Source organism: Hyperoodon ampullatus (genome assembly GCF_949752795.1).
Source record: "Hyperoodon ampullatus genome assembly, chromosome: 4".
NCBI lineage: Eukaryota > Metazoa > Chordata > Mammalia > Artiodactyla > Ziphiidae > Hyperoodon > Hyperoodon ampullatus.
Genome location: NC_136917.1, coordinates 74,877,461 through 75,021,639, shown reverse-complemented (window position 1 = coordinate 75,021,639; position 144,179 = coordinate 74,877,461). Strand labels below are relative to the sequence as shown.

The window sequence follows — 144,179 nt, the reverse complement described above, 5'->3', positions numbered from 1 at the left end:
TGTACACAGAGCAGGGTACATTACAGGAAAGGAACTCTGGAATTAGGAAACCCAAATATCTTGTAATGGGCAGTAAACCTGCTTGAACTTTGCCCCAGAAGCAGATGTTATCTTTATTATAGTGAACAGTAAACCAACCTGCCCTTTGCTCTGGAGCAAGACATAGTTCTCCTTTTCCAAGGATGTCTGCTATACAAACATCCTTAAACAGATAGTCTAAAATAAGGCAGACAGTGACTTGTTTCATAAGACATGTAGAAATGCATGAGACCCATAGAAAATTGTTGAAATAAAAAACGTGAAGCATCCAAACCCAAAATGAGCTAAGCTATGACTATAGTTCATGTTCTTTGAGGCCAATTCAACCACAAATATTCATTCCCACTATCTCATTAATTGAAATCATAAGAAACTTCAACGGGGGCTTCCCTGGTGGCGCAGTGGTTGAGAGTCCGCCTGCCCATGCAGGGGACACGGGTTCGTGCCCCGGTCCGGGAGGATCCCACATGCCGCGGAGAGGCTGGGTCTGTGAGCCATGGCCGCTGAGCCTGCGCGTCCGGAGCCTGTGCTCTGCGACGGGAGAGGCCACAACAGTGAGAGGTCCTCGTACCACAAAAAAAAAAAAAAAAAAAAAAACCCCAAAAACCCATCAACGGATGTTTCCTTTATTTCCAGTAGATGTCATTTTGACTTGGGTAGTACCTAGGATTTCATAAATCCTTTAGTTGAATTTGTTGTTGGGAGGAAGAACATACATTCTTCTTTTCATATTCCTTCCCACTCCAATGATAATGCTAGAATGGAAATAGCTTTGGTCAAAAGCATACATATACACACATATACATATGCATACATATATACATATTACATATATACATAGACACATATAAGCATATACATGCATATATATACATATAAGCATATATATATAAATGTGTGTGTATATATATACATATATATAATGCCATTTTTGTATGGGTTTATGTGTGTATGTGTGTGTGAGATAAGGAATAAAAGCTCTAAAATACTGAAAACTATCAGAACTCATAACTCTTCCCTACTCAGATAAACTAACTTATTTTCCACACAGTCCACTACGCAAGATTTAATTATTGTATTTCTATCATGCTGAAGTCCACTACAGAGTAAGTACCTAATGTCATGCAATAGGAAGCTAGTCAAGGAAGAACTCAAAGATTCTTTTTGAGAAAAACTAAATGGATTTCCAATTTCTAATTAAGTATTACCTTTACTAGACAACCAGGACTTCATTTTCTTTCTCTTTGTATTTCAAGTTCCTAACAAAAAATTTGAAATATAAGTGCTCAAGGCAGTGTTGTTGAATAAAATGGAATTTAAAAGATGATCTGTAGGGCTTCCCTGGTGGCGCAGTTGTTGAGAGTCCGCCTGCCAATGCAGGGGACACGGGTTCGTGTCCCGGTCTGGGAAGATCCCACATGCTGCTGAGAGGCTGGGCCCGTGAGCCATGGCCTCTGAGCCTGCGCGTCCAGAGCCTGTGCTCCGCGATGGGAGAGGCCACGGCAGTGAGAGGCCCACGTACCGCAAAAAAAAAAAGATGCCCTGTAAATATTTACATGACCGTGTTGACATAAGTCCAAGTGACTTAACATATTAATAAAAATGCTTTTTTACTTGGGATAACAGTTGCACTATTGAGATAGATTTCACACTATTTTGAACTTATTAAATGACAAAAAGGTGGTGATTCTGTGTAGAGGCTGCCTGGATTCAAAAATGAGAGATTCAATCCCTGTCTTCCAACAACTAGCATGGCAGAAGGCTGGGAAGAATATAGCAAGTATACACAAACCATAATAGCAGGGAGAAAAAGAGAACTATTGTACAATAAGAGATAAATAAAGTTTTATATAAAGCATCAATTTCATCAAATTAGAGCAGGCCGATTTTAGTAAATGTTTGCTTCATGGACTTTGTTAAAGATTAATGATTGATTTTCTGCTCCATAATGGCTAACGGACACAAAAACTTACTTATGCACCCTCCTAAAATCCTCAAAAGTATGGAGAAATATAAAACTAAGGTCATGTAGCAAGGAACTTGAGTCAGAGTAGTCAGAATACAATTTTGATTTATTGTTATTCTTTTTCAAAATAGGCTGCCATTTGAAAGATTCTAGCCACTTCTATTCTACCAGTGCAGACAATAAATCATCTTAAATTAGGAAAAAAACATTTGACTATAAGCAATGACAAAAGTAGCACCTGACAGTACTGACAAAATTAGAAATTTCTCTTCTTTTCAGCCCAGACCTTAGAATATTTCTTTTCTTTTATAGTAAGTTGGAAAGTTCAGGGTAACAAAAGATAGAGAGGAGACACACAAAAGAACTTATACTATACATTTATTTCCTATCCAAGGCAATGCCAAGGAACATTCTGTCTATTCTTTCTGCTGCCATCTTTCTTCTAAAGTTGAGAGTTTTCAACCAGAGTTATCTAGGACTCTTAACTTGCCTAGCTCACTGGGGTCATAGGAGCAACACAGAGAGGTCTGCCAACAACCCTTAGCCAGGCTCTATGTTCAAGTTCAGTGGCTACTTTAAAAGTAGAAAGTATTTCCAAACGTTTTTATTAACTCCCTGGCAGAGATTGCATGATCTTGGTGACAATTCAATTATAACCCTCTTAAATCATTTCAGGTAGGTTCAATGGTCTTACCTCATTTAGAACACTGAGGGGAAAGACCATGTCTCTTCTATAATAGAAATTAAATAGCAAGCTGGCATAACTTCTGCACAATAAAATACTTCTCAAAAATTTTTACAAACATTACCTGTTAAATCCTCTTGTTGCAGTATGTATAATAATTCCATCTCTGGAACGACACATAGCAGGTTTTACCCAGGAAAGATAGTATGGTAAACTCATTTGTTTCCTATGAAAAAAATGAACTGACATGTCATATTGTTAAAGAGCCCAGAGATTTTTCTGAAGGTCTCATATAGAGCTATAGACCATTACAAATATTATGCAAGATACTAATTTGCTGAAGAACACAGTGAAGGAGAAACAGTTCTTCATTCCTATTCCAGCTGCCCAGTTCAGGCCATAAAGCTTCATGATTGCACAATCTCAATAGCCTCCGAACTACTCTGATGGCTTTCAATTATTCTTCACAGGCCAGTAATCACCCACACTATTGCCACCATCTTATTTCTAAAAATGCAGCTCTAGGAGTATTATTAATCCACTTAGATTTTTTTCAACTACTCCCTACTACTTATGGGATGAATTTCAACTCCTTAGCATGATACTTTAGACCCTTGTATGACCTAGGTCTAATTCACCATTCCAGTTACATTCTCTTTCATTCTCCACCAAACTTGTCAAGCTGAACAACTCACACTTCTCTGAAAAAAAATTCATTTTCAAGTCTCTATTCCTTTTATAATACACTTATTTGGAAATTATGGGGTTTGTGCTAGAGATAGTTTATCAAATCATGTGACTTCTGGCCACAAAATAAGTATAGAATGCAGGTACAAACAAATAATATGTTTGGATATTGACAAAGCAGGAACACCAAAAGTTTATAAGAGTGAGAGAATATGATCCAGTTGCTAGAAGAGTCTATGGGGAATAGAGACACAGGTGAAATCTAGAAATGCCTGGAGGACTAGGAGATTAGAAATGCAGTGAAGCAACTGATGGTCAGGCCAAGGAAAAGAACAAGTTCTGTGGCAGAAATAAAAGAATGAAAGTTTGAGATCAAAGACATGAGATCTTTCAAGTTGAGCAGTTGTAGGTGATGAAAAGTTTCAAATGTTGAGTGGGAATTGATGAACTTGATCAGATTTCTAAGATTTTTAAACTAAAGTCAAAGGACCATAAGGCTAGGGTTTTGAGAAGGTGAAACATATCAAATAACCCAAGCAAAGGCAGAGGATGGAATGAAAAGGAAAATCTTGTCTTAACTGCCAAAATCTTTCCTGAATATGGAGGAGTGTCCTGAAGGAGGTGAGGATGATGGTTTTGAAAAAGAATAAATTATGATACAACTACATGACATGGACCTCAGCTCACTGAATGACGTGAAACCAATCTGAAATTTATCTAATTTAATTCCTTTAAATAAAATATAGCTTAACATAATTACTATTCAAAAACAATTCCTCAGAAGTGTATTCACAGAGTTAATTTGTATTTTTATTGGGGTTTTTGTGGAATCATTTTATTTATTTTTAACATCTTTTTTGGAGTATAATTGTTTTACAATGGTGTGTTAGTTTCTGCTTTATAACAAAGTGAATCGGCTATATATATACATACATCCCCATATCTCCACCCTCTTGCGTCTCCCTCCCACCCTCCCTATCCCACCCCTCTAGGTGGTCACAAAGCACCCAGCTGATCTCCCTGTGCTATGCGACTGCTTCCCACTAGCTATCTATTTTACAGTTGGCAGTATATATATGTTAATGCTACTCTCTCACTTCGTACCAGCTTCCCCTTCCCCCCACCCCGTGTCCTCAAGTCCATTCTCTACGTCTGCATCTTTACTCTTGTCTGGCCACTAGGTTCATCAAAACCATTTTTTTTTTTTGTACATTCCATATATATGTATTAGCATACAGTATTTGTTATTTGCTTTTTGACTTACTTCACTCTGTATGACAGACTCTAGATCCATCCGCGTCACTACAAATAACTCAATTTCATTTCTTTTTATGGCTGAGTAATATTCCATCGTATATATGTGCCACATCTTCTTTTTTTTTTTTTATAGTCCCTATAGTGGTTTTTTTTTTTATTAGTTTCTGCTTTATAACAAAGTGAATCAGTCATACATATACATCTGTTCCCACATCCCTTCCCTCATGCATCTCCCTCCCTCCCACCCTCCCCATCCCACCCCTCCAGGCGGTCACAAAGCACCGAGCTGATCTCCCTGTGCTCTGCGGCTGCTTCCCACTATCTATCTACCTTACGTTTGGTAGTGTATATATGTCCATGCCTCTCTTTCCCTTTGTCACAGCTTACCCTTCCCCCTCCCCATATCCTCAAGTCCATTCTCAAGTAGGTCTGTGTCTTTATTCCCGTTTTACCCCTAGGTTCTTCATGACATTTTTTTTTTTTAATTCCATATATATGTGCTAGCATACGGTATTTGTCTTTCTCTTTCTGACTTACTTCACTCTGTATGACAGACTCTAGGTCTATCCACCTCATTACAAATAGCTCAGTTTCGTTTCTTTTTATGGCTGAGTAATGTTCCATTGTATATATGTGCCACATCTTCTTTATCCATTCAGCCGATGATGGACACTTAGGTTGTTTCCAGCTCCGGGCTATTGTGAATAGAGCTGCAATGAACATTTTGGTACATGACTCTTTTTGAATTATGGTTTTCTCAGGGTATATGCCTAGTAGTGGGATTGCTGGGTCATATGGTAGTTCTATTTGTAGTTTTTTAAGGAACCTCCATACTGTTCTCCATAGTGGCTGTACCAATTCACATTCCCACCAGCAGTGCAAGAGTGTTCCCTTTTCTCCACAACCTCTCCAGCATTTATTGTTTCTAGATTTCTTGATGATGGCCATTCTGACTGGTGTGAGATGATATCTCATTGTAGTTTTGATTTGCATTTCTCTAATGATTAATGATGTTGAGCATTCTTTCATGTGTTTGTTGGCAGTCTGTATATCTTCTTTGGAGAAATGCCTATTTAAGTCTTCTGCCCATTTTTGGATTGGGTTGTTTGTTTTTTTGCTATTGAGCTGCATGAGCTGTTTATAAATTTTGGAGATTAATCCTTTGTCAGTTGCTTCATTTGCAAATATTTTCTCCCATTCTGAGGGTTGTCTTTTGGTCTTGTTTATGGTTTCCTTTGCTGTGCAAAAGCTTTGAAATTTCATTAGGTCCCATTTGTTTATCTTTGTTTTTAGTTCCATTTCTCTAGGAGGTGGGTCCAAAAGGATCTTGCTGTGATTTATGTCATAGAGTGTTCTACCTATGTTTTCCTCTAAGAGTTTGATAGTTTCTGGCCTTACATTTAGGTCTTTAATCCATTTTGAGCTTATTTTTGTGTATGGTGTTAGGGAATGATCTAATCTCATACTTTTACATGTCCCTGTCCAGTTTTCCCAGCACCACTTATTGAAGAGGCTGTCCTTTCTCCACTGTACATTCCTGCCTCCTTTATCAAAGATAAGTTGGCCATATGTGCGTGGGTTTATCTCTGGGCTTTCTATCCTGATCCACTGATCTATCTTTCTGTTTTTATGCCAGTACTACACTGTCTTAATTACTGTAGCTTTGTAGTATAGTGTGAAGTCAGGGAGCCTGATTCCTCCAGCTCCGTTTTTCGTTCTCAAGATTGCTTTGGCTATTCGGGGTCTTTTGTTTTTCCAAACAAATTTTGAAATTTTTTGTTCTAGTTCTGTGAAAAATGCCAGTGGTAGTTTGATAGGGATTGCATTGAATGTGTAGATTGCTTTGGGTAGTAGAGTCATTTTCACAATATTGATTCTTCCAATCCAGGAGCATGGTATATCTCTCCATCTATTTGTATCCTCTTTAATTTCTTTCATCAGTGTCTTATAATTTTCTGCATACAGGTCTTTTGTCTCCTTACGTAGGTTTATTCCTAGATATTTTATTCTTTTTGTTGCAATGGTAAATGGGAGTGTTTTCTTGATTTCATTTTCAGATTTTTCATCATTAGTGTACAGGAATGCCAGAGATTTCTGTGCATTAATTTTGTATCCTGCTACTTTACCAAATTCATTGATTAGCTCTAGTAGTTTTTCGGTAGCATCTTTAGGATTCTCTATGTATAGTATCATGTCATCTGCAAACAGTGACAGCTTTACTTCTTCTTTTCCAATTTGGATTCCTTTTATTTCCTTTTCTTCTCTGATTGCTGTGGCTAAAACTTCCACAACTAGGTTCAATAAGAGTGGTGAGAGTGGGCAGCCTTGTCTTGTTCCTGATCTTAGTGGAAATGGTTTCAGTTTTTCACCATTGAGGACAATGTTGGCTGTGGGTTTCTCATATATGGCCTTTATTATGTTGAGGAAAGTTCCCTCTATGCCTACTTTCTGCAGGGTTTTTATCATAAATGGGTGTTGAATTTTGTCGAAAGCTTTCTCTGCATCTATTGAGATGATCATATGGTTTTTCTCCTTCAACTTGTCAATATGGTGTATCACATTGATTGATTTGCGTATATTGAAGAATCCTTGCATTCCTGGAATAAACCCCACTTGATCATGGTGTATGATCCTTTTAATGTGCTGTTGCATTCTGTTTGCTAGTATTTTGTTGAGGATTTTTGCATCTATGTTCATCAGTGATATTGGCCTGTAGTTTTCTTTCTTTGTGACATCCTTGCCTGGTTTTGGTATCAAGGTGATGGTGGCCTCGTAGAATGAGTTTGGGAGTGTTCCTTCCTCTGATATTGTTTGGAAGAGTTTGAGAAGGATGGGTGTTAGCTCTTCTCTAAATGTTTGATAGAATTCGCCTGTGAAGCCATCTGGTCCTGGGCTTTTGTTTGATGGAAGATTTTTAATCACAGTTTCAATTTCAGTGCTTGTGATTGGTCTATTCATATTTTCTATTTCTTCCTGAGTCAGTCTTGGTAGGTTGTGCATTTCTAAGAATTTGTCCATTTCTTCCAGGTTGTCCATTTTATTGGCATAGAGTTGCTTATAGTAATCTCTCATGATCTTTTGTATTTCTGCAGTGTCAGTTGTTACTTCTCCTTTTTCATTTCTAATTCTACTGATTTGAGTCTTCTCCCTTCTTTTCTTGATGAGTCTGGCTAATGGTTTGTCAATTTTGTTTATCTTCTCAAAGAACCAGCTTTTAGTTTGGTTGATCTTTGCTATCGTTTCCTTCATTTCTTTTTCATTTATTTCTGATCTGATCTTTATGATTTCTTTCCTTCTGCTAACTTTGGGGGTTTTTTGTTCTTCTTTCTCTAATTGCTTTAGGTGCAGGGTCAGGTTGTTTACTCGAAATGCATCCTGTTTCTTAAGGTGGGATTGTATTGCTATAAACTTCCCCCTTAGAACTGGTTTTGCTGCGTCCCATAGGTTTTGGGTCGTCCTGTCTCCATTGTCATTTGTTTCTAGGTATTTCTTAATTTCCTCTTTGATTTCTTCAGTGATCACTTCGTTATTGAGTAGTGTATTGTTTAGCCTCCATGTGTTTGTATTTTTTACAGATCTTTTCCTGTAATTGATGTCTAGTCTCATAGCATTGTGGTCGGAAAAGATACTTGATACAATTTCAATTTTCTTAAATTTACCAAGGCTTGATTTGTGACCCAAGATAGGATCTATCCTCGAGAATGTTCCATGAGCACTTGAGAAAAATGTGTATTCTGTTGTTTTTGGATGGAATGTCCTATAAATATCAACTAAGTCCATCTTGTTTAATGTATCATTTAAAGCTTGTGTTTCCTTATTTATTTTCATTTTGGATGATCTGTCCATTGGTGAAAGTGGGGTGTTAAAGTCCCCTACTATGATTGTGTTACTGTCGATTTCCCCTTTTATGGCTGTTAGTATTTGCCTTATGTATTGAGGTGCTCCTATGTTGGGTGCATAAATATTTACAATTGTTCTATCTTCTTCTTGGATCGATCCCTTTATCGTTATATAGTGTCCTTCTTTGTCTCTTCTAATAGTCTTTATTTTAAAGTCTATTTTGTCTGATATAAGAATTGCTACTCCAGCTTTCTTTTGATTTCCATTTGCATGGAATATCTTTTTCCATCCCCTTACTTTCAATCTGTATGTGTCTCTAGGTCTGAAGTGGGTCTCCTGTAGACAGCATATATATGGGTCTTGTTTTTGTATCCATTCAGCCACTCTGTGTCTTTTGGTGGGAGCATTTAGTCCATTTACATTTAAGGTAATTATTGATATGTATGTTCCTATTCCCATTTCCTTAATTGCTTTGGGTTCGTTATTGTAGATATAGTCCTTCTGTTGTGTTTCTTGCCTAGAGAAGTTCCTTTAGCATTTGTTGTAAAGCTGGTTTGGTGGTGCTGAACTCTCTCAGCTTTTGCTTGTCTGTAAACGTTTTAATTTCTCCATCAAATCTGAATGAGATCCTTGCTGGGTAGAGTAATCTTGGTTGCAGGTTTCTCTCCTTCATCACTTTAATTATGTCCTGCCACTCCCTTCTGGCTTGTAGAGTTTCTGCTGAGAGATCAGCTGTTAACCTGATGGGGATTCCCTTGTGTGTTATTTGTTGTTTTTCCCTTGCTGCTTTTAATATGATTTCTTTGTGTTTAATTTTTGACAGTTTGATTAATATGTGTCTTGGCGTATTTCTTCTTGGATTTATTCTGTATGGGACTCTCTGTGCCTCCTGGACTTGATTAACTATTTCCTTTCCCATATTAGGGAAGTTTTCAACTATACTCTCTTCAAATATTTTCTCAGTCCCTTTCTTTTTCTCTTCTTCTTCTGGAACCCCTATAATTCGAATGTTGGTGCGTTTAATGTTGTCCCAGAGGTCTCTGAGACTGTCCTCTGTTCTTTTCATTCTTTTTTCTTTATTTTGCTCTGCATCAGTTATTTCCACTATTTTATCTTCCACCTCACTTATCCGTTCTTCTGCCTCAGTTATTCTGCTATTGATCCCATCTAGAGTATTTTTCATTTCATTTATTGTGTTTTTAATCGATGCTTATTCCTCTTTAGTTCTTCTAGGTCCTTGTTAACTGTTTCTTGCATATTGTCTATTCTATTTCCAAGATTTTGGATCTGGGAAATACAATCTTGGATCAGCTTTACTATCATTATTCTGAATTCTTTTTCAGGTAGACTGCCTATTACCTCTTCATTTGTTAGGTCTGGTAGGTTTTTATCTTGCTCCTTCACCTGCTGTGTGTTTTTCTGCTTTCTCATTTTGCTTATGTTACTGTGTTTGGGGTCTCCTTTTTGCAGGCTGCAGATTCGTAGTTCCCGTTGTTTTTGGTGTCTGTCCCCCGTGGCTAAGGTTGTTTCAGTAGGTTGTGTAGGCTTCCTGGTGGGGGGGACTAATGCCTGTGTTCTGGTGGTTGAGGCTCGATCTTGTCTTTCTGGTGGACAGGTCCACGTCTGGTGGTGTGTTTTGGGGTGCCTGTGGCCTTATTATGTTTTTAGGTAGCCTCTCTGCTAATGGGTGGGGTTGTGTTCCTGCCTTGCTAGTTGCTTGGCATAGGGTGACCAGCTCTGTAGCTTGCTGGTCGTTGACTGAAGCTGGGTGCTGGTGTTGAGATGGAGATCCCTGGGAGATTTTCGCTGCTTGATATTATGTGGAGCTGGGAGGTCTCTTGTGGACCCGTGTCCTGAAGTTGGCTCTCCCACTTCAGAGGCACAGCACTAACTCCTGGCTGCAGCACCAAGAGCCTTTCATCCACCCGGCTCAGAATAACAGTGAGAAAAAGTAGAAAGAAATAATTAGTAGAAGAAAGAAAGAGAGATTGAAAGAAAGGAAGAAGGGAAGAAAGGAAGGAAGGAAGGAAGAAAGAAAGAAAGGAGGGAGGGAGGGAGGAAGGATGGAAAGAAAGAAGGAAAGAAAGGAGGGAGGGAGGGAGGAATGAAAGCAAAAGGAAGAGTGAATGGAAGAAGGGAGGGAGGGAGGGAGGAAGGATAGAAAGAAAGAAAGACAGGAGGGAGGGAGGGAGGGAGGAAGGAAAGAAAAAGAAAGTGGAAAGAAGAAGGGTGGGAGGGAGGGAGGGATGGAGGAAAGAAAAAGAAAGAAGGAAAGGAGGAGCGGAGGGAGGGAGGGAGGAAGGGAAGGCAGGAAAAAAGAAAGAGCAGGTAAAGTAAAATAGAATAAAGTATGAAATATAGTAGTGTTATTAAAATTAAAAAGTAATTATTGAAAAAAAACACGGACCGATAGAACCCTGGGACATATGGTGGAAGCAAAGCTATACAGAGAGAATCTTGCACAGAAGATTACACATACACATTCACAAAAAGAGAGCAGGGGGGAAAATCAAAAATCTTGCTCTCCAAGTCCACCTCCTCGATTTGGGATAATTCGTTGTAAAAAGAGGAAAAGGGCGAAAAGTCTGAAATCTTGCTAAGTCCACCTCCTTAATTTGAGATAATTCGTTGTAAAAAGAGGAAAAAAGGGGGGAAAGTCTTAAATCTTGTCCTCAAAGTCCACTTCCTCAATTTGGGATGATTCGCTGTCCATTCATGCACTCCACAGACGCAGGGCACATCAAATGGACCGTGGAGCTTTAATCCGCTGCCTCCGAGGCTGCACAGAGAGATTTCCCTGTCTCTGCTCTCACAACTCCCGGGTCTCAGCCTTGGACCTGGCCCCGCCTCTGCGCGTAGGTCGCCGGAGGGCGTCCGTTCTTCGCTCAGACAGGACGGGTTTAAAGGAGCCGCTGATTCGGGGGCTCTGGCTCACTCAGGCAGAGGGCAGGGAGGGGAATGCCCTCTCCTCGCGCACCAGGCAGCAAAAGGGAAAAAAGTCTCTTGCCTCTCCGGTAGCTCCAGACCCTTTCCCCGGACTCCCTCCGGGCTAGCACTAACCCCTTCAGGGTCTCTTCCTGCCGCCAGCCCCAGTCCTCTCCCTGCGCTCCGACTGAAAGCCGATACCCGAGCCTCAGCTCCCAGCCCCGCCCGCCCTGGCGGCCGAGCAGACAAGCCTCTCGGGCTGGTGTGTGCCTGAGGGCACCGATCCTCTGTGCCAAAATCTCTCTGCTTTGCCCTCCACACCCCTGTTGCTGTGCTCTCCTCCACTACTCCGAAGCTTTCCCCCTCCGCCACCTGCAGTCTCCGCCCTCGAAGGGGCTTGTAGTGTGTAGAAACCTTCCCTCCTTCACGGCTCCCTCCCACTGGTGCAGGTCCCGTCCATATCCTATTGTCTCTGTTTATTCTTTTTTTCTTTTGACCTACCCAGGTATGTGGGGAGTTTCTTGCCTTTTGGGGGATCTGAGGTCTTCTGTCAGCGTTCAGTAGGTGTTCTGTTGGAGTTGTTCCACGTGTAGATGAATTTCTGATGTATCTGTGGGGAGGAAGGTGATCTCCGCGTCTTACTCTTCCGCCATCTTGCTCCGGCTCTGTGCCACATCTTCTTTACCCATTCATCTGTTGTTGGACACGTAGGTTGCTTCCATGTCCTGGCTATTGTAAATAGTGCTGCAATGAACATTGTGGTACATGTCTCTTTTTGAATTAAGGTTTCCTCAGGGTATATACCCAGTAGTGGGATTGCTGGGTCATATGGTAGTTCTATTTCTAGTTTTTAAAAAACCTCCATACTGTTCTCCACAGTGGCTGTATCAATTTTCATTCCCACCAACAGTGCAAGAGGGTGTCCTTTTCTCCACACCCTTTCCAGCATTTATTATGTGTAGATTTTTTGATGATGGCCATTCTGACTGGTGTGAGGTGACACCTCATTGTAGTTTTGATTTACATTTCTCTAATGATTAGTGATGTTGAGCGTCCTTTCATGTGTTTGTTGGCAATCTGTATATCTTCTTCGGAGAAATATCTATTTAGTTCCGCCCATTTTTGGATTGAGTTGTTTGTTTTTTCATATTGAGCTGCATGAGCTGCTTGCATTTTTTGGAGATTAATCTTTTGTCAGCTGCTTCAGTTGCAAATATTTTCTCCCATTCTGAAGGTTATCTTTTCGTCTTGTTTATGGAGTCCTTCGCTGTGCAAAACCTTTTAAGTTTCATTAGGTCCCATTTGTTTATTTTTGTTCTCATTTCTATATCTCTAGCAGGTGGGTCAAAACGGATCTTCCTGTGATTTATGTCATACAGTGTTCTGCCTATGTTTTCCTCTAAGAGTTTTATAGTGCCTGTCCTTACATTTAGGTATTTTATCCATTTGGAGTTTATTTTTGTATATGGTGTTAGGGAGTGTTCTAAGTTCATTCTTTTACATGTAGCTGTCCAGTTTTCCCAGCACTACTTATTGAAGAGGCTGCCTTTTCTCCATTGTATATTCTTGCCTCCTTTATCAAAGATAAGGTGACCATATGTTCATGAGTTGATGTCTGGGCTTTCTATCCTGTTCCATTGATCTGTATATCTGTTTTTGTGCCAGTAACATTCTGTCTTGATTACTGTAGCTTTGTACTATAGTCTGAAGTTAGGGAGCCTGATTTCTGCAGCTCTGTTTTTCTTTCTCAAGATTGCTTTGGATATTTGGGTTCTCTTGTGTTTCCATACAAATTGTGAAATATTTTGTTCTAGTTCTGTGAAAAACGCCATTGGTAATTTGATAGGGATGGCATTGAATTTGTAGATTGCTTTGGGTAGTACAGTCATTTTCACAAAGTTGATTCTTCTAATCCAAGAACATGGTATATCTCTCCATCTGTTTCTATCATCTCTAACTTCTTTCATCAGTGTCTTACAGTTTTCTGCATACAGGTCTTTTGTCTCCTTAGGTAGGTTTGTCCCTAGGTATTTTATTCTTTTTGTTGCAATGGTAAATGGGAGTGTTTCCTTAATTTCGCTTTCATATTTTTCATCACTGGTTTATAGGAATGCAAGAGATTTCTGGGCATTAATTTTGTATCCTGCTACTTTACCAAATTCATTGATTAGCCCTAGTAGTTTTCTGGTAGCATCTTTAGGATTCTCTATGTATAGTATCTTGTCATCTGCAAACAGTGACAGCTTTACTTCTTCTTTTCCTATTTGGATTCCTTTTATTTCTTTTTCTTCTCTGACTGCTGTGGCTAAAACTTCCAAAGCTATGTTGAATAATAGTGGTGAGAGTGGGCAACTTTGTCTTGTTCTTGATCTTAGAGGAAATGGTTTCAGTTTTTCACCATTGAGAACGATGTTGGCTGTGGGTTTGTCATATATGGCCTTTATTATTTTGAGGTAGGGTCCCTCTATGCCTACTTTCTGGAGACTTTTTACCATGAACTGGTGTTAAATTTTGTCGAAAGCTTTGTCTGCGTCTATTGAGATGATCATATGCTTTTTACCCTTCGATTTGTTAAAATGGTGTATCACGTTGATTGATTTGTGTATATTGAAGAATCCTTGCATTCTTTGGATAAACCCCACTTGAACATGGTGTATGATCATTTTAATGTGCTGTTGGATTCTGTTTGCTAGTATTTTGTTGAGGATTTTTGCGTCTATGATCATCAGTGATATTGGCCTGTAGTTTTCTATTTTTGTGACATCTTTGTCTGGTTTTGGTATCAGGGTGATGGTGGCCTTGTAGAATGAGTTTGGGAGTGTTCCTCCATCTTCTATATTTTGGAAGAGTTTGAGAAGGATAGATGTTAGCTCTTCTCTAAATGTTTGATGGAATTTGCCTGTGAAGCCATCTGGTCCTGAGCTTCTGTTTGTTGGAAGATTTTTAATTAAAAAATCTTAAATCAGTTTCAATTTAAGTGCTTGTGATTGGTCTGTGTTTAGTTTTCTATTTCTTCCTGGTTCAGTCCCGGAAGGTTTTACTTTTCTAAGAATTTGTCCATTTCTTCCAGGTTGTCCATTTTATTGGCATAGAGTTGCTTGTAGTAATCTCTCATGATCCTTTGTACTTCTGCAGTGTCAGTTAGTTCTCCTTTTTCATTTCTAATTCTGTTGATTCGAATCTTCTCCCTTTTTATCTTAATGAGTCTAGCTAATGGTTTATCAATTTTGTTTATCTTCTAAAAGAACCAGTTTTTAGTTTTATTGATCTTTGCTGTCGTTTCCTTCATTTTTTTCATTTATTTCTGATCTCATGCAATTTTTATTTGTACTTTAAGAGGTAGTATGATTATCCACAGATGATTAGAGTCCCCTTTGTGCACGAGGTTTATCTTATTGCTGCTTCACAATAACTCTCAGAGAAAGACATGAGACATGAAGCAAATTTCTGGTCTTAGAGGGAATCATGAAAAAAAAGTAGTGGTTCCACCACTCATTGTGAAATTTAGGGCAAGGGTCCTAAACTCTCAGTGACTCTGTTAGTTTTTTGTAACGCTTACCTCCTAGGTTTGTGAATAGTAAATGAGATAAAGTTTGTTAAAATTAAAGTGCTAGTGTCTGACTTTGAGAAAGTGCCCACTAAATGACAGTTTATATTACTGTTATTATATAAATAAAACTAACAAGTGAGACAGGACGGGCGGAAATGGACATAAAATAGAATGTATCAGGGATAAGTGTCAGCAATAGATATAACAAGTGTTGCAGGAGTTCATGGTAGGGAGACAAGCCAGTAACAAGTCAATTCCCCAGAGATGTTTTCCTTGAGATCCTGCTTTTTGGTTGGGTTTCAAAGGCACAGGAAAACTCACAGTACAGACGAGGGATGTAAAGTACACCAGACATGATGAAGGTTCCTGGAGCACGTGTATATGGTGTGTTTGGGAACTCCCTCAGTGTGGCGAGAAGAATTCTCTTGGGGAATATTTTGGGATCTGCAATCGAAGCACAATGTAGATATAAGATAGGAGGAAGCTGTAAATGTCAAAACAAGGTGTTTGGATATATTCAGCCAATGAGAAGTGAATGAAGTTTCCTAAAGTCAGAATTTTTGTACAGGTGTATTTATGAACACTGCTAAGTTAATTAACACACATTGTCAAAAGTTATTTAGTGAGATTTCTTAGATTGGTTCTATATTAAAAGTTGAAAATATAAGAAAAAGCTTACCCTTCCTGGCTCTTAAACTAGCAATTAATGTAGTCCACAAAGCCCAGCACATAGTAAATATTCAACACACGGTTCTTAAATTTTAAATGAATTTTGGTTATTGATAATAATGGAAAATAAGTATGTATGTATAAAAATTTACCTTATAACCCTAAGTATTATGTTGTCCAATGGTTTAACCTTCCTTATTCTAGTAGCCAACAAGGATGAACAGTTAGAATTCATCTTCTCTTTCTTCTTCTATGGGGCATACTAATGAGCAGAGAAATAGCAAAAAAGTGGGATGATGGGCCAGAAGAGAAGTCAGTAAATGATAAAGAAGCAAGTCACAAGAATGGATAATCACTCCCTTAGTAATATAAGTTGATTATTAAGTATTATGGATAATTATACTTTCAAAAGCATTTTAACAGTGAAAATCATTTGCAATCAGCTACCACTTGCATAGTCCTAAGGGCTCACATCCTAAGTGTCCCTAATTGTAATTGTTACTGCCAAACTAATGCATGTATTACACAGGGCTGGGGTCTTCCCTTAATGTCAAGGATATGACTGGGGCACATGACAGTCCATATAGTGTTAAATACTATTGAGAGGCAATAAAAAGTGGATAAATATATAGACACAGGAGCCAGACATCCTGCCTCAAAGCCTGACTCTACCAGTGACTAGCTGTCTGAACTTAGGCAGAGTTTCTTAACCACTCTTGCCTGAGTTTCTCATCTGTAAAATGTGGATAATAATAGTGCCCTCCCATAAAGTGTGCATAAATTTATACATGTTAAAACACTTGTGGGAGTATCAAAAACTTGATAAAATCAACAAAAGTTAACAATTAGAATTAGCTGCCTTAACAAATGATAAAGGATTTCCAGAGCAGGAAGTAATCACCTCTCTGTAGAGCAAGGGGTGGGAGTCAGGAAAAACTTTGAAGCAGATATAATTGTTAGGTCTGAAGTTATGCTATTAAATAAAATGGAGAAAGGGCAATTAAGGAAGGGAAAAGCAGAACAAACAAGATCACGGGACATGAAGGTGTTTGGTGTACTCCAAGGGTGCGGAGTAGACCTGTCATGGTGCAGAATGAACCCAGAACCTTGGAGGTTGGGATTCAGAGGAGTAAGGACCTCAAATGCCACCAAACTTCAGACAGTTTGGGCTCTTGAAGGTTTTTTAAGTTTGAGAGAGACTTGGCTAGACATATTATATAGAAAGAACTTGGGCAGCATCATAAAGGCTACTCAAGGTAAAGATGAGATAATTGTAGCAGCCAAATTCATTGAAAGATGGTAAGCTATCGTTGCTAGCCATTTAAGGCTTATTATGTATCAAACACTGAGCTAGGATTATACAAAACAGTTCTAAATTTCCTAGCATGAGTAATGAACTTCTGGATGATAAAAGAGTGTTTAATGAGAAAGATAACAAGAAAGTTAGTTTGGAGATTTGGTGGGTCTGAAGTGCATGTGAGACATACATTTGGAAAGATCCAACTGGCATGTAGAAATAGAGCTTGAAGCTTAGCAAAGCGATTAACCTGAAGAGAGACTTTTGAGATATCGAGCTTTGGGTGACAGTTGAGCATAAGGAAAGAAAGGTTTGCACAGGGAAAACATGTAAAGGAGTAAGAGAAAGAGAAGGAAGAGCTTCTGTTAGAGATATTGGATTAAGTCTTTAGTCCTTGAAAAACAACAATTTTAATCCATGTAACAGTTACTCTACTGTGCCAACTACTGTAGTGTCGTAATATCCATTAATGACAGATATTTTTCAGTCCTTGACTATATTTTCAGTAGTGAAATGCATTGAAAACATGCAAAGCATTGTCTAAATTTACCAAACACTCTCTTAAAGAATTCTTTGATCATCAAAATCTCTCTTTAAGAAAAAGGAAAGAATAGCAATACCAGCCATAGATTAAAAATTTGTGATGCAAAATAGGAGCTCTGCAAAGTTACTGGTAAAGCTGAACATAGATTCAGCTCTCCTGATTCCCACTCCAGAGCATTAGTCAGTGAAGTGACTGCCTCTGTTGACACAGTGTGCATCTGCCCCTCCTTGGGACTGAATAGAAACCAAATCAGTTCACACTGTTGTCTTAATAGCTCTAAAATTATAATTGCTATTTAATCACTACTAAATTGGACTTGGCCTTGATTTCCTGGCAAGTTTTATTTAATTAGCAATTAACTAAATTTCTTTCTTATTTTCTTACCTTTTACCAAACATCTCTTTCTAAAATGACAACATACAAAGTATCATTTTCTTTAATAAGATTATGACTACAGCATAAGGCAAATAAGATTATGGTTAAGTACCTTTTTAAAAAATTTTTATTGGAGTATAGTTGCTTTAAAATGTTGTGTTAGTTTCTACTGTACAGCAAGTGAGTCAGCTATACGTGTACATATATCCCCTCTTTTTTGGATTTCCTTCCCATTTAGGTCACCACAGAGCATTGAGTGGAGTTCCCTGTTAAGTACTTTTTTCATTTAACTAAAAGAATGCCATCATTAAGTATCATAAACATGTAAGTCAAGTGTAATACTAGTGAAAGTCTTTTCCGAGCACAAATTCCCTTTTGTATGGCAAACCAACTTCACTAATATATAATACGTAAATTATGAAACTAAAATTTATCTCACATTTGTGCTTAAATTATATAAAATTTCTGCTTTAAAAAACACATTATGTTGCTTCATTGGTAATTACATTCTTATACCAGGTGCAGAGAAAGCATTGCCAATAGTCTAATAAGAAAAAATAAAAATTGTGGTTTGATTGTGCTTTTTTGATACTTATATAGGAATAGTGAATCACGCATGCATGTTAATTTATTTTAGAATAAAGAGAGCTTTTAATGTCATTAAAGCATAAAGAATTAAACTGTAATCTTGACTGAATCACTCCAACTTCTAGCCCTCAATTTTCTCAACTATAAAATGAGTTACTCTAAAATAATTTTGAAGCCCTTTCTAAATCTAATATTTCAATATGACATAGCAGTGCCAAGGCCTAGTATGGGAGAAGCTTTAAACCAAATTTGTAATAGGACTCAAGACTACTCCCAAATGAACCAACCAATGAAGTAAAAACGGTGGTCTACTATGCAAGTGCAATATGATGGCAAGTCATAACACAACCACCCAGCAAGATTGCTGGCCCCAAGCTTCTCTGAAGTAGACATTCTAGAGCTGAACTGCTCACACTCTTTATTCTTTAGTTCCAATAATTATTATATATATTGATTGACAAAACTTGTACCAGAACAAGTATTTGTCAATCAAGGAATATTTTAAAGCACACCTTTCTAATTATAAAAGGTAAAAGAGCATTTTATCTTCTTTTCTATATTCTGAGACAACTAAAAGAAATGTTATAATTTTCTTTCCACTATGCACATTTTGGATTTTCTTCACTCTAAAACTATACCCACAGCTGTGGTTTAAAAGTTTTTGGTACGTTTCCCAGGAGGAGACTGGAGTTCTGCTAATAAAACTTTCCTTTCAAGGTCACTAACACATGCAATTGAAGCACTTGGGAGATAATTCTGTGTTTGATTTAAGAGACAGAAGTTGAACTAAAATAAGCATGTTAAGAAGCACTAGATGCTAAATTTGCTCAGGTTCTGTAACTAGAAAACTGGAATTAGCTGGTGCCCTGGGCACTGATACATCAAAGTTTTAATATAAAAGTTCTGCCTATGACTTTGCCCTGATGACTTCTTGTCACTCATATGCCAAAAAAGGCCATATGGAAAAGCACACCAGGGCATGGGCAGTAAGTAATTAACTGCACCTCACTTAAAATCTTTTATCATACAAGGCAGAAACTCTGTCTCCCAATGACATTAACTTACTTAAAATGAATAATACATGGCAAGGAATGGGTCCCTAAAGTTCAGAAAGGGGATTTGACTCTCTTTTAGTGCATTGTGCAGACAAGGCAAGAGCAATTCTCATTAAAGGGCTGAGCACATAGTCATAGATGGATGAGGCACAGAATAATTACACATAATTCCCAAAAGACAAAGGACATTAATAATGTTACCTCATACATACCTCAAGGAACAGGACTGAAAGAAGTGATTACAGCATATAGCAATTGTCTCTAAATGTTCCTGCCATGGATATGATTACATTTTTATGATATTCTGCAAGATTCTTTCCATTCATATATTTGGAGAAAACACTGACTATATAATGGGCTTATGGGAAGATGAAAATAAAGGGGGGAATAATTTTTATTCCTTTCTATTAAATAATTCCATTGATTTATTAAGTATCTAATATATTTATTTCATCATTAAATATCTAATATATTCATTTAAATAATATCAAGATATATTTTTTAATGGGAAGCTACTAAACAAAATCAAACTGAATACTAATTTCAGTTATAAGGTAACCAATCTGTTTTCTTTGAATACTGCATTGGCAAATTTAAGCATATCTTAGACAAGGTGTTAAAGATTTCTGCTGTGAATATTTTATAATGCTCACTTTGGTGTTTTAGCATATCTAAATGGTTTACAACATAACTGTTTTTCACTGAGGTTTTGAACAGTTATGAGCAGTTAAAATAGATCTTGTATTAAAAGCAGCCATTTATTAGAAATTCACATATATTTTAAAAGGAAAAATATTTTTCTGTTTTGGATAATGTTCTAATATAAAAATTAATGTACATGAAAAAATAATAAAAAGAAATCCACAAGAATATATTTTTAATTCAAATATTATTCTAATGAAAAAACTTTCTTAAGTATTCTTTGTTGTTTTACTGTCTTTTCTTCTTAAAGAGGATCATCTGAAATTTGTCATAACAGTAATATATCATTCAATCAATAATCTCAATGAGATACCTAAAACTTCAAAATATAACTTTATTACTTTTTATGAAATCAAAAGTGATTAAGGCATAAATTTTTCATACTACCTCCAAGGGCAAAGACTTCCTACAGTTCTCCATAGCAGTTATACAAGTAAAGATATTCAATGTCAATTTGTAATATGAATGGCCACATTTTTTAAGAGATGAGAATTTAATTTTTATAAAAAATATATTTTACAAAAGGAACCGAGGGCTCTAATTTAAGTAAATATATAGGTAGACATAGGTGTATGTGTTTGTGTCTGTGCATGTTATGGGTTTTAAATCTACAGTTTAGAAGTTTCTTCCTTGTGTGCTTGAATTAAATTACTTTCATTAGATTACTTTTACTTTTTTTTTCCAATCCAGAGACCAAATGAAGGGGTTGCTAAACCAAATGCAGAAAATTACTTTAGCACATTCTGTAAATTGCTGGTCAAGGCATTCATGTTCACCTAACCATACCTCCTAGCTATCTTCTTATCCTCATGTATAAGCTAAGCTCAGTGCAGGAGAGAAGACTTTCTCTCTCAGCTTCATACCATCCAATGCTTCAAGGACAGTTCAACCCAGGTGGTTATAGAATAAACAAGTTAACAGTATTTATAGATAGAATGAATTTATTACATTATTTTGTCCTGGAGAATGGTATTCTAGCACAGGACATGAGACAGCAAAGAGGGAACCCAGGTATGTGGTCTACAGAGCAGCTTATTGATATCACACAGCACCCAGCACCCAGGTTAATAGCTGTTACTTTGTCATCAGTAGAAACCACCATCAGAAATTCTAATATTTACTTAGAAAACTGTTTTCTTGTTTCTTTTTTAAATTTTAAAGGAAAAACAGAGAGAATGGTTGTGCTTTCCTGTCACCAGGTATATTGTTTGAATGTAAAAATATTGAAGCACTGGTAGACAAATCATTAAGCACCAATATGTGAAAAGAAACCTTGATTAGTTATTAGAAAGATATGTTTTGTGTGATCATATTCTCCCACTCTAAACTGGCATTGTTTTAATAGAGACTGAGAAATGACAAATGATAATTGTTTCCTTTTGAACCCTGGACATATATCACATCCAGCTTTGCTTCATTATGACTGAGTTTTAGTACAACTACCTAATTCATTTTCTCCTTTATCTGAAAAATAAAGGTACAGAATGAGTCTTTAGTCAAACAAAACAGTTTGGGGTTAGATAAACAATTTCCATTTTAAATTGGATCAATGAAATGCCTGAAAAGGTCTTACTCTTATAAGCTCAGTTGTACAGATATCTGCACAGGTGTTGAAATACTCGTCTATCTTTAGAGACAGCTATCCTACATCTCAGGTAAGATAGTCTCCTTTCTCTGTACAAAAAGCATGTCGAGTGTATCTTTATGTAGCTTTGAACATTAGGTAAAGCCAGTCTGGTGTATTACCAGCAGAGGGTTAATCTAAAAAACTTAATCTTAAAGAGATTAATCTCAAATATCTAAAACTCTCCTAGAGAGCTTGTTACAAGGACAGTTTTCTGGGTTTTACCCTGAGAGATTCTGATTCAGGAGATGTGGGGTTGGATTCAGGAATTTGCTTTTAATAAGTCCTTCAAGTTGCTGTTGACTTGGGGGTCATACTTTGAGAAGTACTTTTATAAAAAGCTGGAATCAACACCTGGATAACTCATACAATATTAATCTATTTATATTACACACACAATTGGTTAGATTAAGACTTTTTGAAGTATATTAAAATTATGAAAAACTTTTGTAGAAAGCATGACAACCTATTCAATGTTTACTGTCAAATTGATTAGTTTGTCAGAGGCTTCAGGCTTTCTTTCTTGTTTCTCTCTCTTCCTATGTGTGTGTGTGTGTGCACAATATTTATTTGTTAGTTTATTTATTTAGTTATTATTCCATTTAAAATTTTTAAAAATCATAAGTCGCAACTTTCAAAATTACTGATATGGGGCTTTGTGCTGTAAGAGGAGCAGGCTGGCTTTGTGAGGCACTTGAGTAGCTGACTTCCTTTCTATTAATCCCAATTGAAGTAAACCAGAAAGTATAAAATGTAAAAATATGCATTGGAAAGTGGGAAAAAGTACTTACCAAATCTGAAAACTTCAAAAAGCCTTTATTAGATAGTGGGAAGATGGAAACAGGCAAAGGATTTTATGTCCAAAACATGACAATTTAAGTGAAATGAATAAATTCATGGAAATAGAACTTACAAAGATTGGCTTAAGAAAAAAATAGAAATTCTAAATAGTCCTATATCTATCAAAAAATTGAATGTATAATTAAACACTTTAAACAAAGAAAATTTCAGGCACAAAATACATTACCAATTAATTCTAAGAAATATTTTAAGAAGAAATCAAATATATTTTATACAATCACTTTCAGAGCAGAAAATGAGACTGCTTGGATTCACAATACTAGCATAACTTGGATAGCAATCATTGAAAGCCACATCAAAAAGAGAAATTTATAGGCAAGACTCTCCCAAGAACACAGGTACAAACTTCTTAAACAGTGTATTAGCAAACTGATTCTAGTAAGATATAAAATGGGGAAAAAAATGACAATGTTGCATTTATTTCAGGAATGCAAGGTTATTTTAATTTGAAAATCAATCTTTTTCATAACATTAATATTCTAAAGGGAAAAAATTACATGATAATCCTAATTTAATATCCATTCATAATAAAAATTAGTGAAATTAAGAGGAGAAAGACCATTGTTAATATAATGAGAATCCTTTGTAAAAAAAAAAAGTCTGCACTGTACTTAAAGGGAAAATATTGAGAACTTTCCCTCATGAAATTGGCAATGAGTGTGATTATAGTTCTTTCTAGACTGTAATGAAGATCACAGCCAGTGCCACAAGATAAGAAAAATAAATGATTGGAAAAGGATTAATCTGTAGTTGTTCACAGATAGATCCAAAAGTTGATTGTGAACATAGAAAATCTAAAAGAACTCACAGAACAACTATGAGGCATAATATGTAAATTTATTGTGGCTATGGATTAGAAGGTCAATGTTCAAAAACTTAATTTATTTCTTAATAATGGCAACAAACAATGAACATTTAAAAAATTTTTTAAATGTTACTTTTACAGTAACATAAAAAATAACAAATATCGGGGCTTCCCTGGTGGCGCAGTGGTTGAGAGTCCGCCTGCCGATGCAGGGGACACAGGTTCGTGCCCCGGTCTGGGAGGATCCCACCTGCCGCAGAGCGGCTGGACTCCTGAGCCATGGCCGCTGAGCCTGCGTGTCTGGAGCCTGTGCTCCGCAATGGGAGATGCCACAACAGTGAGAGGCCCGCGTACCGCAAAAAAAAAAAAAAAAAAAATCTATGAACAAATCTAACAAAATATGAACCATATCTCTATAAAGCATTAATGAGAGAAAGTAAAGAAGACCTAAATAAGTGGAGCAATATATCAAATTAATGAATTCAGACTTAATATTGTAAAGATTTCGGTTTTCTCCAAATTGAGGTATAGATTAAATTCTGTCCTCATAAAACTCCCAATAAAATTTTTGTGGAAATATTACAAGCTTATTTTAAATTCTACACAAATATGCAAGGAACCATAAGTAGCTCTCCAGGATTTCTCAACCAGAGTTTTAAGAGAGGATTAAACTCTAATGCCCTAAAAGTTCCATTTCATGAGCTAACGTCTCTTCTGTGCATCTAGAATGGTAGCATACTTGAAAGAATTTAGAAAATTATCACTCAAGTCATTTTGTAATTTTCTCTGTTCAGATGAGAACATCAGTTGAGAAAGGCTGGCAGAAGATTTTGAAGAAACAGAACAAAGAATGATATCACCAGATAATAAGATTAGTTATGAAACCACAGTAATTAAGTCAGGAGGTTATTGCAGGGAGAGACTAAACAGACTAATAGAATGGAACAGAATGCCCTGAAACAAGCCTGCACATTTATTGACCATTAATGTATGACAAAGATGACATTGCAGAATAGTAAGAAAGAATAATCTTCAATAAATTCCACTGGGTTAATTGGATGTCTATCTATGTCTTGTCTAAGGAAAGTTATAGAAAGAGAGATGGTGATGAGGAGGAGGATGAGGATGATGATGGATAGATGGATGACAGATTGATAGACAGATAGATAGATAATTTCACCCCTATTTTTCTCTATTGACCAAAATCAATTCCATATGGTGTGTAGATCTAAATGTAAAAGATCAAATAATAGTAACTTTAAGAGCATACCATAATTAACTTGGTACAGACAGTTTTTAACAGAACTCATAATTAACATGAATGAAGATTTTAATAAATTAAGCTATATTAAAATTAGATACTCATGTTCATCAAAAAATACCACTAAAATTGTGAAAATACTGAGAGGATAAAATATCTGCAATATATATAACTACAAACGGGTTCTGTAACACATGCAGAGATGTATATCCCCTTTAAGAAAGGACTCACCTCGGGCTTCCCTGGTGGCGCAGTGGTTGAGAGTCCGCCTGCCGATGCAGGGGACACGGGTTCGTGCCTCGGTCTGGGAGGATCCCACATGCCGCGGAGCGGCTGGGCCCGTGAGCCATGGCCGCTGAGCCTGCGCATCCGGAGCCTGTGCTCTGCAACGGGAGAGGCCACAACAGTGAGAGGCCCGCATAACGCCAAAAAAAAAAAAAAAAAAAAGAAAGGACTCACCTCATTACTAGGAGTACGGTTAGCTGTCAGCCTCCAGCTATTAACACCTTCAGAGTCTCCTTCAGCTTTTGAGCTAAAGTCATGCTATTTTTAGGGTGATACTTGCCAAAAAAGTAGTAGCCCAGGTCACATTCTTCTTGGTGAGGCTCCTACCTAGTGACTTTACAAAGTGTTACTCCTTAATAAAATTTTACATTTTTCACTCTCAGTATCTGCTTCCCTAGAACATAAGCTGTGACAGATTCATGTACAAAACTACACAAGGAACTTCTAAAACTCAATAAGAAAAGGACAACTCATTTTTTAATGGGCAAAACTCATTTTTAAATGGGCAAAAACATGAATAGGCATTTCATGCAGTGGAGAAAAGGAACCCTTGCACACTGTTGGTGGGAATGTAAATTGGTACAGCCACTGTGAAAAACAGTATGGAGGTTTCTCAAAAAACTAAAAATAGAACTACCATATGACCCAGCAATTCCACTCCTGGGTATTAATCTAAAAAAAACAAAAACACTAATTCAAAAAGATACATGCACCCTCATATTCATGGCAGCATTATTTGCAATTGCCAAGATATGGAAGCAACCTAAGTGTCCATCAGCAGATGAATGGATAAAAAAGTGGTATATATATATACAATGGAATACCTCTCCACCCCCAAAAAACCCCAAAAAACCAAAATTTTGCCACTTGCAGCAACATGGATGAACTTGGAGAGTATTATGCTAAGTGAAATAAATCAGACAGAGAAAGGCAAATACTGTATTATATCACTCATATGTGGAGTCTAAAAAATACAAGAAACTAGTGAATATAACAAAAAAGAAGACGACTCATAAATATAGAGAGCAAACTAGTGGTTCCCAGTGTGTGGCGGGGGATATGAGGGTAGGGGAGTTGGAGGTACAAATTATTGGGTATAAGATAGGCTACAAGGATGTATTGTACAGCATGGGGAATACAGCTAATATTTTGTAATAACTGTAAATGGAGTATAACCTTTAATACTGTATAAAAATAGAAATAAATCAATATAAAAAAAGAGCAAATGTGATCAGAAAACTAGTTTGACTGTAAAATTATTTTAAAGCATGAAAATGGCAACTTACACATGTAAGTAAAATTTTAAAAAATATTTTCATTGGTCTTGACCAATTATCAGTGCCTACTCCTTCATGGTCATCCTCCTCAATAGTCAACCATAGAATTATTTCATTTTCTTCTAAAGGATTTTGATCAGCATGAGTAATAGGGGAAGAAAGCAACTTTATGATTATAAGGAATCAAAAAAATCTGGATTTCAGTGCCATCTTTTACATTAGAAAAAAATGTGACCTCAAGCAATTCACTAGCCTCCTAAAGTATTCATATTTCTCATCTGTAAAAATGTGGTCTAAACTATACTTTGTTAAATGCTAATATTTCTGGGTTTTAAAACACTCTATCTTAATCATTAGTAATGATTAACAAAATCATATCTTATCTAAAGGATCTTCTATAGCCTGTAGGAGATAAACCAGCTATTAATAATCCCTGATAGTAGAGAAACTAGAAGAGAAATAAATGAAATAGAAATTATCAGAAAAATGAGTTTACTGCTTAATAGATTCATTTGAACCTCTCAGAAATTTAATTTTTGTCAAATTTCCTAAGGATTCTGTAAATAACTTGAAAATGCAGGCATTTATACCATTTACTGATAACGCTATTTATTCTAATATAGTATCATACCTAGCAAAGCTGTAGTGACTTTAAAATAGCTTGCAAAGACTGCCCCAATTTTGTTTTACAGCTTTTTTTTTTTCTTTTGCGGTACGCGGGCCTCTCACTGTTGTGGCCTCTCCCGTTGCGGAGCACAGGCTCCGGACGCGCAGGCCCAGCGGCCATGGCTCATGGGCCCAGCCGCTCCGTGGCACGTGGGCTCCTCCTGGACCGGGGCACGAACCCGTGTCCCCTGCACCGGCAGGAGGACTCCCAACCACTGCGCCACCAGCGAAGCCCGATAATAAATACTTTTGATGAGAATCTACTCTTCCTTAATAAAACAAGATACTATAGTAAAATAATACTATGCTGTACATTTTAATGTTACACAAAATTAAATTAAAAGATTTTTTCTTCCAATTACATAGGAATAATCTGACATTATCAACAACAAAATTTAAATAAAGGGTAGACATATGCATTTTTGAAGTTGAAAGTCATATTTCACTAGGTCATTTGAAATGTTTCAATTCCTTAGAAATAAAGGAGGAAAATGTCTGTCAGATTTAAATGCAAATATAGAACATTATGTTTGAAAGTTCCCTGAACATCCTCCTACCACTGCTACACTCCTTACAAAAATACTAGAAGATAAATGTATACACCTCTCTTCCACTAGCATCAATTAAATTTCCAGGCTATTTAGTTGACAACTTAAGAAATGTCAGGGCTTCCCTGGTGGTGCAGTGGTTGAGAGTCTGCCTGCCGATGCAGGGGACACGGGTTCTTGCCCCAGTCCGGGAAGATTCCACATGCTGCAGAGTGGCTGGGCCCGTGAGCCATGTCTGCTGAGCCTGTGCGTCCGGAGCCTGTGCTCCGCAAAGGGAGAGGCCACAGCAGTGAGAGGCCCGCGTACGGCATAAATAAATAAATAAATAAAAAGAAATGTCAGAATTGTTGAAAATAGAAAACCCAGGAAAAATAAATTTTGAAAATCAATAAGTCTGAGAATATAAACATCTAGGTATCCTGGGCCAGGAGGAAGTGGTATATAATTATGTCAATAAAGTTATAATCAGATTATATTACATATATAATTATATATTATATATTACATACTATATATAGTGATATTTAAGAGACTAGGATTTTCCAAAGAATCAAGAAGAGGTTGGTTGGCATTCTAGGCCAAGGAAAAACATGTGCAAATATATGGCATACTCTAGAAAATCTATGCAATCCCAGATTGCTGCATTAAGTCTGGGATGGTATTTGGTTTTTCTAGGAAGAAGTAAGTACAGTGCTGGTGAAAGAGCTGTTCATGTGTTTAACTATGAGTGCCGGACTGGCTAGGAAAACAATGGACATCAGAAAAGAGCTGTTGAAGTGTGAGATAATGGACAACTAGATAACTGAATCTGAGAGTTAACATATCAGGTTTAGGTTTGGTTGAATCTGGAGAAATAAATTAATATTAGCTTAAACAAAATAGAGTTATTTCCTTCTCTCATGTAAAGCAAGTCTAGAAATACATAGCCCAGAGCTGATAAGAGCACTCTATAGAATCAGGGATCCAGTCTCCTTCTTTCTTGTCCTTTATCATCTTCAGCTCATGCTTTCCTTCTCATGGTTCAAAATGGCTACTGGAGCTCCAGGCATCACATTTGTTGTCAAGCCAACAAGAAGTAGGAAACAGGGCAATCTCTTGCCCCAACTCCCTTTAAGGACAGTTTTACACAAACTTTTGCTTATGTCTTATTGACCAGAACTAAGTAATTTGGCTAAGACTAGCTGTAAGAGAACCTGGAAAATATATATATTTTTTCTGGATAGTCATGTTTACCACAAAGCATGGGTTTTATGCTTAAGGTGAAGGAGAAAAAATATTGAACATAGGTAACTAGCAACCTTCACCATAGTTCTGTTCGTATTTAGCATTTTAGAGATAGAGCAGTTCTGGATGATAACGTTCAGGAGTATTAATCTGCTAAAGTGTAGAGAACATAAAAGACATTGATGCTGAGGAGCTTGGAAATACTTGAGGTGAGGAAGTTGGATGGATTATGCACATGGACATTGAAAGTACTTAGGATAATAGTAGGATTTGTAAAGAATAGATACTGAACCCATTTCAATATCCTCACTGAATTTTAGGAGAAAATTGAAAGTGAGTCAATAACTATATAATCATAGACTGTGAATATTCATTGGTAGAGTGATTTTGTGACAGGATGAGAGAATCATGGTATAAAGTTAGCAGACTTTTAACTTCACCCCTCCAAGTCAGGGATGCAGAAGTTAAGGCTGAATTAAGAGCTGTGAGCAATACTTGTAGTGAAAGAGCATAGTTCCACAGATTTGGGGTTTAATTACAACTTTGTCATTCACAAGTTTTGTGATCATTGGCAAGGAACAAAACCAGCTTGTTTCCCCATTTATGAACTGAGAATAATTCCTAACTCAAAAGTGTATGGTAAAGCTTAAACAAAATAACATTAAAACATTGCTGAACTTAGTAGATTCTCAAAACTATTTAACCACATGCTCTCCTCCATCCTACATTCCCCAATCTTTCTGTAACAATAGTTTTTTTTTATTTTTGAGATTATAGTCTTTTCTAGAAAACTTTTGGACAGAAAAAAAGAGTATGATGGATTGAAAAATGAATTAAATAACCTTCAATTATAAAGGTTCATATTAGACATAATTTAGGATGAATGGGGACCCTGTGTTAGGTCATAAATACAGCCACTTGTTTTTCTTAGTACTCTCTACGAGACATTAGAAGAGAGGGTACTGTGAGTCTCAATGCCATGTACGAAGAATAAGCAAATATCCTCCCAGGGTGCCACTTTGCTAAAAGCCTACCATATGTCCACAACACAGTGAAGCATTAACAGCACATCTCATTTTATATCCCCACTTGACAAGCACAGTGTAAAAGCAAGGATGAGCTTGCACTACATGTGCTTATCTAATTCACATTACTGCTAATTATGTGCACACAGCAGGAAGACCACAGCTCTTCAGAATATGACTTACTTTTTAAGAGAGAGATTATGAAAGTCAGTAAACTTTCAAAATAGTAAATGATTTCTTACATTTATTAGCACTTTATGTAACTGTCGATATATTATTTTATAAACTTAACTCTTACTCAGCTGTGGCCATATAACCCTTTCGTACTTTCAAAAAACAACATCATCTATAATCTATTGCCTGGCAAGACCTGGAGACAATTTGTCTTCATAAAGAACCCTCCATTTTCTGAATTGCAGAGTAGAAAAATTGTCTCAAGGCTAAGATGTCCCAGTGAAAGGAATGAAATACATTAAAAAAAACCCATTCTATATGTTTTTATTTGAATTCTACTAAACTAGAGCGTTTCATTTTTAAAATGGAAACTTTAAACAGTTTTCCAGGTGATTTTCTATTTTGATCTTTCTGTTTATACAAGGAAGTATTTATGAAATTCTTCAGCCATAACAGCACAATACATGACGTTATAGGGTACACTACAAACACATTTCTCTGTGCAATTTCCCCCAGGAATTTATAATGCAAACAAAAGAATCTAACAAATTTTTCCAGGCTTTCATCCTGGATTACATACTTTTAAAGTGTTTAAGAGTTTAGAGCACTGGAGAGAAAGTGTATTTTGATAAGATGTGAGAACACATTGTCAAAACTGCAGAGCTTCACATCATCCTTATAAATTGAGCATATTCTTGCACCAAAATCTGTCTATATTTTAGAGAAACCCATTTTCCTGTGGAATATCCAATAGTAAAATAAAATTTCCTCCCACACTGCAATACAGAGAGCAAAATAAGCCAAAATCCAATACTTGGAGATATATGGAATTTAAATTTACCTCTATACCCCTAGTTAACTGAATACATCATTTTATTGTTATCCAAGTCCCAATTCAACTCGCAATCTCTGAAAATTGCTTAACGGTACAATGCTTCTTGCCAAATGATCTTTCAGCAGATTTCTAGTCCATGGAAATTCTTGAAGTTTCATATTTTGAGCCTATCCTTTTTAAATTGTATCATCAGGAGTGTTTGAAGGATTTTAATGGAAGGAAAACTCTGTCTACCAAATGTTGCCTTTAAAGTAAATTTTCATAAGGTTGTGTCCTCAATCAAGTGAAGCAGCATGATTACTACACTCAGTTCACAGAGAAGGTAAATAAGTGCCGCAGGGGAAAGAGGAGAGACACAAGTTCAAGTTCATGCACAGTATGGATTGAACAACCTTTCTTTTTAACCTTGTCCTATTCTCTTCAAATTATACATGATTTCATCTCTGTCATCCTCAAAATGGAAAAACAGCAAAGACAAAAACACATGCTTTGTCTTATTTAGCTGGTTAAGTCTTTCTACTGCTGTCAACAAGTGACAGTATGGAAATCTCAATTCAAAAGTAGGTTTATTATGAATATAAAACTGACTCCAAAACTCCAATTAATTATAGCAGTTGTACTTTTTCTTTGAAAGATTCAGAAGATGCACTCCTAAATACTGAGAGAGCATTAATGATTATTTGGCCCCCCATGTCCACCCCAAGTGAGCTCCAGAAGCTGCTCCAAGCTAAAACTAAAATAATTTAATTTTGTATGGGACAGACACATAGATATCTTGGATAAAGAAAAAAGTGTATTTTCTGGATCAGCGTTAGGACTATTCCTAAAACTGATCAGCAGAGCATTTTCCCATCTAATAGCCTAGAGTCAATTCACTAAGCTGCTTCCACATTTGAAAATAAAATGTGAATGCAGATTGAGTGAAAATGTTGACTTTCTACACACTGCAGGGTAAGCAGAATAAGAGTTCCAAGAATGAACAAATAAAAAGCAATTGTGGACTTGCAATACATTCTTCTTAAATTGTATAAGTGCAAAATAAAAATTTTTTAAAGAGGACTGGAATTGGTTCAACCTGGCTGGTTATTCCACACAAAATTGGAATTAGTTGTTTCTTTTTAAATGAATTAAATAAACCCTTATTAATTGTTGGGTTTACAAATTAAACTTCTGGAAAGAGAGTAAACAAGCCACTATAAATGTGTGTGAAGATGTCCCTCATTAAAGGGACAGCCAAGCTATCTGGCTCTACCCTAGCCCTTTGACTCATACTATTGAACCATCTGCCAGTCTCTCCCTGGAGGATAGCCATTAGGCTGCTGGCTAAGTGACAGGAATTACAATATAAACAACCTTTTCTACATATTTCTTCCCTGTCTCTTTAACAACCTTAGAGTGCTAATAGTTTTGGGAAACAAGAAAAAAAGGGAAAAAGGTTAAAAAATTAATGTGATTTCTAAACAAAGATAATTTATATTCCATTCATATAAGCAGATTTGCAGAAAAAACTAGACTTTCCCCCCTTACATTTGTTATTGATTGAAATTTGTCACATAAATTTGCTCATTCTATCTATGTGTTAGATGTTACTGTTTCCTTTAAAAAAAAAAAAGCATTTACTAGCTGAAGTTCACAAACTCCATTCATGTCTCAGCAAAAATTCATCCTTTTTTATGTGCCCCATAATTCTGATTCTGGCATTAAACAACCATCTAAATTCAAAACCTGGAAGTCACATTTTTTGCCATTCCATTCACACTTACATCTAACCTCAACCTTCCTTCCTTTTCCACTGGAGTTACTCTCATTCACCTGAGAGCACTCTGGCTCTCAGGTCCAGTAACACCTCCAACTGCAACTCTGATCCTCATAAATGCATTGTGCACATTCACGAGAGAGTAACCTTTTCATGTCCTGCTTCTGGTTATACCCCCTGCTCAAATGACTTCAACAATTCCTGAACACCTACAAAATAAAGTCCAAGTACCTTGGTAAGTATTCAGTGAAGGCATTCAAGTCCACACTCAGATCTGACCCTAACTTCTCCCATACTTTTTTCCCACTGCTTCCTTCAAATCATGTTATGATCCCAACAATTAAATGCTCTCTTGGATCTGTCCTGCAAACCTCTCCTTCTCTTGCTGAGTCCACTGTATACACTGCCCAAGATTCTTTTCCTGTGGTTGGCCTCCTCAACAATACCATAAACTAATCCCTTGCCAATTCCACTTATCCTCCTTTAGGTCTCTGCTCAGGTGCATCTCCCCAGGAAAGACTTTGTTAAAAACCTAGAGTAGGTTAGGTCTTCTGTTTCATACTCCCCTGACATTGTGTTTCTCCTTTGTAGTGTTCATAGTATGTATGATTAAATATTTGCATAATTACTTGTCTACTTCTGTTTCTGCTACAAGACAGTAAGCTCCATAAAGGCAAAGACTGGTATCTATTTTTTTCTCTGTATTACCAGAACCTGTAGCAATCATTCCCCCTTCTTACCTCCTATGTGCAAAGTTTCTAGAGGAGTTCTCAAACAGAATGTGCACTGCAGTAATATGAAATGATGATGTGTGTATGCATCTTATCTGCAGCCTTCTTGTTCTGTTCACCTTTGTCTCCCTGACAGCACCTTGCACAAATCTGTGCAGCTAGTGTTCAGTTAATCTTTGTTCAATCTAGTTGAGTGGAAAAATCATTAAATGAATGCTTTTTTCACACTGTAAAACCCACATGTAGGAATTGACCTTTGGAAGGTTGGGATTATTAGCTCTGACTTCAGATAATCAGTATAAATTCTTGTCTAAGTGAGAATAAATGAAGTTTACATTTTCTGCCATTTCATTAAAGTGAAGGTCTTAAACCCTAACTTAATCATTTCTAAATAAATTCATTTTGATTTTATTGTGTTTACCCTGCAAATAGAGTTTATTTCACGTTTGTATAGTTCAAGTTCCTTTCAAAGTCTGTTAAACTTTTTCGCATGTAAATATACTAGACTTCTTCACACAGAAATATGTCAGTTTGCTAAAAGGCCAATTTTTTTTTTCAGCAACATGAAATATTTGCTAGATATGTGGGTCTCCTCGTGTCAAATCAGTCCAGCTTTTCTTGAGGGCTGACAATGTGCCAGCAGCTCTAGAATTTCCACAGAAGCTCACAAACTTCTATACGGAAGTATAACAACATGGTTGAATATAGCTACAGGACTTGTCTTAAAGGTATGATTTCATAATAAGTGTGTTATTTTTATTTAAACTCTATGTCCATTTGGAGTGGCTTGGATGGAAGCTGATGTAGATTGTGGGGAACATACTCTCACTCCAACAACTGATGGCACCGCCAGTCAGGTCAAGAAAGACCTAGTATTACTACACTTAGGGACAATTTTTTCACATTGCTTTAGAAGCAAAAATTAGGCAATGATTTTTCCCCAGCTTTATTCAGGAATAATTCACAGATATAATTGTACATATTTAAAGTAGACAGCGTGGTGATTTGATATACATTGTGAAATGACTACCCATATTGATATAATTAACATATTTAGCACTTCACATAGTCAACTTGTGTGTGTGTGTCTGTGTGTGTGTGTGTGTGTGTGTGTGGTGAGAATGCTTAAGATCTACTCTCAGCAACTCTCAAGTATACAATACCATATTATTAACTATAGTCACCATGCTATACATTAGATCCTCAGAACTTATTCTTATAATTGGAAGTTTGTACGCTTTGACTACATCTCCCCTTTTCACCCTCCTCCCAGCTTCTGGCAGCTACCATTCTATTCTATGTTTCTATGAAGCTAGCTTTTTTTTTTTTAAGATTACACATATAAGTGGTACCATACAGTATTGTCTCTGTCTTATTTCAATTAGCATAATGCCCTCCAAGTTCATCCATATTATCAAAAATGATGGCAGAATTTTCTTCTTTATAATGGCTTGCTAATATTCCATTATATATATATATATATATATATACATATATATATATATATACATATACATCACATTTTTTTTACCCATTCATCTGTCGAAGGACATTTAGGTTGTATCCATATACTGACTACTGTGAATAGTGCTGCAATGAACATGCATGTGCAGATATTTCTTCAAGATACTGATTTCATTTCCTTCAAAGGCAATCATTCTTCATTCTTGTAAATGGGGTAGTATATTTACTAATAAGGAATTGGTTGCTCTATTACACCTTGGGTCAAACTGCTTACACAAAGTTCAAATTTAAAATAATTTTTATTAACAACAACTGTTTGAGAACTATCCAAGTGTGAAACGGGATCTATTGCAGGTATAATTTCATGATAACTGTCTTCTCTTACAAATAAATGAAAGTCTACTTCTTTTATTTGGAGAGGCAGTGCTTTCCTGATCTTCATCAACAAATAATATATAGGAAATCACCGTATAAAATGCATGGTTTCTCTCATTCTTATCCACCTAATAAAATCCTTTGTAAAAGAAAAAGGAAACTTAATCAGTGCTGTTTCCATTCACTAACGACTACTGAACCAAATTTAAATAAAAGAAAGAGAAGAGAGCTGTGCAGAAATGTAGGGTGTGTTGCGCCCCTAGTGATTATCTTTCCAGTCCTTCCATCCTTCACAACCAATTGCGCAAAGAAGTGTTTCCCAATTAGGGTATGTGAGTTCTATTCAAGTTAATTTTTTAATTTGATATGTTTATTCTGCCAATAATCTAAAATTTTATACATAAGCATACTCTGGATATCTGCTTTATACTTGAGTGCAGCCGTATCATTTCAGCACCTGTTGAATTTTCTGTACTATCAAAATGAAACTAAACAGTTTGCTTTATTTGTTGAAGCTAATGACAAAAGCACAGATGTGGACTTAATATACAAATAATACTTTCATGCCAAATGAAGGTTAGATGGATATCACTAAACACTCTCAAAACAATGGTTATGAAGCTGTTTCAATGAAGAAAAGTGAAGGAAATTTTGAGGTATCCCTGAGCATATGGTGATATAGGCAGGTCAAGTTTAATAGAACCTGCCTGTGTAGCAGCTGGTTTCATATTTATATTTTGAGCAATGATTCTGTTTCAGCAAAAAACATCTGTCATAGTAAAGCAATGTTTTAAAATAAAATTTTATGTTCTCTTTTAGTTCTGTTTGCATTTGATTGGTAAGATTATTTTGAAGATTATGTGGAAGAGTTGTATGGAGATTGTGGGGAATTACTCTCCACCCTCGGCTACCAGTTGACAGCCCCATTGGGTAGAAAACCAGAAACACAGTATTACTGTACTATTACATGTAATTTCCCATGTTGTTTTAAACCAAGAAACAAAAAATAGTGATCATGTTTTTATTCTTCCCCATTCAACAAACTTATAAAAGAAGGTAGTATATTTCTTAATAAGCATAAAATGCTTGAACTTTTCAAAATATTGAAAATAGTGATGAATAAAAATAATTTTAAACTACACTGAGGAGGGCTGTGATCATTTCTTTTTCATCTAAAAGAGGCCATGCATGTCTCAGCTTTGAGAAACACTGTTCTTAGATACCCAGCATCTTTTATCCTACCTTTAGTAATAGCATCCCACTCTTCCCTTGGAAAACTATTCCTCTATTACATGTGGTTCTAGTAGAACTATAAATCATGCTGCTACTTTTTCCCTTATCCAAGGTATGGACACATAACTCACATTAGAACAATCAAAATTCTCTCTCCTAGGAATGTGACTATTGGATGGAGCCATATAAAAAGTAGAAGACAGATAGAACTGAGTTATGTCCAAGGAAAATGATTATGGGTCCTCACTACTGAGATCCCTGGAGCAACAGTGGGTTTCTGTTCTTTCCTGAAGCCTATGTTGTTGAACCTACCATTTTCTATTATGAGTAATACATTATGCTTCCTTTAAATTCTTTTTTTTCTTTTTTGCTTAAGTTAATCAAAGTCAGTTTCTATTGGTCACCGCCAAGAATCCTAACTGATACACTAACCTAAACAAAACAAATCCAAACACACAAACATCAAAGGAGAAGACCAAAAAGCACTCAAGAGTTGAGAAAAGGATAGAAAAGAGTAAAACAAGACTGTGCATAACATTTTATTCCTTTCTCTGACTGACTTTGGATTCACTTACTAATACATTTTAAAATTGGCATGTATTCAGCTCTATAATATATCACACATGACTAAACGTTTCTTGAAAGCAAGAATGAAACTTTAGTCATATGGTATCTCTAGCCTCTCACAAAATGCTTGGCATACATAGCAGGTAGTCAATAAATATGTTTTGAACTGACAAATATTCACAGATATAAGAATATGTCAACAAACAAAGACCTTTTAAGATTCATTGAGTTCGTTGTAAAGAGAGATACAGGTTAATTTTCCAGTTATTGGATAATGTTCTTTTGAAAAGTAATTATTGCTACCATGAACATCCTTCACTCTATAGTAAGCTCCTTTAAGTAAGCTCCTTTATAGTAAGCTCCAAAAATAGAAAACCGTTTCTATTCTTGTATTTCCAGAACTCTAAAAGTGTCTGGTACATAGCTGTCATTCAATAACTATTTGTTTAGTAAATTAATGTATATTGAAACTAGATACAGCACCCTAGAATTTTCATGATATAAATTAATGTGACTTGATTTTGTAGACACTCTTTGTATCCTACTCTAGTTCACACCTAACGTTTTGCCCAAACTATCTGTATTACTTACCAAATTTTCTCCTTAAGGCTATCAGGTATGTCATACAGTAACACCAGTTCTTCCAATTCTCTAACAATATACTAGGTCTATTGAGGTCTAAGGTGAGAACCATGGAGCACTGAATATTAAATTAATTAGTAGTACTGATTTCTGTCAGAAGTACTGCCATTATCAACAGCTTTATTAAGATATTCTCAGTCCTTTTTGCTGAAGCACATGATCCAGAAATCACTATAACATATGTAAAGTTTCTGTGACCTAGGTTATTCTGTCACAGAGCTTTAAGAACCAGGTAGCCTTACACTCACCTCTACTCCATCCCTATCTCACCATCCTGATCCAAATGGATCACTTTCATGAGACGCTAAGCAGAGTTGAGGCATGGTCTTATGTATATTACGTTTCAGTTAAAAATGGATGTTGGTATCACTAATTATTAAAGAAATGCAAATCAAAACTACAATGAGGTATCACCTCAAACCAAGCAGAATGACCATCATCAAAAAGTTTACAAATAATAAATGCTGGAGAGGGTGTGAAGAAAAGGGAACACTCCTGCACTGTTGGTGGGAATGTAAATTGGTATAGCCGCTATGGAGAACAATATGGAGGTTGTTTAAAAAACTAAAAATAAAGTTACCATATGACCCAGCAATCCCACTCCTGGGCATATATCTGGAGAAAACTATAATTTGAAAAGATACATGCACCCCAATGTACATTGTAGCACTATTTACAATAGCCAAGACGTGGAAGCAACCTAAGTGTCCATTGACAGAGGAATGGATAAAGAAGATGTGGTACATATATACAATGGAATATTACTCAGCCATAAAAAATGAAATAATGGCATTTGTAGCCACATGGATGGACCTAGAGATTATCATACTGAGTGAAGTAAGCCAGACAGAGAAAAAAAATATAACATCTCTTATATGTGGAATCTAAAAAAATGATACAAATGGACTTATTTACAAAACAGAAATAGACACACATAGAAAATAAACTTATGGTTGCCAAAAGGGAAGAGGGTAGAGGGATAAATTAGGAGTTTGGGTTAACATATACACACTACTATATATAAAGTAGATAACCAACAGGACCTACAGTATAACATAGGAAACTCTACATCTTATAATAATTATAAGGGAAAATAATCTGGAAAAGAATATATATATATATATATATATATATATATATATATATATATAAAACTGAATCGCTTTGTTGTACACCTGAAACTAACACACCATTGTAAATCAACTACACTTCAATTAAAAAAAGAAAAAAAAATTAAAAAGTAGTTAGTAGTAATAACAAAAAAAAGAAAAAGAAAGAAGGTTGATTAGTGTTTGCTTAGGCCTGAGGGGAATGGGAGGGATAGGGGAGTGATAGCTAAAAGGGGTGTGGTTTCTATTTGAGGTAATGAAAATGTTTTAAAATTGACTGTAGAGACAGTTGCACATATGTGTGACTACATTAAAAACCATCAAATTGTACATATGAAATAGGCGAATTCTATATATGTTAATTATATCTCAATAAAACTGTCATTTAGAAAATGGATGTTGGTGAGAAAGTTCTAACGGAAGTGGTCCCCAAAACTGAACAAAGATGTGGCAAGTATACTGTACTTCTGAACTTAGTGAAGTCACTCTACTCCTTGGAGCTGTGGGATTTGTAATTCAAAGTAGAAATTAAAGACTCCATGGGGCTTCCCTGGTGGTGCAGTGGTTAAGAATCTGCCTGCCAATGCAGGGGACATGGGTTCGAGCCCTTGTCCAGGAAGATCCCACATGCCATGGAGCAACCGTACACCACAACTACTGATCCTGCATGCCACAGCTACTGAAGCCCGAGGGCCTAGATCCCATGCTCCGCAACAAGAGAAGCCACCGCAATGAGAAGCCTGTGCACCACAACAAAGAGTAGCCCCCGCTTTACCACAACTAGAGAAAGCCCACACGCAGCAACAAAGACCCAACGCAGCCAAAAAATAATAATAAAATAAATTAAAAAATAAAATAAACAGTTTCTGTTAAAAAAAAAAAAGAAATTAAAGACTCCTTACCCTGCGGCATCTGATTATCAAGACAAACAAAAAAACTTTGCTCTAGTTCTTTCTTTGCCATTAACTCTATTTATGACCTTGATCAAATTATTTAATATTTCTGAATTTCAGCCGCCATGCCTATCCACCTATCCATTTTTACACTTTAAGAAGAAACTTTCTTTGGCCATATCATGCTTTCTCTGGCCTTCATACTTCTGTACATGCTGAAAATGTTCTTGCCTCCTGATGATTGCCTGGCTAACTTTTTATTTAATTAGCCCACATTCAATCAACACTCATCCTAGAAGCCTCCCAGACTGCCCTAGTTCCCCTTCCCGTGCTCGCATAGCATCCTGGACGTGTCTCTCTCACAACTCTTATCATACTACATCATCAGTGCTCTTGTTGATCTATCCATCTCTTCTTTTGGATTAAGAGCTCTTTGAGTGTCTGGACTGTGTCTTATTCCTAATGCTATTCTTATTAATTTACACAGTGCCTGTTACATATTAGATGCTCAATATGTGAATTAATGGATAGATGGATGAATGGATGGATGGATGGATGGATGGATGGATGGATGAATAAAATAACAGATTGTTCTAATACTGATGGCTTTTTAATGACCAAATGGCATATTTGATAAATATTATTCTACAGATATAAAAACCTCTGGAATAATGCTTGGTCTCATTACAATACAAAATGTAAGTGAAGGAAAGAAATCCAATTGCATCCCTTCCTGACAAAAGAGGACTACACGCAGGATCTATTGTTTCTGTGGTCCTTAGATCAGCTTAATTATAATGGAGGTATTTACATAAACACGATTATGCTATCTGCAGTCAATTCACTATAAATACTTTCTTTTGATGAATGCAGAAGTTAACAGAAAAAATGAATATCATCACCATCACAGCAATTTTTATAAGGAGTTTTGAATAATAAATTAGCAGTGTACAACAGTTAAATTTAAGAGCCATTTAGGAGGCATATTGTTTCATATTTTTTCATTGTTTTATCAATAAAAACAGTGCTTAATGTCACATAACAGAAAAATGCCAATGTTAACAATATCACTAACATTCTAGTTTTGGAACATATTTTAATAGAATTCCATTTCAAGCTTTCTTTAGTATAAATGTAGTAAAATCAAGTATATCTTATTTGAAACCTAAAAAGAAATCACTTACTAAAGTTTCAAATATTTGTTATTGGTTGGAATTTTACCATAACAAATAAGGCATACCATTCACATTGATGTTTGTTTTTATCATTCCTCTATATTTTACTATTGGAAGAAAATATGCTTCATGGTCTAAGCCTGCATTGCATTGTTTCCAATATCTCAAAAACTTACGCATCTGGAAACCAAGAGTGTGTTGACAAGATGCTATTTTATTTTTGACAATGATTATAAATAGAAGAAAAAGGATAGCTGAAAATTTGAGAATCAAAAACTTTTCTTCCTTATCAAAGCAGCAAACGTGATGACCACTGTCCTAAAATTTCAGTAGATTTTATAAATTTCCAAAAGAGCAATGCAAAAGCAGATAATAAGGGAGAAGATACACAACCAAAAAGCTTATTTCTTACAGTCATTACAGTTTTTCTGGAAAAGCTGAGTAATGATATAGATGCTTTTGGAAAACCTCTAAAAGGCAGTCAACGTAAAGAAGTTTTCAATAACAATTTATTCTTTGGCCTTGTATATTGCTCATATTTGTGTTTATTTTCGATTTTCATATTTGTTTCTTAAAATATATCAGCAAATGAGTTGATTTAGGGATTACATATATTTTTCTCTAACACTTGGGACAGCTCGGGGCAACTGTAAGTTTGAGGAGAGGTGTGAAGGCAGCAAATCTGATTGTACAGATTATACAAAAAGAAAATGTCATGAATGAACAAGTAAGAGTACAATGAGTCACTACTTTATACAGAATTTAATTGACAATTGCAGTTCAAAATGACACTGGGTTCTTACCTAATGAAATTCATGGTCATTGATTTAAAAATAAAAATTTTTACCTCTTCTCAACAATCTTCAAAGGATATTGATAAGTTACAAATATTACATTTTCACCATTTGGCTTTCACAGCTCTGATAGTTATCCTTTTGGCTCCCCACAAGGAGAGTTTGTTTACATGATAATTGAATGTTTTAGACAGATTGTTAATGAAGTCTTTTTCAATATGGTAATAATAATATTAACTAGAAATCGCTCTTTAATTACTTACATACAAATTTTAGGTTTTCTTGAATCATGTCATCAGTTTTAGTTTACTTCATTTTAACTATTTAATCTTATATTATTATTTAAAATAGTAGCTTTTTGTGGAGTGTTTACTCTGTCCCTAGGACTATACCAAGAATTTTTTGCAGATTATCTCATTTAATCTCTACAAAAAACAGATCAAACAGGTGCTCTTATTAACTTCATTTTAAAGATGAGATAACTCAGGCTTAGAAAGGATTTCTTGATCTGGTTAGCGGCAGAAACTGAGCCCGTCCCAGATCTGTCTGATTTCTGAACTTACGCTCTTAGTCACAAACTCAACTGCTTGAAGAGAGAACATGATCGTACCATTCAAAGTCTCACTTTAGTCACTTGTTATTCATAAAATGTTCGTTTTATTTTAAGTTAGACTATAAACAGGATTTTATTTTAAATTAGACTATAAACAGTAAAATGAAATTCTGAAATGCAGAAAGAAGATGGAGCAAAACTGCTGTTAAATCTTGATCTTTTCAGAGTATTACAGTTAGCAATTTATACCAGATTCATAAACATCGTGTACCACAGGTCAGAGCAAGTTTTTAAGTCCAACTCAGCTTATTCCATAGAAATAGACGCCTTATTAAAATACACATGCATAATAATTACTAAACTTAATTTCTAAATTACAGACACCAATACATTATTTAGAGCAGAAGAGAGAATCTCAATCTCATAAGATCAAATCTCAGCAAAAACACATTTCAAACATTACATAGTTCTGCATAGTATTCTCTAAACTTGATAATGTCTAATACATCCTAAATTTCTTAAATCATACACAATATTTCCCATGGGCTTCCCTTGATTCTCTAATTTACAATTTTTTTAATCTGCTTTACATCAAAAGCGTTTTCAGTTATCTTCCTGAGAACTTCTGAATTCTATCTAACTATATACTTAGATCTTATCAAAGAATACAACCTCAGTTATTAATTAGGTATCATTAGTTTATTTATTTATTTTTACATGTTTATTGGAGTATAATTGCTTCACAATGTTGTGTTAGTTTCTGCTGTAAAACAAAGTGAATCAGCTATATGTATACATATATCCCCATATCTCCTCCCTCTTGAGCCTCCCACCCCCCCTCCCTATCCCGCCCCTTTAGGTGGTCACAAAGCACTGAGCTGCTCTCCCTGTGCTGTGCAGCTGCTTCCCACTAGCTATCTATTTTACATTTGGTAATGTATATATGTCAATGCCACTCCCTCCCTTCGTCCCAGCTTACAATTCGCCCTCCCGGTTTCCTCAAGTCCATTCTCTATGTCTGCGTCTTTATTCCTGTCCTGCCCCTAGGTTCTTGAGAACCTTTTTTTTTTTTTTTTGATTCCATATATATGTGTTAGCATGCGGTATTTGTTTTTCTCTTTCTGACTTACTTCACTCTGTATGACAGACTCTAAGTCCATCCACTTCACTACAAATAACTCAATTCCGTTTCACTTTATGATTAATATTCCATTGTATATATGTGCCACTTCTTCTTCATCCATTCATCTGTCGATAGACACTTAGGTTGCTTCCATGTCCTGGCTATTGTAAATAGTGCTGCAATAAACACTGTGGTACATGTCTCTTTTTGAGTTATGGTTTTCTCAGGGTATATGCCCAGTAGTGGGAATGTTGGGTCATATGATAGTTAGATTTTTAGTTTTTTAAGGAACCTCCATACTGTTCTCCATAGTGGCTGTATTAATTTACATTCCCACCAACAGTGCAAGAGGGTTCCCTTTTCTGCACACTCTCTCCAGCATTTATTGTTTCTGGACTTTTTGATGATGGCCATTCTGACTGGTGTGAGGTGATACCTAATTGTAGTTTTGATTTGCATTTCCCTAATGATTAGTGATGTTGAGCATCCTTTCATGTGTTTGTTGATATCTTCAACAATCTGTATATCTTCTTTGGAGAAATGTCTATTTAGGTTTTCTGCCCATTTTTGGATAGGGTTGTTTGTTTTTTTGATACTGATCTGCATGAACTGCTTGTATAGTTTGGAGATTAATCCTTTGTCAGTTGCTTCATTTGCAAATATTTTCTCCCATTCTGAGCATTGTCTTTTCATCTTGTTTATGGTTTCCTTTGCTGTGCAAAAGCTTTTAAGTTTCATTAGGTCCCATTTGTTTATTTTTGTTTTTATTTCCATTTCTCTAGGAGGTGGGTCAAAAAGGATCTTGCTGTGATTTATGTCATAGAGTGTTCTGCCTATGTTTTCCTCTAAGAGTTTTATAGTGCCTGGCCTTACATTTAGGTCTTTAATCCATTTTGAGTTTATTTTTGTGTATGGTGTTAGGGAGTGTTCTAATTTCATTCTTTTACATGTAGCTGTCCAGTTTTCCCAGCACTACTTATTGAAGAGGCCTGTCTTTTCTCCATTGTATATTCTTGCCTCCTTTATCAAAGGTAAGGTAACCATATGTGCATGGGTTGATCTCTGAGCTTTCTATCCTGTTCCACTGTTTCTTTTTTTGTGCCAGTACCATACTGTCTTGATTACTGTAGCTTTGCAGTATAGTCTGAAGTCAAGGAGCCTGATTCCTCCAGCTCCATTTTTCTTTCTCAAGATTGCTTTGGCTATTCGGGGTCTTTTGTGTTTCCATACAAACTGTGAAAATTTTTTGTTTTTCTGTGAAAAATGCCATTGGTAGTTTGATAGGGATTGCATTGAATCTGTAGAATGCTTTGGGTAGTATAGTCATTTTAAATTGAAATCATGTCTAGTATCTTTTCCAACTACAATGCAATGAGTCTAGATATCAATTACAGGAAAAAATCTGTAAAAAATACAAACACATGGAGGCTAAACAATATACTACTAAATAACCAATAGGTCACTGAAGAAATCAAAGAGGTAATCAAAAAATACCTAGAAACAAATGACAATGAAAACACAATGACCCAAAATCTATGGAATGCAGTAAAAGCACTTTTAAGAGTGAAGTTTATAGCAATATAATCTTATCTCAAGAAACAAGCAAAATTTCAAATTAACAGCCTAAACTTACACCAGAGCAATTAGAGAAAGAAGAACAAAAAACCCCCAAAGTTAGCAGAAGGAAGGAAATCATAAAGATCAGATCAGAAATAAATCAACAAGAAATGAAGGAAACAATAGCAAAGATCAACAAAACTAAAAGCTGGTTCTCTGAGAAGATAAACAAAATTGATAAACCGTTAGCCAGACTCATCAAGGAAAAAAAGAGAGAAGACTCTAATCAATAGAATTAGAAATGAAAAAGGAGAAGTAACAACTGACACTGCAGAAATACAAAGGATCATGAGAGATTACTACAAGCAACTCTATGCCAATAAAATGGACAACCTGGAAGAAATGGACAAATTCTTAGAAAAGTACAACCTTCCGAGACTGAACCAGGAAGAAATAGAAAATATGAATAGACCAATCAAAATCACTGAAACTGAAACTGTGATTGAAAATCTTCCAACAAACAAAAGCCGTGGACCAGATGGCTTCACAGGTGAATTCTATCAAACATTTAGAGAAGAGTTAACACCTATCCTTCTCAAACTCTTCCAAAATATAGCAGAGGGAAGAACACTCCCAAACTCATTTTATGAGACCACCATCACCCTGATACCAAAACCAGACTAAGATGTCATGAAAAAAGAATACTACATGCCAGTATCACTGATGAACAAAGATGCAAAAATCCTCAATAAAATACTAGCAAACAGAATCCAGCAGCACATTAGTTTATTCTTGTGTTTGTTTCTTTTGCTTTAGGAAGCACAACCAAAAAAATATGTTGTTACAATTTATGTCAGTGTTTTGCCTATGTTCTCTTCTAGGAATTTTATGGTTTCAGGTTTTACATTTAGGTCTTTAATCAATTTTGAGTTTATTTTTGTATAAGGTATGAGCTAATGTTCTAAACTCATCCTTTTACATGAGGCTGTCCAGTTTTCCCAGCACCATTTATTGAAGAGGCTGTCTTTTCTTCATTGTATATTCTTGCTTCCTTTGTCATAGATCAATTGACCATAAGTGTGTGGGTTTATTTCTGGGCTCTCTATCCTGTTCCATTGATCTATGAGTCTGTTTTTGTGCCAGTACCATGCTGTTATGATTACTGTAGTTTGGTAGTATAGTCTGAGGTTACAGAACATGATACTTCCAGCTCTGTTCTTTCTCAAAATTGTTTTGACTATTTGACATCCTTTGTGTTTCCATACAAATTTTAGAATTATTTATTCTAGTTCTATGAAAAATGATATTGGTATTTTGATAGGGATTGTATTGAATCTGTAGATTGACTTTTGTAGTATGGTAATTTTACACTTTAACTCTTCCAATCCATGAATTCAGTATATCTTTCCATCTGTTTGTGTCACCTTCAATTTCTTTCATCAGTGTTTTATAGTTTTCTGAGTACAGGTCTTTTACCTACTTAGCTAGATTTATTACTAGGTATTTAATTCTTTTTGATGCAATTGTAAATGGGATTATTCTCTTAATTTCTCATTTGGATTGTTCATTATTAGTGTATAGAAAAGCAACAGATTTCTGTGTATTAATTTTGTATACTGCAAATTTACCAAATTCTTTGTTGAGCTTCAGTATTTTTTTGGTGGCATCTTTAGGATTTTCTATGTATAATATCATGTCATCTGTAAACAGCAACAATTTTACTATTTTCTTCTCAATTTGGATTCCTTTTATTTCTCTTTCTTCTCTGATTTCTGTGGCTAGGACTTCCAATATTATTTTGAATAGAAGTGGTGAGAGTGGACATTCTTTTCTTGTTCCTGATCTTGGAGGCAATAATTTCAGCCTTGCACCATTGGGTATGAAATTAGCTGTTGGATGATCATAAACGGACTTTATTATGTTGAGATATCATCCCTCTATACCCACATATGAGAGTTTTTATCATAAATGGATGTTGAATTTTGGCAGAATTGGCCTGTGAAACCCTCTGATCCTGGGCTTTTGTTGGTTAAAAGTTTTTTGATTACTGATTCAGTTTCATTACTAGTTATTGGTCTGTTAAGTTTTCTATTTCTTCCTGATTCAGTCTTGGAAGATTGTATGTTCCTACAAATTTATCCTTTTCTTCTAGGGTGTCCAATTTGTTGGTGCATAATTGATCATGGTAATCTCATAATGTTTTTATTTCTGTGGTATTGGTTGTAACTTCTCTTCTTTCATTTCCGATTTTCTTTATTTGAGCCCTTTTTTTCTTAATGAATCTGGCTAAAGGTCTGTAAATTTTCTTTATCTTTTCAAAGAACTATCTCTTAGTTTCATTGATTTTTTTGTCTCTATCTTATTTAATTCTACTGTGATCTTTATTATGTCCTTCCTTCTACTAATTATAGGCTTTTTAAAAATCTTTTTCTAGTTTCTGTAGGTGTAAAGTTAAGATTGTTTATTTGAGATTTTTCTTATTTTTTGAAGTAGGCCTGCATTGCTATGAACTTCTTAGAACTGCTTTTGCTACATCCCATAAATTTTGGAAAGTTGTTTGTCCATTTTCATTTGTCTCAAGGTAGTTTTTGATTTCTTTTTTGATTTCTTCATTGACCCATGGCTATTTAGTAGCATGTTGTTCAGTCTCCACATATTTGTGATTTTTCTCCAGTTTTCTACTTGTAATAGATTTCTAGTTTCATACTGTTGTGATTAGAAAAGATACTTGATATGCTCTCCATCTTCTTAAATTTACTGAGACTTGATTTATGGCCTAACATGTGAGCTATTATGGACAATGTTCCATGTACACTTCAAAAAATGTATATTCTGCTTTTTTTTTTTGGATGAAATGTCCTGTAGATATCAAGTCCAATTGATCTATTGTTTTATTTTAGACCACTGTGAACTTTTTGATTTTCTGTCTGGATGATCTGTCCATTGATATAAGAGGGGTGTTAAAGTCCCTTACCATTATTGTATTACTGTCAATTTTCCCGTTTATGTCTGATAGTATTTGCTTTATATATTTAGGTGTTCCTTTATTGAGTGCATATATGTTAATGAGTGTTATATTCTCTTCTTTTATTGATCCCTTTATCACTATTTAATGCCCTTCTTTGTCTTTTTTATAATTTTGTCTGATATGAGTATTGCTATCTTCCCTTTCTTGTCATTTTCATTCACATTACTATCTTTCTCCATCTCTTTACTTTCAGTCTGTGTGTGTTTCTTTGTAAAGTGAGTCTCTTTTAAGTAGCATATAGATGAGTTGTTTTCGTTTTGTTTTGTTTTGTTTTTTATCCAATCAGCCACCCTATGTTTTTTTTTGATTAGAGGATTTAGTCTATTGACATTTAAAGTAATTATTGGTAAGTATGTACTTATTGCCATTTTAGTACTTATTTTCCAGCTGTTTTTAAAGTTCTCTTCATCTCATTTTTGTTTCTTCCCTTGTGGTTTGATAATTTTCTCTAGTCCTATGCTTGCATTCCTTTCTCTCTAGTTTTTGTCCATCTATTGTATGATAGGTTTGTGATTTGTGGTTAACATGGGGTTCTTAAATGTTGACCTATAACTATATCTACTTGTTTTAAGTAGGTTTTCCTTTAAGTTCAAATTCATTTTAAAAGTTCTACATTTTCATTCCTCTCCCCCACATTTTGGTTTTTGATGTCATATTTTAAATCTTCATGTTTATTCCTTAACTGTTTATTGTAGTCATTGTTGCTTTTACGATTTTTTGTCTTTTAAACTTCATACTAGCTTATTTAAGTGGTTTATCCTCAGCATTTACTATATATTTACCTTTACTAGTGGGATTTTTCCTTTCCTCTAGTTTCTTACCTCTTTTTATTGCCTTTTTTTTCCACTTCAAGAAGATCCATTATCATTTCTTTTTGGTTTAGTATTGATGAACTCTTTTAGTTTTTACTTGACTAAGAAGTTCCTTCCTTTCCTTCAATTCTAAATATAACCCTGGGTAGAGTATCCTATGTTGCAGGTTTTTCTCTTTCAGCAGTTTGAATATATTATACCATTCCCTTCTGACCTGCAAAGTTTCTGCAGAGAAATTAGCTGGTGGCCTTATAGGGAGTCCCTTGCATATGATTCTTTGTTTTCTTCTTGCTGCCTTTAGAATTCTCTTTACCCTTAACTTTTGTCTAATTATGATATATCTTGATGTGGGTCTGTGTTCATCTTGTCTGGGACCCTCTGCTTCTTGTACCTGGATATCTGTTTCCTTCTTCAGGTTTGGGAAGATTTTAGTCATAATTTTATCAAATACATTTTCAACCCTCTCCTCTCTCTCTTCTTTTTCTGGTACCCTTATAATGGGAATGTTGGTATGCTTGAAGTTATCCCAGAGAACCCTTAAACTCTTTTTATTATTTTTTTTTCTTTTTTCTGTTCTGATTGGGTGATTTCCATTATTCTATATTCCAGATCATTTATGTGTTCTTACGTATTACCTAGTCTGCTATTAATTCCTCCTAGTGTGTTTTTTCATTTCAGTAATTTTACTCTTCAGTTTTCACTGCTTTTTTAATATTTTCTAGTTTCTTATTAAATTTTTCATTATTTTCATCTATTTTTTCCTAATTCAGTTAGCATTCTTATTACTAATGCTTTGAATTCTTTATCTGGTAAATTATTTCTTTCTGTTTCATTAGCTGTTTTTTCAGGGGTTTTCTCTTGTTCTTTCTATTGAAAGAAACCTTCCTACCTATTGAAAGAAATTCCTTTGTCTTGTCATTTTGCTTAACTTTTTCTGTATCTATGAAATTAAGTTAAACAGTTATCTCTGGTGGTCTTGAATGGGCTTCCTCATGTGGCAGCATCCCTGTATAGCCTGCATATGCCCAGTGCTTTGGTGGGAGAACTGGAATTGATGTGAACACAAGTCACATCTTTCCTCTGGGTGTGCTGCCAGCTATCACTTGGTGAGAGGTGGGGCTGGAAATGGAGGGACTAACACTGGAGCCAGCTATGAGCTGGGGTTAGGCATCGGATCCATGGCTGTCACCACCTTATCAGGGGCAGAGGCAGGTCCCAACTTGCATGAGTAGAAGCCCTGAGGGTCATGTCCAAGCTGGCTCCATTCTCTTTAGGTGTGTGCTCTCCCCACTCCTAGCACCTGCATCCTCACCCAGAAGGAGAACAGTGCTGGACCAAAAGTGTGTGGTGTGGTCATTTGGTGTGTGTCCAGGCACAGGCTGCAGCAGTCCAGACTGGGTCTAGATCTGGACTACTTCTGATGCACTGCTTGTGTAAGTGCCAGTAATGGCTGCCCCACCCTGCTGAGATGCAGCTTTGGCTCTGAGCTGCCTCTGTGTCTCACAGCCAAGCCCTTGCCCCAGTGTGGAGTTGTTTCGTGAAGCTTCAGGCTGGACCATTTGCTTGGCTCAGGCTGTGGCACACACTAGGGCAATCATAGGTAATTTTCCAGACACTGGTGCAGTTTTCAATCCAACCTCTCTGCCCTGTTTTGGGAGCAAGAAAATGTGTCCCCCTTATGAGCAGAGTTCAGGCTTCCCACAGCCCTCCTGTTAGTCTCATCAGCCTTCCAAACAACGAAGGGGGCTTGTATTCCCTGTGTTGGGCCCCAGAGATTGGACACCCAATATGTGGCTTGAACCACCCACTCCCCAGGGAGGATCTCCACCTGTGTAATCTCCCTTTTCCTCTGAGTCCCCTCACAGGGGCAAAGGTCCCGACATGATTGCTTCTCTTCTCTTCCTACCCAAATCCACATGGATCTTTCTTACAGCCTTTGTTGTACAGGAGTCTTTCTGCAAGTCTCCTGTTAGTTTTCAGTGAGAATTGTTCCACATATAGATGTACTTTTCATGTGCTCCTGGAGTGAGGTGAGTTTTACATCCTCCTACTCTGCCATCTTAATCTCCTCCAGAACATTCCATCTTCCCAGTTTCTAGAGGCTGCCTGAATTTCTTGGCACCTAGCACCCTTCTCCCCACTCTTATGCTATTAACATTTGCCATTTTAATTATGGTATATCTTGATGTGGATCTCTTTGGATTCATCTTGTTTGGGACTTTCTGTTCTTCCTACACCTAGATATCTGTTTCCTTCCCCAGATTAGGGAAGTTTTCAGCCATTATTTATTTAAATAATTTTTCTGCCCCTTTCTCTCTCTCTCTTCTTCTGGGACCCCTATAATGCAAATGTTGATATGTTTCATGTTATCCCAGAGCTCCCTTAAACTATCCTCATTTTTAAAATTCTTTTTTCTTTTTGCTGTTATGATTCGGTGATTTCCATTATTCTGTCTTCTAGATCACTTATCTGTTCTTATCATCTAATCTGCTGTTGATTCCTTCTCGTGTATTTTTCATTGCAGTTATAGTCTTCATCTCTGATTAGTTCTTTCTCATATTTTCTAATGCTTTGTTGACATTCTCACTGTGTTCCTCCATTCTTCTCCTGTGTTTGATAAGCTTCTTTATGATCATTACCTTGAACTCTCAATCAGGTAAATTACTTATCTCCATTTCATCAGTGTTTTTTCTGTGATCGTATCTTGTTCTTTTGTTTTGAATGTATTCTATTTTGAATGTATCTATTATGTCTATTTTGTTTCACTTTCTGTGTTTGTTTCTATGACTTAAGCAAAACAGGTACCTTACCTGGTCTTAAAGATGGGGCTTAGAGTAAGAGCATCCCATGTGTAGACTGCATGTACCAAAAGGCTTTGGCAGGCCAGCTGGGGCTGGAGCAAGTGTGGGCCAAGGGTGTCCCAGGGCATGCGGCACCAGAGCCAACCCAGTGGGACAGCTTGAGCTGGAGCAGGTATGTGCCAGGAGGTCCTGCAGCCTTGTGCTCCAAGGCCACCCTGGTGGGATGGCTGTAGCTGGAGCAGGCACAGGCTGAGGGTGTCCCAGGGTGCGCTGCACGAAGGCCACCTCAGGATGACTGGGGTTGGTGCAGGCATGGGCTGGGGTGGCCTTGGGTTGTGGGGATGTGGCTGGAGCTGGTGTAAGCAGGGGGCCTGGGATGTGATGGGGCAGTTCTAGCAGGCTGGCTAGAGTGCATGGACCATGTTCCTAGCTGCACTATCAAGGTGGATGGGGAGTGCAAAAAATGGCACTCTTGGTGCCTCAGACCCTGGAGAGAGTTCCAATAGTTCCTGGCTCATTTGGAAGACTCTCTAGGGTCAGTTAATGGATTCCCTTCACATGTAGTTTGGTGCCCTTTAAACCACTGTTTTTTTCACTGTGCCCCAGAACAGGCAAGTCTGCAGGTAGGCCCCTTACTATTACCTCCTCTTACTCCAGGTCACTACATCAGGAGTGGGGGTTCCCATCAATTCCATGTTTCCATCTCTTCTATCTGTCTCTATGTGGTCCCTCTAGCATTTGTTCAGAAGCTGTTCAATCAGCCTTCATTTATTCTTTATGAGGAATTGCTTTATATGTAGGTGTAGATTAGGTGTGTCCATAAGAAGAAGTGAGTTGCGGGTCTTCCTATATGACCATCTTTGACACCAGATAAAACATTAAATATTTCTAAATGTTTATTTTTAAAATGGTTAAAACATTCTAGCAGAAACACTTCCGCCTTTCTTCCGAGGACAGGAGAAAAAATAAACGATTGTACTGAAAACAACAATATTGACGGGAGAGACACACACATGAAAAAGTAAATCCTAGAATCTTAATCCAGGAAAGAGTTCAAACTCTCACAGAAAAGATATGATAAAAACAATAGTCCACATGATTATTAAAATAACCTCCTAACAGGCATAGATTCTTTGCAGTTTTTCTTCAGCTAGTATAAAGAAGACCTTTGCCTGTGAAATACTGATCAACCAGGAAATAATTATTTCTGACTCAAACGTTATTCTTAAAAAGGTTTAGACTAAGTTTTTAACTGTCCTTTTAAAAATGTTTAAAGCCAGACCCCCTTTTCTGCTCTACATTATCATTTTAAGCTTGGCTACTTCTAACAATACAGTCATACTGTATATGATACTATGATTGAAATAAGGACTCTAGTGATATTGTATTTTCTTTTATTTTAATAGAAAGAAGTAATTGAGTAGAAATAAAATTGTACTCAACTTACACAGCTAAATTGAAACCACCACTTACCTGAGTCTTTCAAACACTCATTTAATCAATGTGTGCTTTTAATTGTAACAGTTACATGCTTACTGAGAGAGCTTAATTAAGAAATACAATGATGAAATTAGTAAAGGTACTAAAGGAAGCCATCTGGACATTTAGTCCCTCATCCCACAGACTATCTGTATTCATTTTATGTTTTTAAAATGCATTTAGGAACAATTTAGTGAGCAATATAGCAATACCAGATGTACTTGAGAAGCTGATTATGAAGCAGATGGTTTTACGATCACACTTGTGTTTTGAAAGGTGTTATTCTATTATATAAGGTTCACATTTATGACACATGCTTCTTGTTTAGTATTGTGGACAGTGTCATCCTGTCAGAGCATCTCACACATTTCTATTTCTTTGCATCTGTTCTGTAAGTATGCTTACTGATTCCCTTAGCAGGAGGGATAAATCATCCAATTACATTGTTGAAAGTATGGTATATTACACAGTCTTAATTTTCTGATTAACATGATGACATCAGTATATCTTACACTATAGGCAACCATGGAAAATCAACAAGATGTATAAAGCCAAGTCAGATTGCAACCTGTTTATTAAATGCCTGATCCATGTAACCTAAGAAGATTTGATGTGAACATTTTATTCGTTAATGATGTTTTTCTGCTATATATGATATAGTCTTGCTTAACCCAGCTCAAAGGTAAAAAGCAGTCTGGAAGTAATTCTATATTAAGAGGCTATAACCATAGTTATTCTAGATATACTAATCTAATAATAAAAACATTAGTCTCTACTTAGCCATAATAGAAAGTAAATGTGACAACAGTGATAAGCATGGCTTTCTGAAGAAAGCAATTAAGCATTATGCCTTTTGTTCATGCAATAAATTTCAATTTTGTCACTTCTTTAGGATGTAATGAAATGTAAGAAAAGCGGTTCAAGAAAGAGCCCAACTTGTCTATGAACTCAGTCTTAAGTGTCCTGATATCTTGGCAATGTTCCCTGCCTGATTTGTCAAGATAACCTAATTCTGGATTTGAGTGATCCAGTGGGATTTATCCTATTATCTTAACTGACTAGATTGGTATTACTGTGAGGAGAGACCTTCATTCATTCAACTAGCATTTATTTACCACCTACTAAATTTTCCTGGGCTAGCCAATACAAATATAAGTGGATCATTGTGCACGCCCTCAGGGAGATCACAGTTCGGTGGTAAAGCAGGAGCAGGATGCAAATAATTACATGTGTGTGTGAATCACTATTATTGTAAACAAATATTAAACTATAGTTAATGATATTTATTCTAAGGTACTAAAGTAGTTTTACTCATGTCTGCAATTTACTTTGAAATGCACTTAAAATAAGATGAAATAATGATGGAGAGAGGGATGGATAGATAGATAGATAGATAGATAAATAGATAATGTTGTAAAGCAAATACAGTAAAATATTAATGATAGAATCTAGGTGGTGGGTATACAGATATTTACTGTAAAAATTCTTTCAACTTTTCTGTATGTTTGAAAACTTTTTATAATAAAACGCTGGAAAGGAAAAGAAAGCAGTATACTTAAACATGAAATGATAGAGGAAGAAGTACAATTGTTGGTTATGACTAGTTTAGAGTAAGAACATGAGAGTTGCCTGTTTTAAGATGAAAAATATGGTTAATAAAGGAAAGTCAAAGAATTGAGAAACCAGGACAAGGAAGTGGAAGGTCCATCTTCTTGAATCTATGTGTATACTGAAATCATCAAATTTTGTGTTTGTTGTACTGGAGTGTGACAGTGAACCAGTACATAAGTATTCAAGAAATGGGAGAGACTGGCCTGTGTGTAGCTAACAGAAATAACAATGAGTGACACAGTCTGATGGCAGAAGCTTCAATGCTGGAGGCTTTTTGGAAAGAGGGAAAGACAGTGTTCTGACTACAACAGAGAGAAACAAAAAGGCCATTTATTTCAATTTCAGGCTCAGAGTCACAAGGGCCATAGGAGAAGAAAAATAACCAGTACCTGAAAAACATACATGAAAAATAGTGTAGTGGTTATGAGAGTCTGGGGCTTCCAGTGGAGATTGGAATACACAAAAATCAAACTTGCAGTGGGAATAGTCTTGGTGGTCTCAAAGACTAACTGAGCTGATAAAGTTCTGAATGATGGAAAGAGAGAAGGAATTGTAGGTATATTGCCAAAAAGCATGTAGAAAGAGTAGATATTTATTAGGCAGACAGGTGAGGAAGGGATTTCCAAGCAGTGGGAACAGCCTGAGCAAAGACTCAGAGCTTTGTGAGTCTCAGATGTTCCAGGTTCCAGGGATTACAATTAGTTGAGCATTTGTGGTATATTACAAGTGCAAAGGTGGGAGTCCGAAAAGTTAAAGCTGCAGAGAAAGGCAAGATGTTATATGCTATGTGGAAAGGGTTTAAAATTTATTCTGTAAGCAGTGGGGAACCACTGAAAAATTGTACAGAGGGAAGTGATATGATAACATATCCTCGCTACAAAGATTACTCTGGATGCAGGATAGAGTTTTGGATTGGATGGCATTATTCCAGAAACAGAAAGGCCAGCTAAGAGGATTGTTTCAAGGGCAGGTGACAGATGATTAATGCCTGAGCTAGAAATGTGGCAGTAGGGATGGAGAAGCATGGAGAGAAATGAGATGTGTTTAAGAAAAAGGACCAACAGGCTGCAGCAACTGATGCAAAAAGCAAGATAAATAGAAAAATTCAAAACAGTTTCAGGTTTCTGGGATGATCCTGGAGCCAGTCACTATTCAGGAAGTAATGAAAGTTGAGGATTTAATGGAAGTTGAGATGGCTTGGAATAAGGGAAATATAATGGATTGCTTTTGTAACATGAGGCTGAATACAAATGTAAACTTGTATGGTGACAATTTGGATTTTAGAATCAGGGAATGTGTGTGGATTGCTAAGTAGCTTTTAAATATTGAACTAAAATCTGATCATTTCCTGCCTGTCTACTGCTAGCCCAAACATTAAAATCAAAGAATGCAAATTACCAGGAGGGAAGCATGGAAATCAAGAGAGATATACAAGATTAATACATTATAAGACACACACTTGAAAAAAAATGTAGTATTCAATAATAAGTTAAAATATGCAAATAGCTAGAAAAGAGTAGTTCTGATGTATTATCTCAATATTTTTGATAATTTTAAGAGCCATAACATTGTAATTATGAGCCTATTACTATTATGTACCCTGATATATTATGGAGTCAACAAAACTGGAAGCAAAGTCTTCACTTTCTTAGAATAGCTGCAGATTTGAACTGAACAAAACTTAATGTTATTCCAATACCTTTGTTTGCATTAACCTAGGTACTCACATGGCTCCTTTACTCTACAAGCAGTAATGACCCAAACTTTTGGCTATGGCATCAGAGGGGTGCTATCCTGAAAATCTCAATGCAAAGCCAATGAAGAATGGGCTTAAGCCCTAGTAAATATACTAAATATGCCTGACCATAGGAAACTGTTGCTCAAATAAAAAATTAAGAACCATTTCATAAATGCGTTTTTATTTTTGGTATCATGTTCCAATACATTTAGGGTATAAAATTTCTCTGATCAGTGGACCCATGTAGAGATAACTTTTCATTAAGAATATAAAATCATACAACACTGCAATTGATTCCTACATTTAAAAATATTAATATTATCTTGTTTTAAATATGAAAAATGAAAATTTAAAGTTCACTTCTTGAAAACTGAAAAAGAAAAGTCACATCTCTCCTAAAGGGAAATGTCATTTCTTTACTTTGTTATGGAAGCTATCTTGCAAAAATCTTAACTACAAGGTAAAATCAAAATCTATAACTATAGCTTTGGGTTTCTTTTTTGACACAAAAATATTACAGATGAATGATTCATCATTCTGCCAAGTTCATGAGTCCATTTTTCCCATTTCTGTTTAGATACAGTATTCTATGCTGGATGGACATAAAATCATTTAAGGCTAGAAAATTGTCAAAATTCTAATCAAAATTGACATGTTTTAAACTACTTCTGTCAGTACTTAGATTTGACCTACTACTAGCAGCAGACACATTTAGCATTCTCACATAAAATAAAATTTATTTTAAAACCTTTGCATGATTCTTAATTATCTCGTTTTGTTCTACCTGTTCAAACTTGCTGACCTGTCTCCACTGAAAGAACACTATTTATACTATTGCTCTTTAAGATAATCAAATACTTGAAAAGGAAAGTTTCTCTTTATAGAAGTAAGAAAACTCCTAAATAAACAAACGATGGAATTAAAATATCACCATTTTGGAGCCATTAAGAAATGAATTGAGCTAAACAATGATGACAATAGCTACATTATGTCACAGGAGTCAAATATCTAAGCCTTCTCATGGAGGTACACATTATTACAAATGAAGTGTCTTTAATTTTTAAAAAAAATCAAAATCCTATTTAGCCTCCAGATCTAAGTACTAAATCACAAAAAATATAGGGGTTAGGGGACAGATTAAATGATTCTATGGTATTTAGAGGTGGGTTTAGTACTTTAAAAAACAATAAAATAATTTTAAAACTCAAAATATTCATAACATAAAACATATCTTGTTGTTTAGAAGTGTAATTAATACTGACTGAGAGCATAGAAGAATATCTTTTCTTTTTTGAATTTTTGAATTTTATTTATTTTTTTATACAGCAGGTTCTTTTAGTTATCCATTTTATACATATTTGTGTATACATGTCAATCCCAATCTCCCAATTCATCACACCACCCCCCCACCACCACTTTCCCCCCTTGGTGTCCATACGTTTGTTCTCTACATCTGTGTCTCAATTTCTGCCCTGCAAACTGGTTCATCTGTACCATTTTTCTAGGTTCCACATATATGCGTTAATATATGATATTTGTTTTTCTCTTTCTGACTTACTTCACTCTGTATGACACTCTCTGGATTCACCCACGTCTCTACAAATGACCCAATTTCATTCCTTCTTATGGCTGAGTAATATTCCATTTTAGAAGAACATCTTAAATAGGTCTATATTCATTTGTTTGCTTTCTTTCAGTGATTACAGGCCTGTGCTGCCTATTGTCCAATTACATACAGTTCCATACATTTCATACAGTTTTCTAGTTGTTTACAGCAGAAAGTAATCCCAGATCCTGTTAGTCTCTCAAGGTTGGGAGATGAACCATCCTGCCCTCTACTTTTTTTTTTTTTAACTTGATCTTCAATATTTTGAAACAACACTTTGGTGAATCAAAACTTTGGATGCCCTCCAGTTGTAGAACACAAAATATAAGCATTCTTTTAAGGACAGATAAATAGTAAACAACAGGAAAAGTGACAGTGTTGACTATAAACATTTTCACAATGTCTTCATTGACATGATGGCTTCAGGGAGGAGGATATAGTTGAGGTTGGTTCTCTGTGATCTTAGTATCAGTGTTAATTATCCTTCTAAACAACCAGAAATATGTTATGTTATGCACTTTTAAAGCATCAAAATTACTGTATTTCTCCCTGTATATTAGCAGTATAATTTTAGATTTTAACTCATGGCTCATCCCTAAAAAACATATAGGAGCTTGTGGCATCCATTTTGTATATTAACCCTTGTTCTGCTTCCATCTTATTTTCCTGCATAGAGGCAAGGTTTCTTTTCACATTAAAAATCAAACCTCAGAGTCCAGGTCTCTCATATACATTTGTAGAGGCTTTCAATCGTCCTGAGCCATCAGAAAGAGGGCTGCCTTTAAAGGATGTATTGGATGGAGGTGTGACACTGGCACAGTCAAGTTTTAATTGAAACCTAATATTCCATAGGCAAAAACTAGCTTTTGGTAATCAAGAAATACAGTTTTCTGAAACTTTGGCAGAGGTTCTTAGTTTCTCCAGCACATTCTCTTTTACCCCATGGTTCTCTCAACTTTTTCCCTCCTCTGCCCGTGCACTCTGCTCAGTTTATCTAAGCAAGAAAATTAACATGGAGTGTGCATATTCTAAGATTTCTAAATTCTGCTTTGGCCAGTGGCTGTTTTTTAAAATTCTTCTGTTTGTTTGTTTGTTTTCTTAATACTTTCTGTAGTCTCTATGCTTTGCTCTGGGTAATTTTTGTCCTTTTGACTGGGAAGGGAAGAAGCTTTCAGGGTTCAGATGAAAGTATTATGGGAGACGGGGAAAGGAGGCAGATATTCTTTTTTTTATATTATGTAATTTTGATGTTTTATAATATTATCCCACCACACTGCATTGAGTTCTGTTGAATAGATAGATAATTGTATGGGAAGGAAAGTGACAAATGGGTAGCTAAATCAAACGAAATTTTTAAAAATACAGTTACCATTATTATTATATCAGAGAAAATTAAGTTCACCCCAATGTTACAAAACATCCAAATTTAAGTGGCTCAAGCACACAAGTTTTGTTTTATATTTCTTTTCACCCAAGGAATAGCCCAGTCTTGGTATGACAGTTCAATTAAGTAATCAGGGACCCAAACTCCTTCCAAATTTTGACTTCATCATTATTTTATGTAGCCTTCATCTGTATGTTCTTAAATATTGCTGGAGCTCCTACCATTACGTCAACATTCCAGCCAGTGGTAAGGAGACACAGCAAGAGGCACATCCACTTTAACATATGCTACCAACAACTTTCATTTATAACCCTTTGGTCAGAAATTGATAAGGTGGCTAGCTTATCTGTAAAGGAGGCTAACACAGAATCTATACTCTGGGTGGCTGAATATATTTTTAGCTGTCCCAGCTTTAAAAAAATCAATGATTCTTTTACAATATCAGATGAGGAAAAGAAGTAATAGAAGAAACTCTTAATCTCTGTCACAGTTATTATAGAATTAGTAATAAATAATTTCAATAAATATTTACTGAATGAATTTTAGGGCACAGACCATATATGATGACAGTTAAGACTAGATGTGAAGTGAGATCTAAAGCTAAGATATACCAAATTGTCAAGGGCCTTAAATAGCAGCATAGGTACTTATACCATGCATAAGAAAATGTATAGACAAAGTGAGCCATTTAAGGTTGTAAAATGGAGGAAGGACATGATCTTATTTATGTTTCGGGAAGAAACATTTGATAATAGTGAGAGGATAGCATGATTAGCTATAAAACTAGAATCAGGAACATCTGTTTGCTAGCAATTGCAACTCTTCAGGTAAGAGATAATAAGGGTCTGAATCTAGATATTGAGATAAGAGGTGCAGGAATAACTTTGAAAGGCATTTCATGGATAATTAGGAGTAAAATTCGTGATTAGTAATCCTCTAAAATGTCAGGAGTACAAGAGATGAGAGATGAATGTTAACCATATGCTTCTTATTTGGATGACTAAGGTTATGCCAGTAAATAATACAAAACAAAGAACAAGTACTGTAATGGATCTAAGGAAGGACAAAACAGCTCTTGATATTGGAGACCTGTTCTAATACACACCTATTCTCAATGTTATTACAAGTCCTTCTGATGCTAAAAGTTAAGCCATGTTGTTCTGCTCTTGGACATAAACAACCTCACCAAACATGAATATCAAACACAATAACTCAGTAACCATGACTAAATAAGACAAAAAGATGAATTGGGAAATTCACAAAATACCAAATATTCCCCTCCCTCAGCTAAAATAAATGACTGTTACTTCTTTACCAATTACAGCTTTATTCTCACTCTGGCCAGCCCTCCTACACATAAAATTTATTGAGATATTCAATAATAGATTTGCTCTCTGTTTCTGATAGCACCCAATCTAGAGCTAGTCCCCGCTTCCTTAGATCCTCTCCAAAATTACTCAAACTAAACTAAAATCTTACAGTAAGTCCTTTCTAACATCCTCTTTGTGAGACACCCTAAATTTTGCTATGTTGTGCATTTTCCCTCACTGTAACCAGTAATAAATTCAACTTGTTTAACTATAAGTGTATGTTGGTGGTCTTTGGCTTCAGGTCATTGATACAGCAACAGGCCTAATATTGGACTATATAATCTTGAAGTACCTCTGGGTATGTAAGAGACAGTTGGAAATTCAGTCTTGGAGTCCAGATAACAGGAGGGACTGGATACATATATTGGAAAGTCATCAACTTTTATGCCAATATTTCCCGAACTAGTATACACAGTTTCAGTAGATTTGATAAATGCACCATGACGTGATCTATACTCCAATGGTATTGGAAAGGATTAGTTTAAAAATGGTTGAGAAGGTTCATTACTTCAGAATTATCATAGGATTTAGTTTACATTATGAATGTTACTTTACATCATGAATCACACAGAAAATTCTAAATGTATTTGAATATAGAACTATTTTTCTAGCTAGACCTAATGCCGTGAGATATTGCATAGAACATTACTTGGGAAATGTTTCAAAAGAAAGGTGAAACATTAGGGGTAAATGGGATTCCTCAAAGAGTAAACATACACCAAAAGAGGAAAAAAAACCAAGAATATAATCTGTTGCAAAACATAACCATTATTGGAACTTACCCGCTGGCGCAGTGGTTAAGAATCTGCCGGCCAATGAAGGGGACATGGGTTCGATCCCTGGTCCAGGAAGATCCCACATGCCACATAGCAACTAAGCCCATGCGCTCTAGAGCCTGCAAGCCATGACTACTGAGCCCGTGCACCTAGAGCCGGTGCTCTGCAACAAAAGAAGCCACTGCAGTGAGAGGCTCACGTACCACAACTAGAGAAAGCCCATGTGCAGTAATGAAGACCCAACGCAGCCAAAAATAAGTAAATTTAAAAAAAAATTATTAAAATTTATCTAAATTTATAATTAAACTACATTAGATACAAAGGTAATAGATACTCAAAACTCATTTCTTCCTAATTTTTTTATTACATCATACTTTTTTTAAAAATTAATTAATTTATTTATTTATATTTGTCTATGTTGGGTCTTCGTTGCTCCGCACGGGGTTTCTCTGGTTGCAGCAAGCGGGGGCTAATCTTCGTTGCAGTGCATGGGCTTCTCACTGTGATGGCTTCTCTGGTTGCGGAGCATGGGCTCTAGGCATGCGGACTTCAGTTGTTGTGGCACATGGGCTCAGTAGTTGTAGCTCACGGGCTCTAGAGCGCAGGCTCAGTAGTTGTGGTGCAAGGGCTAAGCTGCTCCGCAGCATGTGGGATCTTCCTGGACCAGGGATTGAAGCTGTGTCCCCTGCATTGGCAGGCAGAGTCTTAACTAGTGCACCACCAGGGAAGTCCAAGCATCATACTATTATCTATGTTTTTGAGCTTCTGACTGTTTGATCTGTATGGTGGAATGTGAAGATTTTAAAACAGAATTAGGTAATACACATTTTGTAAAGACATCTGACCCCTCAAAAAAGATACATATTAAATACAATAGAATAGTTACTTACCAGGGTGGAGGGTGGAAATAGGAGTGGATAAAGGAAATACATAACTAAAATAAGAAAGGAATATTGTCCTGACCAATGATGAAAATGTATACGAACTGAGAAATATGACTAAACCTAACCTGAGATTACAACAGTTTCTGGTGGGAAAATGGCATCAGAGTTAAGTAATCCAGACTGATAAACATAGAAGTAGATAAATGGACCCCTGGGCAAGCGTGAGAAGTGAAATGTTAAGTGTTTTGGGCCAATAATCCATATTTACAATGACATATCCAACACAAAATGTTAAAAGAAATGCAAATTTGGGGGTACATTTTATAACTATAAAGTTTTAGCAGGTAATATACCTGTAGATGTCATCATGGACCAAATCATAAAGAATCTGATATACCATACCAAGAAGTTTGGTTTTTATCGTAAAAGCAATGAAAACCCAGTGAAGGAATGATGTGATTAGTTATCTAGAAAACATCCCTGGCAATGTGAGGAAAGGATAGATAGTGGTAAATGTGAAGGTAGGGAGACAACTTGGGAAACTACTACATAATCCACGAGAGAAAAGGGTAGGGCCTAACTGAAATCAGCAGCTGTGTGGATAGAAATGAAGAGATTCAGGAGAGAGATGAAAGAAGGAGAAGCTAAACAATGTTATTATTGACTATTTATGTGGGAGTGAGGACTGAATGAAGGAAGAAGTCAAGGATGATGGTGTGAATGATAATGCCCTTTACTGGAGTTAGGAGTTCTTATTGTTTGCTTTTTAAACATAACTTCATGAAGGGTAAGTAGTGAATTTATCAATAGTTTCAGACATATCAACTTCAAGTACCTCTCAGATATTAGAACATCAATGGCATAACCTATTGTACATCCAGAACAAATCATTTTTAATATTACTATTCTCTATACAAAAAAATTATTTTCAGAAAAAGTTGTAAAAAGAAACAAATTACGGCCAGAAGAGAAAGCACACAGTGAAATTATTTTTTATGGAATTTTGTATGTAAAATCATGTAGTAAAAAATATTAAAACTGAAAATATTAATTAAATGCTGGAATATAAGAATATAAAAGAAAACATACTAATGTTTTTAAATTATATTTTAACACATTTTTGACCAGAGATGCATTACGGGCATTAGTTTCTGCAAAAATCCCCCAGTCAATAATGTGTTAAAAGGGTAAAATTTATTCCTACATATTGGTCTGTCACAGCATTCAATAATAACATAATTGTTTTTGTTTTCAAGCCCAAACTTCTGCATATTTGTCAAAAACTTCATCGAAAATTGATCTTCTTCACATATTCATATTTACAAGATAGTATAGCCAGATTTGTCAACTTCTCTTCACTTAGAATTGAAGAGAACTTTAAACTAATTTTAACATTTATGTTTCTTTCACACAAAACAACATATATGCAACTAGTGAAAAAAACCTTAAACTTTATAATAATCTGATTCACAATAAATTGCAAAGATTGTTATACTATCCATGTCTTTGTTTCTTCAGAATGTATGCTGGTGGTTTCGAATGGCTCTTCAGTCAAAAATACTTCCACTACAGTATTTTCACCATAAAATGCATCATAAATTTCTATAACACTGGTTATAACTACAAATTTTTTCTTCTTTTGCAAAAGTGAAAGAAAATGGCCGAATGATAACAAACATGGACATTATTTGATCCATTGCTTTAGAATAAGTGTCCATTCTTCATGGAAACAATTAAGGCATTCACATGTTGCTATTTTTAATGGCAATGTAATACTAGCATCTTCTGTTGTTTCTCCTGGCATTCGTCTCTGAAATTTGACTCTTTTTTCTATATGAATGTCAATTTTCTTACTTTGTTGGTCATTGTTGTTAAATAGTTAATATCCTTTCCCACAATTTTCTGTACGCCTCTCTTTAAGAAATGATTTTAAAGCTTGGTGTTTCACTGTACAGTGCTCCAGGATAATTCCAGCTGTTTGTGGTTTTTTTTTTTTTTTTTTGGTCAGATTAACCTCATCTAAAACCTCACACTAGAAAAAGCAAGATAACTCAAAAAAAAAGTCACACACAGCTATCATTGTTTATTTTGAATCACTGTTAAATGCAGGAATTTGTCCTATCACAGAGATTGCAAATGAACTGTGTCAAAAAGTGAGCTCAGTTGATTCCAAACAATTACAAACTTATTACTGAATAGGTGTCCCTAGGTCTACATGTGTCAGGGGCCTACTGCATAACTGGCAGTTCTCCAAACTTACTTTCATATAGAATACAATGTTTATTAAAGTTAATAAAACTTTACTAATTTCGAAGCCTACATATATAATTTTAAAACTTAACAGTAAAACTGAACTAGCTATTTATACTTAGACTGATAAAATATTTGTTCAGGGAGGAGAATTTTTATCACTGAATTTTTTTTTAGAATTTCTAATGCATGGTGATAATAAAACCAGATTGACTTTTAGTCAGGATTATAGCTGGTTTAAAATTCTACACAGGGACTTCCCTGGCGGTTCAGTGGTTAAGACTTCACCTTCCAATGCAGGGGATGTGGGTTTGATCCCTGGTCAGGGAGCTAAGATCCCACATGCCTCATGGCCAAAAAACCAAAAAAACATAAACCAGAAGCAATATTGTACCAAATTCAGTAACGACTTTTAAAATGGTCCACATCAAAAAAAAATTCCATACAGACTAATCCCTGCACCCTCCCTCATTTCTTGTGCCCAGACCTGACCTCTCCCACAGCCTGGCCCTTGGTAATTCACTGCACTATAAAATGGATTGTTACAGACATGAACATAGATTAGCAGCTCTCAATCTCAGCACTAGTGACACTTGGGCTGGGTAATTCTTTGTTGAATCAATAGTGTTCATATGGCTAGGGTCAGCTATAAAAAAGTCTGGTATGAAGTGCCACTATATAGGTAAATCTATCTGGCAAGATTTCTAGCTTGGACAATGATATATGTGGGGAGATGAAAGAGGAAAGGAGTCACTGGCTCAGCCAACACATTCAGGTGAGTCAATGCTGGCAAAGAAAAGAGGTGATATCTTGTACCCCAAGGTCAGTTGAGTACCTGGGAGGTTACTGGTGACTCTGACCAGCAGAGCTTCAGTGGGGTTTTAAAAGGGGATTCCAAAACTATGCAACAGCTAAAAAGTGAAGAAGCAGAGACAGCACTTTCAAGAACCTTGAGTATGAGTTGGGGAAAATAATGGAATTTCTTTCTTTAACCTTAATCCTTGCCAGAGAAAAGGCATTGAATTCCTTCAAGGAGAAGCTATATGACCTGCTAAATTTAACTCCCAAGCTACATATTTTCTCTCTCTCTTGGTCTTGATGGACATGCAACCAGAAATATTTGCTATAAATTCCTTGCTCTTGATGGTACGTTCAATTAAAAACGTTTTCTCTGAGCTGGCTTTTACACCATTCCCTTCATTCTATCTCGAATTTCCATCTTTATGTTTAAATATAACTGCAGCAAAATTCCCTTTAAATATTACTCATTTACAAATCTGCAAATTCCCAGGTATTTTAAAACCCACCTCTTCCAGTCTATTATGATTCATGAAGTTTGGTTTTTGCCTCAAAAGATTTTGCTTCACTTTTAAAAAATTTCAATAATTTAAGAGAGCTTTCTTTTTCAGAGGTATGTGTAGGGGAGATATATTTAAGAAATTTAAAAGGTTTTAATTTCTATGTCTGTCTAACAATGTTTTTGGAAACTTTAAATAAGAGTATATAAAAAAACTTTTAGATGCTTTACATTATTTATGAAATAAAGTGCCTTTTATTACCTTGCTTTTATTTAACTAATTTCCTCTGCTGAGGAATTTTCTCCCTATTCTATATCTGCCTATTGAAGTCCCACCCTTCTTTCAAAATAGAACTCAAAACCCACCTCCTCTCGGAAACCTTCTAATCAAATTGCTCTCACTTCCCTGTAATATTCTTTCTCTGGTACTTAATATATTGAGTTGGCCTTGGTGTTAGGATTATTAAAGTTATTACTCTGTAAGTCTATGGTGAACGTGGACAAGGACAATGCCTTAATCATTTTTCAAAATCTCCTACTGAACCTAGTACCATGCTTTGCAAAACAGATGGTCAAAAATGTTGATTTAAGTGAATCAAAGCCAATCATTTTATTGAAAATGAATCCAAATTGGGCTTTAATAATGTTCTCTGAACTTAGCTTTAAAATATTATAGGCTTTGTTGCATAATCTTGAGCCTATCTTGGGCTAATTGGCAAATAATTAAAAAATAAATCATATATATGTTAAGATTTATAGTTTATAAAGTGCCTTAGCTCATTAATTGCTGAACAATCAATAAATAATTAGGTGAATGGGAAAGAATAGTGGTCATAAATTATTAATGTAATTTAAACATTCATATCATAGAGTTGTTGTAAAACTGCCACCAGTGATTTTATGTCAAGATACTTGGATTGCCCTCTTATTACCTCTGTGACCTCAGGCGTATTTGTTGTTCGTAAGACATGCATCCTTCATATGTACCATGCCTATCTCTCAAAGTTACTGTGAAGATCAAATTAGATAATGGAAAATAATAGCAGATTAAATTATTGAGAGGTAAACATTCAAGAACTCTACATTGTGTTTTCATTTAATCATCACAACAATCCTATCAGGGTGATTACCATTCCCATTTTTATAAAAAAAAAGAAGCCTTGTCACAGAGAGTTAATATAATTTGCCCAAGGGCACATATTTATTAAAAGATAGAATTAGAATTTGATATCTGTCTGATTCCACAGCCAAAGCTCTAGGCCAAAATGCTAAATTGCTAAGTGTCAGCTCCATCCCATCCCTTCAGATTTTATAAAACTTGACTATGTAATATTAACTAGCTATTTCAAAATTTTTTAAGATCTAAAATTCCTACAAGAGAAACTTTTCTTTAAATTTCCTAGAGATATAAAGTAACAAATCTAACCAAAACACTCCATAAACATTGACATGAAATTTAGGCAAAAAATAATCTTTTAGAAGATTGATTTAGGAAACATATTAGCCTAGTAACTTGCCAACTACGTCTCCTATACAGTAACTAGTTACACTCTTCGGTATGTTATATATATAAAACATTGAATCTTACATAAATCCATTAGTAGCTCAATTAGAGGGTTTATTATTGTCTAGAAATTCACTTCAAGTCAAAAATTGAAACCAGAGGAGTTAATCTTAGACATTAAAAATATAAAGTCTGTACACTGATGTGTATAAAATTGATGACTAATAAGAACCTGCTGTATTAAAAAAAAGATAAAATTCAAAAATAAAAAAAAACTAATACTTAACTTTCTTTGGGTTATTTGTATGGAAATATGTTAATATAAATGTTTCAGACGTTACATGAAATTCCTAAAAATCTTATACGTTCTGGTGTAATAAGTCATAATTCTAGTTATTACTTTAAAATGTATATCTCAGAAATAACTAAATTTCCTTGGCAATTGCATTATTATGAACTTTCATCAAATCTTTAACCGTGGTCATTTTCAAGTCTTTTGTCATTTACAGACAGTTCTGGGTGTACTCTGATGCTTTTGCAAAAATGTTCCTATAAAAGGGTTTCATTTTCAAGGAATTCATGGAAAAGACTCTGACAAGTACAGGTTTCTGGTAACTGACTATACTGCTGAACTGAATGAATAAGCATTTTCAGAACTCTAATGGAAAAGTGATGAATTCATAAAAGTGCTAATAAAAGATGAAAAAAAATAATTACATGGGACTGAGTGAACTGATGAGGATGATTATAATTTTTGTGACTTTCTGTTTGAATAAAAAAATATATATATAAAGTCTGATAGATCCATCTATTTTCCTTCTAATTCAAAAATGCTATCATAAGCCATTCATTCAGATTGATTTCTTTAAGATGCCAAGTTTCAACTGTAATGTGAAATGTGGAGAACACTGCCATCCAGGGGATAGAGGATTGAAAATGCAGAGCCAATGTATGGACACCAAGAAGGGAAAGGGGGGGGTGGGGGGTGGGGGGGTGGGCAGGGAGTGATGAATTGGGAGATTGGGACTGACATATATACACTAATATGTATAAAATGGATAACTAATAAGAACCTGCTGTATAAAAAATAAATAAAATAAAATTCAAAAAAGTATATATATAATTAAAAAGAAAATGCAGAGCCAGAAAAACTGAGAAACTTAATGCAGTGGTTCTAAGCTGGGATTGAAATAGTTGTGTTGGAATCTGTTGTGAGGTGAATTACTAATAATAGCTCAAGTACTAAAGATTGTAAATGACATGCTGAAAAAAATGACAGGTTCGCCAATAATAATTTCTCTTTACCACTTATTCAAGTAAGAGAAAGGCATAACATTTCAGTTTTCTTAAACCCCATAGCTTTTTAAAAAAAAATTTTATTGTGGTATAATTGACATACAAAAAGCTGTAAATAATTAATATTTTCAACTTGATGACTTTGAAGATAAGCATACACTGTGAAACCATCACCACAATCTGTGCCATTAGCATATCCATCACCTCCAAAAGTTTCTTCCTGCCCCCTCTATCATTATTTGTGTGATGATAAAAACACTTAAATGCTTTTAAGATTTGTCCTCTTAGCAAATTTTTAAGTATACAATATTGTTAACTATGAGAACTATGCTGTACAGTAAATCCACAGCACTTAATTATTTTGTATAACTAAAACTTTGTGCATTTTGACTAATACTTTCCCATTTTCCCCTCCCTTGGGCCTCTGACAACCACCATTCTGTTCTTTGCTTCTATGAGTTTGACAGCTTTTGATTCCTGATACAAGTGGTATCATGTAGTATTTGTCTGTCTGTGTCTGGCTTATTTCACTTAGCATAATGTCCTTCAGGTTCATTCATGTAGTTACAAATGGCAGAATTTCCTTCTTTTTAAAAGTTGAATAACAATCTATTGTTTGTGTGTAACACATTTTCTTTATCCAGTCATCCACAGATGAACATTTAGATTGCTTCAATGTCTTGGATACTGTGAATAATGCTGCAGTGGGCTCAGTTACCAGGTGATCCTACCATTCTATATTCCCACAAATGATGATTGAGAGTTCCAGTTGTTCCACATCCTCACTAGCACTTGTTATGCTCACTTTTTAACTATTCTAATAGGTGTGTAATTGTATCATATTGCGGTTTTAACTTGCTTTTCCCTGATGATGTTGAACATACTTTCATGTGCTTATTTGCTATCTACATATCTTTTTTTAAAATATACCATTTTAGCCATTTTAAACATTTATTTATTTATTTATATTTGGCTGCATTTGGGTCTTCATTGCTGCATGCAGGCTATCTCTACTTGCGGTGAGCAGGGGCTACTCTTTGTTGGGTGCGTGGGCTTCTCATTGCAGTGGCTCCTCTTGTTGTGGAGCACAGGCTCTAGGCGTGCAGGCTTCAGTAGTTGTGGCATGCAGGCTCAGTAGTTGTGGCTCACAGGCTCTAGAGTGCAGGCTCAGTTGTTGTGGTGCACAGACTTAGTTGCTCCGCAGTATGTGGGATCTTCCTGGACCAGGGCTCGAACCCTTGTCCCCTGCATTGGCAGGCAGATTCTTAACCACTGCACCACCAGGGAAGTCCCACATATCTTTTTAAGTGTATTTTCTGTCCAGATCTTTTAGCCACTTATTTTATTGGGTTCTTTTTATCCTTATTGAGTTTGGAGAGTTCTTTACATATTCTAGATAAAAGTCCTTTATAAAATATGTTAGTTGCAAAATTTTCCTCTCCATGTAGAGCTTATCTTTTTACTATCTTAACAGTGCTTTTTGAAGAGAAGTTTTAATGTTGATTCAGTCCAGTTTATCAGTGCATTTTTATATGGATTCTGCATTTGTTCTGATATCCAAGAAATCTTTGCCTAACCCTAGGTCACAATGTCTTTGTCCTATCTTTTATTCTAGAAGTTTTACAGTTTTGTGCTTTACATTTAGGTGTGTAATACATTTTAAGTTTTTTTTTTTGTATTTGGTGTGAGATGTGGGTAGAAGTTAATTTTTTACATGAGTATCCAATTGTTGCAGCACAATTTTTGAAAAGGCTACCTTTCCTCCACTGAATTATCTTTACAACTTTGTTGAAAATCAGTTGTCCATATACGCATGGGTCTATTCCTCAACTCTATTCTGAATGCTCAACATCCATGAGTTTAGTTGTAATCTAGAAATGTATGATTATAATTTTTGAAAGTGCAAAATGATAGAAATGTCAGTCATCAGGCATGTTAGATAAGGAGAATATTACTTTTGAGGTAATTTCCTTTTTTCAAAGAACGTGGGTGTTATAGACTGAATTGTGTCTCCATATATTGAAACTCTAATCCCCAATATAATGATGTTTGGAGATAAAATCTTTAGGGAGTCAGTTAAGGTGAAATGAGGTCATAGGGTGGAGCCCTAATACAATAGGATTGACATCCTTATAAGAAGAGGGAAAGACATCAGAGAAGGCTCTTCCGGGTATGCACATTGGAAAGGCCATGTGAGGACACAGCAAGAAGGCTGTTTCTGCAAGCCAGGAAGACAACTCTCAGGAGAAACAACCATGATAGCACCTTGATCTTGGACTTCTAGCCTCCAGAATTGTATGAAAATAAATTTCTGTTGTTTAAGCCACCCATTCTGTGGTATTTTGTTGTAGCCTGAGTAGACAAATACAGTGGGATTTGAGAAAGTTTTAAGAAGTTTGAATTTGGAAAACTTGAGTCCCCATTGTATATGCTTGCGAATCCTTACTTCCACTAAATGTAACACTGCAATAAAGAGGAAAAAGATCTTATACCAGTTGCTTTTAATGATAATAGTTTTGTTTTTTTCATATCTCTGACAGCATTTAAATGATCCAGGACCAGCCCTTCAGGAATAAAAGGGGCAGGTGTTGCTTTCTAGAGAGACTTGTAGCCTGATGAACGCAAATGCATTATTATTACTAGAGGACATGTGTATAGCTTAATGAAAGCAGATTAGTTAGTAGAATCGCCTCTGTAAAGAATCAAAATGATTTTTGAGGTTGTCACATCAAAAGACAGAGATGGATTGATATTTAAGTGATACATCAGGTACAATGAAAAACTACGAGTCACTTTAAAAATGAATATCTAAGGTTGCTGAGAGCTTATCAGGTAAAAGAGTAGACAGTACATAAGAAATTTCAAATTAAAGTAGAATATTGTAAATAATATAAGAATGAACTGCTGCTGAGAAAAATTAACTTCTGTTGGGGGCTCTGAAGACAACTCTTAAAAAAGGATGTATAGAATGTGAACCTGTCTTGAAAAGTAGCACTTGAGAAAGCCGATCTGGCAGAGGGAGCATCATAAGCAAAGGAGAGAGCTTCTGCTAAGAAAAGGTAGAAAACAAATGCTGAGCCTGAAGAGACTGTGCTGGCTAGAGAAATGAGATGTTGGAGAACAAGAGGAGTGGTCAAGTGAAAACACTACAGAGACTTTAAGAGCTACAGATAAATTTCATATTAATACATTTTTTGAAGCATTATGGAATCATACTAACACCTTTCTCCTAAATTAGAAGACACATTTTCCATAAAGCTCTACATTTATCTTTAAAACAACCTTTCCTGAGTATTTATGTATGAAGTGCATACTAGCCACCTGGGGTGAAAAACCCCTGCACTCCAGGAGATCAGTTTTAATGAGGAGAAGTAGCTGAATAAGGAGACAATTAAAATTCAGCATATGATTTATGAATGCAAAAACTACCTTTATGCAACGCTAGTCAAAAAGGAAATCACGCATTAATCCGATTGTGTCCAAATCACACACTGAAGAATACCAATCCAAACACAAGACTGAGTTATTGTAAACTGAGTACAGAATCAGGAGTCAAGAGCATTGGCCCTGCACAGGACTGTCTTCCTGGACAGAAGCTCAGAAGTGGGCCTGGCTTAAATTTACCTTCAACACAGTCGTGAAATACTTAATAAGTTTATCTGTGAATTTGAGTTCTGTAAGTGAAATCCAGTGGGACAATGAAACATATGTCAACGGCTTAGTCTCAGGTCAAGTGTGGTCTTACCTGCCACATACTTCCATTTGGGTTCTCTGGCTTCCTACTTCCCTGTCTCTGCCCAGCAACTACTGTCATCTTGGTCCACTACAGGTACTCCTCCCTGAGTCCTCAAGCATGGGTCCCAGGCACCTGTGAAGATGTGCACTCGCCCCATGGCATCCCTGTGCTTGAGGGAGCATCACATTAAACACCAAATAGAAAGCACATGACAGGTCAAAAGACACCACGGAAGAAAAGAAGAAACTTTTTCCTACTTTTTGAATGGGGAGGGGGTGTCCTGCATTTTCATTTTGCACTGGGCCCCTTAGATTATGTAACCAGCCCTGGAATCGGCTCCAGCTGGGCAACTCTTGACAAGACACTTGGTTCCTCGAAAGTTAGTTTCCAAACCTGTAAAATAAGAATAATATTTCCTATCTCGTTGGATTTGACTATTTTGGAGATAATTCACGCAAAGGGTTTGTCCCAGCACTTGACCCATTTTAAAGCTCTATACTACCAGCTGTTAACTATTAATATGTTATTTAACTCCGACTCAGTCCCTCATGTGTCCTCTACACGCAGCCTAATACTTCAAAACAGCCAATCTCACAGGCAGCATAAAATGTGCATCTTGGTTTTGCTTTATAAGTTCCTTAGACCTTCTTACAGTGTGCAGAAAAATATGTCCATGCTTGGGTTATAAAGTGAGGCTGGTAAAAAAGCTGAATCTAACAGATGTGTTTGTTAGAAGCGCAAAAATCTTCACAAACGCTAGATAAAAATTCGGAGCAAAATTGGTCGCTCAAGTGATCATTTCATACAGGCTTTCACCCCCATTGAGACACGAAAAACAAGGTCCTTACACAGCTGGACCCACTCTGCGAACGAATATAAGAAAATTAGCAACTTGAAAAACTTCTAAACAAGGCAACGGCTTCTGGAGCGCCCTCTTTACCACCGGCCCCTGCCTGGTTTCCATAGGAACGCGCAAAGCAGACTGGGAGCACTCCACGCAGGAAGTTGTTCTCCGTCACTTCCGTCCTTTACCTCAGAGTCGGTGTACCTTTTAACTCGCGCCTCGGCTGAAGCAGTCGGCGGATGAATTTTGGGCCAACGAGGCCGCCGTTGGAGGGGCGTGGCAACGCGCCCGCGTTCTGGCCGATGCAGTTCACGTGCGGGCAGCAGGGGATCCTCTTAGAGCTACCATGGCCCAGCCGGGGACTTTGAACCTCAATAACGAGGTGAGCACCGAGGTCTAGAAACTTGTGGGACTGACCTTTAGGGCCCTCAGAACAGCTCTGCTGCGTCTTTTTGAAGGGCCTGGGCGAGGCGGGAGTCAGGCGAGTTTTCCGCAACTCAGAGACTGACAACCGTAACTCCCCACCCCCACCCTCCTACCCCCTGGTTTCTAGGTGAAGCGTCTCTGGCCCTCAGTCCTCGTGAGTTTTTATTTGTGGTACTTTGGGAAGATCATTTAATCTTTTTATTCAGTGTTCCTCTGTAAAACGAAGCTCATGATAGTACCTTCCCCAACAAGGCTGGAGTGAGAATTAACTGGAGTATGTAGTGTTTGCACAGTGCCTGACAGTAAACTCTCAGTATGTATTTCCTGCCTTTTGTTGACTGCAGAAAATGAAAGGGAGAGGTTGAGAGCTGTAGCTTTTCCTAAGAAATTGTTCATCTTGAATGAGACCGTATCATTTATAAGGATGTACGCTCGCCCAGTACCTCATTTTTTCTTTCAGCTACTGTCCTATTTCTGTGCGTCCATTTACAGCAAAACTTTAATACTTGCTGTCCACAGTTTTCATCTCTCCTTCTCTCTTAAATCCAGTCTCATCAGACGTTTGCCCTCATCACCTCCACCGTTACATGTCACCAGGTTACCATTTCTGTCATTATCCCTTTTCTAGTTTCTGCTTCTATTCAAGGAAGTCATAGTCATCAAAGACTTAAAGTAAGCTGGAAAAGTGGGGATCAAATGAGGACCTCACAGCTACAGCAAAGGAAATTATTCGCCGTTTTTATTCAGTGGATATATGAGTCTGCTGTGAGCAAGCCACTGTTCATATTACACAGTTTTGTAAGCAACCTGTTCTCAGGTAGGAAAGGGTAAGCAACATCCATCAATGATACAGGATAATGCTCACAGAAAAAAGTTACGTAGTGCAGAAAAATTTCCAAAGAGGGCAAAATGAAATGAGTGATACTTGTTCTTGGTCTTTAAGGGTCCTACACAGGATTGCATTCAGGAATTCAATGATGGAGAAAGAAGGTGTTCCAACCAGAGGGACCAGTATAAGCGAGGAAAGCATGGGAGTGGGAAATCCCTTGGATTGTATAGTAGTAGATAACTCTCTACTGATGAGAACTTGTTGGATAAAGTAGGAAATAAAGCTGAAATGTATTATTGCCTTACTACCAGGTTAGTAAGTCTGGGTTTCACTTGACAGTGGAGAACAGGGTATACTGAAGAGAACTCTTGAAGGTGTTTATATTGATAAACATATGTCAAGCTCGTGCTAGTTACAGAAAGCATTTGGTGGTCTTTTTTTCCCATTAAATTCCCTAGGAGGTATAAAAGATGTTAATCGGAGTGATGTCCTTGGAAATTCACTGGAAATACTAATGAACTTCCTGTTCAATTTCGAAATTACTGTGAAAGGAGTGGTGACAGTCATTTACCCCGCTCTTCACTTAAGGCTCTTTCTTTTTCCACTTAGTTTCCAGGCCTCTTCAAAACAGTTAAAATTTGACCTTTAGGAAGTCTTCAGTAATTCACCTCAGTCTGGGCTAGGTGTCTATTCTTTATGCAGCCAGGATGCTTTCTACTCTGAAAACACTTGTTTACCTGTTTCTCTCTTTTGGTGTGTATGTCTGTCACCTGCAACATATGTGGTCTGTAACTGTGCTGGATGATTGAATGAACTTATCCAATTAGGAAGTTTATACATCCCACATTGAAGTAAACCTTACATGTTCTAATATGAAGGTAGGAAAAAAAGGACAGAAGAAAGTGGAGGTGGTGGAAGAAAAGTGTTATAATTTAAAATTAATGGGAGAAACACTACTAAGGGAAAAACAGTTGTTTACATAAAAATTGAAAAACAAAGGGGGAAAAATGGGACAACCAATTAGAAAAAAATACAGCAGATATGACAGATAAATGGCTAATGTCATTACTATAAAATAGCTCATGGAACTTAAGAAAAGTCATCTTATAGAAAATTGGTAAAAGAAATGAATTAAAACTTCTTCATGGAAGAAATATATATGAAAAAGAGTTTAAATTCACTGTTATCTTTCCTATCTTTCCATTACTTTTCCATCATCACCCCTATCTTAGTCCAAGTTGTATCTCCCAGCAGAGCTACTATCCTAGCCTCCCAGCTACTTTGACTTGTTTTCTCATCTCATCTCTCTAGTATAGCTGGAGTGCTCTCTTCAAAACAAATCTAATCATGTGTTTCCTTGCTTAGAACTGATTTGGTGGCTTCCTGTTGCTTTTGGTCAAGACCGATCTACACAAAGCCAGTCTCCACTGTTATACCACTACCCTCACCGCCCTCAGGCTGTGTACTTCAGCCACACTGGCTTTCCTCCACTATCTAGCATAGCCTTCTCCAGATCTTTTGCACTTGCTGTTCCTTTTACCCACAGCTTCTTTTCCTCTCAGTACATTTTATACTTCTATTTAGTCACTTTCTCAGGGAAATGCTTCTTGACTTTCATTTACTCCTTTTGTAAGCTCTTGTAGCACTATTTACTTCTTTTTAGCCTGTGTAAGAATTGCTTAATGTGTGGGGCATGTGAATGTGAGAGAGAGAGATTTCTTATGCCCTCAACCTGACTAAATTTTTGCTCACCATCATATCCTCAGTGCCTGTCTGTTAAATGAGTAACTTGAGGCATCATTTTTATGATCCTTAATAAGTTAAATTAGGTCTCCTTAACTGAGATTCAGGAATGAATTTCAGGGATCATATAACTGCCTGAAATTATGTGTAATTTGTTGTATTTAGCCTGTCTCTGGGGGAGGGGGAAATATTTCATAGGTTTTATCACATTTGCAAAAATTTGTAAATCTCTGGTATTATCTTTGGAATATTGGTACTCATATCTGTGATTAATTTGATTGGAATTCTTTTTCCATAATTTTTAATTATAGTCTTTTCTTTTAAAAAGTTATGTGTTGGGCTTCCCTGGTGGCGCAGTGGTTGAGAGTCCGCCTGCCGATGCAGGGGACACGGGTTCGTGCCCCGGTCCGGGAAGATCCCACATGCCGCGGAGCAGCTGGGCCCGTGAGCCATGGCCGCTGAGCCTGCGCGTCCGGAGCCTGTGCTCTGCAACGGGAGAGGCCACAACAGTGAGAGGCCTGCGTTTTGCCCCCACCAAAAAAAAAAAAAAGTTATGTGGCCAGCTAACTTACAGTATATTTAATTTCCCAAAATGTCTTTTGTGAAAATAAAAGCCAGCTTGCAGACACAACTATTATATTATGCTAACTTTCAATGTCTTCAGCTCTAATTCTAATTTTTTCAATAATTTTCCAGGGCTAAAGGCTGACATTTATAACACACTTCCTGGCTCTAGGTTCTTAAAATACATGTATTCTTCTGAAATAATGTAAAATTCTACCTTTTTTTAAAAATAAAGTATTACTTTTTACTTTATCTTATGATTATTTATTGCATATTTTATCTTCACAAGTGCTCATGTGGACTTTGAAGAGAGAATATTTAATTGATTTATTATAGCAGCTTCCCTAATCTTTAACATAGTACCTTGTGTATAATAAGTACCATATACTTGCTGGGCAGATAAAAGTATGGCTAACTCAACTTGAATCACCTAATGTTCAGATGAGGGGGAGAAATCTGCTAAATGAAGACTTTTTTCTCCCTTTCCATTAGAACCAGAGAAGGGATGTACAATTGAAAACGACAGTAAGCGTTTAGTGAGTAAAGAATTGGGAAAACTAGAGCTGGGTTTCCTTCAGTCATTTGTTTCTTTAGGCAGCAGTGATATATAAAATCAGAATTAGGAGGTGAAACGTTCTGATCTGGTACTCTAATTCCACAGTAGGGCCAAAGGCTTCTGTATGAAACTGACATTATTTTATTCTTGATAGCAGATTATTAAGAAGCTCATTAGAAAATTGCTTTCCATGTCCTGCAAGATAGTAAAGGTAGAAACTAAAATGCCAGAGAACAAAATGATTTGCCTTTACTTATTTGTAAAAGATAAGAATGTCAAGAATTGTGTTTGTATGTGCTTCTGAAGTTGCAAAGCTCCAGTTTTATAATTAAATATGTGATACTTTTTAATAATTCTTTACTGAAGTAGTAGACTAGGGTCCATCCTTAAGAAGAGAACCATTTTCTGTTTGGTTGTTAAACAATTCTGGGAAGTTTTGCTAGGTGGCAGCATATGCTCAAGTTGTAGATAATCACCATGCACTGTAGAATTTTAAAATTGTTGCTCATCAGAAATAAAAAGTATAATTCAGTACTAAATTATCATCCAAATGGCCAAATTAGAAGTCCTCTGTATAAAGCTGTAATTAATATTGTTAACTATGAAATAGTTCAAACATATGGAAAATGATATAACAAATGTCCTTATAATCTGTTTTCTGTATTTAGCAAGTGTCAATATTTTGCCATATTGTAATGCTTAATTCCACCCATCTTCTTTTCCACCTTAGATGTATTACTCATTCAGCGTGTTTTCTCCTATGTATTTTTTTATAATTTTTATAACATATACCCATATTCATACCCAGTGTATAGTATTGTGTTGTATATTTTTACACTTTGCATGTGTGGTATCATCCTGGATAAATGCAGTACCATATGTATCATTCTAAAAGTTACTTTTTTCACCAAACAGTATTTTCAGGGTTTATCCATAATACATGCAGATTTCCTGCATTGATCTAAAATGGTATATTGCTTATGCTTTATTTATATGCAATATTTTATCTCTTATGCAACATTTTGTAAAAAAGCTGCATTGAATAGTCTTGTGCATAGCCTTTTGCTATAGCTGGAGGTATGTCTTCTGGACGGATTCCTAGAAGTAGAATTTTTGTTAGGTGTTGCCAGAGTTTCCTCCAGAAGGAGTATACCAATTTGCATTCCTACCAGCAATGTATGAGAGTGCCTGTTTCCTCACAGTCTCACAAACAGAATGTGTTGTCATATTTTTTTGTATTTGCCAGTCTGACAGGTGGGTAATGAATAAGCAGAAGTTTTAATATATTCTAAGAAACAGAGATATACTCAGATTTTTCTTAGCACTGCAGACTTCTCTAGAGCAGCTAGCTCTTAGAATAATTGTTTTCTAATAACCATGGGTTTTTGTTATAAGTTGATTTGTATATATAGCAAAGTTAGTACATTACCAAAAGAGGTTGGCTAATTGACTGGCTAGCAGATAGCCAACTACGAGTCATTTCAAGGTAACATTTATGTTTACTTTTGTCTGTGAACCAAAGTTTGCTCTCAGCTTTGTAGATCAGAAACTTGCTATTGTTGTCACCCCAAAAATATTCTCAAAAAAGTATTCTCTCAAAAGCAAATTCATATCAACCATAAACTTATAAGAGACCATATAAATAACAAAGCTAGTTTATTGAGAAATATATCTAATGTGGATACTAATGCTCACATTGTAAGACACATTCTTTTCCTGTCTACTGATCCACATGAGCTACTTGAAATACAGAACCACAAAAAGGGTTTCAGGTGCATGGTTCAGCGTTGGGCTGTGATACATCTGTCCCCATAATTGAGTTATTCCAGTACAAATTGGAGTTCCCAGGTCTTTGAGCCGGGGAACCTTTCTTTGGAATCTTCTTGATTCAGACACTGCCAGCTTTTGCTCTTTGTGGTTCCCTTTCCTGTGTTTTAAGTTGACTCTTGCCCATATGTTCACATGGTCTTTTCCCAGTCAGGTATATCAGCTTTTTATTTATTTATGATTGTGTTTTTGTACTGTCTACCTAAGAGTTGATCCAGGTTACATTACTGTGTTCAGATTTCGCCAGGTTAACTGAGGGCATCTCTATGCCTAGGTTCTAGGCGACACCTCATTTTCAGTGCGTGTATTTTGTGTGGGTGTGGATGTGTGTGTTTTAGCTCTTTTTCTTGTGCTCTTATAGATTATTAAATGCATTCTTTTGCAGCTTGGAAGCACTCAGCTTGGGCTTATCAGTCTTGGTAACGATGACCTACAGAGTTTTGTCCTTCAATTTTTGACTTCAAACTCTTCCCTTCCACTTCTTTTTCATTTTGACTTCAAACTCTCCCCTTCCACTTCTTTTTCATTTTGTCTCTTCTCTTTCAGCACATTTCATTATTCTGCCTGTTTTGTCCTTGCTTACTTTATTTCTCTTTCCTTCTTTTCCTCCTGAACAATATTATACTCTTTTCACATTTCTAACAATGACAGTTCTATTTGCTTTTGGTTGAAGAATTCAACAAAGCATGTTGCCCTTAAGCAGTACATTAGCTTTCTGACAATACTGAGTGTTTTAGGCCTATTTGTTGACATCTGGGTTATCTGTCAACCAGCTTCATAATTCCTGGGTAACAAATGAATTGGCAACCTTTTAAATCCTAACTAAAAGGCTACTGGTAGCTGTTTGTCAGTTTTACAAAAATAAATTTAAATGCTTGGAGAAAGCTAGGTGTTTGGGGCAGGCAGTGTGAGGAAAATAAAAGTAATAGTTCCATTTTTACATGAAGTGAATATACTTATTTTTTTAGTATATTAAACTTAACAAATACTGGAAAAGTTAATAAGCTAGAAAAGCATTTTTTGGCATTGGCATGAAACTAAGTACATGAAGCATTCCCTTTGCTTTTCAGAATTCCCTTATGCAGTAATGACAAACATAGTACTTCTTAAATTGGAATTTTAAAATTGGAGTCTAGCTTTCCCAAGATTGAAATGTAACTGAGGACCAGTTCTTCCCACTGCAATTTATTAATTAAGTTTGGTTAAGAGCAGTTAGCAAATAATATATAATCATCTCATGCACCTACAGGGTACAGCAATTAGAAATATTTGTTACTATATTTTAATGCATAATTTATTACTTGCTATTTATTTTATGAATGACTTAACTTGCAAAAAATGTATCATAACCCCCTATTATGCTGCTTATGAAATGTAGCAATTCATTTTTCCACTTAAACCTTGTCTAAATGGCTTTTGTTTATGCAAGTATGATTTTTTTTCTAAATAGATCTAACTTTGAAACAAATTTCAAAGAGGTTAACATATCTAGTGGAAATCTGATTACTCTACATTCTGTTATTATGTTGCTCTTTTGAAACAGTGAATGAACAAGTGAGTACTGCTCCCTTTCTGGTCATTTACTTAACAAATATTTATTGAACACTTATTGTATGCCATCTACACTATGCTGGGTGTTAAGATGCAATGTTGAATAAAACCAGATATTTGACCTTTGTGGAATTTATAACCTAGTGGGAGAAAGACACATTAAGCATAATCAGATTAAAAGTAAAATATTAAACTTAAAATAAGTGTCATGATAATTCTAGAAGCACTTTTTGACCCCTGAGGGAGGCCAGGAGACACTTTATTGAGAAATGACAGTTGGGCCAAAATCAGAAAGATAAGATGTTAAGCTAACATAGAGAGAAAGCAGTCCTATCAGAGAAAACAGCAGGTGTAAAGATTTGGTGGTAGTTGTAAGCATGGTGAGGATGGAGTAAAAGATGGCCCATATGGCCATTCTAAGAGCAGTTGGAAACCAGTGAAGAGAGTTAAGTAAAGGTGTTACATCAGATCTAAGTGTTAAAAAATGTATTCTGATTGAGTTGTGGGTAACTGATTGGAGAAGGGCAGGAATGGATATTGAGAAAACAGTTGCCAGTAACTCAGCCAAGAGAGCCAAGAAGTCAAGATAGAAGAAAAATGGTACAATTTGAGAGGTAATTAGGAGATAAAATTATCAGGACTTGATAATAGATTCAAGATCCAATAGATTCAATAGATCCATTGTGAGGGATTTAGAAAAGAAAGCTACCTATAATGAGCCTAGGTTTATAACTGAAAGGATTGCTCTGTTCCCTTAAATATGAAACACCAAAAAAGGGATCCAGTTGGGAGTGAAGAACATGGGTTCAGGTGTGAGTTGGAGGTGATTTTAAGCATACTTGAAATGTAAAGTAGGCAGTTACACATTTAGGTCTGGAGCTAAAGTGGAGATCTCATGTGAAGGTAGGAATTTTCGAGTCATCTTTGTTTAGGTGGCAAATTAAAACTGTATACACACATACGATCACTTAGGGCTAAAAAGTATATCTTGAAAAGAAGAGCTGGGCTAATCAGTTCAAGACTGATTAGAGGTGGATGTGCCTTCACAGAAGACCAAAGTGAAGTAGCTAGAGAGAAAGCAGGAAAACCAGGATAGTATTCTGTTATGGAAACCAAAAGGAGAGTATTTCAAGAAGGAGAAAGTGTCCAGCAGTATCAAATGCTGCTGAGACTTCAAGCAAAATGAAGTCTGAAAAATTCTTGTTGGATTCAGGGACTTTTAGACATCATTGGTGACTTCTAGAAATCATTGTGACAGCTTTTAGTAGACTAATGGGAATGGAAATTAAACTGGAATTTTGTGGCATGCAGATAAGGAGATGGTGAGTTTGAACATCTCTAAAAGCTTGACTCTGGGGCAGTTGAGAGAGGGTGCTCCGAGTGAACTTTGTACTGAGATGTTTTGTTTGTCTTTTCTGTAATGAAAATGACTCAAACATGATTAAAGATTAGTGGAAAACATCCATTTAAGAGATTGACAATGCTAGAGTAAATGGATAGTTTGTAGTAAGGGTTATAGGAAGGCAGAAGAGGATGGGATCCAAAATACAGTTAAAAGATTAACCTCAGAAAAGTTCAGGGATATTTCTTATATTGTAACTTTATCAACAGAGGAGGATGGGTGATGCAAGTAAATTTACATTCATGGTGGTAGAAAGAGGATGTTTCCCATCTGATGTTTATTTTCTCCATGAAATTGAAAAAGAGAGAAGAGTAAAGTTAGATGTTTTAGGAAAGCAGACACAGATTTAAAATAGTCATTATAAAGTGAATTGACCAAAATATATATGTATAATAGGATTGCTAGGGGCCTCCCTGGTGGCGCAGTGGTTGAGAGTCCGCCTGCCGATGCAGGGGATACGGGTTCGTGCCCCGGTCTGGGAGGATCCCATATGCCGCGGAGCGGCTGGGCCCGTGAGCCATGGCTGCTGAGCCTGCGCATCCGGAGCCTGTGCTCCGCAACGGGAGAGGCCACAACAGTGAGAGGCCCGCGTACCACAAAAAAAAAAAAAAAAAAAAAGAAAGGGACTAATCATTTGAGAGAATGTATAGGGGTCAGTGAACTAGTGGTTCCAGTGAAGTCGAAGACCATTATGGTGGGTGGGGTTGAACAAACAAGCTGAAAGAAGTTGTAATCTCAGTGCAGAGTATTTGAATTGATGGTTTTAGAAATGGAATAGTATGAGCAATGACTAGAACTACGTGTGACCATGGAAGTGGGTGGCTATGATAGAATAGATTAGGTCATTAGAAAGGAGGAAGTCAAGAAGTGAGGATATAATATTGGGGTGGGTTATTCAAGTAGACACCTACATCACCCAGAATAATGGCAAAACTTAGGCTGGAGAGAAATTGTAAGTTGGTTGCCAATATTGTCAATGATAAGGGGGTGAAAGATATTAATGAAGGGTAAGAGGTAACAGCTAAATGCAAGAGCCTTGTAAAAACAGAATGATGTTGATACTGTTATTTTGGCAAGAAGAATTTGAGGATTATGTGTGCCAAGCACTCTTGCAAGGCACAGAAAACATGTAAATATTGCAAGGCCCCTGCCCTTCAGGAGATTATAGACAATAGAAAAAGACAGCCACATGAGCAGTTAGTGACAGTACAGTGGTAGGTGCTACCTACAGGTATAGTGGGAACTCCAAGGATGGAATGGTTATCTAGCTGAAGAAGTCATTGAAGATTTCACTGGAACGATTATCTCTGAACTGAATTTCATGTAGTTCCTGAAGTGGAGGAGGGGTGAAGGATATTACAGGAGGAATTATAAGATGTATGCCTCTTAACAATGATAGAAAACACAGACTCAATAGCATCCCATTGCACTAAGTACTATTATAACATGTGGTTCTTTATCATTGGAATATTTCTATCTCTTGGCCAATAATTCTAGTTTTTTGTTCTTAGACCTCAGCATTGTTCTGTAATGGGGCGATTTAAAGTGTGTGTGTGTGTGTGTGTGTGTCCACCTGTGTGTGTGCCCTTGTGTTTTTTGAGTTATGCTTGAAATAATTTATTACTGAATAAAAATAAAAGGGGTGTGCTAAAAACAAGTAAAATAAAATCACTTTCATGCATTTGCTTTTGTTAATACAAATGCCCATTCAGTAAATTAAATTCCTGCGATTATGGGTGAAGCTTTGTTTTAAACCACAAGGATTCAAAGATAAATGTGGTGGTCTCTGATGTCAGGGAGCTCACAATTTATTATGTTCCAAGCCCAACAAGATATAAGTGTAATTTAAAATACTAGCCACTGGGAATGCTGTGATTTTTTCTTTTTTTTAATAAGTTGTTTCTCCTAAGTCCTCAGGCGCATATTTAGAATGTTGATTTCTTATTCCTTCACTGTTTATGGAAGAAGTTTGATTTCATCAAACTATGAATATAGTTAAATAAAGCTTTGATTAAAGTGGTAGACTTATTCTATTAATTATTAATTATTAATACTCAAATTAATACTTATTAATACTCAAAATAAGGTATGTTTCTTCTTGAATTAAGAACCTCTCTAATTTTGGCTTTATTCCTTGAAGGTTGTGAAGATGAGAAAAGAAGTGAAGAGAATCCGAGTTTTGGTTATCCGAAAACTTGTCAGGAGTGTTGGCAGACTGAAGTCAAAAAAGTTAGTCATCTAAAGTCATGGTCCTATGACTAATAAAATGTCAAAAGTTGTCTTTATTCAGTATTTACAGAATTTGAGGGTAGGACCTAGAGGAGTAATTAAATGTCTTACTCATACAGCACTTTGATCCTATCACTCAGATAGGATCTGAGTGAGATAAAATGTGCTCTGTCAGCATGTCCTTACATAGTTTGGACCATATTCAATTAAGATATATGATAAATTCTGTTTTCTCAAAAGTCTTCTTGTGGCTTTTTCAAAGTGAAAATCCTTTGGGGTTATTTATGTATTTTATGTTATTAGAAGTTATTTTTTTAAGATGTTGATATAGTTTAACAAATCAAGATACCTTGAATCAGTTATAAAGATTTCATATCACCTTATTCCTTGAATTGATAATTAATTTGAAATCTTTAGTACCTTTTGGAAGTGTTTATCAAAACATTGTGTTCCATTTAATTTTTTTGAAAAAATAATGTTTTGTATTTTTGGTATCACTAGTATTACAGAAAAAGTATGTTATTTATAGTTCTTATGCTTTAAGCATGAATACTTACAAAGTCTTCAAATGTGTTTTGTTTCTGATTAATTTCTTGTTTTTTATTTTGTAAATGTTTCATAAGATAGCCCTTCTCTCTGATATAATCATGTATTTAACATCTTTATGTATTCATTTAATTCCAGAGAACAGTTGTCATTTAATAAAATTATATCCAACCTTGTAGCTTATGAAACTTAACTGTAGCTTATAAAACTTACATGAAATACAATGTGCTATTAATCAATTGATTAGAAAGTATTATTTGTCTTTCCTATTAAGGAATTAGAAGGCAAACTGTCTATCAGTGGTAATAGTCATTGATATAATACCTGGACAGTGCTTATTTTTGCCAAAAGCTTGGGTTTGTTAATGGAATTGGGGTATGTGTTGGATGGGGGAGAGGGCAGTGCAGGATAACAGAATGTTTGTTACTTAGAGAGTTATTAAGCTCTTCTAAAAGAAATGGAGAGACTTTTCATTATGATTCTAGTCTAAAATAAATGGTTTTTCTGGCTACATATTGTAATGTGTCTTTTGTAGGGGTACCAAAGATGCACTTTTGAAAAACCAAAGACGAGCACAACGATTGCTCGAAGAAATTCATGCCATGAAGGTAAGAAATTGTGTGGATGTGTATATACGTGTGTTTCCATGTCTCCTGTCAGCCTGCATTCTGTGTGTGTTTGGTGTTACTTATTTGAATATAATTGTGAGTTGACCAAGACTTATTTGTGTGGGTCTGTTTGGTGAAGAGTGTAGCACGTTTAGAAAATTGTAATATGTTTGTTTGCATTATTCTATGTTTTTTACTGAAGTTGTTAAAGTACTAGACTAATTTGAGTCAAAACTATGCCAAACTAAACTCATCTATGTTTAATAATGCTTCATACCTAAGATTTTTATTTTTACTTTAACTTTAGGCATCAAGTCTAAGTTAAGATCAAGTCTAAGTTAAGTTCATGCTGTTTGGTAATGTGGATGGTGATGTTGGTGGCTGACATCATGTTTTGCCTATTGCCAACTCAATAAATTTTTGTGTGGTGGTGTCAGCATTTTATTCAGCTCTGTAGTAACTTGAAATAGAATTAGTATTGGACAAAAATGATCCGTATTTTTGTTTTTTTCAGCCAGACTCTTCACTAGCATAATTTTTAGGTCTTCTCTCTGTTCTTACTTTGTGGAAACTTTCATTTACCAAATGACATACTATTAAATGTCTGGGAGACTCTTTTATTGCAGTACTGAAAAACAACATTTGGTACTAGCAATTACCTTAATTGCAGGGTCATTTTGCATGTATGTTTGACTATTACATTTTGGTAGAACTTCTAAGTTTTGAGGTAGATAAAAGAGCAAGAGAAATCTCTAACAATATTTTAATTGAGTTAGATTATCAAAGCTTCTCACAATTTTTTCCTTTTGAAGGATGATAAAGTGTTCTATAAGACAAAGTTACCATAGTTAATCTGAATAGAAACCGATGTAGGACGATTCTTTGGTGTGAGGTATGGTTTTTGTGGGGGTTTTTAAAGTTTGTTTTATTTTCACAGGACTGTAAAATTCATGGAATCCATTTGATATCTCATAAGTTTTAATACCCTTGTTGTCCAGTCACTCATTCAAAATACTCTGTATTTGACTCTTAATTATTATTTGTATCACTTTGTATTACACATCATTTAGACTTTTTCTTTTTTTTCCATAAAATTCCTGTGAGAAATAAAATCTTTAGAGATTTTTGTTTTTGAGGATAACACTAAGGTAGGAAGTTATGATTTATGCGGTTGTCTTTCACTTTCTCTTAACCAAGCTCCTTACTAAATTATATTCCTTACCTAAATTTTTCCCTGTAATTTCTTCTGAATAGTCATTTTTATAGTCCTAAATTATTCAGAGGCTTTGAGCTACTATATAATTGCTGATTTTATTTTACCATGGAAAGGATGGCTTATGTATAATAAGCCTATGTACAGTATGTCAGGAGTTTGGGAAGAAAAGGTATTCATTAATCTTTAAAATACTTCCCTTCCATAACTCTCAATAATGAATTTAATTCAGTTAATTAGAAAGAAAAGTTGTCCTATTTTATCTATATGTGCAACTTATTTTCTGTAATTCTTAAACCTCATCAGCAATAGAAAATCAGACTCATTGATAATTAAAGTTCATAGGTTTACAAGATTACTATATCATGATCATAGTTTTTGTTTGTTTTGTTTCTGTTTTTCCTTGTGTTTATAAAAGACCACTATGGAATTGTTGCCTCATAGAAAGCTAAAATTCCTAGCCTGGTATAGTCCTTGAATTCATAAAATTAATAGTATATATATTCCTTGAGTTAATGTCAGTGGTTAGCGTGGTTTAGTTTGGATACTCTGCCTTCAACTCCTTTTGTAATGGTATTTAAAAACTGGATTAAATCTAAGTATAAAAACCAGAAAAAGAGTAAGTCTATATGTTTGCTTTCCTTACATGTCAAATTTCATTCTTCATCTGTGGTTCTTTTACAAAATTGGTCTACTTTTCTAAAAGAAGCAAATACATAAAGCATTTTTTAAAATTGAAAGGTCATTTGTAATTTCTTAAGGGAGTGTTTATCATGTACATGGGAGTATCAGAGAAATAGTCACAAAACAGAGAGCTCACAGTCTCAATTAAATTTGGAGAAAACCTCTTCTTACTCATTTTTCCAAATGAATTTTTTCCTTGGCTCATATACCATTACATTTTTAGTCTTGTTCATGACATACTGTCCTATACTTGCTTTATATGATAATAGGGTATTTTGTTGCAAGAAGACTTCCTTAAGAAGAAAACCGGATATATTTTTAGAAATGGGAGTTTGTTTTTTCTGGCCAAGGGAAAAAAAATGGCCTGATCTTTATGATACTATAAAATTATAGATTCCAGTTTTATAGATTGTAATGTATAAATAGGAAAGAAATCTTTGCTACCTTTTCTAATAGTATTCACACTTTTAACTTTGATACTAGTATATACACTGGCTTTTGAAGGATATTAAAGTAGCTTATTGACTTTTACAGATCCCTAAGTTATTTAGCTAGAGAAGGAGATGGTAAAATTAAAGTGTACAGTGAAATTAATCAAAATGTCCAAGAAATCTTTTTCTTAACAATAAAGGTAATATAACTAGCTTTTATTATTTACTATGTGCCAGGCACTATATTGTATGTTTTATATTCACTATCTCATGAAATAGATATTATTATCCCTATCTTACAGAATAGGAAACAGGCTTAGAGAAGTTCAGCAACTTGTTCAAAGTCAAATAGTTGTTAGGTGGTGAACGAACTGTAACTAATTATAAAGCTGATACTGTTAGCCATTTCACTGCACTGCTTCATTAAGATGAGAACTTCTGAAATATATCTAGTCTCTACTCTCCTAAAGATTGGATGAAGTAATATAATAAGCGTGAAACTTGCCCTCTAGGAAAAAAAGGCCCAAAGATGTTGAACAAGTTTTCAGATTCTTTAATTCCTCACAGCTAAATATACCCAGTTACCTCTTTTTTGTTTTTTTTACTTTCTCCTCTCTGAGGCCATTAATTTTCCTTATGCTGAATATTCCTATGCAGTGAAAATTTGTATATCATGTGAGATCTTGCTCTGCCTGCTACCTTTTACTTCTCTATTTTAAACCTCTTTCACCTTTTGTTGCATTTTTTTTTCTATTTTTACATGTTCTACTCTCTATTATTAAAAGCATCCTTTGAGCTTTATCAGCTGTTAGGATTGCCTTGTCTCATGCTCCATCATGGCCTGTTTCTAAGTGGTTGTCATTAGTGGATCACAGATAGGAAAATGGTATAGATTTGATCTTTAGAAGCATTATATAAAATAAAGTAAAGTAATACATTATCAAAATAATATAATAACTACAGTTGACCCTTGAACACATGGGGTTTGGGGCTCTGACCCTCTGTACAGTTGAAAATCTGGGTAATAGTTGGGTATAACTTAGTGTGGGACCTCAGTATCTGGTTCTGCATCTGCAGATTCAACCAACCTTGGATTGTATAGTACTATAATATTTACTCTTGGAAAAAAATCCTCGTGTATGTGGACCCATGCAGTTCAAACCCATGTTGTTCAAGGGTCGACTATATATCATATCATTTGAACTTAACAACTCTAAAGTGGGCAAAATCTTAATTTAAAGGACATATTTAGACGTGTTCTAGACTGCACACACCCCTTGGTTGCATGTTTGTCATATATAGTCATATATTAATTAGAATTTTATGGTATTTCAGGTTATATATGCTTTTTAAAAATTTTTTGAGATTTTTCTCTGTAATTTCACATACTATGATTTTGTTAAGTTTTTTCCATTATGAATGCTTAAAAAGAAATTTGCCATAGGGTAAAAGATACCTTTTTTTGTCCTGAAAGTATACTGTGTTAATTATTTGTGTCAAATTAACATTTAATTCACTTATTCTACTAAAGTAATAGTATTAATACTATTGTTATTCTAAGATTGTAATTATTTTTGATAGTTTCATCTTTTATTTGTAAGCCAATCCAAAGAATCATATCATCAAATCAGACTCATATATTAGAGATCTTACCTAGAATCCAGCTTTACTAATAGTTTCAAAGATAGATACAATCAGAAGGCATAGGTGAACATAGGAGAGATTTAGGACTCTCCATGATTCCATAGGTCCTTCCTTTCTGCATCAGACATGTACTTTCTGGCACAGAGTAGATGAGATCTTTAAATGAGGAAGTTTAGGTATTACCTAATAGCAACAAGCATTTAGATTTTGAAACTTATGCATTCTGTACCCCAAGGTTGTGTAGCTTACATGATATTCTCCAATGTGCCATCCCTCATAAATTCATAGATTCTGGGTTAGTTTACTGTAAGCATCCTTAACAACAGGACATCCCACTGAGATCATTCATTAGATAAGGACTTTCCTCCTAACAAAAATCATTAGCATATTTACCAGGAGAACCAGTTATCAGCATATTAACAAGTAGATTAAACTCCATCACCTACTTTTCCGAGTTTCTTCCTGGTAAGGGACGTGAATAGATCCCAAGACAGCTGTTTTAATTCTTCCCCTCTCTGATTTATAATAGTATGCCTTTTGGCATTTTTTCCTTCTGTTTGTATTTCCCTCTTACTTTTTGGAAAATATTTCAAACCTATAGAAAAATTGTAATGTTACAGTATAGTAATAATACATTGTATCACATATATGTTTGTCCCTTTACTGGTAATGGTGAGTTCCAGTCACTTGGTTTAGATGTTGTCTGCCAGATTCCTCCCTTTTAAAGGTACCTTTTTCTGTTTGCATTTGTTAAGTAATCTGTGAGATGATAACTTTGAGACTATGTGAATATCCTGTGGTCTTTTCACCCAGTGACTGATGTTCTTTGGCTGAATCAGTTAACAGTTTTTTATTGTTTCTGTTTCTCTGCTGGGATTTTTTATTTCTCTGATAAGATTTTAATCCATTGAGAGGAATTTTTTTTTTTTTAATATCATCGAGGATAGTGGTAATAGCCATTTGTGCTTGTGGAGAAGAAAAGATACTTCTTTTTCTTGGTTCTTCATCTGCTGGGTAATTTTGTTTGTTTTTTTGTTTTTGGCCATGCCGTGCAGCATGCGGGATCTTAATTATTCCTCAACCAGAGATCGAACCTGTGCCCCATGCAGTGGAAACACGGAATCCTAACCACTGGACTGCCAGGGAATTCCCATATGCTGGGTAATTTTGAATTGTGCTCTGGACATTATGAAGATTAAGCAGAGATTCTGTGTTTGGTTATTTTTCTCCAGTGAGTGGTGGCTTTATCAGTTAACTTTTGGAATAGGCTTTAATTTCAAACAGTGTTTCTTGGACAGCACCTCTAGCCTGAGTTCAGATCTTTTGCCTTTTAGTGAGATGCTTTGAATCTGTTCCTTGGATGAGTTATTTAAGTTTAGGGATTCCTTGTGTGGTTCTTTCCCTTCTGGGTTTCCCCTGCTCTCCAAGTGGATAATGTACCCAGGCTTCACTGTTCCATATGTTCCTCAGCCACTGCTCCGGAACCATGCAGACTGCAGTTAGTCTTAGGTTGCACTCTGAAGAGATGATGTCTTATTTGTATAGCTTCCCATCTTTACTCCTAGTTTGTTTAGACTCTACATCAGAGTCTGTCTTCTTTCATTTACTCTGCTTTACCTTCAGGTAGGTTTTTTTGTAGTGTGTCCAGGTTTCATGTTTTGCTTTATTTTGTTTTTTGGAGGAAGGGTTAATCATATTATCTGTTAGTACCTTAGTCTGTTATACCCTGAAATGGAAGTAGCAAAAGTTAAAAGTAATTGTAAATAGCTGAAAAAGAGGACTGAGCACCCATGACACTGACACTGTAAATTTAGGTCTTAGAGAGATGGAATAAGTAAAAGAGACTGAGAAAGTGTAGGCAGACAAAGAGAACCAAGAGAGTAAGGTATCTAGGAAACCAAGTGAAGAGACTGTTTCAAGAGAACGGAGTGATGAACTAGGTGTTTAAGTTGATATTGTTGTTCTTGTTTTCAAAATTAGCAATATTTTTAAAGTGTAAACTCATTTATTAGATCATAATTATTGATGAATTTTTCAAGTTGTCGTGCTTCTGTGGTCTAGAATACTTTGCAGAACTGTGCTGATAGAATTTGAAAGGGTTTTGTTCTTGCTCATGTGATCCTAAGCATGCCTTCTCTCCTTCTTCCCCTTCCCTGTCTTATTTCTTTCTGTTAAAGTACATTTAAATCTCAAAAGTCTGAAATTGTTTCCACATTCATATTTTCTTTCTTTACGTCTGAAACCTAAAAGCTGCAAACACTGTTCCAAGTATGGAAGAGGCATGTATGGAAGAGGCATAATGTTTCTCTTTCTTGTTTGTTTCCCCATACTCATTGAGCATACCCACATTATGGTCTTTTATAGCTACAAGATCAGCACTATAACCTATAATTCTCTTTTATAAATCTGCACTTTTAATTTAGATTATTTTTCTCTAATGCATTATAGAAATCAACTAATAAAGAATTTCTTTAAACCTTTAGGTAACTTCAAAGACCCTCAGTAAAAATTTTCAACTTAGGGTAGTATGTTTTGTTTGCTGGTTTTAATGTTAATTACCAGAAACAGAAGAATGAATAGGCTCTCCATTTTATAGCTAGCTTAGCCGGTGCTCTAAGAGCAGTTAACTTCTAATTCAATTTTCTTTAAGGGAGAACTTTTATTGCCTCTGAAGGCAAAGCAAGATGCCCTGATTTAATATCCTTCTGTACTCAACTTGTGACATTTGAAATGATAAACAGGAAGTCATAGTGGTGTTTTAAAAGGGCAAGGGGTCAGTATATACTGCTCTCTTCACACTCATGCAACAGTGTTTAGAAACAGATCATCACATTGGAATTCTAGTTTGCTTTCCTGGCATGTGGTTTCTGCAGCTTTAAGCCAGTATTTTGAATAGCTCATAATCCTAAAATCCTTAGCAGTGTTGCATTTTTAATGTGTAGGGGTCATGATTTTCATTGTAAGCTGTGTTGATATAAAGATGTTATATCAAGTCTATGGTGGCCTTAAAATATTTTTGTCTTTTAAATAAGAGCAGTGGTAGCAAATAAAAGTGGTATCCATTCTTTGCTTTTTAACCTTATTGCTTCTATTTGAAAACAAAGGAAAAGGTACAGGTCCTTGTTGGTAAAAATGATGAAGTGCTATTACCATTTACTGAGTCATTATATACATTTAATTTTAAAATAAAAAACTGACTTTGGAATTGCTTCAGTCCAGATAAACCTAGTTCAAAGGCTACTGAGTGTGTAAACAGGATTTAGGGGTAGGAAGGAAGGAGTATCACATGAGCCTTTTTTCCAAAAAAAAATTTTTTTATTGCTTTCTGTTATGTTTTGATTTGATTTTTTGAGTTTTGTAATTTTGGAAATTTGAACTTACAACCTTGGCAGGACATTCCTACTAACTGTGAAAGTATCCAAAGCCCTTTTCAACTTTTAATTTTAAAAAATTTGGACAACTAATACTACTATCCTAATTCCAATATGGAATAATGTGGTGATTAAGAAAAGGGGCAAATATTACAACATATTTTGTTGGAAAAACACAGTGGGAGACAAAGGGCCCCAAAGAAAAGCAGCAATAAGAACAGTAAATAACTTTTTTTTAAATGGGATTTTCTTTTTATTCAACTGCAATATCACCTGAATTTTGGGTTAAATGGAGATAGATTATTTTTAAACATTTACACTCCTTAACTTGAACATATGTTTTATGTTGTTAGATTTGTGTTGTAATGGAAACTCTGTATTCTTTATGTTTTTTCCCCTATATGTTAGAATAACTCATGTTAGTATTTTGCTACTCAATTAGTATTTTGTGACGAGAAAAACTCAGTAAATGTTATGTTGTTTTCTTGGCTGTGAAGAATTTTATTTTTTTCTCTGCCTGCCACTAAATTATATAAACTATGTAGTCTTCTAAGAAATAAAAATAATCCCAAGAGTAGTGATTGCTCCAATTAAAAGTGCTTTTTTAGCAATTTACATTGAAAATGTGTAGTTCTTTTATTCTCCCCTTCTATAAAAACTAAACTCTTTACAAGGCATATTAATTTTATGTATGGGTGAGGTAGGGAGAGAAATTCTCACTTTTTTCTTGATTTTTGTTGAAACTCAGTATATTAAAGTAGAACTTACGAGTTTTGGTGGTAGTGAATCAATAACTACAGTTATTCTTCTGTTCATCAGAATCTAAGATAGCCTCCTAGTTTATTAATGATCATATATCTTCTAACACCCATAAAATTTGCAACCAGAAATGAAAAACGTACAAATAAAAAAATGATTAAGAATTTACAGTACAGCTATTATAAATTCATATCATATACTCAGGTTAGTTAAATACATTTTAAATTAGAACCTATTATGTATGTAGATTAATAGGTTTCTGCTGTCAGAGAACATACTGTTCTGTGGGAAACAAGCGTATGAGTCTCTGTATGATATATACCATACCATGTTACAATTAAAGATTTGTAGGAACCTAGAGAAGGGATCAATTTATTTCATTACTTACAGGATTTAGGGAAGATCTTACAGAATGTGTGGCACTGAGTTGGAACTTGAAGAATAAGTATGATTCTGTTTTAGAAAAGGTAGTCTAGGTAAATAGAGCACAAGAACAAAGCATATAGGTCTGCAAGTACATGGTGTGATTTGGAAGGGCTGCTTAGGACTCTTGCTATTATAGTGTTCATTTAGCACATTGCATTGTAATTATTTCTTTATATGACTCCTTTCTTACAGATAGAATATTTCTGTCTCCAGTGCTTAGTGCACTAATTGACATAAAACAGACATTCAGCAAGTATTTCATTAATGAATTAATCTTGTGGCTGGAATATAGATTGAGAGGAAGAACAAATAGCTGAAGATAGTGGCTAGATGGAAGATGTGATTACAACTGAAAGTCTTTTGGGAAATATGGGTAATCAGAGGTTTTTGAATAATCATATGTGTTTTCTAGAAAGAGAAATTTGGAGGAGAGTGGAAGATTGATTAAAAGGAAACAAGATTGGAGGTGAGATCCCTGATTAGAAAGCAATTACTGGGTTAATTTTTTCATTCATTAAGGAGACATTTATTAAGGTTATCTTTATGGAAGCTAATATGCTATGTGATTCATTGATCCTGCTCTGCAAAAATAGTACACTATCAGAGAAAGGAGCTAGTATGCACAGTTTTAAAAACTGGGTAAGTTATGATAGGGTCTTTGAAAATCTTAAAAGAGCAAAAGGTTGCTTCTAGCTAGTAATTAGGGAAGGTTTCTTGGAAAAGTTTAATAAAAAATTTTAATGTTACTGATTTATCAAATTGATATGATTTCCTTGATAGTATTTAATTGAATCCCATTTATATAGCAAGGATACTGTGTCATGTAACAACTTTACTTCCCAGGCTTAAATATTATTTATAGCACTAAGAAGCTCAATTTCAGATATAAGAACACTGCTCATAAATAACTTAATAATAATTTTAGTTTTTATTGAGCACCTACTCTATGTCATGTTCTTTGCTATAGCCTGCATATATGATCTCTAATCTTCATAGTAGCTCTTCACAGTTCCTAATTAGGCCCGTTTTACTGAAGTGGAAACTGGGGATTTAAGCGTTAATTGCCTTGCTCAGAGTTACACTACTAGAGCGTGGCAAAGCCAGGATTCAGTCCAAATCTATCTGAATCAATAACCCATGTTCTTAACACTCTACTAACCTAACCCCTCTTAAGAATTAAGTGCACAATTTTAGCAAGAATAATTAGGTATGATCAATGTGCTTTTGCATTGTACTTTTAATGATCACTATTAATTGAAAAGTGAAAATAATAGTGAAATAATATATCATCATTGCCCGTTTTGGAAAAAAATAGGATTTATTATTAATTTGATATAATTAGAATAGTTGGGCCTCCCTAAAGATACAGAGTGTCTTGTTATCCATAAAGGATTTTGTGTGTGCATTTAACATTTAGAAATAACATCTGGAAGCTAAATACCAAAATAATCAATTCCCTTGGGACTGTGAATTGGTAACTGATTATATTTCAAAACATTTTTGTTCCTTACTCAGTTTGGCACTATATTTTAAAAACATTTGAATGTAACATTCTAGAATTACTTGATGCACGTTCTTCAAATTATTAACACATAGAAATATATTTAAGAAATAAGTATGTATTTTATTATCATATATACCCTTGAAAAAGATTACTGAAAACTTGAAGGTTCTAGAGAAAATACTTTGAAGGAATTAGAACTTATAATAACAAATAGTTTGACTTTCTTGAGACTTTGAAAGATTGTTCCTTATCCTTTCAGTTAAAGACTGCTCTCTTTTAACACATACCTATACCCTTTAGAGTACCTCCCTATATCTTAGTCATAATTCTAAAATTATAGGGAAAATCTGCCTCAGTCACCTAATACAATTTTCCTAAGGCCTTTTGATGCGTTCCCTAGGTGCTACGCTCTTGGGGGAAAAATGTGCTATGAGTTTATGTAATTCATTAAATTTGAGATTTTGTTTCTTTTTTTTTGTTTCCTTAACTCTTTGTGGTTGGCTAAGGAAACCTAAACTTGCATGGGTATGTAGATTTAAAAAATTCAGGAGTGAAAAAGTGAATATAATATATTCATACCAAGCTGTAATTTTGTCATTTTTTTATTTGATATACTAAATAATAAAAAATAATACCTATATATATCTCACCTTTTCTAATTATTCTTATTCTTAACATTTTATTCTAAATAAAGTGATTTTAAGTATTTTATTTACTCCTTATAAATTTGCCACGAAATAATGCCCTTTTAAACAAATGTTTGGATTCCACTTCAAAATGGTTAACTTTTATCCCCAAAGTCAGCCATTTTGTTAGAAGAGAATCTCTAGAATGATGAAAGAATCTGTCCACTCTGACTTATTCCTTAGAGTGCAGAAGTGTTCTGTGTAGAATCTTTGGTTTGATATAATTGCTCTGTCTCATTTTCTCTGCCTGCCTCTTTGAACATGACAGAAGTGGGTCATTTTATGTGCCAAGAACAGTTTAAGATCAGGGGAGGGGAGGATTAAAATGTTTTGTTCGGGCTTCCCTGGTGGCGCAGTGGTTGAGAGTCCGCTTGCCGATGCAGGGGACACAGGTTCGTGCCCCGGTCCGGGAAGATCCCACATGCCGCGAAGCGGCTGGGCCCGTGAGCCATGGCCACTGAGCATGCGCGTCCGGAGCCTGTGCTCCGCAATGGGAGAGGCCACAACAGTGAGAGGCCCGCGTACCGCAAAAAAAAAAAAAAAAGTTCTGTTTTCTAAAAGGTATTTCTATTGTGAGAGATAGGAGTATATCGTGACAAGGTGGTTTTGGAGCTTCATTTGACCAAATTATTTGACGACGTTTATGCTTAGTTAATATCTGTTTTTAAGTGAAATGCAAATCTTTGGACTATTGAATTATGCAAGTTGTTTTTAGCACACTGAAATTGTAATTATTTTTCTGTCAGTAATTATTTTCATATCTTGATGAAAATAATTTATAGTTAAAAGATGAATTCTGTTTAGTTTTTAGAATATGAACATTCAACTTTAAACATGAAAGTCAAGTTGGAAGTAAAATGAGACTGTATAGTAGTCCCTTATCTGTAGGCATGCCAAGACCCTCAGTGGATGCATAAAATGGCAGGTAGTACTCAATCCTATAACTACTATGTTTTATCCTAAACGTAAATACCTGTGATAAAGTTTAATTTATAAATTACGCACAATAAGAGATTAATAATAAAATAGAACAATTTTAACAATATACTGTAATAAAAGTTATGTGAATGTGGTCTCTCTGTTTAATCAACCCCTTTAACTCTGCCAAAAATGTGGCAGAGGCTTCATCATTGGCAAATGCAGCTTTTCCAGTAATTTTTATATTTTTCAGTCCAAACCTATTACTGAATCTGTGTAGTCATCCCTTACTTGCAGTAAAGCTAGTGTCACTTGTTTCAGTGGATCCCTGGCTGCAGTCTTCCTATAGGCTCAGAGCTTTCTGGTGCAGCACATGGCCGTCAGTTGGAACACGTTTTGTGTTCATGTCTTCCATCCACAGATTTAATGCCTTTTCCATTTTAACTGAGCACTTATCTGTGATTTTTGCAGTTTGAGGTGCAGCAGCAAAACTAGCCTGAATTTCTTTTTCTTCTTCACCATTTCATGGATTGAAGATTTGTTCTTACTGTGGATCTTAGCACCCTCAGCTTAGGATTTTTTTCGTATTAAGTCGAGAACTTCCACCTTTTCACTTAAAGAAAGCACTTTATCGCTTCTTTTTGGCATATTCGAATTGCCAGTGTCACGACTCCAAGGCTCTGTGATACCTCAACAGTCAGTTTGGTAGGAGATGGCTTCTGAGTGACTAACGGGCAAGAAACCTGGACAAAGGGATGATTGATGTACCAGGCAGGACAGGTCAAAATGGCACAAGATTTCATCGCACTACCCAGAATGGTGGTGCACAATTTAAAACTTATGAATTGTTTATTTCTGGAATTTTTTATTTTCGATCTGCCATTTACCATGGGTAACTGAAACCACAGAAAGCAAAACTGCAGATAAGGGGAGACTACTGTACTATTTGTTGATATTTAGTAATTCTTTTAACTGGCTGCCAGCAAAAACCTGACACTGGTAAAATTTCCTAATAGTAAACCTACTTTGTTTTATTATATCATCTTCATAATCAGCAACCTAAGTTAGCTTTTCCTGTTGTCTACCAGACCAGTTCTGATTCCTTGTGGGTATTAAAAGCTTTTTTATCAGTTGGCCTCTCTCTTCCTGGCCATTTCTGTCTACATGTTACAATCAATATTATATCCCCTCCACATACTTTGTGCATTCCTGTTGTTAAGTTTCTGTAGCTTTATCTGATAACAAGGCAGAATTCACCACCTCGTACATGCTCTTAACAAAACCAGAGTGAATCATTTTCACATCCTTCACCATCCTCTAAAACAGTGATTTTGTTGGGGGAGGCAGAGGATAAATGCGTGAAGATTCATGCCTGGGGACATACATCATAATGAATGGGATGTTTGTGCGATTTGAGAAAGGTCCCGCAGTGATTCTGGGTATCGTTTTATTTTTCCCGCCATTGAGAGCTACAGCACTGAGGAGAAATTGCCCTGCTACTTCATCTTCATATGTATAGTATTTGGGTGATCAGTTTTTAACAGTCTATTGCAGTGCTTGCTCCTTTGTGTTATGTCAGGTCATTTGCATGTTATTTTGAAAATTAAACTCTACTCTTTCTGGTTATTTGTATTTTTAAACAATGCCTGATATTCTGCACAATAGAAGACTCTCAGTAACATATTTCAAATATTAATGTGCACATCTATTACAAATAGATATTTAAAGAGGTTATAGCAAAGTACCATTAAATTTTTCTAATCAAAATGAAGATAAATCTCTATCAAAGTTGTTTGGTAATTTTTTTGTTTCTTTTTCTTATACTCCATCTAATACTAATGCTAGAGACTTTATTATTAGTTCATTTTTAATTTCAGGTTTAAGAATTTGAGTTTCAAATAGTGAGTTTTTTGAACTAAAATCAACAGTATGTTGATAACTTTTAAGATGAGGAAGGGTATAATTACAACAGCAAAGAAGAATAAAGCCATTTATGTTATTTCCTGAAATTTTTAACAAGTTGGGTTGATATTGTTTTTGTACCATTAACTAATTGTGTGTCGTTGAGTCTGTTTCTTCATTTTAAAACTGGAAATAATTCCTGTCTGACTTCTTTGCTGTGGGGATTAAATAAAATATGCAATATCAGTGTTCCTAGTATAGTACTCTTTTAATAAACTTTTTAAGATTTTGAATCTCTGTAGTCTTTCACTCCATATAAATAGCATAGATGAAATATTATTCAAGATAGCCATTGCCTTCAATACCATTTTTTTTAAGGTAGGCCAAAACTATTCAATGACAGAGTTCTTGAACAGAGATCTTTTGGAGATGTACTATACCACGTAGTCCATCATCATTCATATAAATAGCATAGATGAAATATTATTCAAGATAGTCATTGCCTTCAATACCATTTTTTTTAAGGTAGGCCAAAACTATTCAATGACAGAGTTGTTGAACAGAAATCTTTTGGAGATGTACTATACCACGCAGTCCATCATCATTGTCCGTGTTGCATTGTGAATTTAGACCAGTGTTGAAATCATTCTTATTATTTTAGTTTGTACTGTAGGATCCAAAAAATGAAGGTTTTACCTGATATTGTTTATTTCTGTACTTTGCCAGAAAAGTTTGCACATTTTTATAATGTCATTTCAGAACCATCCTCATGACCAAAGTACTTTATTTCAGCTCAACAAAAATATACTAGGTCTGTACTTCGTATGCCAAATACTGTGCTAGTTTATAGATATATAGAAATTAATATGGCGTTTGCCCTTGAGAAGCTTATAGTCTAATGAGAGACATGGACATGTGAACAGTTTCACTACAGTGTATAGAACACTGATAGATGTATTGGAGGAGCACCTCTTAGTACTGCTTTGAGGATTCAAGGAAAGCTTCCTGTAGCATGAAGCTGAGTCTTAAAAAGTGACTGACTGTAACTTCACAAGGTAAGAATGGAGACTTAAATTTATATCGCTTTATCGTGTTTGTTTTGTAAAGGAAATACTTGCAGGATCAAGAGATACAAAGTTTTTAGATTATTTTACTAGTTTACCTAAATGAAGTTATGTGTTAGGTGTGATAGCAATTTAGATTCACATATCAACCTGGTCAAATAGTAAACTTGGATGAAAGACATAGTTATTAAATGTACTCTCTTGTAGTTCATTCAGCTGCTGAACAGGAGCAGTGTTTACTGGCAGGTCTGATTTATGCTATACCCAATACTGAGATAACTGAGATACTCAGTTTAACAATTTATAATGTCTAACAAGTAAAAATAACTTCAGTATCTATTCTGTTAACAAGTATTTTTGAACATTTACCAAATGACATGTTCTTTTTAGGCACTTATGATACACCTGAGGGGGGAAAAATAGAATTTCCTGGTCTTTTGTAATTTATTTTTCTGGGGGATTGGGGAAGATGACATTATAAATAGGTTAATTATGTATTATGTTAGTGGATGATATACTGTGGAAAAAATAGAGCAGGGTACGAAGGATTAGGAGAGATGATATGAAGTAGTTTGATATATAAGTCTGGAGTGCAGAAGAGAGGTTTCGGCTGGAAAGAGACTTCTGGGAGTTGTTGACATGTATGTGATCTTTAAAGTCATGAAACTGGATGAAATCACTAAATCATAGATAATAGTTAAGAGAAGAATACCAACGACAGAATCTTGGTCTACTGTTAAGGTATTTAGTTAGAGGAGGAACTAGCAAAGAAAGCTAAGGAAGAACAGCCAATAGCATAGGTCCTGTAAGTCAAATAAAGAAAGTATATCAAGGAAAAAGGAGCAATTAACTTACTGAAAGTTGGTAATAGGCCAAGGAAGGTAAGAGTCTAATGCTGTGGATATGTCGAGTAAGAGGAGCACTGAGATATCTGCTCATTAGATTTAGCAACGTGAAGATTGGTCAGTTTAACAAGAATAGCATTGGTGGGGTAAAAGCCTGCTTGAGGTGGCTTTAAGAGAAAATAAAGAGAATCTGGAGGTAGCAAGAATTGTCAAGTGTTATAATTAGGGTGACCATATGGCTAGATTTCCCTGGTGTTCTGGTAATCATCACTTGTCCCAGCATTATTTTTAATAGAGCCTCATTTCACTCAAATGGGTCCTGGTTTGAACAACAAATGATATGGTCAGTGTGGTTATAATTTGCTGTCATTACTCTGTTGGACACCCAAATTTGACCAGTAGTATCCTTTCTAAGCCAGCTTTTATGACTTTTTGAGAGAACTCAATTAGTTCTTCCTTTTCTGGCATAACAAAATTTTGCAGGGATTATACTTTTTCTGCCTCAGATCCATAATCAGCCATTTCTCTAAGAAGGCTTGTTTCATTTTAGTGACATTCAGAAACCAAGAATTGAATAGATCTTGATTGGGGAGAAAGGGAGTGAGAAAGGTAGGTGACCAGTTAGAGAAAGGCATTTCACGATAAGAATTTTAAAAGCAGACGGCCAGCCAAAGATGCTGAGGTGGGAGAATAGGAAATTTACTCAGGGAATTCTGTGTAAAACTGAATGAATGGCATATGAGACTCCTAGAAAAAGTGTATTATGTAATATTAGAAAGAGGCATTGAGACCAGGTAATGAAAGACCAGACTTAAGTTCTTTGGCTTCATTCTGTATTCAAGACAGTGACATAATGGGCCTTGGAGTTAACTGGTTCTGGAAGCAGGAAACCCAGTTATGCTATTATAATCCACACAATCTATAATGAAGTTCTGAGCCTGTGGGTAGGATAATGGTGATCCAAAGGAGGGAACTAAATTCAACAGACACTACAGCAGAGAAAGTGGAAAGGGGGATGAGAGCATAGCAGAAGCATGACGGAAGAGGCTCACAGTGTCAGATGACTCTGAGCTGTCTAACCTGAGTAGCAGAGGCTGGAGATGCCATTAATTACCATAGATAACACAGGAATAGGTGAAGGAGGGAGACAAAGATATTTTATTTGGAAAAATCCCTTGGCAATATGATGACAGAGTATAACCTTATTGAAGTTCCATCTGGTACTGTATTTAGGAGACAGTAGAACAATATTTAGGAAATAAGGTTTTTGTTGTCACTGAAGGGTAACCATAATGAGATTCCCATCTGTGGAAAAGCATGAATTTGGATGTCAATAGGTCTCTCACGAGTTATTTCAGTTTCTTTATTTCAGAGAAGTGCATTTCTTGCCTCATTTCCAAATAGACAAGAAAAACCTCCAAGAATCCAGACTTTTCTTGGCACCTTGTAATTCCCTGGTATTGGGATTAACCCCTCATAATCTAAATATCATGTTCCAATTTTAATCACATTTTGGAAACTACAAACATGTTTTATATTTTACTGCATTAAAAGCCCAATCTTAGAGCCAATTGGAATTAATGTCAGCTTGATTACTGCCTCCAAGTTACTTTTTGTCTTTACCCAGTGTCCCTCCCTACTGCCTGATATCAAATAGTTTGATTGCAAACATACTTTCCCCACTCAGCCAGAGACAACATTACACTGGTTATATAGTTATGAGTCAGTATATTCATTTGTTCAAATGAAAGCCTCTGGAGAGAAGGAGACAGCCAAATAATCAAAATTGGGATTAACTAATTTCAATTAAATTTGCCCTTTTGAATATAAGCAAAGCAATAGTATCTGGCACAGTGTGAAATAAAGGAACTGAAATATTCTGATGGATCTGGTTATTAGTGAATGGCTATCTTTAATGCAGGAAACGTGAGCAATGTTAATTTAACGTGATGAAGAAGGAATTTCTACTTTATCACCACTGACAACAGGTTATGGCAAAAAGCAAAATGTGGGGATTCTAGTTTGAGCCCTGTTGTAAAACCTTGAATGAGTCTCTTAAACTTTATTAGGTTATCATTTTCTCTTCTATAAAGTTGAGTGGTTGAGGGTCCCCAAGGTTAAGTGATTCACTAGAAGGATTCACAGGGCCCAAGGGAAAAAAAAAAAGCTTTTATACTCAGAGCAACAGTTTATTTCTGTTCGAGGATACAGATTAAAATCGGCAAAAGGAAAAGGCACATGGAGGGAAGTCCAGGAGAAATCAAGCATAAGCTTGTAGGTGCCCTCTCCCAGTATAGTCGCATGAACACACTCCTAGCAGTGATGTGTGACAACACTTGCAGAGTGTTGCCTACCAGGGAAGCTCAGTTGAGCCTTGGTGTCAGGTTTTATCGGGAGCCAGTCACATAGCCATGAATCATCTACATGACTCACCTTAACTACTCAGACTCCAGCTCCCCAGAGCAGAGACATGATCACCATAAATCACATTGTTAGGGTAAACTGCCTCATCAAATTGGTAAGCCTGTGGCCCAAGGGCTCAGAACTTATTTCCTAGGAACTGGCCAAAGGCCAGTCCTGAAGATAGGCCTTCTCAGGAATGTGCAGAGTTTGAGCAGCCCAGGCCTGCTGAGTTAACCCTTTCCTACACAGGTGTAGAATTATATGAGAGCTGAAGTCCCTTATAATTCTGATGTTTTATGAATGGATTAGTAACTCCTAGCATATATATTGTAAAGAAGTTAATGCTTTATTTCATCTTTAAGATGGATTGGATAGTTATAAATTTGAAACCTTAAATAAAAGAAACGACTTATACTGATGCTAGAAACAAAGCTGGATTGAATGTCTAAAATAAAAGAATGTATGTCTTATACAAGTCAACACGGAGCCCTGCTCACTGATGAGTAAGCTTGTAAGTGGGAAGATGAAGATTTTCAGACTTGAGTTATTTTAAGGAAATCTAAGGGAAAATACTTAAGCTCAATTTCAGAAACTAAGTTCAGTTAGCATGTGATTGGTGGCAAATTACTGTTATTTTTAATTTCCCTTTGATGATAAATTTAAACTTTTTTTTTTTTGCGGTACGCGGGCCTCTCACTGTTGTGGCCTCTCCCGCTGTGGAGCACAGGCTCCGGATGCGCAAGCTCAGCGGCCGTGGCTCACGGGCCCAGCCGCTCCGTGGCATGTGGGATCTTCCCGGACCGGGGCACGAACCTGTGTCCCCTGCATCGGCAGGCGGACTCTCAACCACTGCGCCACCAGGGAAACCCTAAACATCTTTTTTTATGAAAAATCTTTGCAGCATTTTTGTAAAATAGCTCAGGTTTTACTTGTCCAGTTGAATGTGTCTCTCTTACACTCATTTTAAAGTTGTTTAGTGCAGTATTCCATAACTAGCATTTGTTACATAACTCAGGTATCTTCATTTTCCCATTGTTTTTTCTTGATCCATGGTTTTCTAATTGAGAATGGTTTTGTGTTTTTACTTTTGTCATTTTACTTTCTGTCAAACTTTAAAAGTGTTTAAAATTTTCTTTTTTAAGTTGAAATCTAGGTAGGTATCTTTTTCCAAAGTCCATAACATATGACTTTGGTATAAAATTTGCAAATTACCATATGGAATAATGCATCTTATTCTCCATTTGAAATTGCAGAATTATTTGAAATGGTTAAATTCAATTTAAAGTACAGAAAACTCTAAAATTTAAGAGAAATATTTTATCTGAAAAAAGGCATTGGAATTAGTTTCGTATAAAAGAAAGCCAAGTGTTCCTGTCTTAGTCATTTTACTTAGAATTAACCCCATATATTAGGAATGGCATAGTGTAAAATTGTCATAAGCGCTGAACTGGTATCTTTTCTTTCACATTTTTATTGGTATTTTCTTAACCATGTTTAAGTCTACCTTTCTGCATTGAGTATGTTTAATGTCTTCAGAATAGGAACAGAGCTGCTGTGTAAAAATGTCTTTTGCTGGGTCTAGAAATGGATCTTAGTTTTCCAGTTGGTAATGAAATCTTTTCTCAGAAAGAGCAGTCTTGTCTTTTATGGCACCTGCCTGGCTTATTAGCTAATGTGGTTTCCCAGCCATTCACAATATAATATCTACGTTTCAGTGAGTTCTTAAGTAGTATTTGGCCTTCTCCCACTATGAATAAAAATTATGGTAATGTAGAATACTTTTGAGCAGTAAGTCTTCTGTTTTGCAACACTCTTTATATTACTGACCTATTAGACCCTAGTGAATTTTGCTGTAGCAACCGGCTTTCATAATCAGTTTGAAGGGTAATTTATTCTTAAAATATGAGTAAATTAAATTTTGTGGCTAAATTATAACCTATCATTAGAACTACTAAATCCAATCCAAGAATAATGAAAATAGTTGTTTAAGACTTCTTCATTTAAACGTGTATTAGATATTCTGAGTCAGAATGTATATAAATTTAGAATTTGGAGCAATTAAGAGATGATTTGAAAGTCCTCGCAATTTACCATGAACTTGTCAAGTAGACTGCATAGCAGACTCTTAGAAGGATTGAGAAAGGCTGTGGATTAAATTTCGTCTTACATGCTGAAGGGAATACTAACATTTGAGGTGCTGTCTATCCATTTGGAATAACACATCAAAGAGTCTTATTCTGAAAGGCAGTTCATCTCTTCTGAATAAAAGTGTAGGGAGGGAAGAATAACTTCATAATATATATTTTATTGCAATTTTTGCATTGTCTGGTAAACTGCTTGATTTATTAAATTCCTCAGTGTCTAATTAGGATAGTTCTGAACCAAAATTCTAGTTATGGCACAGCATTCCTGTCCATACAGTTTTGTTATTTAAGCACCATTTAAAAATTTTATATGAACTATGTCATAGGAGATAGCATTCCCTTTTAATGACACATATGTTTATATTTAAAATTAAGGTAAAAATGAATTGACCCAAAATACTGAAGTATGAGTAGGGTGATAAGGAAAGTTTAAGCCATCCAAATGCATCTAGATTTTACTTTTATAGTTTTAAGGTAAGTATTTAATTCTGGGCATTATTTATGGTATATGGTGCTTGTCCAAATAATATGGTGTAATGAATTATTTTGTAATATGAAGATTGGTGGGAGATAAAACGTATGTATATTAGTTTTCTAGTGCTGTTGTAACAAGTTAACACAAATTTAGTGGCTAAAAACAGCACAGATTTATTATCTTACAGTTCTGGAAGTCAGAAGTTTTAAACCAAGTTGTCGACAGAATTGTATCCCTTGTGGAGACTCTTTCAGTTTTGTGACGTTCGTTGACTCATGGCCCCTTCCTCCGTCTTCAAGGCCAACAGCACAGCATCTTTAGTTCTCAGTACCTCAGTATCTCTCCCTTTTTCTCCTCTTTCTCTAACTCATACCCTTCTGCTTCCCTCTTAGGAGGAGCCTTGTGGTTACATTAGGCCCACTCTGGGTAATCCAGGATCCCCATTTTAGGATCCTTAACTTAAATACATAATAAAGTCTCTTTGGCCATGTAAGGTAACTTAGTCACAGGCTCTGAGCATGAGGACAAAGTTTCTGTGTTATTCTTTCTCCTGTGCCCCCACATTTCTTTTAACTCTAGCTCTGAAGATACATACTCATCATCAGTTCTTTTACCAAAATTATCTCTTGCTGGCTGAACTCCTCCTCTGGAAGATTCCTCTGGACAAACGCCTGTGTACTGTATTTCCTGAATTCTTGCAAGTTCAAAACTATTTTTTCTAGACCTGATTCTTTAGAACTATTTGACTGTAAAATTCTTGGCTTACACTTGCTTATATTGAAAATGCTGCTCCATACTTATTTTTATTTCGTTCTTGATATCTGATACCAGCTCAGTTTTTTCACCCTTATAACTAAATTGATCTTTTTGGCCACAAGCTCTGAAGATTTTTTTCCTTTGTCTTTATAAAGTCTAATAGTTTTACCAGAATAGGTTTCATTATTGATTGTTCCAGGTCTCTTTAAGCTAGGTACATAGTACACCCTTTTGTTAAATTATTTGGTTGTTTTTTTCCAGAAAGTTGTTTTAGAACTGTAGTTTTAAGTACTGGCTTTTGTCTATTGTTTTTCTTCTTCAGAGACTCCGATTACATGTATGTGGGATCATCCTTTGCCACTTTCTTTCTGTCCCTTTTTCTTTATCTTTTTTTCATTTTCTTGACTTTCTTCAGTGTTTTCTTGACTTTGTTCCTTATTGAATTTTTCTTTAAATCTGTTCTCTCCTTCTGCGATAGTTTTTCTTTTCTTGCATTTTATTTCCTAAGCTTTATCAACTGTTGATGCACTTCTGTGTTTTACCTATTTCTCTTCTTCAGTGTTTTAATTTCTCATTTTGCAAATTTTTTTGTATAGGCCCCAACTACTTGTTTGAGGCTCCCTAATGAAGTTTGCAAGGTTATGTTACAGTTGTCTTTTTTGTTTGTTTGTTTGTCTGTTTGTTTTTGCGGTACTCGGGCCTCTCACTGCTGTGGCCTCTCCCGCCGCGGAGCACAGGCTCCGGACGCGCAGGCCCAGCGGCCCCGGCGCACGGGCCCAGCCGCTCCACGGCACACGGGATCCTCCCGGACCGGGGCACGAACCCACGCCCCCTGCATCGGCAGGCGGACTCCCAACCACTGCGCCACCAGGGAAGCCCCAGTTGTCTTTTTTATGTTTAGTTTTTAGGAGAGAATCAGATAAAATGTTTTGATTTACATTTTCTTTTTTCTTCTTAAATTAATTTTATATGAATTTGACTTTTTTTCTTTTCTGAACTGTAGACGTTTCTTATACAGGGCCCACCTTATGTCAGTATGGCAAAGTGACATTTTTTTAGTGGATAATGAGAAGGAAGACTTGGTTTACATGTATTTTCTTTCGTCTCTGTAGGGTCCTTAATTTCTCTTTCTTTCCTTTACCTACACTGTTATCACTAAAGGGAAGTGCACAATCCCTATTTATCTAATTCTCCTCAAAGCAGTGCTTCTTGAGGCTGTTGCCTTCAAAATCACTCACTTTCAAGCCCTTCCTTCTCTGTAGTGCTGTGAATTACCAAGTCTGAGACTTGTGTTCAATACTTTGACGTTTTGTAGTACTTTTTGCTTTCTTGTGGTGCTTTTTGTCTGTCATTTATGCATGTCCTTCACTCCACTGTCTTCTTTTCCTCCTAGTATCTTAGTCTTTGATTCTCTTGCTCTGTATATTCATAAGCTTATAGCAGCAGTGAGAGCTGTTGAATTTGGTGTTAGTTTCTCTGCTTATAGGTATTTATTTACTAATAATGCTGAGGGCACGGTTCATGTTTGGTTTTATTTGTACTTGTTGAATTTATTGTTTTGGAGGGAATATGTGGGTGGGTTGAGATTTAGGTAGTATCATTACCTTCTGCACTTACTTAAGTTCATTTTAGCAATAAAATTTAACCAATTCACTCTTTAGGCTGATTTTTGTCTTAGAGTAAAAAAAGGTGCTTGTAGCCAGCCATTGACAAATGTGGGGCAAGTCTTAAAATCTGGATTTTTAACTATAATTTAAATAGCTTTATTAACTTGAAACTGCTTAAGGGAGGCCATCTCCTAAATTAGCTCATCAAACTTAAAGGCATTTTCAGCCAAAATATGTCACATAATGAATTTTTTTATATATACACACACATACAATTTAAAAATGAGTCCATTATTTATGTACTTTTTATATGGGTTTGTTTTACGTACACATTTTTCACATTTATATTAGTGTACACAAAATGAAATTGAGTTTTTACTCTCAGAAACGGTGCTTTCTGATCTTTTTGACATTAGATCATCATTATCAATATTTGATATTTTTTTTCCATTCTACTCTTCTTCCAAAACTCTAATATAGCTCTTTAATATAGAATTTGTGGTAATTTTTCAGGAGTTACACAAACCAGTATGTACAAGGATAGTCATCACATTCCTATTTATAAAAATATCAAAAATCAGAAAATGTATTAATGTCCAGTAGTAAGAATTTGGTTAAATAAATAAGAGCAAAAAAACCAAAAGTAGACATTTGCCCTGTTATTAAATCAAGCTAGTTTACAAAATACTATGGTGCTGTTTTTGTTTAAAGTATAATTTAAATATCATTTTCACTTAATGTTTGCACAGTTTTTGTCACATCACTGTCCACCTCACTGTCACTCAGTGTTGTTTTAAAATCAACTGATTTTTCTATTTAGCTTTCTTCTAGACAATAATTTAAAAAATGTTCATTTTTTTATGCATATTACAATAACTTGATAACTATTAATGTAGAAAAATTGCATTTTCATATGATCTAAAGTCATCCTTCATTCCCTTAGTGGAATGCATATCAAACTTAAATTCTTCTAAAGAAGCTTGTAGAAGGGTGTATAATAAAATTATAACCATGTAAACATTGCTGGTAATTTTACTTATTTTTCTTTCTGTTTTTCTGTTTTTTTAATTTTCTAAAATAAATCTGGATTAATTCCTTCCATAATAGGAAAGTGTTTTGTGGGTTAGATTTTTTTTTTTTAAATCAAGAATTAAGGGACTTCCCTGGTGGCGCAGTGGTTAGGAGTCCGCCTGCCAATGCAGGGGACATGGGTTCAAGCCCTGGTCTGGGAAGATCCCACAGGCCGCGGAGCAACTAAGCCCGTGTGCCACAACTACTGAGCCTGCGCTCTGGAGCCTGCAAGCCACAACTACTGAGCCCACGTGCCACAACTGCTGAGGCCCGCGTGCCTAGAGTCCATGCTCTGCAACAAGAGAAGCCACCGCAACGAGAAGCCCACACACTGCAACGGAGAGTGGCCCCCACTCGTCACAACTAGAGAAAGCCCGCATGCAGCCATAAATAAATAGATAGATAGACAGATAGATAAATAAATATTTAAAAGTAAGAATTAAAATTAAGTGTTTCTCTGTAAATCTCTACATTTCTTTATAAATTGATAGAATTGCCAATGTCCTGAAATGTCATTAAAATAAGTAGTAGTTTCTTTAAATAATGGATTTCTTAAAAGCAAAACATGGGAAGGAATTTCTCATATAACAATGACAGTTTAAAATAAGGCTCATAACTAAAATTAGTTTGTTTTATTCTTTTACAGGAGTTGAAACCTGATATAGTAACTAAATCTGCTCTTGGTGATGATATCAACTTTGAAAAAACCTGCAAAAAGGTACTTCTGCAAGGGGTTGTATTTCTTTTAGGAAAAGTTCCTTATTTGTATTGTTGACCTTCTTTTTTCCTTTCACTTTTTTCCTTGAAGAGAAAACTTACCAAAAGCCAGTTACTAAAAAATCAATCAGTCAGTCAGTCAATCATCTGGTGTGATTATTTTTTTAAAAAACCAGTTACTATTAGTGTACAATGATTTTTCCCCATTTGAGCTCTACTACTGCCACCAAAAAATATTTTTATGGTAATTTATGAATTTTGCTTTGCTGTGATACCACACCCTCAAGGACCTTAAAGGTATGTTGAAGTTAATGTGGCATTTGTGTGTTAGATAGCAGTTGGTCTGTTAATCTTACAAATTAGAATAAAGACTCTTTATTTTTATTCTTTCCAAATAGTTTTTATGAATATTTTATTTAATCCCTGTATTTACCCTATGAAAATTATTTTTACCCCCTTTTTGTAAGTAAGGAAACTGAAGCTCAGAAAGAATGAAGTGAGCTAATTAAGGGTATGCCACTGTTAGGTGCACAGTTAGGACTTTTACCCAGATCTTCTGCTCCTTGCACTTGCGTCACTTGCTTCATCCTTTGTATTTCCTCTTTTTCATTTCTACCCACTTTGCTAAAGGCTACGTGACAGTTCCACCAGAGAACAGATTTTTGGATTAATTGATTTTTATAACTCTATTACATTTCTTTTTTCACTTTTCTTCACACTTGCTCTAATCTGTATTATTTCTGCCTCTTGAATTTGTGCTTACTTTGCTCTTTCTCTAGTTTCTTAACGTGGAAGCTTAAATTACTGATTTAGACCTTTCTTTTTTCCTAATATAAGCATTTTAATGCTATAAATATCCCTCTAAGCACTGCTTTAGCTACATCTTATAAATATGGTATGTTATATTTTATTTTCTTTGAGTTTAAAATGTTTTAAATTTCTCTTGAAATTTCACCTTTAACCTATGGTTTAATTAGAAGTACATTGTTTAATTTCTGAACAATCGGGGGTTTCCAGGTATCTTTTCGTTAGTTTTCTTTATGATCCATGTGCATACTCTTTATGATTTATATTCTTTTATTATTTGTGTTATTTGTCCAGAGTATGGCTTATCTTGGTGAATATTTCATGTGCACCTGAAAACAATATTATTATATTGGGATCAGTGTCCTATAAATGTCATTTAGGTCAAACTGATTGATGGTGTTGTTCAGGTGATTTACATCTTTACTGACTTTCTACCTACTTGTTTTATTGTTGACTAAGAGACGTGTGTTGGAATCTCCAACTGTAAATGTCAATTTTCCTATTCCAGCCTTAAGGAAAAAAATACTCTGATTCTACATTTATGTACACTAGCACTCACCTCTCTGCAATTCACTGATTTTAGCCATGTTAAATTTTAAAGCATTTTATTTTAAGAAGGCCAGAACATGAAAGTTTTTGTATGTTTGAGGGGAGGGAAGATTTGTTGTTGTCACAGTCCTTGTCATGAAGGCAACACCAAAGTCATGAGCATAATTTTACAAACAGCTTCCTTATTTTATACTAACATGATTTTATAGTAAATATTCTTATTTCATAGCATTCATTCATAGAGAGGAAAAAATTTTAGTTCTGTTATAGTTTTTAACTTGTGTCTTGGTCTATCTATATTTCTGACAAAATAATGACATGTTAAAAAGAATAGTGGTAATTGTATAAAAATATGGTAGAACATATTTGTTTTGTCTTGAGAGTGTAAAAAAATAATAATTTAAGGTTTTTATCAGAAAAAATTTTTTGAATTTTCTGGTTGCTGCATTCTAAAAGTATTTCAATAATATTTAATTTGTGATGAGAATAAAAAGCAATTTATTTTTAGTTGGCTAATACTATGTTTCCATTTAAATTTCAACACTAAAACTTGACAATATTATTTAATTTTAACTTGAAATATCCAAAATAAAATATCCTTTGTCTTTTTTTTTTTTTTTTTTTTAACTTTTCAGCAGATTTTTTTCACTTTGGAAGGTTACTATTAGTTGATGTATGTGTAATATTTATAGTATCAGGTTTTTTTAGGGTATCTTCTTTAATTTACAGCCCTTTGTTAAAGCTTCCATTGTGTGAAATGTCATCCTAAAAATGGGGAAATGTGTCTATATTCGCTTATCCATTTTTATTTTGTAATAGTAAATTCATTTGCATATTACTATATTTGTAGTCATGAGATTTATAATATTCACATAGAAAGTTTAGTATCTAACTGAAATATTGTCAAGCAAAACCTGATTGCATTTCTGCCCTTCCTCCAAACAGAAGGAAGGAAAGGGAGGTGGAGAAGGAGAAAAGGAAAACAGTTCTGTTTCATCAGAGTTCTTGATGGAACCCTTGAGGATTTAGAGCCAAGGGAAATTGCCTTGTTTAAAATGATTTCAGATTCCTCCCAAGCTATTTGATTTCAACTATTTTGCTACTGTTTTATGTCATTTGTGATATTCTTTGATTGGATTCATGTTCTGTATCAAAATATGTTAATAAATTAAACCTCTGGAATAAAAATGAGGCAAGTAGCAGTGTCATGGAGAGAAGACTGATTAGTTTGCCATAGGAAGGGAGGTTAGTGAAAGGTGACCAAAGAGGAAATAAGGCTATTACATAGAGCTCTGTACATTTGAAGCTGTCTGACCATCAGAATAGAGCAGAACAAACTAATTTGTGTAACTTCTTAGAGCTTGCACAATTCTTCCATATACATTATTACCTCAATTGATCTTACAACAATGATCTCATATGGAAAACATTCATGTGTGCACATGCATGTGTGTAGTAATACTAGTAGTGTCTTCATTTTCCAAATTCAGAAAGGGGTTAGAAAGATTAAGTAGCCAGTTAATATTTGTACGAGAGTTTTAAAGCTAGAGAGTTTGGGGACTAGAACTGTGACATTTCCAGACAATTATTGCCAGAATTTCAAGGGCTTCTCAATTCAAAACATCTGTTATATGCAGAGCAATCAGCTAAGCACTATGGAAAAAAGGAAGGAAATAGAACACAGTTATATTAAACAGCTACAGGATGAGAGGAAGCAAATTAATATTTGTTAATATCTACCAGTTGCCTGGCTCATTAGATGCTTTATATACGTTAGCTTTCTCAGGGAAGATGATGATAATCTTATTTAACAGATGAGACAATGGGCCCAGAAAGGTAAAATATACCTATGGTCATAGGTAGTCAGTAGGAAATGTCAGATCCAAGTTCTAAACCCTGGTCTCTGCCTACAAAATGAAAGTTTAGGACAAAAGGATGGAATAAGTCCCACATATGTAAGACTGCATTTTGGAAATCATGGTGTTGTAGGGATTTTAAGAGTTCATTGAATACAGAAAAGTCTCCCATTCTTTTAAATGTGGACTCTAAGCTGTATTTTGCTTTGTTTGCCACAGTTCTTCTGATCCAGCTGAATAGACTGTTTCTTATTATATCTCTAAATGTTTTTAATAAATACAAATATGAATGTGTTGGTTTATAGCATTAGGTAAAACCTGGAATTGAATTTAAGTCCAGTTAATGTTAAAAAGTATGCTACTAGCATTCTACCTGTACTAGTTCATTTAGCGTCAGTTTGTTTTAAGGCAACATTAAAACAAATGAACAAGAAATGAACATGGTGTGTAAGAGAGCTTTTTCATTTTTAGACTCTTGTTTATATTTACATGTATGTTCTCAAAATTCTTTTCAAAATTGAACACCAAATGCTTTGTGTTCACAGTAAATACCCATATGCCAAAATAAAATGTGTCCTTTAAAAAGTGAGGTGTTTTCCTTTTTTAATTTAATTTATTTGAAATGGAAGAAACTGGAGGTGTATGAAAACCACAGTTTCCTGAGAATTTTCCAAGGCAAACACTGTGTCAACTTCAAGTAATGAAAGCTGTGGTTTCCTTCATATCCCCCAATATTGTGAAGATTGTTTCATGCATGTGTAAAAACTATTTGTTAATAGCGATTACTTAGCCTTTTAAGCTTCAAAATAATTTCATTTAAATTTAAGAAGTATGGCAGTATTTGAATTCTTTTATAAACCTCCACATTTTCAGTCTCTCCTATGAAGTTTATCACATTCCACCTTGGGTTAGTTATTTGTGCATTTGTTGTAACCTTTTAAATTAGTGCAAGATCATGAACCTCAAAAGATGGTGTTTGTGTCCTTATGTGTAAGACTGTGCCTTCACATAATAAGGCATATTTATGTAAATATAAATATCTGTAAATATAAAGAGGGAGAAACTAAGTGAGGAAGGAAGATGGACAGGAAAGAAGTAAGGAGGGATAAAGAATATGAAGTCCCTCATAACAGGGACTGTTGTACTGACTCTTGTGAGTTCCTACACTTAAGCTCAGTGCCTTAAGCAAAATGTAGACATCTCACATTGCATCAGAGACCCAAAACACTGCCAAAGGTATGAACCTGAGCCCTCTTGATCAACAAGCCTCTTTTCTTATGTTTATATTTAATTTCTTTACAAAAAGATTTGAGGGAGGATTGGAGTTGGGTCACAAAATGAGGGAAAGTTATCTCGAATAGTTTAGAAGAAAACTTTTTGAGAATACTAGACTGAATTCAGAAACCTGACTTTGAATTCTAGCTTGTTCCTAACTGGCTAAGTGGTCTTGAAATCAAGTCAATACTGTTAGGCTGATTGTTAGATAAAATCTTTGGTCTATATTCCCTTTACCTCTTTAACCCCTTGTTAAAATTTGAACTTAAAAAATTAAATGAATGATTTCTAATTGCTTTCTTAAGAATAAAATTAAAGAAAGGTTTAAAGTGTTAAATTTGGGGCTTCCCTGGTGGGGCAGTGGTTGAGAGTCCGCCTGCCGATGCAGGGGACACGGGTTCGTGCCCCGGCCTGGGAAGATCCCACATGCCATGGAGTGGCTGGGCCCGTGAGCCATGGCCGCTGAGCCTGCGCGTCCGGAGCCTGTGCTCCACAACGGGAGAGGCCACAGCAGTGAGAGGCCCGCGTACCACAAAAAATAAATAAATAAATAAATAAAGTGTTAAATTTGACAAATTTTTATTAGAGAAATTTAAACATTTATTTAAATGATTGCTGTAATTTATAAAATTTGGTATTTTTAACTAAGACTTTTTCCAAATCAAACATTTTAAGAACTACAGGCATACCTCAGAGATATGGGGGCTCAATTTCAGACCACCTCAGTAAAGCAAATAACCGCAATAAAGCAATTGACAAATTTTTGGTTTCTCAGTGCATATAAAAGTTATGTTTACACTGTACTGTAGACTATTAAGTATGCATTATGTCTAAAACAATGTATGTACCTTAATTTAAAAATACTTCATTGCCAAAAAGTGCTAACCGTCATGAGTCTTCAGCAAGTTGTATTCTTCTTGCTAGTGGAGGGTTTTGCCTTGAAGTTGATGGCTGCTGACTGATCAGGGTGGTTGGTTGCTGAAGTTTGGGTGGCTGTGGTGATTTCCTAACATAAGACAACAGTGAAGTGTGCTGCATCGATTGCCTCTTCATTTCAGAAACAATTTCTCTGTAGCAGGCAGTGTTGTTTGATAGCATTTTACCCACAATAGAACTTCTTTCAAAATTGGTGTCAGTCCTCTCAAACACTGCTGCTGTTTTATCAACTAAGTTTATATAATATTCTAAGTCCTTTGTGGTCATTTCAGCAATCTTCACAGCATCTGCACCAGGAGTAGATTCCATCTCAGGAAATGACTTTCTTTGCTCATCCATAAGAAGCAATCCCCATATATTCAACTTTTATCATGAGATTGCAACAATTCAGTCACATCTTCACTTCCAATTCTAGTTCTCTTGCTGGTTTCACCACATCTGCAGTTACTTCCTTCACTGAAGTCTTGAACCTCTCAAAGTCATTCATGAGGGTTAGAATCAACTTCTTCCAAACTCCTGTTACTGCTACTATTTTGACCTTTTCCCATGAATCATGAATGTTTTTAATGGCATGTAGAATGGTGAATCCTTTCCAGAAGGTTTTCAACTTACTTTGCCTAGTTCCATAGGAGGAATCACTAGCTATGGCAACTACAGCCTTATGAAGTGTATTTCTTAAAGAAGACTTGAAAGTTGAAATGACTCTTCGATCCATGGGGTTGCAGAATGTGTGTTGTGTTAGGAGGCATGAGAACAACATGAATCTCGTTGTACCCCTCCATCAGAGCCCTGATGACCAGGTGCATTGTTAATGACCAGTAATATTTTGAAAGGACTCTTTTTCTCTGAGCAGTAAGTTTCAACAGTGCGCTTAAAATATTCAGTTCATTAAGCCCAGTTATAAACAGATGTGCTGTCTCCAGACTTTACTATTCCATTTAGAGAGCCTGGGCAGAGTAGATTGAGCATAATTCTCCAGGGCCCTAGGATTTTCGGAGTGGTAAATGAACACTGGTTTCAGCTTCAGTCACCAGCTGCATTAGCTTCTAACAAGAGTTGTCAGCCTGTCCTTTGAAGCCAGGCATTAACTTCTCCTTTCTAGCTATAAAAGGCATCTTCTTCCCAAAAAGGCTGTTTCTACGTTGAAAGTCTGTTGTTCAGTGTAGCCACCTGCATTGTTTATCTTAGCCAAATCTTCTGGATAATATGCTACAGCTTCTACATCAGCACTTGCTGCTTTACCTTGCACTTTGATGTTGTGGAGATAGCTTCTGTCCTTAAACCTCATGAACCAAACTCTCCTAGCTTTCCTTCTTCAGCTTCCTCACCTCTCTCAGCCTTCAAAGAGCCGAAGAGAGTTAGGGTCTTGCTCTGGATTAGGCTTTGGTTTAAGGAAATCTTTTGGTTTAATCTTCTATCTAGACCACTAAAGCTTTCTGTGTTATCAGCAGTGAGGCTGTTTTGCTTTCTAATCATTTGTGTGTTCACTGGAGTAGCCCTTTTAGTTTCCTTCAAGAACTTTTCCTTTGCATTTACATCTTGGCTAACTGTCTGGGGCAAAAGGCCTAGCATTCAACCTATCTTGGCTTTCAGCATACCTTCCCCACTAAGCTTAGTCCTTTCTAGCTTTTGATTTAAAGTTAGAGACGTGACTCTTCCATTCACTTGAATACTTACAGGCCATTGTAGGGTTATTAATTGGCCTAATTTCAGTATTGTTTTGTCTCAGGGAATAGGGAGGCCCAGAGAGAGAGACAGGGGAACATCTCAGTGTTCAGTGGAGCAGTCAGAACATCAGTTGTTTGTTTTCTTATATGAGCATGGTTTTTGGCACCCCAAACAGTTAGAATAGTAACATCAAAGATCAGTGGTCACAGATGGCCATAACAAATATAATAATAATGAAAAAGTTGAAATATTGCAGGAATTACCAAAATGTGATACAGAGACACAAAGTGAGCAAATGCTGTTGGAAGAATGGTACCAGTAGACTTGATAGACACAGGGTTGCTACAAACGTTCAATTTGTAAAAAAACCATAATATCTGTGAAGTGCAATAAAACAAAGCGCAATAAAACAAAGCACAATAAAACAAGGTATGCATGTACATGTATAATATCTTTTATTCGTCTTATAAGAATGAAAACTTAAACCCTGAGTATTTATAAAGCATATTACTAATGTGTATGTCATTAACAGTTTTTCCATTTGCACAGTTTTTTCCCCATTAGAATATTTTTTTCTACTCCCCAAATCATGAGCTACTCAGATTTGCAAATCAGTAACAGACCATCAGGAACAGATATGAATTAATTAAATACAGCTAGCAAATAAATAAAAGGAATTTTTTGTCTACCATGCTTCTGTTTGCAAAGATTCCTTTACAAAGGGAAGAGGCTTAAATTTTTAGGCGTTTTTGCATTCTAACTATCATTGCCTGCCTCTAACTGCATGACTTCAGGCAGGTCATTTACCATCTCTGGCTTTTGTTTTTTTCTCATTTCTCTAATAAGCAGCTCTTCCAGATCAAACATTCTGGTAATGCATTTCAGTCCCCCTTCAAACTTCTTACTTCATCAGATATGAAAATGACAGGGCTGTCCTCTCTATGTGTGGTTTTGTTTTGCCAAAAAAAAATAAAAAATAAATATTTTGTACCCCTCACACAATCTCAGCAAGATTTTTATGGTATTTCTGCACTGTATTATTATTATTTTTTAATATTCTTAAACAACTCTGACATTGTCATATTTCATTATAACAAGAATAGTTCATTCCCTAAGATATTTAGCAGTGATGTTGTATACCTAGCTTTATCAAAATTCCAGTTTATAAAAATTAGAAGCAGTAGGGACATATTGAAATGTTCATACACAAATACCATTGTGGTACAAATTGGGTATGACACATACCTACAAGACAACATTTTTGTTAAATAGATTCCAGCTAAGTGAAACTTGAGAAACCATTTCTTTTTTCTTTTTCTTTTTCTTTTTTCTTTTATTCTAAAGATGCTAATATATTTAAATATTTTGGTAAAAGTTTTGGTTTTTGTTTCTAGCTTTATTGAGATATAAATTGACATAACATTGTATAAGTTTAAGGTAAACAACGTGATGGTTTGATATATATAGTATGAAATGATTACCATAATAAAGTTAGTTAATACATCCAGCACCTTACGTAATTTGTGTGTGTGTGTGGTGAGAACATTTAAGATTGACTCTTAGCAACTTTCAAATATTTGATAAAGTATTGTTATCTGTAGTCACCATGCTGAATATTAGATCCCCATAACTTAATCATCTTGTAACTAAAAGTTCGTACCTTTGACTAACTTCTCCCAGTCCCTGACAACCACCATTCTGCTCTCTGCTTCTATCATTTTGGCTTTTTGTAGATTCCACATATAAGTGATACTGTGCTGGATTTGTCTTTCTGTATCTGACTTATTTCACTTAGCATAATGCCAGATCCATCCATGTTGTCACAAATGGAAGGATTTTCTTCTTTCTCATGGCTGAATAATATTCCGTTGTATATATACTATACCTTCTTTATCCATTCATCCCTCAATTGGCACTCTGGAGGAATTTTGATATGGATTGAGTTGAATCTCTAGATGGCTTTTGATAGTAGAGACATTTTAACCATATTAATTCTTCCATTCCATGAACATGGGGTATCTTTGCATTTATTTGTGTCTTCCTCAATTTCTTTAATCAAAGGCTTATAGTTTTCAGTGTACAGATCATTTACCTCCTTGTATTTTGCTGTTTTTGATGGTAGTGTAAATAGGATTGTTTTCTTTATTTTTCTTTCAGATATTTTGTTGTTACTGTGTAGAAGTGCAACTGATTTGTGTATGTTGGTTTTGTATCTTGTAACTTCACTGAATTTGTTTATTATTTCTAACAATTTTCTAGTGGAGTATTTAGGGTTTGCTGTGTATAAGATCATGTCGTCTGTATTCAGAGACCATTTTACTTCTTCCTTTCCAATTTGGATGCCTTTTATTTCTTTTTCTTTCCTAATTGCTCTGGCTAAGACTTCCAGTACCATGTTGAATAAAAGTGGTGAGAGTAGGCACCCTTGTCTTGTTCCTGACTTTAGAGGAAAAGATTTCAGCTTTTCATTGTTGAGAATGATGTTAGCTCTGTGTTTGTTATACATAATCTTTGTTAAACTGAGGTATGTTCCTTTTATACCCAATTTGTGGAGAGCTTTTATCATGAAAGGATGTTGAATTTTGTCTTTTTGTCCATCTATTGAGAGGATCATGTGATATTTCAGCCTTCATTCTATTAATGTGGTACATCATGTATATTAATTTGTGGATATTGAACCAACTTTGCATCCCATGGTTAAATCCCACTTGATTATGGTGTATTATCTTTTTAATGTGCTGTTGAATTTGATTTGCTAGAATTTTGTCTAGAATTTTGCATCTTTATTTATCAGGGGCATTGGCCTGTAGTTTTCTTTTCCTGTAGTGTCCTTATATGGGTTTGATGTCAGGGCAACGCTGGCTCATAAAATGAGTTTAGTAATGTTCCCCCCCTCTACTTTTTTTTTTGGAAGAGTTTGAAAAGGATTGGCATTAATTAGAGAAGCCGTTTATTTTCAACCCATTCTTCTTCTTATGTTCTTTTAAACAATTGTATTCCTACCAATGGAGTAGTGTTTATCCTAGCCACTGTTAAGGACATGGACACTGCCTCATAGTATAAACTGGATTTTATATTTATAGCTATTCAAAACTTGCCCAGAGATACAAAATTGTTCTCTGGTATGGAGTGATTACAGGAAGTTAAATGCCCACACCTCTTAGATTTCCTAAGTAAGCCACATTGTCATCACATACTAGCTGTCAAACTGAGAAGCATAAAGAATGAGAATATGTTTTATATCTTATGTTAAAGTACCTACTTTTATCAACAAAGTACTTTCAAGAGAATAATACTTTTATTTGCTGATACCATTAAGTGTTTTCTTTAAAAACACAAATTACGTACAATCACAGAACCTAAAGCTGTGGTATACATAATTCTGCTTATTAAATTGTTATATAATCATACCTGATTAGTAACTACTTAATTGTATAGTGCTATATAGCTTGTAGACTCAAGCCTTCATGTTCTTCTTTGAACTCACTGCTGGTACATACGGGTGCATAAGCAATATACTGTACAACTCCAGTTGTGACAACTACAGTGTGAATGTCTACCCTGGGATTATGCAACACAATGGCTATTTTTTTAACCAATCTCACTTCTTATTAACCTGTATTCTCCCCAAATAAGTTCGCCACAGTTATAGAGGATGACATACAAGAATAACATCTTCGTTTATTAGCCTAATACATAATTGTACAATTTTAAATCTTATTCTAGAGCCCCCCCCCCACCTTTTTTTTTTTTTAAGAGAATTTACTGAAATTAGATCACTAAGTCACAGTTAACTCTGGGATATCTTCCAGGGCAGAGAAACAGCATTGCTAAGTAAATTCAAAGAAAAAATGATTCCTATCAAAGCAGTATTACTTTGAGTCAACACTAGACACAACACCCAAGTATTACCACTGTTCTTCTAAAACTTTATAACTAAGATGGAAAGATATAACTAGCTCTGGAAAGAAAAATACCCAGTTCATTAAAGCTTTTAGGAAGTTGTCAAAGCAGGGATTTGGTAACAGTAGTAAATATGGTTTTGAACAATTATACATGAATACATTTAGTCAAAATCTATTTCGTATTCCCAGAACTTCTTATCTAAAACGTGAAATTAACTCACCTGATAAAAATAATTACTTTCTAGTTTATCTGCTTTACAGATACAATTGTTCATACATCAGGAATTTTCTTTGAAGTGAATTGAATTTTTAGTAGCTACTCAGGAAATATACTGAAAGAAACAGTTAAAGAAAAAACAGATGCTATTGGAATGTCTTCTTCCCTTGTAACCTGAGGAAAGATTCCTGGGGTGTGTATAACGTTTGTCAGGACTAGTTGTTTTTGTTGTCACTGTTATTGTTTTTGCATATAAATGTTCTAGAATTAGTCCTGAGGATTAAGACATACTGCTTCTGCACTGAATACCAAATTGTTTCTACTAAGCTGGAATCTCTTATTATGTCAGCGTTCAGGAAGCACATTTACTGCATTTAGTGCTATAACCTGTTGCCTCGATTTGGCAACAAAAGTCTGTCATGGCAGCGTTTTTGTTTTAAATTCAACTTTTAAACATGATGAGCGTGCTAAAAAAACTTGTTTTCTGTTTTCCTCAGTTTTTAGTTTACCTTCACTGAGGATTCTGCTTGCATGTGATGTAGAGCAACATTACACTCTTTCTGTAAAGGACAGTATTGTAAATATTTTAGGCTTTCTAGGCCTTACAGTCTTTGTCACAACTACTCAACAATGCCATTGTGACATAGTGCAGCCATAGATAGTATGTGAATGAATGAATTTGGCTGTATTCCCATAAAACTTTATTTTTAAAAACAGAGAGCAGGTGAGAAGCTGACCCATGGGCCAGTTTGAAAATCAAGTAGCTCTACAAGATTTTTTTGTGAAAATGACAGTTCTCTCTATTGGTCTTTCCCCACTTTCAAGTTCAGTTGATTCTGACAGGATTTACCCCCACATAAGTATGTTTATATTTGTACATTTGAAGCATTAGCGACTTCCTGCTGTGGTTTATAAGGATTTAGATCTCTTTCCTCCTTCAGCCCCTGTGTCGTATATGTACCCTCCTTATCCCCTCTATCTTCCTAATATACTTGAGTTAGATTTAGATGAGATGAACATTTAGTGATTATGTTATTGTGAGTCATGTAGTGAGTGATTATTACTTTTCTTTTTCTGTATAATATTTCTACTTATAGTTTGTAATTATTATGTTTATTTTGTTGTTTTCTGTGTACTCTCTATGTAACACCAAACTCCTCATCAGTTATTGAAATCTCCTCTCAAGATAGTTAATAACACTAGGTATTGTAAACGTAAATCTAAATCTCCTGCTACCATGCTGGGCATTCCTTTTACCTGGATCTCCTGTTTCTTTTATCCCATGCCTACCTCATTCTTTGTTTCCTTCCTCATTTTAGTGGAGCCACTGGCTTCTAGGGAGAAAGGTTCAAAGAATGTAAACTTTTAAAAACTTTCATGTCAAAAAAAAAAAAAAAACTTTCACGTCTGAAAGTATTTTTATTCTTCTCTAGTTTGGAAATCATTTTCCTACAAATTTATTGTCCTGACCTCTAATTCTGATTCTTGAATTTTGTGTGTGTGGTTTTATTTTTTCTTTCTGAAAGTTGGAGACCCCAGCATTGTCATGTGATTCTATTTTCATATATTGTGTTGAGCCTTTTCAGCCTGAAAAAGCATGTTCTTCATTGAGGTTTCTGTGTTAATAGCTTTTTTACAAAACTCAAGCCAGTGTGTTTGACCCATACTTTCAGCAGCCCAGCTGGTCACTGAGTAACACAGGATACCAGCAATAGGCTTTCTTGCCAGATTCTCTCATGTTCCTCCTAGGTAGATAACATGAGTTGGAAGCCCTGTATTACTTCAGGAAACCCAGCAAGGAGTTGAAGAAGCAGAGATACACCATGTTTTTGGATTGGAATAATCAATATTGTCAAAATGACCGTACTACCCAAGGCAATCTATAGATTCAGTGCAATCCCTATCAAATTACTAATGGCATTTTTTCACAGAACTAGACAAAAAAAAATTTTAATTTGTATGGAAACACAAGAGACCCTGAATAGCCAAAACAATCTTGAGAAAGAAGAATGGAGCTGGAAGAATCACGCTCCCTGACTTCAGACTATACTACAAAGCAACAGTAATCAAAACAGTATAGTACTGGTACCAAAACAGACATATAGATCAATGGAACAGTATAGAAAGCCCAGAAATAAACCCATGCACTTATGGTCAATTAATCTGTGACAAAGGAGGCAGGAATATACAATGGAGAAAAGACAGTCTCTTTCAGTAAGTGGTGTTGGGAAAACTGGACAGCCTCATGTAAAAGACTGGAATTAGATCATTCTCTAACACTCTATACAAAAATAAACTCAAAATTGATTAAAGACCTAAATGTAAGACCAGATACTATAAAGCTCCTAGAGGAAAACATAGGCAGAACACTCTTTGATGTAAATCACAGTAATAATTTTTTTGGATCTGCCTCCTAGAGTAATGAAAATAAACAAATGGGACCTAATTAAACTTAAAAGCTTTTACACAGCAAAGGAAATCATAAACAAAATTAAAAGACAACCTACTGACTGGGAGAAAATATTTGCAAACAGTGTGGTTAATTAACTAACAAGGGGTTAATTTCCAAAATATACAAATAGGTCATACAGCTTAATGTCAAAAAAACCCAAATAACCCAATTAAAAAATGGGCAGAAGACCTAAGTAGACATTTCTCCAAAGAAGACAGGCAGGTCGCCAACAAGTACATGAAAAGATGCTCAGTATTGCTAATTATTAGAGAAATGGAAATCAAAACTACAATGGGGTATCACCTCACACCAGTCAGAATGGCCATCATCAAAAAGTCAACAAATAATAAATGCTGGGGAGGTGTGGAGAAAAGGGAACCCTCCTACACTGTTGGTGGGAATGTAAATTGTTGTAGCCACTATGGAGAATGTGTAGAGCTTCCTTAAAAAACTAAAAACACACAGCATAGGTGACCTATGCTGTGTGGAATACAATATAGTTATAACCTTTTAAGCTGAAAGAACACAGTATGTTGCTTACTGAACATTCTAGGGAAATGAGCATATCATTCTGAATATTCTCTTTTTTGCTCATTCATTATCTTATAGAGGAGTAAACTGCTTGGACAACTTAAAGTACTGAGTTGTTATTTATCATTTAAATAAGCAGTAAAGGTTTCTTCAAAGTAAAAAAACAAAACAAAAAAACTGGAAACAGAGTTATCATATGAGCCTGCAATCCCACTCCTTGGCATATATCCAGGGAAAATTCTAATCTGAAAAGATACATGCACCCCAGTGTTCCTAACAGCACTATTTACAATAGCCAAGACATGGAAGCATCCTAAATGTCCATTGACAGATGAATGGGTAAAGAAGATGTGATACACACACACACACACACACACACACACACACACACACACACACACACAATGGAATATTACTCAGCCATAAAGAGAATGAAATAATGACATTTTCAGTAACATGGATGGACCTAGAGATTATTGTATTAAGTAAAGTAGTCAGACAGAGAAGGATAAATATCAAATGATATCACTTATATGTGGAATCTAAAAAAATGGTACAAATGAACTTATTTACAAACAGACTCACAGACATAGAAAACAAACTTATCGTTAGCAAAGAGGGAAAAAAAAAAAAGGAAACCCAGCAAGCAGTTGAAGAAACAGGATTGGCTTAACACTGTACTTAATGAATAGTCTCCAAATGGACTATATTTCTTGGAGAAGGCTGAACAGAGACAGTGTCTAAGAGTCAGAATCAAGGTGTATTAGTTTCCCTAAGGCTGCTGTAACAAAGTACCAAAAACTAGATGGTATGTAACAACAGAAATTTATAGCAAAATACCAAAAGTTAAATGTTATATGACAACAGAAATTTAGAATATTTTCTTGTGTTTCAGGAGACTAGAAATCTGAAATCAAGGCATCAGTAGGGCTGTACTTCCTCAGAAGGTTCTAGGGAAGACCCCTTCCTTGCTTCTTCCAACTTGGCTTGTGGCGGGGTAATTCCAGCCTTTGCCTCAGTGTTATTCCCTTTCTGTCTCCCTGTGCCTCTGTATCCAAGTGTCCTCCTTATAGAGACACCAGTCATATTAGATTTAGGGCCCACCCTAAACCAGTATACTCTCCTCTTAATTAATTATATCTGCAATGACCTTGTTTCCAAGTAGGATCACATTCTCAGTTTCTAGTTGGATATAAAATTCAGGGAGGATACCATTTGACCCCGGACAGAAGGTAATTAGGCAGCAAGTCATCCTGGCACAGGATTTGCACCAGGTCTAATTTGAAGGAGTTGTTCTCTGAGGGACTCTACCTAGATAAGTTCTCCAACAGAATAGATTTCAAACTGTTATCATCTTGCTTTTACTTAGGTACTCATAAGTGTTTATTACTGGGAAGGAAAAGGCCTTATTGGGCTGTTAACAATGAAGGGTAAATTTAAAGTAAAGATGTGTAAAGCTGATAGCTCTACTTTCACACACTAGTGAAATTTTTACTTGCTTCATGGAATATTTATTGAATGCCAACTATTATCAGTTATTGTCCTAGGCACTAGGTCTACAGGAATGTGGAATACAAAAGTCCCTGCCTGCGGGCTTCCCTGGTGGCGCAGTGGTTGGGAGTCCGCCTGCAGATGCAGGGGACAAGGGTTCGAGCCCCGGTCCGGGGAGATCCCACATGCCGCGGAGCGGCTGGGCCCGTGAGCCATGGCCGCTGAGCCTGCACATCCGGAGCCTGTGCTCCGCAACGGGAGAGGCCACAACAGTAAGAGGCCCGTGTACCACAAAAAAAAAAGTCCCTGCCTCACAGATATGAAAATATCTGCACTGGCGTGCTGTGTTGAGTGATGTGAAGTAAATAGTGATGGAAAGTGTTTTAGTTCAGATAACTTTTGAGCAGAGACCTGAATATAATGAGATGATCAGCCCGTGTGTATTTGGGAGTATTCCAAGTAGAGAAGAGCTTGCAAACGAAGAGCCTAAGCATCAGAAGGCAGTAAAGCTTTAAAAAGAACAGATAGGGAAATAGCATGATCTGGTTTTGTTTAAAAGCTTGCTGTGACTGCTATATGGAAATTGACTGTGAGGGAACAAGACACAATGGAGAATGACCAGGTGTGAGCTTATTACATTGGTCCAGGTGAGAGGTATTGGTGATTTGGTCAAAGGTAGTAAGTAGAAATGGTGTAAGTGACTGGTTCTGGATAGATTTTGCAGATGAAACCACAGGATTTGCTGAAGGATTTATTGTGAGCTGTGAAGAAAGGAGAAATGTAATGGAAGAATCATTTGAGTTTTAGGCCTGAGCAACCAGAAAAATTAAAATTACCTACAATAAGATGGGAAAGACTATAGCAGAAGTAGGTTTAAGAAGAAAGTCACAGCATTCTCTTTTAACATGTCAGGTAGGTGGTTGGATATGTGAGTCTGGAACTCAACTTAGAGCTTGAGGTAGAAATTTGGAAGTTTTCAGCCTACTGGTGATATTTAAAGCAGTCTGAATTATGAATTTTCTAAATGTATAAATACTAATGTATGTATGTGTATATATATATGTGTATATATATATATATATATATGTATATATATATATGTATATAGTCCCATTCAGTCATCATCAAACATCTATAAAGTGTTGGCTATAAGCCAGGCACTGGTGAAAGGTTGTGAGAACACAGTAATGGTACTAGTCATTCAAAATAAAAATATATAGCATTTGATAATTTCTAGGTCTCTAGTAAATGGAACTTCAAGCATTATAGTAGTCATGGGTTATATCACCCAGCTTAGTACTAATATGTTACTTGATTCTTTCATATTATTTTAGTCTTCTTAACTAGATCTTTTAAAGTCTTTGAATACAGGAGCTATATTACTTTTTTTTTTAGTATCACACACAGTGCCTACCACAATTCTGGAAAGATATTAAGTACCCAAAGAATATTTATTCATTGATTACATGATAATTTTAACTGTTAAGAACAGTAGTATTTTTGTCACTGTGTTATCTTTAGCATGGATTACAGGTGAGTTGTCTAATTAGAATATTAACAGATTCCTGTTCCCTAACTCTTAACTTTTAAAAATTATAATGGATTGCATTTTATTCACTTCTTAGTAGTGTTACATAGTTTTTATTTGCATGTGCCTGTTATTTCAATTTGCAGCCTGATTCTACTGCAACTGAAAGAGCAGTTGCCAGACTAGCAGTGCACCCTCTTCTGAAGAAAAAAATAGATGTGCTAAAAGGTATGAATTAAATGACTTTTAAGCCATTTATGGTACATGATTTGAATAAACGGCCATTCATTTATTTACTTTTAGGGTGCTTTTCTCCTTTTGAGGATCTTTTATGTTATAAATGTCTCTTTCAAATATTTCCAAATGTGGGAAGCTACCTGAAAATATGGAAGTTACCTGATGTCTGAAAACATTTTGTATTTTTTCTAAATTCCTATTTCCTAAATTTCTAAAATATATATTCATGATAATATTGAATATAATTGATTTTCTAAATATTGGTATAATTCATATTATTACTTATGATGTTGCCACTTAGTCACATAATTTCTATTTATGTATGTACATTTTAAAATGTATTGAAAGAATTAAATGCTTCTGTCACAGATTAGAAGATACTTATTTTTATGTCTGAAAGCACAATTTACGGTATTTACAATTGTATTAATACATTATTATTACAGAAATTAAAGTTGCCATTTTAGTCTATTTATTTGTATGTAGTGAAGTTTTTACTGTTCTTCTTAACATCCATACATGAAGGAATAAGTTTTCTTTTAATTTTAGAGATTTAAAATGGATACCTCTGAGCATTTTGTATATGTTTGGTTTTGTAAAAGTCAATAGATTTCTTTGTAAATTCATACCCATTATATATATGTAATATAAATTCCAATCATTCTCTTAAGTATTTCCAAATAATTTAAGAAATACTCTACTAAAACGGTAATGTTTTGTATTATTTGTTTCAATGCTGAAACAAGTCATATGCTGTTTCTCTTGCAGCTGCTGTCAAAGCCTTTAAAGATGCAAGACAAAATGTTGTTGAACTTAAGTCATCAAAGAATGCTTCAGAAGAAAATCATTCCAAGGACACTTTGTGTTCAAATGACGATGCCAGTAAGTTACAGCATGAAGGAACTATTATCAGTGAGCAAAAAGAGAAAGAAGCCAAAATATTGGCAAAGAAACCAATAAATAATTCAAAAGAAAAAATAGCCAAGATGGAGCATGGACCCAAAACAGTGGACATTCCAAATTCTCTATCAAAGCCTTCTGAAAAAGATTCTGCAGTACCCTCTGAACCCCAGAAGACACCTACTGACCCCAAAATGAAAACATTTAGTCAAATCAAAAAAGAGAAAGAGTCCAATAGCTCACTTGGTGTTAACAGTGATGGAGAAGAATTACATGAAGAAGAGAAGGAATATTTTGATGATAGCACAGAAGAAAGGTTTTACAAACAGTCTTCCATGTCTGAGGATAGTGATAGTGTTGATGACTTCTTCATTGGGAAAGTCAAACGGACACGGAAGAAGGAAAGTAGGTGTCATTTTTCAGTTAAGGAACAAACCCCCCCAAAAAAATTGTTGCCTGAAGAAGATATACTTGAAACCCATCAGGATATGAGAAGTGATAAAAACAAGCCACGTACAGAAGCAAGGAAGTTTGAATCAGTGTTTTTCCATTCTTTATCTGGATCTAAAAGCTCTGGAAGGTAAGGGTATTTTTTCATCCTGAAAGAATTATTAGTTCTTAATTTTTCGAAAGATATGAAATAACCACACATCCTAACATTGAGATACTATCTCTCATACATAATTCTAGTTTGTACAATACATCCTATGTTTAGACTTGGCCCTCTCCAACTTTATATTGGATAATATATACAAATACACGTATGATAATGCCACATTTTTCCAACCTCATCAGAAAATGAGACAATATAGATAAATTTGTCTAATTTAATTGTCTAGCTAATTTAAGTTTATTCCTTTGATTATCAAAGTTTCGAAACTTTGAGTTAGCTTTTGGTGAAAACTTTTGAAAATTTCTCACATATCTCACTTTTTAAACAGAACTTTCTGAAAAGAATGTGGTGAGTTTTTTTTTTTTGTTCTTGTTTTTGTTTTTCTCTTGTTGACCCAGGGCATTATTGTAAAACTCAATTGTTTTATTATGTATTTCTGTTTCAGTAGATAAGGCTGCTTGCCCTAACACTGAGTTTCTCTAGACTGCTTTATATTTGGTGATACTGTCATCCTTACCCCTTCTGTTAATTACTACTTTTCACAGCTGTTTTGTTATAAATCAATAAGTTTAATTTCATTTGTAATTCTAATCAGGTAGGGGATATCTTCACATTTTAGAATAAAAATCATGGTTAGCTATCTTCTTCAGTAAACTTTTTCTGTAATTTATAGGTCAGGCATAATTTTTAGTAGAATAGAAAAATGTGATGTTGAAATTTTCCAAAAGAGTCAGAGTATGGAAAAGACACACAAACCATCTTTGGTGCCTTGAAAATTATTACATTATTTCATATATCTCCCAACTGTGCCTAAAAAAGCTACAGTTTTTCCCTCACTTGAAAATTAAACACCACTATCCCTTCCCTCTCCCAAAAAAATGTTAATCTTAATTTTTGTTATATGTGGCTCATTCCCCCTGTAAGATCTTTGAAATTCTTTGTCTAGATAGTTCTCAAAGGTACAAGGTAACCAAGACAGGATATTTTTTGGCCAGAAATCCCTGTACAGGTGGTGAGAGGAAAATTCCTACATGTTTCTATACTAATATTGGGGTCTAACAAACCTTTGATGTAGCTAAAACATGGGGTTTTCATAATTTTTTAATCCGTTTCTGGGGGGGTAAAGGAGTATGATAGTTTTTTTTAATGAGTTTTATCAACATTTTTATTATGTTATCTTCTTAAAGTCAGAGGATTTGTTTATCTTTTAAATGTCCTAATGGTGTTTTTCTTCTTTTAGAAATTACAGAGAACAGGCTCCAAGAAGCAAAACCCCAGGTATGTATTAATGACTGCCTGACTTCCATATGCAGTTGAGCAATGCTTTGCCAAAGAGGAAAGATGAAAAATTCTGGTTGCTTAGTAGCCTGAATCAATTATGTACCCACAGAAATGGAAATAGAGCATCTTATAATTATCAGAATAATTTTTAAATTTTAATTGTTTTTTTTTACCCTCTATGTCCTGCCAGTAGGAAATATATTAGATAAAAGTTATCAGGAGGGCTTCCCTGGTGGTGCAGTGGTTGAGAGTCCGCCTGCCGATGCAGGGGATACGGGTTCATTCCCCGGTCCGGGAAGATCCCACATGCCGTGGAGCGGCTGGGCCCGTGAGACGTGGCCACTGAGCCTGCGCGTCCGGAGCCTGTGCTCCGCAATGGGAGAGGCCACAACAGTGAGAGGCCCGTGTACCGAAAAAAAAAAAAGTTATAAGGAAATATTAGGTCTATTTAATTTATCTTGAACTAATCAACATATTCTTTAAGTAAATTGCTATGTAAGTTCCATCTTAGTCCACGCCATGCCATTAAACATTCAGTAATAAGTATGTTACTTCCAGGGTTAAGAGTGAAACCAGATTTTCAGATTAATTCATAACAAATCAATTTAATATATTTGGGTGGTCTGACTTCTCTACATAATCCCAAACTCTCACTGATTTAAAATAATAAAAATTTATTTCTCACATTACAGTCTATTATGAATCAGCACAGGGGCTGTGTTTCACATAGTCATTCAAGGATCAGGCTCCTTCCATCTTTTGGCTCCTTTCTACTCCTGTTCCCAAGTATTCTCCATTTGGCCAACAAAAGGGAATTTTGTAAGAAGTTTTCATGGGCCAAGCCTGAAAGTGTTAGGGATCAGTTCTGCTCACATTTTATTAGCCAGAATTTAGTTACATGACCCCATCCTAGCCAAAAGGGAGCTAAGAAATGCCGTCTAACTATGCGGCTGGGTGGAAAAAGAAAGTGGAATTTCTTGAACACATAACTGTCTGTCTGCTGCTGACCATCCTTTTGATCATCAGATCGTAATTTCACTGGTAATTTTCTCTGGTAATTTCTCAACACACAGAGCACACTGTGTGCTTCCTTCCTGAGGAAGCCAACCCAAAGTCCCATCCAGTCATTGTATCCAGTTCAAAGCCTAGAATCCCTGAGTGATGGTGCAGTGCTTTCCATCAGATCTCATGATGTGACTGCTCAAAATTTGGTGACCTGTGCACTAAAAAGACACACTGCCTGCCCACAACTCAGACCAGATATTTAGTGGCAGAGCAGGAACAAGGTAACCACAATAAAAACTCTCAATCAGTTAAGGGAAACATGGGAGGTGTGCAACATGTCTACTACCTGAGCAAAGATTGTGAAGAATCTATGAGGAATTTTCTTATCCACTGTTCTCCATGGTCTCTGACTGTGTTCTTGGGAGGGTCTTTGTTCCATGGCCACAGCTTTAGTAGACAGTTAGTATGATCTTCTTGGGAGTTGCCCCGAGTGATTAGTAAAAATATATGATCGTGAAGATGGTTTAAAGTCTTAACAGTCAGGTTTTTTCTAGCCTAGGTTTGTGATTTCTTTCACAATAAAAATTCCCTCCAAAACTTACTGGATTTCTGATCTCTTTATTTCCAATCAGTCCATCAATAAGCTAGTCACCACACCAAAAATTCTTTCCTAGAGCTATTTTTCAAACTTGCCTTATTTATGTTAGTGGGTCGTTCCCTGTCCCCGCCCTCCACCACTGTCCCAATCATTTAGTGTCTGTTGCATTCAGATTCTCAGGTTTGTTTGAGACGGCCATACCTTTACTCTTATCTCTGCTCCAGAGCTAAATCTCTTCGGACCTTTACTGCTTAAAATCTTTCTCAGTCTTACCTCTTACTGTTAGGAGTCCAAAGGCTTTTCTAAACCTTAAGGTCCCAAATATCTGAACCCTCTCTTCCCTTTTGATTCTGCTTGTGAGCTGGCCGGTTCTTTCCTGAACTCTTCTCTTTTTTTTTTTTTGTAATACTTTGCCAAAGAGCCATCAGTACACTAATCTTTTTATTCTTTCCAGCCACTTACCCTTGTGCTGCAATTCCATAGGCATGTAGCCTACTTCCCAAGTTTTCACTGGCAACAGTTTTATCTTTTCCTTAACATATACATAGGATGCTCACTTTTCAGCCTCAGGTATCCATTTCCTTACTACCTACCACTGAACTGCAAAGCCCGTGCCAAATTTTTATGTTATTTTAATGGCTGTATTAAAATACTAGGTTTGGCAAATACATGGCCTTATATTCACAAATACAAAATAACTATAAATTTAAGACACTCCCACATTTTCCCGATGAGGAAACCCAAGTAAAACATGTTTTTGTTTTTAGTTTATAAATTTATGATACTTAATTTATCCATTTGTTTGCTCATGCAAATATGCTTTACATAATTATGTAAACTATATATCAGTTTAGAAATATTGCCTTATTCAAATTCCAGTTTACATGAAACAATTTCATTTAACATATAAATTCATCACTCTTTATCACTAGAGGCATTCTTTGAGTATTATAGATTTCTAGAGCACATGTGATTTGTACAAGATATGGGACGTTTTGAATCTGTGTGCAGTGATGTTTTGGAAATGTTATCCCAACTGTACACTTGCTTGTATAACATTATGACATTTGCTTTTTAAGATCTTTAAAAGGCTTCTGACAATGATGGCTAACTTGCAGTGGAGAAATTATACATCCCTAGGACTGATTAATAAATCTGTATTAAATTTTTTGCCTCTCTTTTTCTTTCTGATTCTATAAATATGCATTGATTCAGTCTTTTCAGGCTAACATGTCTCCCAGTACTTTGTTCAAAATAATATAATTGAAGTTTCTCATAATAAAAGAGGTTGTAAGGACTAGAATACAAGTAGCCACCCTCATATCTGGTGGATAACTTTATGGTTAAAAAAGAACTTAGTCTTAAATTTGAGCAGATACGGCAGTTTACCTTGCAATCACAACTTTTTGTTCAATAACATAAGGAGTGGAATCAATTAACAGCCCTTTAAACAGCTCACCCATCAACACTGTTGGATTCAATATTTTAGTTAAAACGTGAATTTTCTGGCTACATTGCTCCGCACACAGGTGTCATATGATAATGAATCATATTCCTTTATAAATACAAAATGCCCCTCCTTTTAAAATTTTTTTGCCTTATATGTTGTCTGGACTGTGTTTCTTAATGTCAGTGTAAATAAGACAGCACAGCATATACTAGGAGGCATGCAACAGACATCTATTTACAACGATTAGAAAGCATGTCTCCCAAAATTGCTCATATGTGTATTTCAACTTCAAACTTCCCTGTAGGACTTAGATTTTACACTGTGAGGTATTCCATTTAAGTAAAACTAAATTTCTTCCTTAAACACTGATATGAGAAGATAAAATATATTTGTTTTCTATGCTATTTATGTATAGACTTAGTTTTCATTAATTTTGCTTTCTCCTCCAGATTTTCAGCAAATTGAACCTCAGATCAATAATCAGTTTAATAAGAGTGCACGAAGAGCACCTGAAAATACAAAACAGAAATCACAGCTGCCTCTTCATCCTTCATGGGAAGCAAGCCGGAGGCGAAAAGAACAGCAATCCAAAATTGCTGTGTTTCAGGGGAAAAAAATTACCTTTGATGATTGATTAGTACTATTTTTTTGTGAACTTCTCTGTCTAAAATTTGTTTTTCTGTTTTTAACCTTTCTTTTTTTCTTAACCAGCCCATTATTTAAATATGTATTTGAATAAGTCTCTTTGAACGGGTTATAGAAATGTTTGGTTTTGTCTTTTTTTTTTTAAGTGTGTTCAAGTTATATTTAACCTTCCACAAATAAAGTGCATACTTAAATTAATTTTAAATATGTCAAGACTATTCCCTCTATAAAAGAATATTGAGATATTGGCTGTCCCAGATTTTCTCATTTGTGCTAATCATGAAGTATATTTCACTAGTTTAGCTCTGTGTTTCTTTACTTTGAAAATAAATGTTGAGGTATATTTAAAATAATAATGGAAAAATATGAGGAAATTGTAGCTATCTAAAATAGATCATTTTTGCTGAAAATTGTTCTTAGCAAAACTAAGGTGGTAACTCTTATTATGGGTATACAGATAATAAATTATATAAGTAAATATTAACTTTTGTTATAGTTTTAATTTTTTGTAATTTTTTAGTTTTTAACTGTTTTAAAATAGGTTCCCAGGAAAATTTTGGATTTCTGAATTATGCTTCACTTAGTTGGACAACATTCATGTTTAAATGTAGCAACACAAACAAAAATGTGTTTTGTATTTTACTGCATATAAAATTTCTGTCAAATCAAGAATGTGTAATATCTTGACCATGTGTTCTTATTTTTTTTTCAGGCAGGGCTTTATTGCGGTCCCTGCTGCAGCAGGGGGCAGTGAGAACCAACAACAGGTTCCCTTGCTTGCTCTCTCCCATGTGTTCTTATAGAAACAGTTTTTGAGGAGTCATAGATTGGAATTTATAAGAACAAATTCTGAAGGAGATGTGATTGAAGGAGCATTTGTACTGATAGCTGAGCAGAGGTTATGAGATAACTCACTGAAGAAGGTACTGTTTTATACTTCATAGTACTGTTATTTAAAAGGAAAACAGGATTTTAAAAATCCCTTCAAATGTTTCACTTTTTGTTGCTCTGAGAAATTAAGGTTCTTGGTTAACTAAGTAACACTAACTAAATTCTCTGTTTTCTATGCATTGGTGCTGTTAATGACAGAAAAAAACTTCTGGTTAACAGGAATTCAGAAGCTCTGGAAAGTCATTTTTATCTTTTTCAAGAGCTTAAGAATTTAGATAACTAGAGCAATAGAATTCAAGAGATCAAACAGAAAGAAAATTATTTTTGCTGTATTAAATGCAAAATTTGGTTTTTTCTCCTTTTTTAAATTTTTATTTTTACATAATTCCAATTATGTCAAATTGAAATTAATTTAAGTTGAAATTTTAATTATGAAGAATTACTACAGGAAAAGTTAAAAAATAATGTCTCTATCCCTACCCAGATTTAGCCAAACTGGGAGGTTGAGAGCACTGTCTGTTGGCCCAAGACATCTAACCCCAACTTCGAGGAATTAGGGTTTGCCTACAAAGTTAGAGGAAAGAACCCATACAAGACCACTCTCACTTCTGACACCAACTGCAGGTTCAGAGATTGCAGGGGAGGGTTCGCCAAATACACTCAGGTTCAAAAATTTGCTTGCAGAACTCACTGAAACTTATTATATTCCCAATTACAGTTTATTACAGGGAAAGGGTACAGATTATAACCAGCCAAAGGAAGGGGATGCTTAGGGCAAAGTCTATGAGGGTTCTAAAAGCAAAGTTTCTGTTGTCCTCAGGTTGCATTACCATCGTGGCATCAATATGCACAGAGTATTGCCAATCAGAGAAACTCACTTGAGCTTTAGTGTCCTGAATTTTTATTGTGGCTTCAGTATTAAGACGTGATCAGTTGATGGCCAGCGTGATTGTTGCAGATGGATTAAGAATACCGAAGTCCCCATCCTAAATTACATGGTAGGTCTTTTTAAGTGCAGCCAGCTCCTACCCTAAACAAAGACACTCCTATCAGGTATGACATAGAGTGCATCCACGAAGCTGAAGCCAAAGGCACTTTCTCTCTTTGGGCAAGGCCAGGTCCTTTACTACACAATATCCTTCACCCAAATTTCCCAAATATTAACATTTTCCTGTATTTACTTTATCCTTGGCTGTCATCCTCCCTTCTCTTCTCTCCTTTTTTCCTTCCTTTTCCCCTTTCTTTTTTTATCTTTCTCCCTTTCTCTCTTGTCTCTTTTCTTCACTTCATCCCTCTCTCCCTCTCTTCCTACTCTCTACCTCTCACCCTTTTATCATTTCCATCTTTTTCTCTCTCCCCTTTATATTCTCTCTTTAAAAACAACTCTCTACCTCTCACCCTTTTATCATTTTCATCTTTGTTCTCTCTCCCCTTCATATTCTCTCTTTAAAAACAAAGTCATTCTCTATTCTTTTGTATTACCACACTCCAGTTATCAAATATTCAGATTTTGCCAATTTCCCAGTGTCTTTTTACAGCAACAGAAAGTGCAGCATCATGCCTTACATACAGTTGTCACCTTACATTCACTTGTCATCTCTCTGGTTGAGAACAGTACCTCAGTCTGAGGATTTCATGACATTGACATTTTTCAAAAGTACAGATCTATTTTGCAGTGTCCCTTTATTTGGGTTTGTCTAATATTCCCATTATCAAATTCAAGCTCTGCAGTTTTGGCAGGAATGTTAGAGAAGGAATGTTGTATTTGTCCTAGTGCATCATATCTGGAGTTAGGTGACGATGTTGATATGGCTGGCCCATTACTGGTAGTATTAACTTTGCTTACTTGTTTCAAGTGGTATCTATAAGGTTCCTCCACTGCAAAGTTACTGTTTTTCTCTTTATAATTAATATCTTGTGAGGAGATACTTTGAGACTATGTTTAATTCTGTCCTGAAACTTTCATGCACTAGTTTTAACATTCATTCATAATTCTTACCTGAAACAACTATTGCTATAGTAACTGTAAATGATTTTTTTTAATTTCATTTTTTTTCTACACTTTTAGATGGCTGTTTAGAATAAGGAAGAGTCTTCCATTTTCTCCTGTTTATTGTTGTTTTTTTTTGTTTTGTTTTGTTTTGTTTTTTGCAGTACACAGGCCTCTCAGTGTTGTGGCCTCTCCCGTTGCGGAGCACAGGCTCCGGATGCGCAGGCTCAGCGTCCATGGCTCACGGGCCTAGCCGCTCTGCAGCATGTGGGATCTTCCCAGACGGGGGCACGAACCCATGTCCCCTGCATTGGCAGGCGGACTCTCAACCACTGCGCCACCAGGGAAGCCCTCCTGTTTATTGAGTTTTTAAATGTATTTCAGTATTATCTCATGGGGACCCCTTTTTTCTACTTTTCTATTTTTTATTTATAAGGTATTTTTTATTCATTTTATCTATTATTGGCTTATGAGGTTTACTGTAGTATACATCTTTAATTTATCACAGCCTAACCTCAGGTAGTATTTATACCACTTTATATATGGTCCAAGTACCTTACTACAGTACACTTCAGTTTTTCCCCCCAGCTTTTGTACTATTTATATACTTTTTGCTTCTACATTTAACCGTACAGTACATTGTTATTAATTTTGCTGTAATATTCCACTTGTCTTTGTATCATGTCCATGTTTTTCTCTGCTTCCTGGAACATACAGAACATTCATAGCTGTTTTAATGATCTTGTCTGGAGCAATTCCCAACTTGGGACAGTTTTTACCCACAAGGTATATTTGTCAATGTCTAGAGATATTTTCGGTGTCACAGCTGGGGAGAAGGATGTTGCATCTAGTGGATATAGGCCAGAGATGCTGCTCAATATTCTACAATATATACAACAAAGAATTATTGTGCCCAGAATTTCAGTAGTACTAAGGTTATGAAATCTTGGTCAAGGACTCATTTGGCGCCACTGCTGAAGCATTACAATTCTAAGAACTCTGCCTAATTCTTTGTTAGGAAATTTTTCTGTGGTGTCTGGTGAGAACACAAACTATACCTGGACCTGTGTTAGCTCCTAGGATGTTTCCACTAACTCTTTTCTAGTGACTTTTTCCCCCTGGCCTTGTTAGATTCTTTATATACATTGCACAGGTCAGTATAATACAGTTGACTTGAGGGGACCATTGTACAGATCTCCAGAGCACTTTTACCTCTTCTGTGCGTCTCCTTCCTCTCTATTTTTTTACCTCACAAATTCTAGTCACATTAACCTATCTAAACTTCGAACTGTCTCTTCAGAAAGGCCCATTGGGCTATTTTGGATTTCCTTCCCCTTGCACTGTAATTTGGAAACTCTTCAAACAGTGAGCTGGTGTACTTAATAGCACTCAACTCATTTGAGTTCTTTCTCTCAGGTATTAATATCCTGTACTGCTTTTTGTCCATTGTCTGAAACCTTTGTTTCATCCACTTTGTCCAGTTTTCTAGTTGTTTAATATAGAAGAACAAATCTAATCCCTGTTATTTCATAGTGGTGGGAAATAGAAGTTCTTTATTTTGATGCTCAAATTATCCTTAATTTGGTTAGTGGAAGCCCCCTCAAGCTGTCTCCTCTGTCCTTTTGGCATGTAAATCCTTTCTGTAATAGTGGAAAGTGGCTTCTTATTTTCCACAATATATTTACTTATTTTCTCAACCCCAGAGTATGCAGAAGTTAACTTCAGAATGCTGACTGATACCTTTGCAAAATACAAGTCCACTAACCAAACTTTAATTTATGTTTAGAGTTCTTTTTTCTTTAGCCTGAGGGCATATGGTCTCAAAACTAAGTTTGCAAGTTACCTGGGATAATGTCAGCAAAAATGGCTGAGTGAGGACATCCAGAAATTCTTTTTCTCCATTAAAAACAATGAGAAAACTGTCCATATTGTCAGAATCAGTGTTTTCCAAACTGTGGAATTAACCAAAAGCTTACAGCAATCCAGGGAATGTTATTTATTAAAAATGGTATCTTGGTAAGAATGAATGAATCTTGGTAAGAACAGTATCTTTGTCACTTGCTAACTTGCCCTATTTTCATCGCCCACTCCCCCAATCCATGGTGTCTTGAAAATCAGCAACCCACAGTCATGATGAAAACCTGCAGCCTGGCAGACACTGGAGGGGCCAGAACAGGGTTGGAGCTTATTCAAAGACACATTCCCTAAGAATTATCATTATTTGGCCAGTATGGTAGTTCACTGGAAGACCCCATGGCAATTCTGTCTTTATCTAACTTGACTAAGAGCTTTCCCAGTGTGAAAAGCGTTTTTCCTGAGATCACTTTTTGAAATCAATTAGAGGCAATTGTTAACATCACAGCTGCCTGAGGCAGTGAATAACAGTTGGGGAAAACAAGAAGTTAATCAAATGAAAAGGAAATCTGGAAAATTCAGTATCTTTAGGGAATTTGATAAGTTTTGACAAATTTCCTGGAATTAAGGGAAAGTCACATGAATGACAGGGCTATGTGCATGTTCAGGAGAGTGCCGAGAAGGCCCTAAACTCTCACTTCTGGTTGACTTTGGGAGCTCTGCATAAGCAGGAAGTGAAGGCTGATGTGGAATTGTCAACTTCCTGGCCAAGTGTTGAAGGTGTACCCCAACATACATACAGACTCTCAGCAAAATGAGAGAAATATCAATTGCAAGCATTAAGGAAATCTTTGTCCAGTTATTAGTGTACCACTAAGTTAATGAAGCAGGGACTTTAGTAGCCATATACAACAAAGAATACAGACATCACAAAAATAGTTCAAAAAAGTCACTAGACAAACAACAAAAAATAGCAACAACAACAAGCCCTGAGGAGAAGAGAATATCTGATTTTGGAGTTGCAACATTATATTATTTTAAAATGTCTAGTTTTCAACAGAATGTTGTAAGACATGCACAGAAATAAATTGTGGCTCATATACAGGGTGGGGAAGCAATCAATAGAAACTGCCCCAAGCAGGTCCAAACTTTTTATATATTTAACAAAAACTTTAAATAAGCTATTTTAAATGTGTTCAAAGAACAGAAGGAAGCCATATCTAAAAAACTAAGAGAAAGTTTGAGAACAATGTCTCATCAAATAAAGAACATCAGTAATGAAATAAAAATTATAAAGAAGAAAGAAAAAAGTTTAGGAGTTGAAAAGTACATTACTGTGAACCAAAACTTTCAACAGATGGGTTCAACAGTACATTTGAGCAGACAGAAGAACGATTGGGTAAACCTAACAAATGATCAATTGAGATTATCCAGTTAGAGGGAAAAAAAATAACGAAAATTTCAAAGACTTGTGGGGATACCATCAAATGTACCAACATAGGCATAACGGGAGTCTCATACGACCCCCACATTTCCAATCATAGCTGTATACCTGCAAGAGAATTGAAAACTTGTTAAAAAAAAACCTGAATATGAATTTCATAGGAGCATTATTCATAATAGGTAAAAAGAAGAAAGAACCCAAATATCCATCAACTGATGACTAGATAAATAAAAGTGGTATGTACATGCAATGGAATATTATTCAGCCATAAAAAGGAATGAAGTATTGATACATATTGTGATATGGATGAACTTTGAAAACATGCTAAGAAAGAAGCCAAACACAAAACAGGGTTCCATTTATGTGAAATGTCTAGAATACGAAAATCCATTGAGATCAAAAGTAGATTAGTGATTGCTAAGGGCTGGGAGAAGGAGGAAGAGTGAATGACTGCTAATGGGTGTGGCATTTCTTTTAGGATTGAATGTGTTCTGGAATTGGATTGTAGTTTGGTTGCACAACTTTGTGAATACAAAAATCCACTGAATTGTGCACTTTATAAGGATGCACATTATTGTATGTGAATTGTATCTCAGTTTTTTAAATAATAATAATAAAAAGTTACCTGGGTTAGTGTTTCTTTTTTTTCCCCTCTCCTTCCTCCATATAGTACTTCAGTTGAAATGCATTTTAGTTCATATATTTATGATGGTATTTAATTTGAAGTATTTTTTCTCCATCCTTGGTAATTTTATTTATTTTTTTCTTTATGTATGTGAAACGTTAACATTGTTCCATATGTTAGAGCTGCACAAAACAGTATACTCAGAGAAGTGGCAACTCTGCCCTTCCAATTGTTTCTTTCCTTTCCACCCCAGTCCCACCCACCCCATGTAGATAGTCAATCTCGTTGGCCCTTGGTGTATTCTTCCTGTGTTTCTACTTGCACAGATTAACAAACATGTATATATTCTTATTTCCCCTTCTTTCTTACATAAAAATTGACATTTCCTAGATACTTTTATGATCTTTGCTTTCTTCATTTAAAAATGTATTCTGGAAATCACTACAAATCTGTCAAAAGAGATCTTGTTTAAAATAAAACGAATGAATATAACAAAACAGAAATAGACACAGATACAGAGAACAAACTAGGGGAGAGGCTTGGGGGGAGGGAATTAAGAGGTACAACCTACTAGTATAGAAAAGTTATAAGGATGTAATATACAGCACAAGGAATATAGCCAATTTTATAACTTTATATGGAGTATAATCTATAAAAATATCAATTCACTATGTTGTACACCTGAAACTAATGTTGTAAGTCAACTATGCTTCAATTAAAGAAAAAAAAAAATGTGTGAGAGGGACTGCACCCGCTATTGCTGGCTTTGAAGATAGAGAAAAAGGATCACAAGCCAAGGAATGCAGGTGGCCTTTAGAAGCCTTCAGTTTACATCCAGTAAGAAAATAGGTATCTCAGGCCTACCCCTTCAAGAAAACGAATTCTGCCAACACCCTGAAAGACCCACAAAAAGGATCCTCCCTGAGAGCCTCTAGAGAGGAACACAGCCCTGCTGACACCCCGATTTTAGCCCAGTGAGACCCGTGTCAGAACTACATGGGTCTAAACTACAGAACTATTAGATAATAAATTTTTGTTGCTTAAGCCATTACAGAATATAAATAAATAAAAAATGACATTGCACTTCATTGGGTAGGTCTATCAATTTATTCAACCACTCATCTGTAGGAGCCTATAGATTATTTTTCATATTTTACAGCTACAAACAGTGTTTCAAACAAAATATGAACCAGCAGTATGTATTTTCATATTGTCGGAGGTACGCCTTTGGGCTAAGTTCCTAGAGGTAACACTGTTATGTCAGAAGGTAAATGTATATGTAGTTTAAAATTGCCAGATTTTTTTTCCATGAGGGTTGTAACAATTTGTATTTTCACCAGCAGCATATAAGACAGACTTCCGTTTCCAATACCTCTACAGTAGAGTATGGTGTTTTACATTTTTAATTTTGCCAATTGGATAGGTGAGAAATGTCACTTCAGTGTAGTTTTTCCTGTACATTTCTCTGATTATGGGCATAGTTGAGTACTTTTTTAAATTTTGGGGGACAATTTTTTATGAATTTTTGTGAATTTTTTCTGTCTTGCCCATTTTTCCATTGGTGAGGAGTTGGTTTTTCTTTTTGTCCTTTTCCCCCAATTTTTAAGATTTATTTATGTTTTAGGGGTACTAGCCCTTTATCTGTTATATGTATATTGCAAATATTTTTTCCTGTTATATCAACTGTCTTTTTATTTGCTTATAAGCTATTTTTATTTTGTCTGCCTTTTTCTAATTGATTTTTTAAAATTTTATATTGGAGTATAGTTGATTTACAATGTTGTGTTAGTTTCAGGTGTACAGCTAAGTGATTCAGCTATACATATACATATATCTCTTCTTTTTCAAATTCTTTTCCCATTTAGGTTATTACAGAATATCGAGTAGAGTTCCCTGTGCTAAGCAGTAGGCCCTTGTTGGTTATTTATTTTATATATAGAAGTTTGTATCTGCTAATCCCAAACTTTTAATTTATCCCTCTCTCACCCCTTTTCTCCCTTGGTAACCATAAGTTTGTTTTCAAAGTCTGTGAGTTTGTTTCTGTTTTGTAAATAAATTCATTTGTATCATTTTTTTTGATTCCACATATAAGTGATATCATATGATATTTGTCTTTTTCTCTCTGATTTACTTCACTTAGTATGATAATCTCTAGGTCCATCCATTGTCAGTTGTCTTTTGATTTTATTTATGTCATTTACATTTCTATCATGTTGTTTGTCTGCCACTTATTATATGTAATCAGGTGTACTTGTTTCTCTTTTTATTTCCTATTATTTCATTTTTGCATATAGATTTGGGATCATAGTTAGAAAATCTTACCCTACTATTTGTTTTCTACTTGGATACAAATATTGCTGTCCCTGCTTTCTTTGTGTTTCCATTTGTCTGGAATACCTTTGACTATCCTTTCATTTTTAGTCTTTCTGAATCCTTCTGTTTCAGATATGTCTCTTGAATAGAGCATTTTGTTGGGTCTTTATGAGCCAGGTTGAAAATCTTTCCTTATAATAAACCTTTTCACATTTGTTGATAAGATGATTATGATTGCTTTCAATTCTGTCAGATTATCTTATACTGTAACTATTATATTTATTTTGTTCCTCATCATCATGTTTGCTGTGTTCTCTTTTTAAAAAAGAAATTCCTAAATTTGGCACTTAGGAAGGTTAGTATTTCTGTTCTGGTGGTTATCTTTGTGCTTATACCTTTATTTAATGCCTTTAGTCCCTTATTCTTTTATTCACAATCTGTATTGTCCATTTTTAATGACATCCCTTAAGTATCACTTGTTGCCTAAATCACAGCTAATGGGTTTATTCTACTTTCCTTCTTCCATCTGCATTCCCTTCCAATTTTTAATTGCATTAATTTAACTTCATTGGAACATACAACAGGTAACATTGAACATTATCATATAACATTATTCTACCCTTATCCCCACCTTAGTTTTAGCCTTAGATTTGCAGTTAAGTATATTAAAGCTAAATTGCTGAAGTTTTCCCAGCTTTGTTTGGATGAAGTTTATTTTCTAGTACATTCCTCAAAAAAGGACTCATGGAAGGAATTATTTGAGCTCTTGATATTTAAATATTTTTTCTGTAGTTTTCATACTTTAAAATTTTTTCTGTGGTTTTCATACTTAAACACTATGACTGGATCTTGGTATTGTGGCTTTCTGAACAAAGATCCTGCCCCTCTTCCTTGTGGCAGCTAAACTTTCATTGCATCTGTGGTGAATCTTGTTTGAGAGAGTTTCTTGCTCCTTCCCAAGTTAGGAGATCTGGGTGAAGGATAGCTTCTTGACCTTTCCCAGGGATACAGAGTTGTTTTTGTTTTTTGTTTTCCTTTTTACACTTCCAAGCCACAGTGAGTCTT

At 35.5% G+C, this 144,179-nt stretch overlaps 1 protein-coding gene across 1 annotated transcript; it reads left to right on the top strand.

The window, feature by feature from the left end:
• Positions 1-73,498: 73,498 nt before the first annotated feature.
• SRFBP1 (serum response factor binding protein 1) lies at positions 73,499-133,986 on the top strand (the record flags this gene model as incomplete). Its single annotated transcript, XM_079701833.1, has 8 exons — positions 73,499-73,534; positions 84,191-84,279; positions 85,361-85,433; positions 109,983-110,054; positions 127,415-127,496; positions 128,274-128,985; positions 130,259-130,296; positions 133,802-133,986. The coding sequence occupies 8 exons, from the start codon at positions 73,499-73,501 to the stop codon at positions 133,984-133,986; spliced, it is 1,287 nt and encodes a 428-aa protein (XP_079557959.1).
• Between the last annotated feature and the right edge of the window lie 10,193 nt (positions 133,987-144,179).